General features: G+C 40.7%; 4 protein-coding genes and 1 long non-coding RNA gene across 8 annotated transcripts; 3 read left to right on the top strand and 2 right to left on the bottom strand.

The window, feature by feature from the left end:
• Positions 1-13648: 13648 nt before the first annotated feature.
• Positions 13649-16726, bottom strand: LOC131236597 (amino acid permease 3-like). The gene is made up of 7 exons (XM_058233883.1): positions 16597-16726; positions 15841-15958; positions 15417-15650; positions 15215-15308; positions 14915-15129; positions 14653-14792; positions 13649-14558 (listed from the first exon to the last, which is right to left on the bottom strand). The coding sequence occupies exons 2-7, from the start codon at positions 15956-15958 to the stop codon at positions 13905-13907; spliced, it is 1455 nt and encodes a 484-aa protein (XP_058089866.1). The 5' UTR covers positions 16597-16726; the 3' UTR covers positions 13649-13904.
• Positions 16727-62073: 45347 nt separating this feature from the next.
• On the top strand, positions 62074-133488 carry LOC131236594 (protein translocase subunit SECA2, chloroplastic). Of its 4 annotated transcripts, XM_058233881.1 has the most exons (35): positions 62074-63933; positions 65272-65327; positions 69849-70121; positions 83236-83472; positions 84859-84978; positions 85179-85307; positions 101289-101493; positions 101596-101660; positions 101769-101889; positions 105158-105249; positions 105404-105469; positions 105654-105718; positions 105796-105883; positions 106040-106105; positions 106271-106386; positions 107577-107667; positions 113371-113454; positions 113902-113994; positions 114073-114168; positions 114287-114372; positions 117178-117256; positions 117376-117489; positions 120784-120879; positions 120957-121020; positions 121141-121430; positions 124009-124064; positions 126805-126922; positions 127027-127107; positions 129250-129329; positions 130928-130982; positions 131068-131137; positions 131282-131471; positions 131566-131689; positions 132810-132884; positions 132990-133237. In XM_058233881.1, the coding sequence occupies exons 1-35, from the start codon at positions 62127-62129 to the stop codon at positions 133152-133154; spliced, it is 5613 nt and encodes a 1870-aa protein (XP_058089864.1). In that variant the 5' UTR covers positions 62074-62126; the 3' UTR covers positions 133155-133237. The 4 variants fall into 4 exon arrangements, with proteins under 4 accessions (XP_058089864.1, XP_058089862.1, XP_058089861.1 ...); XM_058233879.1 differs by lacking the exons at positions 62074-63933; positions 65272-65327; positions 69849-70121; ... (1 more) ...; positions 84859-84978; positions 85179-85307 and adding exons at positions 100876-101202; positions 133269-133488 and having other exon boundaries at positions 131267-131471; positions 132990-133188; XM_058233878.1 differs by lacking the exons at positions 62074-63933; positions 65272-65327; positions 69849-70121; ... (1 more) ...; positions 84859-84978; positions 85179-85307 and adding an exon at positions 100876-101202 and having other exon boundaries at positions 131267-131471.
• LOC131236596 (uncharacterized) lies at positions 86331-86987 on the bottom strand. The gene is made up of 2 exons (XR_009166797.1): positions 86852-86987; positions 86331-86516 (listed from the first exon to the last, which is right to left on the bottom strand). It is a non-coding gene; the product is annotated as an uncharacterized LOC131236596 (long non-coding RNA).
• LOC131236595 (lipase-like PAD4) lies at positions 91858-95485 on the top strand. The gene is made up of 4 exons (XM_058233882.1): positions 91858-92224; positions 92324-92630; positions 93490-94224; positions 94342-95485. Exons 1-4 carry the CDS (start codon positions 92196-92198, stop codon positions 95161-95163), a joined length of 1893 nt encoding a protein of 630 aa, XP_058089865.1. The 5' UTR covers positions 91858-92195; the 3' UTR covers positions 95164-95485.
• Positions 133489-139348: 5860 nt separating the features above from the next.
• Positions 139349-143453, top strand: LOC131236593 (amino-acid permease BAT1 homolog). Its single transcript, XM_058233877.1, has 7 exons — positions 139349-139505; positions 139615-139797; positions 140020-140139; positions 140354-140545; positions 141077-141382; positions 141464-141646; positions 142671-143453. The coding sequence occupies exons 1-7, from the start codon at positions 139416-139418 to the stop codon at positions 143199-143201; spliced, it is 1605 nt and encodes a 534-aa protein (XP_058089860.1). The 5' UTR covers positions 139349-139415; the 3' UTR covers positions 143202-143453.
• The last annotated feature ends 726 nt before the right edge of the window (positions 143454-144179 follow it).

The following is a 144179-nucleotide window of genomic DNA, read 5'->3' as shown; positions in this document are numbered from 1 at the left end:
TACATTGATTGATTGGACTGTCCATGTGTCCTTGTCCAACTAGGAGTACAAGTTATAGAACCATTAGAATGGCTCTAGAAGCATTGGATGATTTCTCTTCATTATAGTATTCTGCAACGTTCTTCTAGACCGAGAATGACTTTAGACTTGGAATTTGCTATTGGTTTATTCTCCCTAAGCATGTTGCCAATGATTTTTATGCATTCATCACTTTTCTTATATTCCACTTTCTTTATTTTTTATCTTTTCACTACAAGTGTTTGCCATGGTGTTCTTTATAATATCTTGTTGAAAGTTGAAATGGTTGTGATTTGAAGTTGTTTGTAGTCTCTATTAAGATTTTTAATTCTCTATTATATTAACGATGCTGATTATTAGATTTCTCTGATTTAGTTCTTTATTCTCGATGATTCCATATTAGTTGAGAGGGATAGTGTTTATTATCATGCCATCATGTTGATGTCAGCACCATTATAAAGACAAATAAAAAACAGATAAAGATAAAATCATGGTTTTATGTCACAGAGATGACAACAACCTGCTTAGCAGGTTCTATGGATGCTGATTATTACCAACTTTTCTTAAACTTTTGGGTTTTTTTTCTTTTTTTTCTTTTTTTTTTTCAGATTTCTTTTCGAGGGGCTTGTTTTTCTAGTCACTGAAAAAAAGTATTCATACTTAAAATGATGACCAAAAACTTGCTTGTAGTGTATCCAGCACCATATCAATAGGAAACTGTTTCCACTTGTTCCTTGTTTTCTTGCATTTTTTAGGTTCTGTCATTGGGTTCAGTTAGAAAAGTAGAATTTATAGAGTGGGGAAAAAAAAGGAAATTTGTTTTGCTATATAAGATTAAAAAATGCAAGAAAAGGGCATTGATGAGTTTTTGGAGCTTGGTGTTTTTCATTTTCAAACTTGATGGTTCTTTGAAGTTTGGTACCTCGTTATGTGGGAATTAGTTGCACAGACTGTCTAACTAGATGCTGCTGATGCTTAGACCTGCACTCCCGCTCCTGCTTCCTATCTGTTATTACATGCCAACATTTTGAAACTGATGTCGGTTGCTGATTCAATTCCCACTTTGTGCAACTATATGGGGGATACCTCATATCCTTCTTACAAGTTTGTTGAAGCCTTCAATAACAGTTTTTGCATGTAAAAAAAAGGTTTGTTGTACCGGGCAGAAGTGGGGTCCTAGTGATGTATTCACAACATCCAATACCTCGATGCTTTGCCTTTTCATCCAGGGGCCAAAAAAATAAACCCAAACGAAAACTCAGGTGGGCCACGAAACAGTAAACAAGTTGAGAGAGTGCCCACCCTTGATTCAAATGGGGGCCCATAATGTTGATATACAAAATCCAGGTAATCCAGACTCTTAATCTACCATGGGTTATGAAAAAAATTCAGGCTTTTATGCAACTCAGTTGGCCCTCAGCGAGAATTAAGGGTGGCATCTCCTCCTACCTTCCTCCTTGAGCTGTGGATCACCAGAGGTGTTGGATCACATGGATTTTCAGGCCGTGGGTGTTGACTAATGATATGCATCTGATGAACAGTTTTTTTGATGTGTTAGGCACACCACAACACTTTCTACTGTATGCAATTCATATAATCCTTCACTAAATATCACAGTCCAATAAACAATTGTATGATGGCGGTGTATTTCAGTTATGAAATTTAATTAGACTTGTGCATGTTGAGCTGCCCGCAATCTGCCCATGCATAAGCATGTAAGATCCAAGCCATTCATTATCTAGGCTCCGCTACAGACTTTGGCCTGGTCCAATTGATCTAACCACACTCTTTCCATGAATGCAAGAAATTTTCTGTTATTTGCTAGCCATCCATTTTCTATAAAACATTATAGCCAGATTTATATCAGCCTAGTATTGGGCCTAATGAATGACCTAATCTAAGAATTGGTGGTATGGCAATTAGTGCATCATGTTTACACCAAGGTACTCCGTAATAGTAACGGTGGCGGTTACGAGCACCACCATTACCTTTACGATACAGGTCATAATGGTTGTTAAAAAAAAACTTACGGCCTTTATGGACGGCATTACGGGCCATTACAAGGGCCGTAACGACGATTACAGGTCATTTCTTCCATAACAGCCATTACGACCCTGTAATGTATAACGGTTGCCACCGTTACCTTTACGTAATGGCCCTTATGACCCCATAACGGCCATTGCCACAAACCATGGTTTATACATTTTGCAAGACACAATAAACAGGATAATGGCCTGTTAATTTCTAAGTCATTTTTGCACTATCTTCATTTGGGCTCCTTTTGTAGATGGGAGCATTTGACACATCATCCACAGCCCCTCAAATTGCTAAGTTGGCGGGATTTATGTTCTAGGAATTGGTTTGGTCTATATGCGTCTTCTGATTTTTAGTCACTTTAGTGCGTGTTCGCTCAAGGACAATAATATGTTTCTTCTTGATAGTTGGCTTGAGGCCACTAATGTACAGCTCAGTTGCTTGCAATTCACACACAACTTCCATACAAGGTATTGCTCTCTGTGCATTCTATAATTTCAAATTGTAGTTTACTTCCATCTTTTATTTTTTCAACTGTTGGAATATGCCCTGAGGAATTAGACACCATTTCCATGTGGGCCAATTTTCTTGTAATTTGGATTATTCATCATGCGGTCCTCATTTTGGGTGAGTCAGCTGACAATATCTCCATCGTTAACACAATCTTAACAGCATGCAAATCCATGGCCAAATATGAACATTCACTTAGGACTGTCAATGGGTCTGGTACGGACGTTGGATCCTACAGTACCAGTAGGCTAACTGCATTCAGGTATTGCCAGAGCTGGGTCCTTTTGGTGTATAACTGAGCACTCTCACATGTGTGTGGCATAGGAAACCTTATTCCATTGCTAAAATCCATCAAAATGTATTAAAATATCTGAGTGTTAGTGTAATAAACTAACTGGACCAACCTGGACTCGACTTTAACAGGGTCCTTTACATGTACCCAACCCAAAATGACTAGACCCGAACCCAACCATTTCCTAGCATGTCAAAATGATGGGACCTGGACTCATTAAAACTAGGTCGCGTCCATTGATACCCATTGACAACCCTACATCCAATCAGTTGGAATTTTGGGTTTGAGCCATCCTCTGATAGTCCAATCTCTATGAGGTATTTGGTAGTCCATAGGTTTATTCTTTCTTCTTCAATGGTTTTTCTTTCTAATTTTCATATCTCTATGATTATATAGGAAAAGACTGATGATGGGGTTTTTCTAGGCTTCCTTAAAATCATGGGGGTTTTCTAGTCAATTTAAGTCATAGATCTTTGTGTGGCATTCCGTCTGTGGTCGCAAGGGGATCCAGGGATCTCAGGTTTTCATGTACTGGAGGAAAGAAGGGCCTGCAGCAATATATGCTTGCAAGAGCGACAACCCTGTTAGGTTTTGCTTTTCCCATTAGAGGCAGTGAGGGCTTTGTTGTTTCCACTACCCAAGCTAAACCTGGCCAGACCTCAAGGACAGAGGCTTACCGTGAGCTGAACTGTGTGAGAATCAAACAGTGCCATTGGATAATGCACGTGATGGTTCCCAAAAGGGGGGGAGGACATGTCCAATTGGTAAGGGGTCGTCGTTCAGGAGCGTGTATTTGATATCCATTGTCAACTGACATGGAATCCATTAGAATCATCAATTGTGTTTGGCAAACTGCAATGAGAATCCACTTGAATCCACGTGAAGGGTTGTTTGAGCACATGTATTTGATGTGTTGGCAATTACCATGGAATCCATGAGAATTGGAATCACTAGCCTTTGGCAGCCTACAATTGGTATTCAGTGAAATCAGGCAATCCGGTAATCAGAACCAGCAAGTCGTGCTTGGCAGCCTGAGAAGAGTGAGAGAAACGACTATAATTAGTAGTGTGTGTGTGTGTGTGTGCCCGCAATTTGGTAATCAAAACCACCAAGTTGTGTTTGGCAGCCTGTATTTGGAAGAGAGTGAGAGATGGCTATAAATTGATAATATGTGTGTAACCATTCGTATTAGTGAGCTCTTTTCAAGTTATCAAATGCCACAACTATTTCATGTTGTGCGGACCACGTGGGCTCTGGATTTGCCTCATTTTTTGGATCATGCCCTTGATTTATTGCATGCAATCTTGAAAACTAAGTTATAATTAAGCATGCATTTCCCTTAAAAACCAACTATAGTTGACAAGTCATAATTGTTTATTTACCACTATTTATTTACCACTATTGAGGTTGGTAAAATAAAAAATAAAAATCAAACCCCCCTGTAAGTGTTGTACCATGTTTGCTATATTGGTGTATTTTGCACATGAAAGTCAATTTTCTGCATTTGCATACACCACAACAATCACACACCCTAGATCTATTTAAGCTACCTTTTTTTAACCAGGACCATTGTTAGGGAATATCGCTAACAAACGGCGTACACTTTGTGTCCCACCATGTGAAAGTGGGCCTCATCACATTCATCAACATGAAAGAGATCTTTTGCAGGGGTCTGGAAATGGGCATAAAAGATCAGATCAAGGACTGAAAATGAATGATCTGTATCATTTATGCTGAAAATAGTCCAATCATTGATGTCAAATCAATTTAATTAGGTGATCCCAAGCATCTAATCAATGGCTATGGAAAAAGATAATCTATATCGTTAATACTTTTTGTTTGATTTTGATATGAACCATCCATCATGCTGGACACATCCTCAATGGCCCATCCCTCTCAAATCACTTTGATTGGACGATCCTAACCATCGAATCAATAGCTATGGAAGTGGATAATCCATATTGGTTGTAATGTAAAAGGTTCAATCATTGATATGAACCATCCATCATTTGGGGCATCCACTCAGTGGCCCATCCTTCTCATATAACTTTGATTGAACAGTGATAACCACCTATCAAAGGATGTTGAAATGGATGATTAGTAGTAGTTATACTTAAAAAGGCATGATTTTTTATGTGGGCCTCACATGAACCAAATCTTATCAAATGACTTTGACCGGATGACACTAACCATCAACTTATTTGGGAAAATGACTGCCTATATTTAATGCACTCAGAAAGATATAAGAATTGACATAAACCAGCCGTCTTGTGGGGCCCATCCATTTTTTGGGCTAATGTCGTCACAGGAGCTAGCTCAACTGATGGACGGAGTGGATTTCACATGTGCCCCCACAGCTTTTTGTTTGCACTGCCTCCGTATCCATTCAACGGGTTTTGCCAGCAAGCCTCTCCTTCCCAGTATGCTTGCCCTTTCTGCCAAACGACGGATCCAGACTGTTCATCTGGAAACTCCTATTGCATATGATCAACATGAATAGAATCTCATCGATCCGAGACCATCGCCAGCATTTTTTAATGGACAGATGGTTCGAGTCACTATCCATGGACAATTATATCTGTTACATATGAAGCATCTACAATAGAATCTTCTTAATGAACGGTCTAGATCATCAAATGGTGGGAAGAAGCTGTTCCAAATGAACCATGGGAGCGGATTAGGTGCGGCCCAGCCCGGCCTCACCCAAGACGGTGCTGGCCTTACTGTGTACTTTAATGTGTCTTTCTATATCCACGCCATCCATCAGATTTCATAGATCATTTTATGGCACGAGCCCAAAAATGAAGAAGATCCAACTCTCAAGTGGACCACACTATAGGAAACAGTGATGATTGAACATTAACAACTAATAATGGGCCACAAACGTTTTGGATTAAGTTGATATTTGTTTTTTTTCCCTCATTCAGGTTTATGTGACCTTATCAATGGGTTGGATGCCAAATAAACATCACGGAAACATTATGGTGGGCTCGGAAAGTTTTTAATGGTGGGTTGTTCTATATCACTGTTTCCTGCAGTATGGTCCATCTGAGATTTGGATCTGCTTCATTTTTGGCATCATGTCCTGAAATGATCTTGGAAAAGTGGATCTATGATGTGAATATAGTATACATAAATCAAGATGGGTCATACTGTCTTAGGTGAGGCCTGTCGGGGGACCGTGGAGCACACACAGGTGAATCAAGTGAAGTAATCCAATCACATCAAGCAAGCATAGAACAAACACTCTGAGTTTAATGTGGAAAAAACCATAACATAAAGTAGAGTTGTACACAAGCCAAGCTATCTCAAAATGCTTGCTCAGCTCGGCTCAAATGACAACTCGAGACGAGGCAAGCTTCAAATGACCTAGCTCGTTTTGAAAATAAGCCGAGTTCGATCATAGTAGATCTTAACTCGACTCGAACTCGGTTCGGCTCGAAACTCGAGCTCGAGTCGACTCAAATACATATTATATATAGTATAATATATTACATTTTAAAATTAATATATATATATATATATATATGTGGGAAAAGGTACTATGCGCTCGACCTCATGATAAGCTCCCATGAGGTCGAGCTGTGTGGGCCCCACCATGATGTGTGTTGACCATCAACACCGTGCATTTGATGGGTCCCCTCTAAATTATTGGATATCTCAAAAGTCAGCCGTATACGGAACTCAGGTGGGCCATACCATCTAAAATCATGTGAAGACATGCCAAAAACATATAAAAGCACTTGGTGGGGCCCACCTGAGTTTTGAATGCTGCTGAAACTTGGTCTAAACCCTCATCCAAGTGGGACACACATAATGGATGGGCTGGATTTGCAAACCACATCTTGGTGGGCCCAAAAAATGATTATTAATGTTTTAATGGTGCACGGCCCCTCCCCACTTCTATATGTGGTGTGGCCCACACAAGTCACGGATTGACTTGATTTTTGAGACCTAGACCCATGATGGAATGGTGCATCTGACTAATGGGATAGATGTTCCAAACGCATCACGGTGGGGCCCACACAACTCGACCTCATGGGACGGTCTTGTGAGGTCGAGCGCATAGTACCTTTTCCCTATATATATATATATATATATATATATATATATATAATTGAATATTTGATTTGGGAGTTGGGTTGATATGGGTTGAGTTGGTTGGGTCAGTTGTCAATTGGGTTGAGTTGGGAGCTGGCTCGACTCAAAAGGTTTGGCAAACAAGCCAAGCTCTAATGGTAAGCTCAAGGCCGAGCTTGAACTCAAGGAGAGCACAGATGAGTGAAGCCAAGCTTGGCCCACCTCAACTTGGCTCAGCTCGATGTACAGCTCTAACACAAAGTGACAGAAAGCAATATAAAAGTAGAAATTACAAGAGATAGAGAGAATATTCGATTCGAACAAGCCTCAAATCTCCCTTTACAAGCCATTGAAATCCTATAAACGAATTAGAAAGTCTTAGATACCTCACAATCCCAATTACATCCAAATATATAGTCTCTAAGAGAATCTCAATTAAAATTGGAAATAAATCTCACAAATTCACAAATCTGCGTGGAATCATTCGATATCATTGAAACTTAACATTCGATGACATCGAAGCCACCTCAATGGCATTAAAATAATACAAAAACGTTCCAACAACCAAACATAAAAATCTGAATATTACAAATGACATGGACCAGGCCTTTGATGGTATTGAACAACCTTTAATTATATATTTAAGACATGTATCAACAAAGCCATGGCCACACGTAATCTCCCCCCGTGAACCATACATGACAAGGGAATCCATTTAAACAATCTAGATTATCACATGGTGTGCAGAAGCAGCGATTAATTTATTTTATTTTCGTAGAAAATCCAAAAAAACGTGAAGTTCGTGGGATTGCCGTCCCACGATGTGAATTTACTAATGCCAGCCATTGGTGAGTGGCGTTGAACACCCCATCGAGGGAAGCTGAAGTGCTGAGCTATATCACATACTCTTAGATATTAAGATCGACGGTTACAGAAGCAGCACGTGTTATTAGCGGTGACGATGAGATTATGATAGAAAGTGTCCTGAATCCGAGGGGTTGATTTGAGCTAATCATATTAGGACACCTGTTTGTCAACCACTCAAGAAAAGAAAAGGAAATAAGAAAAAAAAAAAAAAGAAGAAGAAATGGAGTCGACCAACTTTGACTTCTTTCCACCAACCTTCGATTAGCGTCCTTAAGTTGTAATTTCTCGAACGGTCCAGATCCATGGCAGCGCCCACTAGGTGGGCTGACCTGATGCACCGTTACCGTGCCACGTGTATAGTGGGAGGTGGCTTTAATTTAATTAGGAAAGAGACGGATCCGTCTTTTTCATATTTCCTGGGCTAGATTCCAAGGATCTTTCGACCCCTTTTTACTGGACTTCTGTCCCATTTGCACCTCTTCTGTCATCATATGTTAACTTTTATGAAACTTGATTAACAGCTACGGTCATGCACGTAACTGAGAAGTGGCATCATATGTTAATTTTTTGATATTCGATGAATGGTTACAATCATGTAAATAATTAGAAGCACTTTCATCTTATTCTAAATTGTGCAGTGATATCACTTATATTTACTCGTAATGATGATTTTGTTACATTGTTTGTTTTGTCTATAACTTTTTATAAAATTAATAATTTTATAATGTGAAAATGTAATAATTATAGTTTACTTATTTTAAAAGTATATGTGATTCTTAATTTATAGGTCATAATTCTTGTTTAAACAAATACTGAAAATGATAGTGGTGACTTATACTTAAGCATTTCTTAGGAAATATTGAAAAGGCAAACAAACACGGACCATGTTTGTTGTCCCTACCCAAGTTAATGAGTTGTTAGGTCTTATTATTGTCAGGTGCCTCTCAATCAGTAGGAAGCCTTCAATAGGATTGTAAAACGTGTACATTTGAAATATTATAACACTGAAAACAACAAATGGAGAGAATTCAGCTATGTACCTTGAGCTGCTCAATCAAGATTACACCGAGTTCTAGTGATGCATGCTATGTAGACGATGTGGACAAAATCTTGAGCACTTTAATACTAAGAGGCTGTTTGGATGAAAGAAATTTGTTATGGCATGGTTTGTCGAAGGTAAGCATGGTGTACACTTTTCCATCTCATTTACACATACATGCAACTACATGATTATGTTTAGTATACATGCATTCATGTGTGATCGTCCATGTTCTAAATCTTTAGGTGTCGATGTGTAGATGCACTATGATTGCTACTTATGACACTGCTCATCTTAAACTCTTTAGGTGTTTATTTTTCCTTAAGGTGTGTTTGGTTTTCTAATTGTATTAAATTATCATTATCATTTTTAGATGTTTGTTTAAACATGAATTGAGAATCAAATAAGTAAATTGTAATCATTACATTATAACATAATAAAATTATCATTTTTACAGTGATTTTGTTGTCATACAAATGATATAGTAAAATTATCATTGCAATCAAATGCAAGTGTTGTTACTTTACAATTATAAATGTAAATAACTACTAAAATAGTCAGTCCAAACCTCCATAGCATGACTCATTCTTTCTAAAACACAACTTTACTTACATCAACCCTTCAACCGAAAGAATGCCTACCCGAGGCTAACTGCCTAGCTTTTAATCTATTGTACACTACGTGGTGTGGCCCACCAGTTGCACGTGCCGAGTTGGCAGGTATATGGACGTCGTACTAGCAAAACGTGTATCTCATCTCTAGTGGCGTAAGTGACTTTCTTTTATGATATTTTGGAAATTATGATTATTTTGAAGAAGATACCGGTGCTCCACCATTGCTTGCTTTCACACTTTCGTCGGAGTCCATGTGATTGACACCACGAAGGTGATATCAGCATGACCTAGACTAGCTGCGGATTAACCGTATATCTCGAAATCGCTCCCACCCATCGCCTGCCAATGGACGGTTCAGAAATGGGAGGATGATTAGAGGGACGGTACACGGCCGCGGTTTGGCTATGATCCAAACACTAGCCAGGTAGCTAGTGTCAAAGCTCTGTGGGCCCACCATGATGTATGTGTTTTATCCACGCCGCCCATCTATTTTTCCAGCTCATTTTATGGTATGTGGACAAAAATGAGGCAAATCCAAATATCAGGTGGACCACACAGTGTTGATTCGAACATTTACCCTTAAAAACTTTCCAGAACTCAGTGTAATCTTTATTTACCATCCAACCTGATAATAAGGTAACACAGACAAGGATGAAGGGAAAACACAAATACCACCTTGATCCAAAACTTCTATGGCCCCAAAAACTTTTCAACGGTAAGCATTCAATCCCAACTGTTTCCTGTGGTGTGGTCAACCTAATATTTGGATCTGCCTCATTTTTGGGCTCATGCCCTAAAATGAGCTAGCAAAATGGATGGACGGCATGGATAAAACACATGCATCACGGTGGGACCAACAAAGCTTCGACACCAGCTAGCTGGCTGTGTACTTGGTCACTGTCCAAACCGCGTCCACGGTACACGTGCGATCGTCAAACAGGTCCTTTCACCGGAGTCTTAGGATCATCTGAAGGGAGATTCTTTGGTCTATGGCCAACGATGACATGGCCCACCAAATGAACGGTTGGTTCGACACATGCTGACAGCATGAGGACGTAATAGCCGTGGGCCCAATCACGTGTCTGATACTATTATCATCCCTCTTAGTTATGATCAGGGAATAAAATTACTAAATTAACGTCCCAAAAGTCCTCATTTAAAAAGCTAAAAAATCCTTACCAGAGATAACAGTTTTGGTACTTTAGCAGATCACCATCATCCGTACACATGCACTCAGAAACTGCGCGGGTGGCATGCATGTAACTCAGATCAAACCGTCCAAATTGCGGCCTCGTATCAGATGAGTTAATTAGTAATTTAAAAAAATGAGCTACAGCTGTCACGGATGAACTATTTGACGGTCCAAATTCAATAAAAATAATTTCCACTAATCAGAGATTATGTAGTTCAGCGAATCAGATTTTGGGGTTATATCTGTCTTACAGAGGGCCAGGATTAGGATGATCTACTTGGAGTTAAAACGCATGCCAAGTCTACAATTTTAGAGAGAAGGTGTATGAACCATCACAGTCTGCCAGAGTATAAAGTAACTACCAGACTCCAGAGGCCAAATTCGGTTCCAGAGACATGGACAGGAAGTAGCTTCTCTGAGCCGTTGATGGCGACGGCCCGCCAGCCCTTGGAATGGGACCCCGGGCCCCACTGGCCGTGGAAACTAGAAAAAGACAAAAAGCATAAAAGCAGACTCCTTTCCACCCCTTTTAGTGGAGGTTGGCAAAGACATCTGAGGCCCAGAAAGAGCCCATGTTCACCAGCCTAGTATAAATTCTTACTACGACCGCCTCACACGTGTACGAGATCTTGACCTTTAACCAGGCGGTCGGGTAAAATCACCTAAGGTGGGTCCCATTCAACGGAGAGCCTAGAATGGTTGTCACTTTCTTTGGATTCACTTATCCATGGCTTGCTTCTCACACGTGTAACAAATATTATTAGTCAGTACTTTCTCTAACGTGCATTAAATCCACGCCATCCATCACGTACATCATCCGTTATTTGGCCTTGATTCCAAAAATTATCAAAAAACATCTAAATTCTTGTGGTATGGCCCACCTGACTTTTCAAATATTAGAATTTTTGGGTAATCCATTCGTCCTGATAAGGCACACTGGATGAACAGATCGGATGGCTATAAACAACATGCTGCTCTACAGAAAAGACGGATGGTGGATATCCTATTCCGTTTCCTATAATGTAGCTTACAAGAATTTTAGAACATTATGATTTTTGGGTTGTATAGTGACCCTGAGGCAGCGTACTAATGGATGGGATGGATCTTATAAAAGTTTCACCCACGTGGCACTTGATTAGTAGTTGATTAGATCGGCGAGGTTACCCTTCTACGCGAGAGGGGGCAGGGAAATAATTAATGCACGGAAGGGCGTGAGTTAGTATAAAAAAAAAAAATTAGAGAAATATTTGATGCACGGAATAACATTTAAAAAGAGAGATTACTTCCTCCAAGGGATTAAAACCTATATGAGGAGTTTTGAGTCTTAAAAAAAAAAATTGAGAGAAATTTTAGATATTTTAATGTGTAACGTGAATTAAAATAGAAGTTGTTATGGGAAAGTATGAGCCGAACCAATAAGGGCCGACTTAGGCAAACTAAATTGACGGGTAGAGCCTCAAAAAACATTTCTACATCAAAGCCGACCATGCTTTCAGACTACATTTCCAAAACTAGGGTTCCAGAATAGAGGTAGATTGAGCCACCTGGACAATTGAGGCTCTTATCCGAAGAGTTACTGCCCTGGATTGAAGTCCAAAGTCCTAGCTTCAACCTTTAGGCCAGAGACTGAGTTTAAGACATGCATTCCCAATAGAATCTGACCAGAAGGTCCGAACATGAACTCCAACCATAGGATCCATGGGGTCCGGCCATGGGCTCGGATATGTTAAGTTTGAGGTACGAACAAGGTTAGTCCCATCGTGAGCTCGACGAACTAAGTTGTGGGACTAGCCCGGGTAGGAGCATGGCCAAAGGTCATGTTCAGATATATTGCCTAATAAGGTATATGGGAGAATAATCTGGTGCATGATTTAAGGATAATGGTCGATATCTCCACGTGCTTAACATCTGCTTGATGGAGTAGATTGTGCTGAGAGTAACGGCAATGATCCCATCGATCCTCAAGTATAAATACCAAAGAAATCCATTGCAACAGGTACACAATATCTCGCAACACCACTCTATTCTACACAACTTGGACTCAGTTTCCCTAGCATAACTTTAACATCGAATGGTCCCCTGCTCAAGCTAGGGCTTCCTTTGTTTATTGTTTTGTGTAGGAATAAGGTTTGATCCGAGCACATGTAGCTCTGTGGAGGGTGTTCCAAATTTTAGCATCAACAAAAGTCTTAATTAAAGTATAATATAACTTACTTAAAATAACAAGTTTTGCCAAAAATAAAAAATAAACTTAAATTAATTTTAATGAAGCATTTTATAATCAATCAATCCGTAAAAATAGATGAAAATATAAAATTGTTTAAAAAAAATCAATAGAATTAAAATTATTAAAAAGTGTTTTTTTTTTTAATCACAATTTTATTTACCTAGTGTTTGTGTGTGTGTGTGTGTGTGGTTTTTTTTTTTTTAATGGATGGACACGACTCACTATATGAGTAGGTTGAACTCGATTAGATGTGCAATATATCTGGTAATGATACTTATATCAAAAGTCATAAATAATTTAAATTAGCCTTGAAATAATAAATTTTTGTTGTTTGAAATGAGTTTCTTTGAATGGGAAGTACTGGACCTAATTAAGGCTACTACTACTTTCATTTAAATTTTTTGGGTCTTTCCATATTTTGGGCCACGTCCTACATCAATGTTCCTACATGAAGTTCACATGCAATGGGTGCACATGTACCAACACATCGTACGTGTGAGATGTCGCAGATGGGGCACAACACGATTGCTCTCGTCAAGGGGGTAACCTTCCACGAAGACACTACACGATTAAAGTCAGACCAGCCAATGGTCTGATTCAGTGTACGTCTCATATATATGGCCCCACAGAATTAGTGGAGCCGCCTGATTTCTTTAACCAGGTTTCTTAATGATGGGACCCACCTTTTCTGCAGATCGGATGGCATACGAGCAAAGACAAGTTGGCACGTGCATCCATTGAATACGTGTGAAGTTCACAAGCTTTGCATTACAGGTGAATTAACAATCCTTGTAGAAATCATGTATGAAAACGGCAACAACAACCATAATAACAAGGGGAGAGAAGATCCATATTCATATATTCGAATTCAACGTACAGAATCCACTCTCTTTTTTGCATTTGAAGCAACAACAACGAAAACAACAACGACAACAACAAAGACAATCTAAGGTTGTTATAGACAATTGGCGGGAATTTATGTATTTCTTTCTTCTATCTTCTTCGCATATAGCATGCAACGGAAGCTGTGATCAGTAGCTGGTCTTGAATGGTCGATACGTCTTCAAATCAAGGATCACACCTGCAACGGACCCCACCGCAGCAGCCAACGAGATGGCGAGGCAGGCCAAGCTGAGGATCTGGAGACACACCCACCTAGTACTCCACTTGGGTATTTTCTTCTGGGCAATGTACATCTCTACTGGGAAGTAGACAGTGAGTGGCCAGAACCCGAACGCCCCGAGGATGCCGACGACATCGTTGAAGAATGGGAGGAGCATGGAGATGACTGTGGTGGCCACAACGAAGGCAGACCGCCACACCAGACGGAAGAGATTGAGTTTGAAAGGGCGGAAACCGGGGATTGGGACCGGGATATCTCTTGTGATGAATTCGCTCTTGGGCCATCTTTGGATGGCCCACTTCTCTATGAATGCGAACAGGGGCTGGCAGTAGACCTGATAGGCACCAACAAGGTGGATGACGATTGCTGCATTGGCGATATCGAGCAGCCAGAAGGGGTTGTAGAAGCCGAAGCCGGTGAGGAGGTTGCCGGGTGCATGGTCACCAAACGCGGCGTAGCCCATGCAGCCACAGAGCATGTAGAAGGCTGTTGTGACGGCGACGCTGACGAGGGTCGCCTTCTTCATGGTTTTGGACTCGGAAGGTGGGGATTTGATGGTGTCCTGTAAAGATCAGAACGCCATTTTGAGTTAATTAGCATTTGGGTCAGATGCAATTAGATGATTTTGAGAGAATCTGTGTTGTTTGTTTAATTACCTGTATCTCGATGAGGATTATTGAATAAGAGTAAGCGAATGCAATGTCACCGAAGGCTTGGAAGCTCCTCCAAATCTTTTGAGTTTGGGTGACTGCACCGATGCCTATTCCAGTCATGCTGCCTTTGAAGCTCCCGTTAGCTGATAACATATCAAAATCGGAAATTGAATTAGTAAGATATCAAAATTCGTTTTAATTGGAATTGAAATTCTGTTTGTTTCAGTTCCAATTTGTGAAATTGTAAAAGAGAACGGATTCAAACCTGCGACTTGGGCAATTCCGAGAGCTAGGCCGATGGATGAGTAGGTGAAGGACATAATAGCCGCAACAATGGAGAGCCACCAAATCTGGTCGAAGTCGGGGATTTGAGAGAAGATGATTTCAGAGATGCCGAACATGATCATGTAAGGATTGCTTGACATGTGGCATGGGTCCTTTCCTCTGCTCTGGTGGAAGCAGTTGGACCGTTTGATCGCCCTGTTTGGAAGGAACAGTGTGTAAATGAAGGGAAAAGAAAACAGAGAAGTGGATAAACAGAGTGGGCCATGATTGATGGACATACATCATGCTGATCGATGCTGCGATCGTGTAACCAATGGCCACACCAAACAGATTGAGGTATTGGATCAAACCACATATCTTAACCTTAGCTCCACCTGCAATATTCAAATCAATGGAAGAAAAACGTTAGTCAGTTATCTATCTCTCTCTCTTTTTTGTTCTGTTTTCGATCAATGGATTCTGTTATGAAAGCAGGAACATACCAAGGTTGGCCCGAACAGCGTCCATGTAAGTGTAGTTTCTCTTGCCAGTGACAGGATCGCCCGACCGGTAGCAATCGGCGAGGAGGGCGGAAGTGTAGTAGATTACAAAGGAGAACAGGAACATGACAGCAGGCCCGGCTATCCATCCCAGCTGGGCGATGGCCCATGCCAGGGACAGCACACCAGAGCCAATCACAGCTGTTATTATGTGGGCACTTGCAGTCCAAATGTTTCCTACAACCAATCAAAATCACAATTCTATTAATACCATTCACGAAAACTATGGATAATGAGTTTTTGGTAGCAACCCAAATCAGAAAACAAGTCTCAGGTACTAATTATAAGTAGCACTAGTACTTGAAACAAACCAAACACTAGTTTTAAATAAAAGAGAATCGCAGCAGTTGAATTGATGAAGACCCACCTGTTCTTTTGATTCGGCCATCATCGTCGAAGCATTTGGAAGGACCTTGGTGCTGCACTTCTATGGAGAAGTCAGTGACTTGGTGGTGGTGGTTCTTGGCTCCAGCACTCTCTCCCATCTTTAAGAAGCCACCAAACAGAAAGAATACAAAAGGATATGTGAGGAAAGAGAGAGAGAGAGAGAGAGAGAGAGAGGTTTGAGTGAATTGCTTGTGAGGAGGGAGTGGGTATTTATAGAGAGATTTGAAGTAAGCTAGTAAAGGGGTTATTAGAGCCACGTGTCTCAAAGACTCAAGAAGACGTACCTTTGTCCACGACTGACTCCTCTCCCCCACAAAATCAAGTCAATGGTCCAACCCTATCTCTCAGATTTCAAATCCAACACTCGAAGCAGGGAAGGGACAAAAACCCCCTAAAAAAAAAAAATGCAAGGGCCGGTTTGGGTGGGCCATCCTATTAAATTGAAATTAAGCCTAATCTTGATTTTGATGGACCCTATATTCTAGCCGCTCTGCGTTCCTACGCATAAACAAACAAGCAGAATCTCTACCAGCTCTAATATAATTTTCACTTCATCCATCAATTTCGTGAGCTTCTATTGAAATACGAGTCTCAAAATAAAGGTCTAAAACTCAGTGGGCCATGCTATAAAGAAACATTGGGAATTGGAATCCCATATTGAAGCTTGGAGGGGGACCTGGCACTACACTTACATTACAAAAAAAACACAAATCAAGCAGCAGTTTATTTCTCTTACCTTCTCTATTTTGAGCTATATCGATCACTCTTTCCTTACCTACTCTCTCAATCAATGCAGAATGCAATGGCGAGAAAGAGAGAAGTGTAAGGGGTTGTGATGGGTGTGACTAGTCTTGTAATCTCCGTCCATTTATATAGCAAGAGGGGTGACTAAAATACGAGTTTACCTCTGTTAAAATGCCACTTTTGGTTTGTCACGTGTGAAGCCTTGTGGCCATCCTCACCGATGGAGAGAATAGGTTCCTTCCGTACCTGAAATCCATTTCTTTTTTGTTTCCTTTTAAAAGAATGGAGTTGTGTGTAATCGGTTGTAGGTTAGCTCAACATGTATGCAGCCTGTCTCACGTGCCTGCTTGTCTAGGATATCCAAAATCTGAAAAATGTGGCCCCACCTTAGAGATCTGCGGTTGAATTTATCTTATCGATCCGTTCTTCTGATGGGCTGCTCTGTAGAGAAGCAATGGATGGTGGAAGCGGATTGCGTAATGAGAAAGTCACTACTGCTCTTTATCTTATTGAGTAAACTCTGTGGGGCCCACCATGGACGTATTTATCCTATCCATGCCGTTCATCCATTTTTCCAGCTTATCTTAAGGGATGAGTCTAAATATGAAGCATATCCAAAGCTCAAGCACCACTGAAAATAGTAAAAATAATGATGAAGCTTCCCATGGCCCACAGTAATGCTTATTTGTCATCCAACTTGTTTATAAGGTCATATAGACATGGATGAATGAAAAACGCAAATATCGACTTGATCCAAAAATAAATTTTAAAAAAGTGGAGTTTTCAACTGTAGGCATTCAATTAACATTTGTGGTCCTCTAAGCTTTGGATGTGCGTTAATTTTGGGCTCATGCCCTAAAATGATATTGGTAAAATGAATGGACAGCGGGGATAGGACACAAATGATATTGGGTGCATAAATTTGATCATACGATGGGCCATATCTTGCGATCCAACCATCCGATTTGAGCGAAATGTAATCTAAACATGTCAGGTATTTATGTTTCAATATAGACCGACCAAATTGTCTAAATCTATACACAATAGCGTAGCCCAATATGCAATCCGCTTCCATGGATGGTACATACATTTGCGGATCTTCGGATGAATGGACTGGCCTTATTTTAGCACCGTAGAATACTTTAAGAGACGCCCGTCTTTTAGATGGGTTGGATTGCATCCACACTAGGCACGTTGGCATTGTGAAGCAGATTGCCAGTGGCAACCACCACACGGATATCCCTCTTGGCATGACGTGGCCTAATTAAGCCGTGGGACCCACCCTGATGTATATGTTTTATCCGCACTGCCCATCCATATCTTCAGCTTATTTCAAGGCATGAGCTAAAAAAATGATGCAGATCAAAGCTCAAGTAGACCACACCAAAAAGAGATTGTTGAACGCCTGAGGATGAAAACTTACTGGAAGCAATGATTTAGCCAGCAAGGGAAATTCAAAATGACACATGCCTTCCAGCTCATACATGCTCTTTTCTTTTTCATGTTTTTTTTTTCTTTTCTTCACTTTTTTTCTATTTGGACACCCGCAGTTCCATATCACTCTATGGTTATTCATCCATCACATGATATGAAATTCATGGCATCCTTATCTTGAAAGCATATTAATTTTGATTCTATTAAAAGTTTTATTGTGATATGTGGATAAACATGTTAAAAATCTATATGGGATTACTTTATTGAGCTAATTAGATCACCCGTTTGAGATTATGGTTTAGGTTACGATTTAAAATGCTAAGTTTGATGATCAACAAAGACACATGGTGCAATGTGATTGGCCAAGCACATCTAAAAGTAAATTAATTTGGCCAATCACCACAAACGACAGAAGATTATTTCAAGATAAAAACACAGTACTCAACTATGCTTGCTGGACGAATAATTAATTGGAAGAAAATATCGCAAACTCGATTTGAATTGAATTGTAACCGGTCACATATTGTAATTAGCCAATCAACCAAGAGAAGATCCCAATAGTTGATTTCAATACATGCCTCTAGCAAATTGCTTTACACGTTGCTAAGATAGCCGGTGTCTTTTATCACCAGTACCCCCACATCATCTCTGATGCTAAGCGAGCTAGAATTTCTATCTATATATTGATCTGTTGGTTTTTAGCTCTCTAGCCTTGTAAATGGTTTCCTTCTCTTGTCTTGTTTTGTTCGCTGGGTTTTGGGTTTTTAAGTTTTCTATTTCCTTCAAGTTGCGGACTTTTCTTTGACAAAGCCCATTCTTCTGTCTCTGGCTTGAGGTGTGGATCCTTTTGCGTTGCTCATGTGATTCTTAGACTTTTAGGCTTTTGTAAGTAATAAAATTTATAGTAATCTTTCAAACAATGTGAGATTGTGCCTACTCAATGTGGAATTTTTATGCTAGTAGCAATGTGACTCCCTGTCAAAAGGAATAGGCCTAAAATAAAAGTTTGTGATGCTTTTTTTTTTTGCCATCTAAGTTGTTCATAAGGTCACATTGACTTAGACGAAGGGAAAATACAAATAAAAGTTTGAACTAAAACTTCGGTTGCCCCTGTAAAGTTTTTAACTGTACGCGCTCAATTCCCACCATTTTCTATGGTGTGGTCCACTTGAGTTTTAGATCTACATCAATTTAAACGTTCTAAACTGAGTTGACAAAATAAATGAATAGACAGCGTGGACAAAACACACACATCACAGTGGGCCTATAAAGCTTGGGCCACATCGCCCCACAGGCAATCTGCTTTCATGTGAGGCACTTTGCCTGCTAAGCTAATTTACAACCGGTTGTGAGTTGTGATTACTCATTAGAATAAAAACAAATGCTATGGCTAGTGGGACTACATGCTCTACTCTTCGGCACACGTGATATGATGCTAGTGAGACACGTGTGCAGGGTCAAGATCTGGCCATATCATAGTGTACACTTCGGCCTGGAAATCACGACCGTTCGTCTGTTATAGGTGGGTAAACCTGTATAAAAGAGAGAATAGTGGAAAAAGATAGCGGATTGTCTACATCCAAGTCTACGAATGTATACCCACCAGCTGATCTACTGGATCAAGGCACCATGAAATTGGGCCCATCCCATGTACGTCTCGGGTCTTTCAAACGTGTGGAGTTCTAGTAACTGTGCCTCCGGTCATTCGCAACCGTTGCTTTTTCCCTTTATACCAAAAAAACGAATTATATCTTTAAATGTCTCCTTTCCATATCAGTGTCGAGTCGCAGCTGGTTGGAAATGGATTGCGTACTGTCCCCGCCTGGACAATAATCCGTCCAGTCAGGATTCTCTGGGCCCATCATGATGTATGGGTTTTATCTACGCCGTCCATTCATTTTTTCTGATCATTTTATATTAATGAGATAAAATTTAGATAGATCTAAATCTCTACTGGACCACACGGAGTGGATTGAAATCCTACCATTAAAAACTTCTTGGGAGCCACAGAAGTTCTAGATCAAGTTAAAATTTGTATTGTCCCTTCATCCAGCTCTATATGACCTTATGAACAAGATGGATGGAAAATAAACATTACGGTCTCTTTAAAAGGTTTCGACGATGGGTGTCACTATCACCGCTGCTTCCTGTGTTGTGGTCCACTTGAGGTTTGTATTTCTTCATTTTTAACATCATATCCTAAAATGATCTGAAAAGATGGATAAACGGCGTGGATAAAACCCAAACATCACTGTAGCCCCACAAAGTCCCTGCTTGGACGGATTATTGTCCAGGCGGGGGTAGGACGCAATCCGCTTCCCAGCTGATTATGAGGAAGCAACACATGGCCGGGAAAGAGCATCCACGACCGCTCCTTTTCTCAATAAAATGCTAATCATTACTGTCTAATACATGAGAAGGTATTTATTCTTCCGGATTCCGGCGACCGCATATCTTTGAAGTTTGAATGTTCTGTCACTCTCTCTTCGTTAATTATTAAATAGATTATATTGATTAGACTCAACGGAATGTACACGTGGCTGAACCACAAACCGTTCAATGTCCACCATTTCCTTACCCCTATCATGCATCATTCGGAAACGGATTGGCTACTCCCCCTCACACCAGCCCGGTGGCTGGTGGTCAGTGCTCTGTGGCCCCCACCATGATGTATGTATTTCATCCATTCCGTTCATCCATTTTTATAGGTCATTTTATGAACTTATTAGACAAATGAGAGGGATATAAATCTCAGGTGGACCACACCACAGGAAAACAATAGTGATTGGATATACACCATTAAAATCCTCCTAAGGCCCACCATACTGTTTATTTGACATTCAATCTATTGATTAGGTCATACAGGCTCAGATGAAGGGAAAAAACAAAAATCAGCTTGATCATAAACTTTTATGGCCCCCAAAAGGTTTTTAATGGCCGACGCTCATTCAACACTGTTTCCTTAATGTGGTCCACTCGAAATTATGATATATCTCAATTTTCGTCTCATACCATAAAATGTTCTGAAAAAATAGATGGACGGCATGAATGAAACACATACATCATTATGGGGTCTATAGAGCACCGGCGGGGGAGTAGCCAATCCGTTCTCGCATCATTACGTACCTACGGGACGCGGATTAGACACTGACAAGGTGAGTAGCCAAATGACCACTGAAGTGACGTCACCAAGTTACGTAGACCCACCATGGTACACGTGTTGTATCCATGTTGTCCATCCATTTGGAGAGAGAGTTTTATGGCGTTAGAAAAAGAATGAGATAGATCTAAAGTTCAAGCGGACCCACCATGAAAAACAGTGGGGAAGTGACATCCACCGTTCAAAATTTCCTAGGAGACATGATAGTTTCCGATCAAACTGATAGTTTTGCTTTCACTTCAACCATCTTTATAGTAACTAATGAATAGGTTGGATCTCAAAAATACACGATGGTGTGTTATATAAATGTTTCAAAGGTTGGTGTGACTGCTCCCACGGTTTTCTGTGGTGGGCCCTCTTGACCTTTAGATTTATCTCATTATTTTTCTAATGCCATAAAAAGATCTCTCCAAATGGTTGGACGGTATGGATACAACAAATGCATCATCGCATGTACATAACAAATGCATCATGGTGGGTCCACGGAGCTCGATGACGTCACTTCAATAGTCATTTGGCTACTGATATTGTCAGTATCTACTCAGCGTCCATACCTACGTATCCTCACCATAACATCCACCACCCACGACCATCATGCATGCACTTCTCATGTCTGGCCATGGCCCAAAAATACCGTCGATCTCTGAATTAGCCTGATTTCTGGGCGATGGCCAAATCAGGGATGGCGTCCACACATCACGGTGGGCCAGACAACTCGTTTTAACTTTAATTAGAATGAAAACATTTGCACTGAATCATGACCGTCCGTGTGTATCATCACAGATTATATGATCCTCTATTTTTAACGTATGCATATACTCATATTTTAGGTTTCTACAAGTGAATCCCATGGTTCTTTGATACAGACCATTGATCAGTGGGCCATGCCCAGAAATCACCCTGATAGTACAATCGTACCCTAATAGACGGTTAGGATGCGAAATGCAGCAACTCTCCACCCACAGAAGAAAGGTGGCTAGAGTCTCCAAATCAGTGAGACGTGGCGATTGGGGAATAGTCCATCCACTATGGCACCCAACAGACCACTGTTCTGGATCACCGAAAAGTGGGCCCGGCTTGTCCAGATCAAAACCTGAGTATGGAATAAATATCCTGGGGTCGAGGATCAAATCGCTATTCATATTCTACTACGGAAGATTACAGAGTGTGAGGTATAGTATGTAGATTCGACGCATAGGTACCAGACTTTTATTATTTTTTTAACCGTTTGTTTGGAGAGAGTAGTTTCTCCGTAGCTAATGATTATCTTTTACTTTGACTAATTAGCCAACATTTTAAAATATATACAACTCTGTGCTATCGCCTGGATCAGGAAGTGAAGTTCATCGCCCAATATCTGAGACATGGCAGGTTGAGAGATTAATCTGATCCGTTGGTTATGTCTGTATATGACCCTTGATTGAATATTTCATCCAATCGATTACCTTATTGGTATTTTTTACCCTTAAAAATTTAATCGTCTCGCCATCCACTATTAAGGAAATTGTCCATATGGATAGGATAATCTATTCACTTATTTGTTAACTGAAGACAATATGATAGGAAGGAAGTACTAGATGTAAGGTCGAGATTCACCACACCATCTCCCACTTATCAGTTATTGGGGGGACAGACACAATTTCTGATTCGATACATGGGGAGTTATTTAATACCTTAGCCGAATATCATGTTTGATATGCAGACACACAGAAATTGTACACGTGGCACATGTTCACTGAAATTAAACCGACTAAACTGTGAACCCACTGTTAGCCCCAAAATCAGATTGGTTGAATAATCCTAACCTCTGATTCATGGATAATTGTTTGTTGAAATTCGACCGTTGAATTTTTTCATTTTTGATCGACCAATAAACCTTCAAACAATCAGATAGATAGATAATCAAATGAATAGACTCTTTGGTTCATGATATATATAGACGAGGATCCATAATTTGGACAGTTTAATCTGAATTACTCGCATTCAATGTAAGTAATTTCTAAGTGCCTGTGTATCGTCCATCATACACTGCCAGAGTATCAAAGCTTCCGCATGAATATATTTACATGTAAATGATACCTACCTAGAGCCGTATAAAGATTGAATCCTATGTATCCGTCTTGATTCATTGTCACATATCACAGTACCCATGACTGTTTAGTGGCCAGTGTATCCAGACTGTCCATCTGGTGGGCCTGATTTAAGATTCTCCTGCCTTCCACAATAGTGTCGTACTCAAGGTTTTAATCAAGGCTTGACTTCAATGAACAGTATTGCCACTGTATAAGTGGGCCCACATGGGATCACTCATATGACATTAGGTGTTTTCTGGGCCCTTTATACAAAGCCAACCCGAGACTACTCTATTATTATTTTTATTTTTATTTTTTATTATTTTTTATTATTTTTATATATAGATGTTCACCTTCAAGGTCTACATTGCATGTGACTTCCACATGCAACCTTTCATGAAAGTGCCCAGCTTGTCCTACGTGTCACAAATCCAAGTCGTGCAGAAAGGTGGGCTATAATACCTTTTGGACATGTGGTTATATAATACATGTGGTTATTTTCTAAAGTTCCACAAAAATTATATACTTGATAAGAAAGTATATATCCAGCATGGGGGTGACTCACAGGATATATATGTGCTCGTGTTTCAACGCTCTACAAAAATGCTATACTTGATGAGAATGTCTGTATCTGGCATGGATTGCAGGACTCAATGCAATTCCTCCTACAATATCCATGAACTTGTGGTTATAAGATATGTGGTCGGATTTCAACGCTCCGTAATAATTCTATACTTGATGAGAAAGTCCAGATTTGGGATGGATTGCAGCAACTTTGACTAAACTCCACTGTCGTTTCCTATAATAATACCTTTGGACATATGGTTATAGGCTATGTGGTCATGTTCTAAAGCTCCACAGAAATTCTATACTTGATAAGAAAGTTTATTTTTCAGCATGAATTATTGTTGTTGATGTTTTAAGTTTTAAATCTGTCAACAATGAGGTCTATCGATGCTAACAAGCAATGACTCAGCTTGACTCGAACGAATTCATCAATTTTTTAAGAAGTAGGATTTTAAAATAAATAAATTAGGTGGAAACAAGATTCAAAACCCCACATCAAGCAAGAAAAGAAACCATTTAACCATGGAGGTGTGATAGGATGTTGATGCATTGTGTTAAGTTGAATTTTACTTATATAAAAATCTAACTATTTTAAAAATATATTAAAATTTCTAATGTTTGTAATTGACAACAACAAGTATCAGGTCGAGTCTGGCCAAATCTTTGAGTCAACCCAACTGGCCGAACATATATTCTAGCCAGGTTTTTGGATTTTGAACCATGATCATAGCTAACCTCAGGATAAAGTGACTCAAAAATGAATAAATAAAGGAATAAAAGACCATCATATAAATCTTCCCATAAATTTTAAATTAGTGGTCCACTTATGTGTTGTTAGATCAATTTAAGAGGGATGACTTTAAAAAAAAAAAAAAGGGGGATGACTTGAATGGAAAAAATGTATCTTGATATCCAACATTCGTCAAAAAGGTAATTCCAAGATCAGGCAGACACAGATGTTTGAATAAGGAACCTTTTATCTTCTTATTATCTTGCTAGTGGTATACATTATTCAGTGGTCCAGGCCTCCCATACGATGGGACCCACAGTAGTTGGGAATTATTTATTTATTTATTTAAAGGAAGACACTGCCTATCCAAAAATTGGCCTTTTTTTATGGACCCTTGGATTCATTCTCTACTAATCATCTATTTAAAGGCCGTTGATCTAAGAGTTAAGATCTTTCATTGTGGGATATTTATGCCAGTGGCCCCACCACACTATGGCCCATCATATGAACGGTATAGATCATCGATCCATGGTCTCGTTGAAGCGATTGGAACATCATGATATGGGCTATATGGTACATCTGGACCTGATGATTCCTCTTTATCCTGTTTTCATTCCCCGTGGTGGAGAAAATGTAGAAAAGTGGTGGATTCACGTGGGCAATGGACGACTGTGCTTCCTTTAGGGTAGGCGGTCACACTACTCGGCTCGCTGTCTCTGGCCCACCACTGATGTAGAATATCCCAAGATTTTAACTAACTCAGCTGACCTATATCCGATCCCAGAACTGATCTCCATCGTTAATCGATCGAGTCAGTCAAGATCCATCTGCGTTGATAAATGAGACTATGTTTATGTTTTGATAATGGTCGTAGCCGATCATTAGTTGGGCCACGTCATTGATGACCCATGGTGAAAAATTGCACTAAACGTGAAGATTCTACCGTGCAATTAATGAACTTTTCTACCTGAATGAGTAACTAAGTACGCTAACTTTGTGGGGCCCACCATGCTGTATGTGTCATATCCACGCCGTCCATCATTTTTTCAGATTATTTTAAGGCATGATCCCGAAATTCAAGAATATCCGAAGATCAAGTGGATTACAAGGACCGTTTGAATTTAACATATACCTTCGAAACAAAAGTTTTGTACGTTGGATGATAAATAAACATCACTTATGCCCTAGAAAGCTTTCAATCGTGGACGTCATTATCCTCACAGTTTCCTGTGGTGTGGCCCACTCTTGAGTTTTGCACTGCGTTATTACGAGACGTTGAAGCTGTTTGTGGGCCATAGGCCTGGATCGACAAATGGAACAATGGGAGATACGTGGGAGGGGGAGCCCACCAGATAAAATTCCTGATGAAATATTGGGTCCACCATGTTGTTTATATGTCATCCAAGCCATTCATCATGCGGGCCCCATAAGGATTAATGAAAGTACAGAAACTCAAGTAATTTCAATATTTACTGGGCCGCAACAAGTGAATATGTATAGATTTTGAAATAAGTGCACTTTGCTTCAGTAGTGCGTAATACTGGAGTTTTTTATTGGAATGATTTTGGGATGTACGGTGGCATGAGGAATCGCACCATCTGCACGGTTTGGATTCCAGTTAAGAATCACAGGTGGGCCCTACAAAGGTGGAGCGCATGGTAATTACCCTACGTTCGAACTCATGGGATCATTGACCAAGAGTGAAAGATGTCAATGAGCCGGGCTCAGGTCTGAAATCAGAATTTTGATAGTGTCGGCCCGAAACAGTTCAAAATTCGGAACTACCCGAGGTCGGGCCCGTTGACAGCCCTAGTGAAATCCAGACGCACGGATAGGACCCATCCTCAAGAAATCCAGACAACGGATGGGACCCATCCTCAAGCCTGTGGGACCACTGTGATGTATTTTCCTTATATCCACACCGTCCATCCATTTTGATAGCTCATTTTAGGGTATTATCCAAAAAAATGAAGCAGATCCAAATTTTAGTTAGACCATACCACTGGAATTAGTTGTGATTGAATTCCCACCGTTAAAAACTTCATGGGGCCTGTTGATAAGGTCACAAAGACCTGAACGAAGAGACCACACAAATATCATCTTAAGTCAAAACTTTTATAGCCCACAATAAATTTTTAACGGTCGATTGCCACCGTTTCCTTTAGTATGGTTCACTTGAGATTTGGATCAACTTAATTTGTTGGGTGATACCTTGAAATGAGTTTTCAAATGAATGAACAGTGTAAGGCACATGCATTACGGGATCTCACCCACATCCAATGAGGGAAACACCGACTTCAGTGAGACCGTTAAGGTGGGGCCTACTGTAACGTCTTGAATTTTTGTTGTTTTGGATTTTCAAAAATCCTTAATTTTTTTTGTAATTAACTTATATTATCACTTACTGACCATTAGCACTCAATGTTAGTTTATACACGAGTAGTACCAGTAAAGAACCGCACAAGTTCGATTAATCAACCGTTAGGAAGCCAACGAATCCGCTCGATCACTTGAACATCAAGTTCAGCCTCATGATTTACTCAAATAGGGCCCAAATCTAACCAACTCATCGCTAACTAATCAAAACAATTATAGCTAAATTAAAGATCTAACCGAAGCTGAGTCAGATAAGGCCCGAATCTAGACTAATAGACCAAATCAATCCCGTTACTATTTTATCTTAAAACTGACGGTTTAGAGTAATCATGACAAAATCTCCACTTTCACTAGTTATAAATAGATTACACTATGAACATAGTTAATCCAAACCCTAATCATTATCCACGACAAATCTCAATACCTAATTCATTATAAAAATACCCCGATTTTCCGAATAAGCTATAGACCGATCGTTGGTAGGCCACTAGTTCCAAAACTATAGAATAATGTCCGTCTTACTGGGCTCGACGTTCATCGCGGGAGTCGGACCTGGGTACTGTCCAGAACCACTCAACTTGAGCCAAAGGACGAGTGCATGATAAGTGTGAATACCCTAAATGAAGAAGCTGAAACTTAAGTGAATTAGGTCGTCCACTCTTATGCAAAGTTGAAGATTTCGGACCGTCGGTTTACCACCAAACTTCTCACATGGAGTAAGGATATTTCCCTTCTTATATCCGTATAGCCGCGGCCCCGATCGACCATCGATGACCGTTGAACAGACTTCTAATCATATCTGTTGATCAGCGCATCCAAATGGCGGATCGATCATATCCATACGTAGATCATCATTAGGGCTAACTATCGTACGGTGTATATCAACATGTACACCCCATAGTAGGCCCTAAAGGTTAAAAACCCTCTCATAGGGCTAGTATAGTAAAAACCTAGTTCTTGGGGCCATTTACACCAAATCTGACACTATATAAGGGTTTCATTTGGGCACCCCTCTCCCCATACGAATTTACCCTAGAAGAGAAAGAGAAGAAAGAGAAGAAAAAAAGAGGAGAAAGAGAGAAGGGAGAAAAAGGAGAGAAAGAAGAAGGGGGAGAGGGTGAGCCGCAGTTGAAGGTGGAGCCCAAGGGAGGTAGAGTCTTGCAACTCTTTCCCTCTTCCTCAAGAAATTCCTCACCCACAACCATAAGAACAACTCTCTACCGATTGGATAGGATCGCTACGAATCGACTCACGAGTTTGGCAACCCTAGGTCGACTCCGCAAGCTCTTGACGATCCATAGCGGCGAACTATTATCCTTAGGTGGCCTAGCACCAATTCTACTAAGAGTTTAATGATTATGAATGTTAAGATGATGTGATTGAGTAATCTAGAGAGAACCTAACCAAGACCCTATATGATAGGTCCCCCTAAATCCCATGAAATGGTTAAGTATTGGTTATTTGTTCTTCAACATGATTAGGCTTGATTTAGAGCGGCATGTTCATCTCATATGTGATTCTAGTATAACCTTCCTTGTGGCATGTATGATTGTATAAAATCTTTGTTGTATGTTTGTGCCTACATTAATCCTTGTTATATGTTGTACTATGAATGATGTAGAGCTCTTGATCTCTTTAGTAACCCCACTCAACACGCACATACATTAATTTCGTATTTTTGTTAGTAGTTGCATTATAGAAATCTGAATTTTTATGTTTGATGTATGAGTGCATGACTTTACTAGTGTTAGAAGGCGAATCCGGAATTGTTGGAATATTATTGAATATCATAAACCCCTGGGTTGGTCAGGGAACTGAAGTGGGAGAAGGTGGTCCCATTGGTAGGACCATCCTGCGACTAAACCAGCGGGTTTGGACGGATGCGAATGGGCGACAGTAGTTGGACTACATGGGTCGCTTGTACTTGATGTCGTCCGTCACATACTAGCCTGAACTCGCGCGGTCTAGTTCACTTACTAACCAACCATGTTCGTTAACCATGTCTGCTCACGCCTGTATGGAACTTCAAACACCCTTCAACCACTGAAGTCTATTGATAACCATCTGAAACTGATCCACTAACTCGAGAGCCGGGTATGATAGAATGAGACACTGTGTTCGAGTTGTCGGCCTATGCTGGGGTGACGAGCCTCCCCGTAGTGACCGTGAGCGATCCCTCTTCTCAGCTGTGAGACTCGTATCCTAGCCTGTACCATTCCATAGGCTCTTGCGGTTCTCCCGGTCAAATTTCGGTGACCTGCGATGCGTAGATAGCATTTGCATGCGACCTTGAGTGTCATCCTATAATTTCGAGTCGGCTTGACCTAAGACTTATGTCATTGTGACCGCATCGTCGCTGCGGTTCCAATGCCGCGTCTCGTATGACAATCCGAGATGTACATCAAAAGATGTAGGCCGCGCTTTATTTAAACCTTGATCGCATTTGTGGGACCCACCTATGGCATGGCACGCCACCCTATGCATGCATGACATCATCATCCTCATAATTTCCTACCCACCTATGGCTAGTCTAGACCCCTAGCCACCTATAGCTAGCCTAGACCCCTAAACCCCCCCTCCCTTACATTCATTATGACATGCATTTATTACTCTCTCTCTCTCTCTTTTATCTCTCTCCCTCCCTCTTTCTTTCTTATTTCCTAGCAAGAGAGAGAGCTCCCAACGTCCATTAGAGCTCTCAATTTCCAATCCTTTTGCAAGCTCTCCACTCCTAAATCCAACCCTCTAAAATCAATCTCAACCATTGAATTTTGTTCCTTTGGAGCTCTAGATCACATTGGTGGAAGAAGGAGTCTAAGATCTAAGGTGGGTGCTTCTTTCTCTCTCCCCCCTGTCTCTTTCAATATTTTGGTGTGATGATGTGGCTGTGTGGCCCACTCGAATGAACCCCATCTTGATGAATGTCTTATTCAAACCATCCAAGCCATGTGGGCCCTACCCCCTGGATGATGGGAAAACGTATGTATCAGATTGATTCAAATCAAGTGGACCACGTCCACATGGGACCCACCAGCCATGGTCCCCACACGTGGGACCCACCTTGATGATACATATACCCACGCCGTCCGTCCAGCGTCCAAGGACGCTGGACGTTATTTTACCGTGAAGGCAGTGGCGTGCTAGTAGTTATATATATATATATATAGGTTTGGGATGGGCCACTCTTACAGGCCCCACCTTGGTGTATGATTTTAATCCAAGCCATCCATTCCATTCCCTAGCTCATTTTAGGCGTTGAGCCGAAAAATGAAGATAATCCGCTTGTCAGACGGGCCATATCAGTGGAAACAGTAATTTTCATCGTTTAAATTCACTTTAATTTTTCTACACGCCTAAATATATTAGATATTGGACTCTTTTGACTTGTGTTGAGCTATGAAATCTAATGGGTGGAGTGGATCCACCTAATGTGGGCCCCACCTGTGAAAAACTACGGGAATTTGGTTTTCAAAAAAAAATAAAATAAAACAAATCCAGCATGCAGCAGCGTTGCTGCTGCTGTCTGCGCCCGACGACGGAAGGACGGGCTGGGGCTCACGGCCCCAGTTGTGGACCCCACCGTGATGCGTTTCGAACATCTATCCCATGCATTTGATGGGTCCCCATGGACCAACCATCCACCCCAAAAATCAGCCATATACTCAGGCGGGCCACACCATCTAAAATCATGTGGAAACATGCCTAAACATATAAAATTATTTGGTGGGGTCTACCTGAGTTTTGGATGTGATTAAAACTTGGTTTGGACATCTAATTTTATGGGACACATATAATGGACGGAGTAGATCTGGTTAATGTGGGTCCCACCTAGGATAAAAGAAAAAAAATAAATAAGTATGCATGCATGTACCTTGACGTCCAGACTCTCTGGACGTCCGACGTTAAATAGGGAGGGCCCACTTGGCCCCAATTATGGACCCTACCATGATGTATGTTCTACATCCATGTCGTTCATTTAATAGGTCCCCTTTTATAATGCGTTGTTCCAAAAATCAGTCATAAAAAGTTCTCGGATAGCCCACACAATTACCTTTCATGCGGTGGTATGCCAAGCCACATGGAATTAACTGTTGGGGTCCACATGCAGCTTGGATCCACCTGAAACTCGGTTTGGACCCTTAAATTGGTGGGACACACATAATGAATGGGTTGGATTTGTGAACTACATCATGGTGGACCCTAGGACCACATAACCGTACCAAAAGTTTGGTGGACAATAAACATTATAGCGGCTCAATCCACGTGACCTTATAAAGAGGTTGTATGGCAGGTAAACATTGCAGTGGGCCCCTGGCCCATGTGACTTTATCAGCAGATTGGATGCAAGTAAATGTTGTAGTGGGTCCCAATGTCGTGTGACCTTATCATCAGGTTAAAATAATAATAATAATAATAATAATAATAAATAAATATTGTAGTGGGCCCAAGGTCTATATGACCTTATCAACAGGTTGGATGCAAATAAATATTACAGTGGCCCAGGTTGGATGCAAGCAAATATTACAGTGGGCCCTAGGCCCATGTGACCCTATCACCAGACCAGTTTGGATGGAAAATAAACATCATGTTGGCCCCAGTTTGAATGGACAGTATGTTGGACCCTAAGATGGGTGGAAAATAAACATTTTGGTGGGTCTTACTTAAGACCCATTTATGTATGTATTGTGTCCACAATTGTGGACCTCCATAACGGAATATGTGACTTATCTATGCCTTCCATCCCTATGGGACTCACCACGATGCATGTGTTTCATCCAACCGTCCAACCATTTTTGGAAAATGATTTTAAGGTTTAGGATGAAAATAATACAGATTTATTTATCAAGTGGACCATAATGCACGATGAGGATTGAACGGCTATCTTTAAAATCTTGAGACCTTATGATTAGATTAGATGGGAAATAAATGTTATGGCGGGCCTCGAAAATTTTAGTAGTGGAAATCATTATCACCACTTATATTTGAGTGTGGCCCATTTGATATACATGGGGCCCATTGGTGTGGCCCATTTGATGTATGTATGACTATGTTATGAGGCCTACTTTGATGTATGTTGTGGCCCGTTTGTCAGGCCCACTTTGCTGTATTTTTATCCACGCCATCCAGGGTAGGCACCCCATTATGATATATATCAGGGCTCATGGGTCGAGGCCCATTAGTGCTGCTTATTTGATACAACCCACTTGATGTGCACAAGGCCCATTAGTGTGGCCCATTGATGCAAGGTCTATCGTGACATGTATTGAGCCCATGACGCGTGACCCATTTGATGCGTATAAGACCCATGGGTAGGGCCCACATATTAGGTATTTGAAGCCCATGAGCAGGGCCCACCTGAGGTTTATATATGGGCCCCATTAATGTGGCCCACTTGTATTTGAGGCCCACAGGTTGCGGCCCATGGGTCGTGGCCCACTGTGATATATACTCGGCCCATACGTCGTGGCCCATTGAGATGTGTTTCGACCCATTTAGTGAGGCCATTGTGAAATATTCCTACTCATGTGATGAGGCCCATCGAGATGTATTTCTGGCTCATTGATGCGGCCCACTTGTTGGATTGACGCCCATTGATGCGGCCCAATGATGCGACCCACCGTGATGTGCATATTAGGCTAATGGTGCGGCCCAATGTATCGACCCACGGTGATGCTTAAGCCCACGTACCGCGTGTGTAAGGCCCACCTGTGATGACTATTTGAGGCCACCTATTAGATATTTGGGCCCACCTTATGTTTGACTCTACATGGGCCACTACTTGGGAGCAATGTTGGTTAAATGTCCACTTTGATGGGCGATGATGGTTGAATGTTCATGTTGTGACCTTCTCATAAGCCATGTTCAACCAATCAATGAGGCTGATTATTGATCGATTTTGATTGACGTGACTGATTTGCCGATTCTGATTATTGACTACCGATTATGAGTGTTGTGGTCGATTGGCCGATTATCGATCAAGGCCAATCATCATGGCCGATTGTGGATTCCGATTGTGATGTATATTCTGCCCGTAGGTTGAGGCCCACTATGATGTATAAAGGCCCATGGACGTGGCCCATTGTGATGTATATGTAGCCCATGTGATGCGTATTAGCCCCATGTGACGCGGCCCATTATGATTGTACGAAGCCCATTGTGGTGTGTTTGAGGGCTAAGCTATGGAGCCATTGTGATGTATGTTAGGCCCATGTGAAAGGCCCATCGTGATATGTATTAAGCTCTTGAGTAAGGCCATGGTGTTCTATATTTGGCTCTTGTGTGAGGTCATGGGTCCACTATATGTTAGGATCCATGAGGGCCATTCCTTGGGGGGCAATGTTGGTTAAATGTCCACATTGTCGGTGTCGATTGTCGATGCCGGTTGCTGGTACCGATTATGAGTATGTGACAACATAGCATCATGATACATGCCCATACGCATCATCTGCATGTTTGTTATGAGATGTGGTTGATCATTGCATATGTCATTGAGCATGTTGTTATGAGACTCCCCGATAGGCGGAGGTTATCTTACTTGAGCACGCAGTATGCACAGGATTGATGCATGACTGGATTGTATGACTTATGCATCTCGCATTATGATTACTGTATGCCCTAGCGACACCAGGGCCATAGCCTCCACAGGCGTATCGTGGATGGCCAAATGGGACACCAGAAATATTTTATTCTAGATACGAGCGCCATAGATGTCCCTGGGTGAAAATCCCTAAACCTCCGTGGCCAGGAGACGCCTCAACGTCGAGATCGAGTGGATACATGAGCGCTCGAGTGCCGAATACCAGGAGGCCGCGTCTCCCACTGTATCGTGGTCGGTTGGGAAGGGGTGTGGCCTTACCCGCCCGAGGGTAGGGGGCAATACTAGGCTGAGTTTGACCAGCTCGTGAATGGGTCCGCTATCGACATGCCGGATAGGTATTGGCAGACTATTGGTCAGGCGAATAGTGAGGTTTCTTACGCTCACTTGGACTGTGCGGCTGGGAGAGCGGCAGTGCCATTTGGAGTGTACTAAACTCCGGTGATGATCCCAGAGATGAACCGTACTGATATGTGGATTTAGTGAGCAGGAGTTGCATACTCATTCATGCATTCACTATCTACTCGGGTTGGTGGTACGCAACTAGTTGTTACGTGTGCCTTCGCAATGGCCAGGATTTCGGTTGGGGCGCGCGACTAACCTGAGATCAGGAGTCTACCACATTGAGTCTGACTATCCAAATTTAGGTATGGGACTGGTTTGGATAGAAGTCTCTTGTGATGGACCCCATAGCCTGCGATACTATGTACTACCATCCTGACTTCACACTCCAGCATGGTCATTCCATTCGCACCGCATATTGCATTACATCCGCGGCATACGACATCTTGGATTACTGTGCTTCTGCATTTATATGGTCTAGATATGGCTGACGTATTTGTGAACACATAAGGAATTATATACCCCATTGCATTCTCGGCATTTGATATTTGGCTCTTTATGACTCCTCGTTTGCGTAGCTGTTATATATTGCGTATTCTGATATTGATTGGCTCATGGACTTGTTCGTATTTCCGCTTACTCTGTTATCGTATGATCTATGATCTTGTCAGTATTTCTGCTTACTCAGATAATTCATGATCTTGCTAGTATCTTTGCTTATTCCGATATTGTACGATTTATGGATTACCAGTACTTCCAGTTTGTATGATAATGGCATTGTATTGAATACTTGGCACTTACCTTGTGCACACACTTACACTACCCTCTAAGCTTTCTATAAGCTTATGCACGATAGATGCGTGCAGGTGTTTTTAGGTTGCAGCAGCGTTGAGCTTGGAGCGTGCAGTTGTATTCTAGAGCTTTGATTTCGATATATGTATTTTCCCTTTCAGCATTGTACTCAAATGATTATATTAGTGGATATGTGATGATGATGTTGCCTTTGTGAATTGGGTAATCTTGTGGTTATGCTTATTATGAGTTAAATGTACAAAAAAAAAATCTCCTTGTAGGATCTCAGGATCTGAATCTGGCGTATGGACGCTAGGACCCAAGAATGGGGTACTACGGAGGCTGTCGACACCGATTCGGTGATCGGGATTCCTGCGAATCCGATTTCTGGGTTTGGGGCGTGACATCAGCACTCCCCATGTGCTTGAAATCGGGAATAGAGAACCCGATGAGATCAAGGATCGCGGGGTCCTGCCCTCGCACGTTGAGGGGTCTTGGCCTCGCAACCAGTTAAGGGCAATAATATGTGGGGTGTACCAGTTTTTTCAATCTACTAGATGAACGAAATTAATTAAAAACTCGGCTAACACGATCACGATCATATCGCACTAGTTAGGTTGGAGACTCGGCAGTTGAGATCGCAATGAGGGAGTGTTGGTCATGCGCGATCATTAGACGAAGTCGCTCGAGGGAATGTTATTGCGAGGTCATGCATCATATCATAATACATGCATATGCATTAACAAGACTAGTTATGGATCTGTAAATGTATGCCTTTCATTAAATTCATCATATAATTGATGTTTGTTGTAACTTAAGGCTAATAGTAATCACTAAGTTAGCTATTCACTCTCACTCTGGGACGGTGTTTTAAAACACCAACCAGACCCTTTACTAGATACAAGTCAAGCGGAGCTTGACGAGCCGAGCGAGGTGAGCATGGATAGGAAAGTGGAGCTTTCCTACGTCCAGCTTATAAGTGGATCACCGTAGACTGTGCGGGCTGTTTATAGGTTGTTGAGCAGGGATCTAATGCACCATCTCTTTTGGGCATTTCTTATACAGATTTTGTCGAGCGACGCCTTGTGCGACCCGTTTGATATTCCTATATACTTGTATTTTTTAGTCACATTTATTCTAGTAGAATAGTTGTAGTTTATGTTCCAGCTGATTCCTTTATTGCTCATTTAAACTGATTTATGTACAAATCACCATAATTAAGATATAAGCGACACCCGGAAATTCGAAGGCCGAGTTTCTACATGGCCCCTGAAAACCCGGGGTGTTACACCTACCTCGATGTATTTGTTGTACATCCACATTGTATATTCATTTTGCGAGATTATTTTAAAGAGATCAGACCGTTAAGGTGGCGCTGAATTTTGGATTGAATGGACAACCCTGACTATCAAGATGGCGTGATTTTTTTTTTCTGATTGAGTGTGGACCGTTGCTTTGTCTCCAGCAACCTTCCACCACACGAGCTGCAAATGGAAAAAAACAAGCTTCTCTAGACCATCCAGAGTCGTGACTCTATCAGAGCCAGCCTGATATTTATTTTGGAGAAAAATGTTGCATTTTAAAATAAAGTGTTTTCAATTTTGAAATTTTCACATTATTTTTTATTTTTAAAAGTATTTTGTTTTTAATGTATCTCTTATCAATATTGAAAATGATCAAAGAAAAACTTAAGTATATAAGAGAGGAGTTTTGCATGGGGCTTGAGCATCTTCTCAGTGGGCATGTGAATTTGGTTCAATTGGGAGTTATGCCATTAGCTTGACCTATGCCATTAACCACACACACATGTTCACACCGAGAAAAGCCATGATAGGCCGGGTCGGGTCGCGTCTAGATATGGGTCTACGTGAAGACTAAGAGTACATTCGCAATAATGGTTTTATTCCGTACTTCGCGAGTATACTCGCACCTGTTGATTTTTCGCAAACTTCAAATCAGGAATCCCTCCATTCGGGTGGTCGCACCAGTTGGGTTCAAACCCAATAGCCATTTAAAACAGTGTTTTAAACACCTAATCATGGTTTATATATAAACATATTCCTTTTCCAAATTCATTCATTAAAAAATCAACAATTTCTCTCTGGTTCTTCGAAATTCATATCTGATTTAGTGTTGTTTTACTAACTAAAATTTGTTGTCGAGTCAACTCACTTTGGTTAAGTTCTGCACACTGGTTCAAACTTGTCTGCAGTAAGTGCACTGTTGGGACCAAGTAATAGTTGTTGTATCATGGAGGCCAATTGTCCAAGAATCATATTACACTTGAGACGTGGTTAAATGAGGATAGATATAGTTGGGCATTGGGTCGAGTCGGACCGAGTTAGGGCTGACCCGACTCGATCTGGTTTTAAAATAGGCCTAACCCAAACTCAACTCAACTCGATACTGAGTCCAGCATGACTGAACCAATCCGAATCCGGGTCTAGCCTGGACTAATCCGGACTAAGTCCAACTCGATAAAAAGTGGCGAGTTGGTTTAAGTTGGCACTAATTCTGATTGAGAGATGAGGCAGGGAGGGAGTGGAGAGGAGAGAGGAGGACGATGGTGAATCCGATGGTGGTGGGTGACTGCCGGGCTTGGAAAAAGAGGGCGGGAGAGAGAGAGAGAGAGAGAGAGAGAGAGAGAGAGAGAGAGAGAAGAAAGAGAGGGAGGAGGGTGGTGATAGTGGTGGGTGGTTGCTGGGCTTGGAAGAGGAGGAGGATGAGGTAGGAAGAGAGAATTTGGGATTGGGACGGGTGCACCGTATAGGGTTAGAGATATCCGAATCCGAGTCGAGTCAATTTCGAATCGAGTCGAGTCTACCACAGTAACTCGACTCAACTCGATTTGAGTTCGGATTGGGCGAATCCTACTTGGTTGAAACCAACTCACGGGTCGGGTTGGGTCCGAACGAGTCGGATGAGTCGAGTTAGGCGAGTTGAGTTGGTTCATGCCCAGCTTCAAGGACAGATTTAGTTTCAAGTCGAGTGACTCAGTTTCGACTCAATTTAAATAAGTAATCTTTTCTTACTTTATTTTATTATTTAATTTTTTATTTTTCTAAATATTATCTATTATTTTCTATACATTATTTCTAACAAAAAAATTTGACATGGGGACAGCGTGATGGAAGATACTCATCCACTTAGTAACTAGTTTGAAATTGACTCGCATGATCCGTTTGTAGTTTGTTCGATTATGGCCCAGGTTTGATTGCTCCCCACCGATGGTCTGACTCAACTCACCATGGAAAAATGCATGCCTTCAAAAATATCCTTGATAAGACAATCTTAACCTTCCAATTTTTCACCAGAAAATGGATGATCAAGAAGATAAATTCAGCAATGGCCCACTCGGAGTTTGGATCTGGCTTATATCTGGGCTCATACGAAACGTATGGACGGAGTAGATGGCAAACAGACATCTCGTTGGGTCCCATATTTTTGTTTTACCGGCTCCACGTAACAGGCGTTGTAGGAATTCCACGTCCGTGTCTTAATGGGTTCGACGCTACCCGAGGTCCCGATGCGATGCGAGGCTTGGAACGGTATACTTGAGTTTTCAGACCATAGATCGATCGATAAATCGTCCTAAACAAAAGATCCGAACCATCAATACTGGGACCTTTTTTCAGTCGAACGTGGAAGTTTCCGCATTTCTATTATCAGCCGTCTGTTCGGTTTTCATAATTCGAACAGTTTGAATTGACTGAAAGAGGACTTCTTTTTAGTACATGGCCTACCGACGAGGGACTTTACAGAACGAAGGTCTGGATTACCTACTCATGGCCCCTACTTATAGAATTGAAGACGTTGTTGTTGACGACCGCCGACCGTTGAGCTCAAAATCAGTGGTCCTTGTGACCTCCAAATTTGTATTAGCTGGTCCCCACAAACCTAAATAACATACAGACAGCTACTACCATCATAGTGCAGTGGGACCCACGGCCAGTGGTCTATTATAGGTTTTCGCAAAGGAAGAGTACGGGACCAAGTGGTACGGCGGACCACTGCCTTTTTTCCCCTCTCGGTAAGCAGAGAGGAATGTATGATATCTTTTGAATGAGATAGATATTTGGAGGTTTGCGGACCCACACACGTGTACAAGGAAGTTCGTGTACGAGATTCGACCCACCCATCAGGAAGGTCTCTCTATTAGATCTCCTGGTTGAAGAATCCAGTCAGTTCAATAGTCATGTGGTCTATATTTTACAACATAACCTGTCGAAACCAAGACGGCACACTCGGACACATTCGAGAGATAAGGTACACCCCACCTGTACTATTTCCTAGTGCTTGAATATGAAGCACCTAAGGCGGCAAGAGTAGAGTTGTACACAAGTCCAGCTTGGCACAACTCAGACTCTGCTCGGCCAGTAGCCGACCCAGCTCAAACTCGGCTCAGCTTGGTCCTCGGGCTCGACTGGTCAGCTCGACTTGGTTCAAGCCGAGTTTGAGTCTTTGCTACATTTTCTCATGTGTACACTTTCAATTTCTCAAGGAATACAAAACAGCAACATCAGTTTATAGCATCAAACACTCGATAGGCAGCATCAAAATACAAGGGTTAGGCAACATCAAAATACAAGGATAGTTTTATTATGTAAAGTTTTTTTTTTTTTTTTGCAGTGATTTATTATTATCATACCTTCCTCCTCACTAGCGGATCCCGAAGAGAACATATGCACCCGAAACAACACTTCGTTGAGTCATTTCATCAAACACTTAATGGGCAACGTCAATATCAAAATTACCAAGTCACCAAACTGATTCGATCCAAGTTCGATTCGAGTTGAGGTTCGATCCAAGTCGATTTGAGCTCGGGCAAGCTCAAACTCGGCTTAAAAATTTTCGAGCTTCAAAAATCAGCTCGACTCAACTCAAACTCAATTAAAAATCAAGCTTTTAGTGAGTTAACCGAACTAACTTGGTTCATGTAGAGCATTAAGCCAGAGTATGAAATAACTCCCTTGTCATAATTCCCTTCATGGAAGTTGTCACAGTAACCCCACCTAATTTATACTTCTAAAAAGGGCACGCCAAAAGATGAAAGTATTATTTACGAATGATGTTAATATAAGCCAGGTGAAGCAAAGAAGACTGATACCATAGAAATTGATCTTCATCCGTAGAATCATTTTCGAATGAAACGAGCGGAAGCGAGAGGACTTAAGTGCGCACTCTAAGCTTTGATTAGCATGGGAGAGGTGTGTAACGAAAGACTGGAATCCTCTCTACAAGTTTTTTTTTTTTTTTCTTTTCCCAGAGCATAAAACACCCAATATCTTTGGGGCCCACCATTTTGTATCTTAAAATCCACTCCGTCTATCAGGTTGTATACTCAATTCTAGATGACGGGGCAAAAATTCAGCTCGATACACGACTCAGGTGAGCTACACCAGGGAACAGTGAGGATGGGATGGAAAATATTGGTTTGTGCATGTAGCCACCATTCTATGTATTTTCATCAAACCCGTTAATCAGGTGTAATCTCGTCAGGATGAAGCGAAGATGTAGAAATCAGCATCACCCAAAAAAAACTAAGGTGAGCCACCCCAAATGAACTTAAAGGTATTAGTATCAATTTCACATTGTTCCCTTTTGCGTGGCACGTCAGAGTTTTCTATTCGGATGATATTTTGTATGTAACGATCAAATAAAGGTTCTCACATTATGAACGGAGTGGATTACATATTCAACATGGTGGGCCCCACGGAGCTTGCGTATTTTATGCGCTGCGTAAAATAGGATATGTGGAAGGTCCGGTCCCAGAAAGAGACTCTCATTTGCTTTAGGATGTGATAAGGAGGCATAATGGAAAAGAGAGGGATGAGAGGTGAGGATTTGGAGAAGGGAGGGAAGGGTGGAGAATAAGGATCGGGCCTGCTTTTGATGTGCATCGCCGGATTTTTCATCCTCTTTGGACGGTGAACCGTCAATCGCGGTCGTGGTAGGACCCACCCGAAGATTCTCATTTGGAAGAGCCGATCAACTTGGCTTATCAATCATTCCGTTTTTCCCACTATCTTCCTACGACCCGTTCATCATATAAAAGGAGAAAACTGATCACTTACAGCCAAAAGTACCACAACTTATGGTACCGTACAATCTTTCCGGCAAACACGCTACATGTGCAGAGCATCAGTAGCCATGAAAACCATAGGTCCCACCACGAAGATCACCCAGCACAAAAATCGGTTCGGTTGGCTGATCAGGTGGGCCACCAACATTAGAATCGATGGACAAGGTTGTTTGACTCAACATACATGCGTGGCCCACCTAGTTAATGGATTAGCCTGATTTCCGAGAATAGTGATATTCATGTCGGGGCCTACCATTTAGGTGGTATTGATTTCCTACAAAGGGGGTATGTTGGCGATAAAGACCGTACTGTACCATAACTTGGGAACGGTTGGCTATAGGTGATCAGTCCTCGGTGAGATGTTTTTGCTCGGCACGGAAAAATAGTGGGACACGCTTAGCAGGTATTCCATCTCGGACGCGGATTTCCTGCGAAAGGCTTTCCCAGGAAGTTCCTGCGCAAGGATGCTAGGTGGGGCACGCCTAGATGTTTGTAAGAAATCCACCCCGTCCATCCGTTTTGAGATATCATTTTAGGAAATGCGACCTAAAATTAGGTGGATCCATAACTCGAGTGGGTCACACGAGAGGGAAAATTAGGAAAAGATATTCATACAATTGAAACCTTCTTGGGCTACACCTTGATGTTTACATTACATTTAAACCGTTTACAATGTCATTACCACTGGGATGAAGTGAAAATACCAAAAAAAATTGCCTGACACAAAAATTTTATGGCCCCAAGAATGTTTCAACGATTCACACTAAATCCCCACTGTTTCCTCACGTGTGACACACTTAAGTTTTGGATACGTATAATTTCTGTCGCAGATAATAAAATGATCTCTCGAAGCGGATGAACTGGGTGGATTTCTCACAAATATCTCAGTAGGCCCCACCCAGCATCCTTGCACAGGAACTTCATGCTGAAGGCTTTTGCAGGAAATCCACGTCCTCACCAAGTTCTGTGAACCCACCCACCGTGAGGGGCGTGTTATATCCAAACCATTAGTCTATTTTGCAAGATTATTATAAAGGTTAAGACCAAAAATAAAATAGATCCAAAAATCAAGTGGACCACATGGCAGAAAGTAGTGGAAGATTGACCATCTACCATTGAAAGCTTTTTGGGATAAAGAAGGTTTGGATCAATCTGATATTTGTTTTATCTCTTCATCTGTGTTTTTCTTCCCTTATGAACAGGATGGAAAAAAAAAACATTAGGGTGGACCCTATAAATATGTTAACGGTGGGAATCATTATCCCATTGCTATCTGCAATGCGTGACTTATTTTCAGGCATATGACCTAAAATATCTCACCAAATGAATGAACTGTATTGTATGTATATAATAAATACACCATGACAAACAAAACTTTGATCTTTTTTCCTTCCTTCCTATCATCATGGGCTTGAAGACCGCTGGGCCCTTCTGCATGGCGTAATTCAGCGAGACAGCTGGTGTGGGGTACAGCAGCTAATTCGCTTCCAGCTGGTAGTGGATTGGCTGATGTACTACACACTGACTGGTGTTAGTATGTGTCATGGTGTACTAACACCACCTGGCTGGTGAAGGTACCTGTCTGTGAAGACGAGCAGCCGCTGGAGGAGTTCTCAATGGTATAAATGGTTCAAAGGAGTGTCAGAATCCTATAAGGTGGGTTTTATCTATAAAAAGTCTAGATTAACCAAAAGGTTGGATGGTGTGCCCCCATTAAGTTGTGATACATGTAGAGTTCGTATAAGGTGGTGTGAGAGGAGTGTTGATGGATTTCAAACTCCTCGACGAGGTATAAATAAGAGCCGGGTTCCTAATCTAATACCATTGACAGAAGTTAAAGTTCCATTTCATCTTCTCTAAAGGGTGTAAGGAAAGGAAGACTTCAGTAATCCGATTTGAACATCTTTCGATTTTTATATCCGATGCACAGCAACATCCTTCAACAATTCCACATAGAGATCTTACAAGGAGTTCAATGTTACATGAGCCACGATGATGTATTTATTATATTCATACGGTTCATTCATTTGAAGAGACTATTTTTAAGCATGAGCCCAAAAATAAGTACTTCCTCTCCGAGGCTTTAGCAGTAAATCCGCGTTGGCTCTGACATTAGCAGAAGAGCCTGGTATATTGGGAAACGGAGGCTTTTGCAGTAAATTCGCGTCGGCTCCGCCATTAGCAGAAGAGCCTGATATGCTGGGAAACGGATTGGCTACGCACCCTGCAACCAGCCAATGGCTGGTAGTCGGTGTTTTGTAGACTCCACTGCGATGCATGTGTTTCATCCATGCTGTCAATCTATTTTTCTAAATCATTTTATTGTATTAGACTAAAAATAAGGTATATGTCAATCTCAAGTGGACCACATTACAGGAAACAGTGTTGAATGAACATAGACCATTAAAAACTTTTTAAGGGCCATAGAAGTTTTGGATCATGGTCGATATCCAATTACTATTGTTTTCCCATGGTGTGGTCCACCTGAGATTTATATTCCTCTCATATTCTAGATCAAAAACTAAAATGATCTGTAAAAATGTATGAACGGAATGGATGAAACAAATAAATCATGGTCGGGCCAACAGAGCACCGACCACCAGCCACCGGGCCGGGGCCAGGGGAGTAGCCAATCCGTTTACGATATATTGGCAGGTGTTTCGTCCACACGTGTTCGACGTTGTCCTCGGGTCTGAATTTACATGGGTTGGCTCAGAGTTCAATGGTCAACAGGGCAACGATCTGATGTCCCTACTACCCATGTCCTAATAATCACCCAGATTGAAATCGTAGCAAGCCAATCGTTGATTTCTTTCTTGTGACTACATATTGACGGTGAAAAACGGTCCATTCCGTAGATTTTCTAGGCTTTTCCCCATCCACAAAATAAACGGTTTGGATCGCAGACCATCATTGTGTCATCCGGGGAATGATCGCATACGTCCGAACTTATTGTAATTACCATGCGCTGGAGCTGTGTAGGGTCCACCCATGATGTTCATGTGGAATCTAAACCGTGCATCCGGTGCGGTTCCTCATGTGCAACGTACATCACAAGAATTATAACAGTCAAAGCTCAGGAAGACACACCTCAAGGAGAAATTTACATTCCCCACCACAACCTTTTACATTCACACTACACGGTGGATCCCACGTACAATCTGAAAGTATCTATGGTGGCATCCCCCTACCTATTGTCCCACATTTCTCCATTCAGTGTGGCCCACTTAATTCATTGGCCAGGCTGGGTTTTCAAAAATAGGCATAACATTGTAGGGCGCATCTAATGGACGGGTTGGATTATACTCACGTGTCGCAGTGGGCCCCACAAAGCTCTGACGCTTTGTAACAACCGTCCGTTTGATCACATGTGATGTGACCATTTTCAAAGCCCGTGGGGAAAATGCTCGATGGACCACTGCCAAAAACACACGGGCTGTCTAGGCCAGCATCCTTTATATCTTATCTGTGAAATCCACTCCGTCCATCACCATCAGGTACACTTCTTTGATGTTATGCCCTAGTACAAAATTCAGCAAGATCCCAATTGGGCCACACCACGGGGAACCATGGGATGGGATTCCAACCATAGGTTTGTTTGTGAGGCCACCATGGTGTGTATCTTTCAGCAAACCTACTCATCAGGAGTGAATCCTGTGGATAAAGGGAAGATGCAAAACTCAGGCCATAACGCGTAAGGTAGAGGTTTTAGGCGCAAGTTTACATTTGTTTTTTTCCGTTGGTGTGGCCGACATAAGTTACTTCGGGTTGATCAATTGTATGTACGGTTAATATAAGATTTAGGACGTGATGGACGGACTGGATTTCACGTATATAACATCGTATTGTATTCTTTACCCTGCATAAAAAAGGTGTTGCACTGGGTTAAAAGTGAAGTTTACGGTGAGAAATTTCTCGTAATTTCCTACTCGGCTTTCAAAAGCGGAAGCCGATTGCCTGTGACCGGGGGGCTGTGTGGGGCCCACATAGATGTATGTGACAAATTCAATCCGTCCGTCTGTTTTGAAAGACGACAATAGAGCAGGAATTTAAAAATCAGAAATATCCAAAACTCATGTGGGCCACACCAATGGAACAGTGGGAACAAAAATTCAACCGTTGAAACCTTCGTGGAGTTGACCATTAAATTTATATGCCATCAAAACCATTCATGAAAGGCTATTGCCAATCAGATAAACTGCAGGCACAAATATCATACTGATACAAAACTTGTTATCCTGGCCGTTCAATCCCCACTGTTTCCTGTGGTATGACCCACCTGAGTTTTCGATCTTCCTGACTTTTAAAAACCTCTTCTATGGTTGTCTTTCAAAACAGGTGGACGGAATGGATTTGTCACGGACATCTCTGTGAGCCCTACAAATCCCCGGGCACAGGAATATTTTTGTGCCCGGGATGACAGGCAATCCGCTTCCATGCTTCTGTGGGGGAACTGATTCGGTACAGTTGCCTGTACCCAAGCTCCCACAACCCTGACCTCCCACTGTATTGTAGCAGAGCAACAGCAGACGAGGACCATCCATCAAGTGGCTGCTACCGCAGATAGCCTGCTGCCCATAATTCATATCCCAGCCAATCTAAATTAATCCTAACCATCCATTTTATTTTATTTTTTTGCTAATATCATTGTGATATTGTCCACCATACTTTAACAGCGAATCGTATGGGTACTCGAGAAATATATCTAAACATGAACGTGCCAATAATGCCACGTGTAATCTCCTACTAGGCACGTGGCATGCCTTAAGATGTTGGAGATTACAGATAAAAAGGCACCTTTTGGCACGTGAAAAAGTAATCACGCAGCCCATAACTTCCCACATACCTATTCATCTTAGCCATACAGAACTTAGCCACGAACACGTAGCATATATGTGCCTAAATCCAGACCGTCCAAGTAGTGGGAGCACTAAAAAACAATCAAAGTTCTCATTATTATTTTTCCTGTGAATGGGCGTCGGGAGGAGCCTTTGTCGGGAAAGCGTCCGGCTGCCTACATTGGATGTCGGCCAAATAAGGTAGCGTGGGGAGTGAGAGTAAAACGCTTGCGGAGGTTTGTAGGACACGTGCCAAGATGAACCCCACGTAAAAGATCTGACCCATCCAACATACGAGACACCCACATATCAGGCCAGTCTCCTCATCAGGAGGGCCACCATCGAATGATACAAATTAACCAAATCAAGTTTGTTTGGCATACTGCAGTGAGTGGGCAATAGAAGATTTTGGTCTAGTTGATAATTGTGTTTTTCATTTATACAGGTTTGTTGCAGTGTATTCGCTATCATTTTTAGAAAACTCAATTGAAAATAATACACATTATAGCAAGAGATGCTTGAAGTATTTTTTATAGACTCATAGTTGACTGGATAACAAGATAAAGAACAGTTGAAATGAATTTAAAAGCAAATTAAGTGATTGATAGTCATTCAAGATGTCGACTAAACAACGGCCAATAGTCATTCAAGAGGTTGACCGAGCATGCGGCCAAGTGAAATGCAGTCAAGTCAGTAAGAAAGCTTAGAATAATTATTAAAACACGTGATAAGTTTAAAAGAAATCAATTAAAAAATCATGTATTATTAAAATAGTTATAACAACTGTCAAAACATGAGACACATTCAGAAGATCAATAATACTGTAACAATTATAAAAACCGTTAGAACATGGGGAGCATCCAAATGTCCGAGTTAAGATTATAAATGCCAAATGATTTCAACAAAGAAAATTATCTCATATTAATTTAAAGAAAACAAATCTATCTTTCAATTATCGATCATTTACATTTTTTAGTGTGACTTATTTACTCTTCTGCCTATCAATTACATTCTTTAGTGTAATTTTTTACTTTTACCTTTGTTTACCTTCTTTAATGTAATTTGTGGTGTTAATCAAGTAATTGTTAACTTTAAGTGTAACTAATTTAGATTTACACTCATACGTTAGATTCAGTTTGAGATTCAATCAGAATTCTTTATTTAGGACGGTGTTTTACAATTGTTCTTTACAACCATTACAAGAATTTATTTTTTGTTTATCTTTTATTCATATTAAAAAGTCTTTTTATATGGAAGTGAAATGTGCAACACATTATTAAGTAATGAACTCTACTATCTAACTATTCTTTAATTGTTTTAATATACCATGTGAGTGGCTAAATATGTAACCGGTTTTTTTCGATTCCGATCACATACTTTTCTTTTGTACATCTTAGTGCTTGGGGTCATAGTTGTTTCGTGTAAATTGATTCAGACATTCAATTTCAGTCCTGCACTTATTATGTGACAGGAATTGTAAATTGAACCACGGGAAGGTTTATATGATCTTAACAACAGGTTGGATGACAAGTAAACATAGTAGGCTAAGGTTTTGATGGTTAGCATCATTAGCGTCACTGTTTTTTTTTTTTTTTCACGGTGCGGTCCACTTTAGCCTTGAATCTACCTTAATTTTTATATAATAAACTAAAATGATATAGCAAAATGGGTAGACGGTGTTGATAAAAGCCATACATCACGTGGTTCGTGTGAACCACAGCCTCTACCGGACTCGGAACAGGCGGGGAAGAGTACCTAATCCACGTCCGATAAGGATGGGGACCCTGCATGGCCCTGAGCATTGAGTCCACGCGAGCGAGACCGAGTGGGGTCAGACAGTATGATGGATGGTGCTCAGGCACTTAGAAATTGCACACGTGGCCTACAAATAATTCAAATTAAACCGTCCAAATTACTGGTCTCTGTTCATATGTATCATGAAATCCAAGCAAAAGGTGTTATTTGAATATCTGACTTTAGGATTAGAAGGAATCAGCGGATGGGATTGATCAAAGAATCTGATTTTGGCTCCGTTGGGTTCCACAATTTTAGTAGGTTAATCTGAGTTAGTATAATGACACACGTACGCGTTCTGAGTGACTGCGTATTAAGCCTCATACTCCACCGGAGTATCAATGACATCCTCCGTTTGGTACTCTACTCATCTCCTTTCTTTCCTTGGAACGTCCAATCCATAGCCTCCTGGTCGGGATTGCATTCATGGAAAATCCACCGTACATCTACGAACGATCCCGTCATTCAATCGGTGGACCCCACATTGTCCTTGCAATAGACAAATGATTCCTCGATTGAATAGTCAAGAAAAAAAGCGTTCTACAACCCAAGTTCAACGTGCAAATATCCATTGATTCGACGGTCGATATTTTCTCTTAAAAGTGATCTATGCGTACTCGGATTCGGGTGGACGGTGCTGGAAAAGCTCTGTGGCCCACCATGATGTATGTGTTCTATCCACGCCGTTCATCTATTTTTTCAGTTCATTTCAGATGTTGAACCTAAAAATGAGGTAGATCCAAATCTCAAGTGGACCACACCTTAGGAAACGGTGGTGGTTGAACTCTCACTATTAAAAACTTCTCGGGGCCACAAAAGTTTTGGATCAAGCTGATATTTGTGTTTTCCATTCATCCAGGTCTATATGACCTTATCAACAGGTTGGATGGTAAATAAACATTACAGTGGGCCTAGGAAGTTTTTAATGGTGGGCACTCAATCGCCACTGTTTCCTGTGGTGTTATTCATCTGAGATTTAGATCTGACTCAAGTTTGGGCTCATCCTCTAAAATGAGCTGAAAAAATGGATGGACGGCATGGATAAAACATATACATCATGGTGGGCCCAGAGATCTTTTCCAGCACCAACGTGTGTGCTGGAGGGGTCGCCTGCCGAATCCACGTCCGATTTTTGAGCACCTGCCCTGTCAAAAAATGCAACTGACAATTTGAGCGGTCCAGATTGAGTAGATATATGCCACTCTTTTGCTGATTGTATGTAAGCATAGAATCTATGGATCGTCGAGATTGAGGAATAAGCACCGTACCAATCCTCATTGGTGGACATTTTGAGGTGATGTCGGTAGAGGTATCTTTCCATTCGTGAGAGGGTTGCGTACTCAGTAAACTCTGTGGGGCCCACCGTGATGTATGTGTCATATCCACACCGTCCATCTTAAGGGATGAACCCAAAATTGAAGCATATCCAAACTTCAAGTGGACCAGATAAGAAGAAACATTGGGAAATGAATGCCTACCGTTGAAAGATTATTTCTGGCCACTGAAATTTTGGATCAAGCTGATATTTGTGTTTTCCCTTCTTCCATGTCTATGTGACCTTATGAACGGTTTGGATTACAAATAAACATCACTGTGAGGCCTTTGAGGGTTTCAACGGTGTATGTCACTGTCCCCACTGTTTCTTGTGGTGTAGCCCACCTTAGCTTGGGATATGCTTCATTTTTGGAGTCATGGACTAAAATGAGCTGGATAAAGGGATGGACGGCGTGGATGAAACACATACATCACGGTGGGCCCCACAGAGTTTTCTCAGTCGCTACGCAATCCGCGTCCCTTCCCACGGTAGGCATGGCAGGGTGACTTATCATTCAGGACCGTCCATCTAGATGCCTCTATATTGGATGGAAGTAGTGCAAACTCTACTGTTTGGAGGATCCTAACCATCTGATCGGTGGGCTTTAAATCGATGGACTGGTAGAAAGCAGATATGGTTAAAGCTAGACATTCAGTGACGAAAACGGATGTCTACGATTGTCTGAGTGGATATGATTTTGACACGTGGACCATCCATGGTAGTGCCTACTAGATGGATGGTCTCGATTGATACTTCATAACACCAAGTTGGAGAGATGGCTCCACCGTATTCTAGTTTCATCAAGACACCAGTGACACACCTCCACATGTGACAGCATACACGTGTATGATATCAAGGCCATTCAACAGTTGGTCTACTGTCCACTGAATTTTTTAAAGTCTTCTGTTTGTTTCATAACTGTCACCCACCTGGTCAGTGGATCGGCCTGATTTTGGGGCAAAGGACCCTCCAATCAGTTGGATGGCTCCAGTCTTGCACACGTGTGCCGGCTTGGCACATGTGGATGGGCCTTTTCACGCACGCGTGGGATTTTATTAGGAAATGGGCCGTAGAATGAGGCCCAGATCCAGCCTGTTACAAGCTCTTACTTGTAATGACGTCCAGCTGAGTCAAAGGTTCATCGAAACTCATCTGTTGGAGTGGACAGGGCCCAAGCCCATGATGGATGTGAAATCTGGGTCCATATCCCAACCAAATAGCGTTTGGATGCACTATCTAATTGCATTGCGATAGCTACTTGAACTAGTGAAGTTTCTGGGCTGTCAATGGGCATTCTGGCCCATCGAGCTAGGACCTGACCCACCACTTAATAGGGCAGATTGGGCTTGAGCATGATGTATCGGGTCCGGTCTTGAGCTTGGGCTATACAAACTCCAACCTGATAAAACTTGGGTTGGGCTCAGGTTGAGGTCTCAGGTTGCCTAACTCAAACCTAAACCCGATCGATATATTAGTTACTTATAAATTATAATTGAGAGTGGATCGTCTGTGTTGAAGGCACATGAAATTCTAGTGTTGTCGGTTTTCATTAGTCCACGTCATTTCCGATGACTCAAGCTAACAAGATATGCCGGATTTCTCTCTCCCAATTAGATTGTGTGCTATACAACACGACTTTGAAAGGGGTAGTTGTCCTATATTTTAGCTTGTTTGTTTTTAAAAAAATAAAGTTTTTTTATGATAAATAACTACATATATAATTAATAAAATCATAGATACAAAAAATAAGCTAGTATTGAAATATAATGATTAATGTAATAACGAAAATATTAGCATGTATCCACAATAACTACATATATAATTAATAAAATCATAGATACAAAAATAAGCGCAGATCTTTCACAAAAGTGGGTGGCGGGGCTTGGGTTGAGCACCAACCCAACCCAACCCACCCGACTTTCAGCCCTACCACTTAATTCTGGGATTGGGCTGGATTTCTAGGCCCAAATTTCAGGCCACGGTCTAAAATTACAGCCCTTCTATTAGTTAGCCGATCTTGGGCCTGTCTAAGAGGCCACCAGCCATGCCAGGCCCCTTTAGGGATCAAGGGCTTTTTATTTCATCACTTATAATCCATGATGAGGTACATCTAATGAACAGCCCAGATCTTTCACAAAAGTGGGTGGCGGGGCTTGTTCCCGGGCCCTTCATAATCATCACAGGCTGGGCTGGGTCCTGTTTGTTTGTGCCATTGCGGGCCCAGTACTTACTATGCATGCCGGACTTTGATAGATCTTCACCCAGCCAGTTCGTAGCCCTAGGGAAAACCCAATTTGTAACTTCCGTTGCATTCATGTTGGGTTTGGACTCCAAATTACAATAGTTTCAATTTGGACTAGAAAGAGATGTATCTTCATTTTAAGGGCTACTTCCTATTTATAATACTAAGGGCTAGTTTGGATACCACCAAATAAGTAACTTTTTCTACTTATAGTCGTAGATAAGTGACTTATTTTAGATAAGTTAGTTTGGTTTATGATTAGTTATAAGTATCTTTTTTAGTTAAAAGTATATAATTACTTTAGTTAATTTATTAGCTTTTTTACTTTTCACAAGTTGCCCAAGAGTCGAAAGAGTGGAGAAGCTAATACTAAGTATGTTGTTTGCCAAACATACTTATCTTCTTAATAAGTAGAAACTAAGATAAGCTACTTGTGGAATAAGTAGCTTATGTTAAGCAACTTATAATGGCATTTGGATGTAAGTTATTTTAGATAAGCTACTTGTCCCCCAAGTAGCTTATCTTGGTTTTTATTTATTTATCAGATAAATATATTTGACAAACAACATACTTATCAACTAAAAAAGTAGAAAAGTATATTTGTTTTCCAATATCATAAATATTTATCCTCCAAGCCTATTTAGTCCCCCTCACATCCATTGTCCATCATGTAGGGCTAACATTTGATATGGACCATTCATTGTGTGGGCCCCACCTTTGATGTGGGTGTTCATCATGTGGCTGCCGGAAGTAGGTAAAAAATGAAGGCCTTACTAAAAAGACTAGTACCCTGTGCATTTTTCTTTCTTTTTTTTAAAATTCACTTGCCATTGCATCCGAGGTTGTAGCTTCTTCCCCTCGTCCACTTCCTTTGCATATTTAATCACTGAACATGCCCTACCCACCTCGTTTGCTTTCCAAACTCAGAAGGGGAGAAGTGAAAGAGGACCAAGGTGATACCGAGGTTGGAGGAAAAGGATTTGGGCATAGTTTCTAGAGGTTTGGTTAGTGTTTTATGGCCCGTCCAGCCTAATGGAGTTTTTGAGTTAGTGTGTGTTCATTAGTTGGCCCACCTTGGTTGTGGGCCAAGAATTATTAGGGTCTGACCTTTAATTTGCACCATCCATTGTGTACGCCCACCTTTGATGTTGGTCATCCATCATGCGGGGCACACTGCCAATCATGCGAGCCCCATCTTCGATATGGGTTGTCCATCATGTGGGCTAGCCTTGGATATGGGCAACTCATCAGTAAGGTTGACCTTTGATGTGGATTGTCCATCATGTGACATCAACCGTGATGTAGATCATCCATCATATGGAGCCCACCATTATTAATTGCCTATCATGTGGAGCCCACTTTTGATGTGGTCTGTCCATCGTGTAGGCCCCACCTTCAAAGTGGGTTGCTCAACATGTAGGGCTTGCTTTGGATGTGGGTCATTTATCACTAGGGGACGACCTTTGATGTGGACTATCCATCATATTCGGACAATTTTACTGTCCATTGCCAATTATGTGAAGCTCACATTTGATGTGTACAATTCATCGTGTGGGCCCCACTTTTGAAGTGGGTTGTCCATCATACTCACCCATTTTGGATGTAGGCTATTTATCATTAGGGTCAAACTTTGATGTAAACCATCCATTATATGGGCCTACGTTAAAATGGGTGATCTATCATGTGGGGCCTACCTTTGATGTAGACCATCCTGCATGTGGGGCCTCCTTTGATATGGATGGTGAGAGGAAGAGAGAAGTATAAAAATGAATGTTAAAAAGCTTTTTAAAAAATAAAAATAAGAAATAAAAACTCATGGGGATAAGTAGTTTCAATCACCTTAAGTTATTTTTGCAATCATATTTGTTAAACTAACTTAAATGAAAAAAGTAAATAAGTTTAGTTAATAAGTAACTTATTTAAGGCATGTCTGGTTACCACCAAATAAATTACTTTTTCTACTTAAGTAACTTATTTTATATAAGTAAGTTCAATTTATGATTAGTTATAACTGTTTTACGTAATCACTTTAGTTAATTATTTTTTAGCTTTTTTTTACTTTTCATAAATTATTTTTAAAAAAAGGCATCAAGAGAGACGAAAAGGAGGAGAAGCTAATAAGTATGTTATTTACCAAGCACACTTATGTTCTTGATAAGTAGAAACTAAGATAAGTTACTAGTGGGATAAGTAACTTATCTTAAGCAACTTGTGATCCAAACGGGCCTTAAAATTACATAATCACTTTAGTTATTTTCTTTTTTTAGCTTTTCTACCTTTTGTAAGTTGTTAAAGAGAGACATTGGGAAAGGCAAAAGAGAGGAGAAGTTGATGAGTATGTTATTTAGTAAACATACTTATCTACTTAATAAATAGAAACTAAGATAAGCTACTTGCGGCATAAGTAGCTTATATTAAGTTATCCAAATAGGCCGTAAGACTGATCATTAGTTCCTACCACTTCTTAGATCATACTAGATGTTTGCAATTTGATTCACTTGTGCATCCAAACATGCCTAATGAATATTAGCAACCACATTTGAAAATTCCAACTCCTATACTAACCATTAAGCAAGTACTTAAAAACAATTAATGATAAATAGGGCCGGTCCGCCCAAGAAATGTAGCCCAATCCAGAGACCAGGCCCAAGGGCTCATAATTATAATCCAACTTGCAGAATGGGGTGGGCTTCAAGGGTTTATGGGACTCACCAAGCCCATTACACAAATTCAAGTACCAATGCAAAACTTCTTCACCAAAAATAACAGTCTGCATCTGCCAAAGATATGAGCACACTCTGTTGGGTATCTTGCCTAGGGCCTTCTTAGGCATGTTTTGAATTATTCCATATTTCCTATTTGAGGGGCTCAGGCCCGGCCCTTGATAGCCTCATTCAAGGCCGTTGATTTGTGGATAGTTGTTTGTATAGGACTATGATGTGCCGTAACAGCCATTACTTAAAAGATAACGGTGGCAACTACTATATGTTATAGTCTTAACAGTTGTAACAGCCTTACAAGATACAATTTTTTTATTTTTTTTTCAATGAAAAAAGTGAACCATAACAGCTATTACTTCCTGTATTGTAAAGATAACGGTGGTGGCTGTTACTACCAATGTTACTCTTATATAATGCCTTATATAGGATTATTCAATAATTTTTTAATTTCTAACCACCTATCAATGTCTACCAATTTGATAGTTAGATAATCAAATAAGCACCATTTTTGGTTCACTATACATTTAAATTGGGACTTGGATGGTTTTATTCTGAATCATTTAATTTCCATATAATATAATTTCTAGGTGCCTGCATATCATTCATCATACAAGTGGAGTCATAGGTTTTTTGCCCTTAAGAATTTAGTTGCAAATGAGGAAACACGGTCGTTGAAGTGGTGAATAAGCATGGACGGAGCATGAATAAGCCACTCAGGGTCAACACTAAGTATGCCATAACAAATTAGGCCTCACAACTCATAAGTGGACCACAGGTCATGAGGAAATATAGACCATTAGAAAAGACAATTTTTTGTTCATTACACTTGTTAGAAATGGAGGAGAAGGAAAGAGGGGTAGTGTGGCCAACCTCTAGTAGGGCCCACTTCTTGGCGTAGCCCAAAATGTGGGGCCCCTTTCATTACACACTCTCTCTCCCTCACATTCTCTCACTTTTCCCTATTTCATATAGAAAGGCAATACTTCCCTGTTTTAAAGAAAAGCCATACTTCCCTATGAAACTTCTTAGCTTGAGGAAAAGCTGCACTTTAAAGCATGATTCACCCCCTTATCAACTGCTAATGGGTTACAGGCGAATTGCTTCCAGGATAAGACAAGCCTTCTGGATCCAGCGTACAACAATCACGATAGGTCCACTGTGGAACAATTTTAACGCAGTTGATTTATTCTGGCAGATTCAGACGGTGGAGATATTCTAAGTATTTTAGAATGAAGCTTATGGATTGTATCTGATTTGATGGGAGAGGGGAGTGTGTTGAGATGATGAAAACGGACTGGAATGGTCCAGTTTATATAGGCATTAGGTAGTGGACCATTGCTAGACTGCTATCAATGGTCCAGAATGTTTGAAAAACATTTCGGGCCATTGTCCATTAATCACAAACGTTTCTGGTCGTCAGATCAAAGGATCTAATCGTTGGATCATCATGGTCCGTCCGTTTTTGAACCGTTTGGCTTTCAAGACGAAGTGCAAAGTGCGTCATCTAGCGCCACTACAACCACACTGCCTCACTGCCCACACCCATGCTGGAACACGCAACCCGTGTATCACCTCCGTGCGCCATCTAGCGCCACTACAGCCACACTACCTCACTACCCACGCCCTCGCCCACGCCCACACCCGTACTCATGCCTAAGCGCGAGCTCGCGCGCGTGCAACCCGTGTATCACCTCCTCTAAAAGCTCCAAGTAAGAATACTCTTCACAACATCTCATATAAACCACAAAAAGATTTCAACCATTTTCGATGTGGGACAAAGCACACACCACACTTTTTTAATTCAAAATTTCAAAAAGCATTTTAGTGGGAAAATCCTGAAATTTTGAAAATTTTAAATTTTTCTTTTTTTATTTTGAAAAACCATTGATTTTCAACAATCCCCCACTGGTTTTTTTTAAAAATAATGAAAACTCTACCAGAATAATAACAGTTATTATGCATAAAGAAAGATATCTTGCGATTTGAATCTTTCCTTAGTGTAAGTATTTTAAAGTTATTTTGAAATTTTTAATTGCCGCAGCATTGAACCAGTTATTCCTATATGATATAACCGAAAATACCACACACATAATAGCTCCTGCGTTAGGTGTTCCTTTATAATCTCGCTTAGCACTTTTAATGGCCATGTGCTTATCCTGTTTCATGAACGATCCCGAGATAACTCTAACTCTCATGAGAAGTGGCACCACTTCTACGTTCACATAGGTGAAATCCTTCTAGTGTTTCCGTTAAAACACTTGTCCTGTTTGACTGGACTTCATTAAGAGTTTAATACTCATCCCTCTTTTATAACGGCCAGCACTATCATCCTGGATGAGGTTATTAATTTATTTAGTGCTGAAACTTTTCACTTATCAGTGAATTGTTGTTACCCATTAAACCCAATATTTAGAGATTTTCTAATTTAGGGTTGGGTTTCTTTCACTGGTGAAACTTTAAGTAAAGAGTTTCAACCCCATCCCTCTAGATGTTGTCCTTACTACCTCTCTCGTTAGAGGTTTAGTAAAAGGATCAGCCAAGTTATTACTTGACTTTACATATGAGATCGCAATGATTCCATCTTGAATTAATTGCCTTACATAGTCATGTCTCAAGCTTATGTGTCTGGACTTCTCATTATAGGTACAGCTATAGGCTCTCGCAGAGTGGCTTCACTATCACAATGAAGTGAAACAGCTGGTATAGGCTTCGCATAGAATGAGATTTCTAATAGAAGATCCCTTAACCACTCAGCCTCATGTTGTAGCCAAAGCTATGAACTCGATTCCATAGTTAAGTGCGTTATGCAAATTTATTTCTTGGATTCCCAAGATATAGCTGCACCTCCTAGGGTGAATATCCACCCTGTAGTGGACTTGTTGTCCTCTGCACTCGATATTTTACATCAGTATATCCTTCCAATACGGTTGAAAATTCTAAGTAGAATAACCTTGATTCTTTGGTTGCTTTGAGAAAACTAAGAATCCTATTAATGGCCTTTCAGTGTTCCACACTAGGATTACTAATAAACCTACTCAGTTTACTTACAACATATGCTATATTCGGTCTTGTGCACGGCATAACATATATAAGATTGCCTATAGCACTAGCAAACTCAAGCTACACAATTGCTCTTCCACTGTTTTCTTTTAACTTGATACTTGGATCAAATGGGGTCTTTGCTTCTTTAATTTTCAAGTAATTAAACTTGTTTATTAATTTTTCAATATAATGAGACTCATAATGCAAAACCCTCACTATGTTTTTTAACTTTGATACCTAGTATGATATTCAATTATTTAAGATCCTTCATTTTGAAAATAAAAGAGAGAAACATCTTTGTTTCAATTACACTTTTCATTGTATTATTGATAATTAACATATTATCAACATATAAACATATAATAATAATGCAATCACTACACACTTTTGAATATATGCATTTATCAAATATTGTGTTTAAAACCATAAGACAGAACTTTATAAATTTATCATGCCACTCTTTTGGTGCTTGTTTTAATCCATACAAAGACTTAACAAGTCTACACACTTTTCTTTTATTTCTTGGTAGAACAAACCCTTCTAGTTACTCCATGTAAACCTCCTCATCGAGATCACCATTTAGGAATGTTGTCTTCACGTCCATTTGGTGGTTGTGAAGATGATGTATGGATGCGAGGGCGAATAAAATCTTAATCGATGTTATTCGAATTACTGGTGAATAAGTGTCAAAATAATCGATTCTCTCTTTCTGTTGATTAACTAACATTGCCTTAAAGGTTTGAATTATACCATCTGTGTGATATTTTTTCTTAAATACCCACTTATAACCTATTAGTTCAAAACCTAGAGGTAGATCTACCAATTCCCATATTTGGTTAGATATTATGGAATCCATTTCATCATTGATTGCTTCTTTCCAAAAAGCAGAATCTCTTGTAGTCATAGCTTCACTAAAGGTTTTAGGTTCATCTTCTATAGTTAAAACCATAAGTATTTTCCTAATCACCTTCTCTCTATCACCCTCAACTAGATGAAAAAAGAGTCGTTGAGAGTCTATTTGATCAAGATCAAGACTCTTCTCTACTCTTGCTCTTTGACTCCTATGAGGTTCATTTGGTGTTGCAACTTATAGTTGTGTTTCTTTTATAGTTTCATTAGGAGATTGAATCTCAATATTTTTTTTCTCTGTGAATACAGAGTTCTCAATGAACTCTATATCTTTAGACTCTATGATTATATTGGAGTCTAAGTTTAAAAGTCTAAAAGTCTATAAGCCCTACTATGTTGTGCATATCCTACAAGAACGCACTTGATAGCTCTTGGTCCTAACTTAGTTCTTTTAGGTTCTGGAGTTCTGTAGTATGCAAGACACCCCCACACTCTAAGATACCCTATGTTTGGTTTTCTTCCTTTCCATATTTCGTATGGAGAGGTCTTGGTTTTCTTAGATGGAATTCGGTTTAAAACATGACATGCAGCTAACAGTGCTTCTCCCCATAGGTTTAATGGCAACTGTGCTTGTATTAGCATTGAGTTGACCATTTCTACTAATGTCCTATTTTTTCTCTCTGCTACACCATTTTGTTGTGGTGTATAAGGTGTTGTGCACTGATGTATTATGTCGTGTTCTTCACAATAGTTAGAAAATTCATTAGAGAAATATTCTCCTCCTCGGTCACTACGAAGGATTTTAATATTTTTATCTAATTGATTTTCTACTTCAGATTTATAGATCTTGAATGCATTAAATGCTTCATCTTTCGATTTTAACAGATATACATATACATATCTTGAACAATCATCTATAAATGTTATAAAGTACCTTTTACCTCCACGGGTAAGAACGTCATTTAGTTCACATATGTCAGTATGCACTAGGTCTAATATTTGAGATGATCTCTCAACGCTAGGGAATGATTTCTTGATTATTTTAGACCGTATGCATACTTCACATTTATCTTTGTCACTATCATTGTATGATATTAGGCCGTTCTTAGCCATGAGTTTTATGGTACTGTAGCCAATATGGGCTAGTCTACCATGCCATAGCGTTACAGACTCAATCATGTAAGCAGAAGAATTCTTTTCATTCAGAGATAATTTGATCATCCCATTACAAGTGTATCCCTTACCCACAAAGTTCTCATTCTTAGACAAGATCAGCTTGCCTGATTCAAACACAACCCTAATCCTAGGCTTGCTTAAGAGATCCCCTGAGACAAGATTCCTCCTTATGTCTGGGACATGCAGTACGTTGGTTAAGATTACTTTCTTTTCAGAGGTAAAGAGTAATCCACGGTTCCTTTGCCCACAACTTTTGATCGTCCTTCATTTTCCATTTGAACCTCTTGACCATTGGTCTCGTCTTCATAGGTTTTGAAGGCAGATCGATCATTGCATACATGGACTGTGGCACCTGTATCATACCACCAACCAGGAATTTTCTCTTGAACTAGGTTCACTTCTGTGACCATGGCTACGATTTCATCGTCTACTGCATTAGCCTCTTTCTTAGGCTTTTTTCGATCCCTACAAACTCAAGTGAAATGTCCAGTCTTGCCGCAGACATAGCAAGCTCCCTTAGGTTTGTAATTTTTCTTCTTTTAGGTTTTCTTGAATTTTCTTTAATCTTTGTTAAGTTTAAGGGAATCAGCTTTCTCATAGGAATTATTTTGGGATGGTCATTCTACTACGTTCACCTTAGATGAGGATGCACCATTAGCGTCATCCTTTTTGTCTCGGTTACGAGATTCTTCTTCTATTTGAAGATGCTTTTGGATTTGTTCTAAGGTGAATTCTTCAGATTTATGTAGTAGTTTCTTCCTGTATTCTTTCCAGCTCAGGGGCAATTTTGTGATTATAGCTTCGACTTGAAAGGATTCAGAAAGATCAATCTTTATGGCTTTTTTTTGTTTACAATAAGCTGCAGTTCTTGGATTTGGGCAAGTAGTAATAGATTGTCTACCATCGTGAAGTCGAAATACCGATAATTAGAAATTTCTGTGTACCTTCCTCTTCAACCTTGTACTTGTATTCCAGCGCGCTCCAAATTTCTTTCGCTGATGTTTCCCCGTGTACAAATCATACAACCGATCATAAAGAGCATTGAGGATGTGGCCGCGACATAGTAGTTCATCTTCCTGTCGCTTGACTCTAGCAGTGGAGTGTCAGTGTCTTTTGCTTCAGGCAGAAGCTAGAGAGTCGGATCTAGGATATAGAAGATCTTTAGAGCGGCCCAGAATTTCACTTGTCCCGCCATCCGTGAATCGGTCCAATCGAATCGATCCTGGTTCATCGGTTTGATTGATGCAACACTTTCGTGTCCATTGGATCACGCTTAAAGATTGTTGTAAATATTATTTTGGATACAGCGAAAATATTAAAAATAATAATAATAATAATTCGCAAATCAAATGTTTCACTAGGCTGAATCACGTATAAATACGTTGTCCATAAAGCGTGATTCGCCCCCTTATCAACTGTTGATGGGTTACAGGCGAATTACTTCCAGGATAAGACAAGCATTCTGGATCTAGCGTGCAGCAATCACGATAGGTCCACTGGGAACAATTTTAACGCAGTAGATTTCTTCTGGCAGATTCAAACGGTGGAGATGTTCTAAGTATTTTAGAATAAAGCTTATGGATTGTATCTGATTTGATAGGAGAGAGGAGTGTGTTGAGATGATGAAAACGGACTGGAATGGTCCAGTTTATATAGGCATCAGGTAGTGGACTATTGCTAGGCTGTTATCAATGGTCTAAGACGTTTGAAAAATGTTTCTGGCCGTTGTCCATTAATAACAGACGTTTCTAGTTATCGGATCAAAGGATCTGACCGTTAGATCATCATGGTTCGTCCGTTTTCGGACCGTTTGGCTTTCAAGGTATAGAGTCATTTTCTGAAACTGCTGAATGTTTCAGATTTAAGATCTGATCGTTCTCAGTCACCTATAAAGTGCGAAGTGCGCCATCTAGTGCCACTACAGCCACACTGCCTCACTGCCCACGCCTGTGCCTGAGCGAGCGTACGCGTGCATGCGTGTGTTCCAGTGCCCGTGTATCACCTCCTCCAAAAGCTCCAAGTAAGAATACTCTTAACAATATCTCATATAAACCAGAAAAAGATTTCAACCATTTCCGATGTGGGACAAAGCACACACCACACTTTTTTTAATTCAAAATTTTCAAAAAACATTTTGGCAGGAAAATCCCGAAATTTTGAAAATTTTGAATTTTTCATTTTTTATTTTGAAAAACCATTGATCTTTAACACTTTTGACCCCAGACCCAAGCAGGGAATGAAGTCAAGTTCAGTCTCTCATCAACAGGTTGGAAGATTCACTAACCTACCCAACACCATGAAGAAGTTTAACTACTCGTCGAAGGAGTTAAATCATCCTGTTGCAACGCGGTGTTTACGTCTAAGATGAGGGAATGAAGAGAATGATGTAAGATATATATGTTATATGGGACCTGTCCACTTGCAAGTTAAGCGGGACCTTGTCGTCAGCATACTACTTCCATCGTCAAATTAAAGATGTGAATTGGCTCGTCTTCCTACATATGATTGATTTGAGTGGGCCACTGAGTATTGTTTCTACCCCTCAAATAAATCGCATAATTGTACTGCTCGATCTATATTAATAATAAATATCATGCCGTCTACTTCAACCCCAACAACACTTGTGCGTCCCACTTGACAAGTACATCGGCCCAGTTTCTTAGCCAATGTATGTTCCATCTGAAGAGCTTCCACACATGTGCTTGGCTGATGCTTGTTTTTCTTAGGTCTTCATCTTTTGCAACCAACGAACATTGTTTAAGTGCATGCGTGGCCCACCTAATGAATGTAATGACATAATATTTGGACATTCCATGTGTTCCCCACCTGAAGAATCGCAGCATCCTGCATAGTGTTCTAAGACAGGCATGAGTCACAGGATGATTCGCTCCCAACTCGAAGTGAGTCATGACTCAAGACCAAACGAGTGGGTTCAAGCTGCCGTGGCATTTAACTATGATCTCACACACAGGGTGGCAATGGGACAAGTTCAAGTGAAGCCGGGTTCATTCCAACCCTGACCCCTTTGCCAAACGGGCCAAGAATTACGGTGCGAACCCTACCTTGACCCACAACCCATTAACTTGTTAGCTGAGTCAACCTACTTAAATTCATCGAACCCAAACCCGATCCAAGCTAACTCATTTACTTGAAACTGGGCCAGTGACACGGCCCAACTTATGTTTTAAAATAGAATTTGGGGCAAAAGACATGCCCAGCCCAGCCCAGCCCAGCCTCATTATGCGAACGGGGTTGGTTTCATGCACGTTAGTTCGTGCATGGTTGGCACACGTATGCCTGTAGGCACGTGCGCAATGAATCGCCTCTCGCCCACCATTTCTTAGAATATTCAAAGTCGCCACTCTCCTGCTGTCCGTCCGAGACAGAAACGCAGGGATGGAGATTCCGGAGTGCCCCATCTGCCTCCAATCATACGACGAAGACGACCAGATCATCCCACGTGTCCTTCCCTGCGGCCACTCCGCATGTGAGCCGTGCATCAGACAGCTCCCCTGCCGCTTCCCCAACACCATCTCCTGCCCTGCCTGCACCCAGCTCATCCGATTCCCAGGATCCAATGGCCCTTCTTCCCTCCCCAAGAACATCGATCTCATCCGCTTCATCTCCCAAACAAAACCCCATTCCCAATCCAAAAATTACAATCCTGCCACTGAAACCCGCTCCTCCACCCCAACCGACGCCCGAAATTCTCCGTCTGAATTTCTCCCCCGCCTCTGGACTGAAGACTTCTATTCAACCTGGAAAGATTGGATTCTTCCCAGTGAGGTGGTTTCAGTAGGAGAGAGAGTTCAAAGAGGTGAAGGATTCTTCTCTTTATGTCACGGAAGGACTATAAATTCTTCTTCTTCTTCTTCGTATATGTGTTCATCTTTTAATTTTAATCATGATGTGAGTCTTTTGTATATTACGGATTCTCCGTGTTCAAATGAATCGGGTTTTAGTCTTAGCTACACAGCTCGGGTAATGAAAGCTTTGTATCGGCTGAAAGAACGGGAGAGAACTGAATTGGGTTTTATTGTACGAGCCTGCTCGAAGCAACGGTGGGTTTGTAGGGTTTATGGGTTTTGGATGGATTTGGAAGACGGGTCTGTTTTCTTGGTGTGCGAGAGGTTGGCCGGTGATTTTATGAAGAAGCTTGGGGAGTTGAATGATGGGTTTTTTGGCATTGTTGAGAGGGATGCAGTGGAGGGAAATCCGAATTTGAGGGTAGATGATGTAATTTTGGGTTTCGCGAATCATGGTTTGCGGTTGTGTGAAGCGCTGATGGGTTTGCATTCGGAAGGTGTAGTTTGTGGCTGCTTGGCACCATCCTGTTTTAGGTTCGATGATTATGGGTGTTTTTCTATTGACTTGAATGATGTCCTGGTGACTGGAAGGAGAGTCCGGAAGAGCATCGCAAGTGCTGGTTCTACTCGAAGAAGCAGTGATAGCTCGAAAACCAATTTGGGTTTTGCTGATCTGTTGAAAATCCAAGCATTTGCAAGTCCAGAGTTGCTTATGTTGTTGCACGGTGGGAGCGAGGCAATGGACCATGGTTTAGAGGTTTTGTCTGGGCATGGCTCGGATATCTGGTCCTTGGGTTGTATCTTAGTTAGGCTTCTTGTGGGAGGTTTGATTGTTGATGAGCTGTTTGAAAGTTTTTATTGCATTCTACAGAAAAGAACTGACAAAAGCTGTGATGAATTTCTGGACATGTATATAGTTTGGATGGAGAAAGTGGCTTCTGTGTTGGGAGCATTCTTGGATGGGCGATTTCAGTCATTGCTGCAAATTATTTGCCAGTGCTTGGATTACGAGCCTGAAAGCCGTCCACATGTGAGTGATGTATGGAGGTGTGTTAGGGGATTGCTTATCATGCCCCATGTTGATATTCTGGCGGACTTGGATGCCTTGATCAGACTGGAAAATGCTCACCATTGCTTGATTCTTGGGGATTTGTGTCTGCTGCCAAAGGAAGTTGAGAATGGATCACAAAAGCAGAATAGACATGAATTGCAGAAGTGCGGTGACATCGCAGACGATCTTCTGAGCATGGGTTTGGTCGGAAGCAGTGGAACTGATGTTACTCAATTGAAGCAGGAGCAAATTGATAAAGAACTTGTTGATGGGTTGCATTCTGGTGATTTGAACTCTGTGACGTTGCAGGGTCACCTTGATTGCATCACAGGATTAGCTGTTGGAGGTAACAATTCTCATGTGATTCCTTTAGTGCCTGTTTGGATGTACTGCTGAATTGTTACTGTTTCACTACTGATTATTTATAGGTCTGCATCCCATCTGCCATAAATAACCAAAACAATCAAATGTACCTTTTAGGTTCTGCTTAGAATAGGGACTCATATTTAAATAATGCCCGCTTTAATTCAAGAATGATCTCATGTTTGAAGAGCATGGAATTCCCATTTCTGATTGAACAGAACAGAGAGAGTCCGTCAAACCAGAAAAATTGCAACTGCACTCAATGCAGAAAAAAGCTACATTGAGCACAAGTGGCCATTCCACTCAATGAAAATGTACTCACTTCAAAATGCAGCTTTAGATGCCAAATATGTCAGAATTCAATTGAATACTTGTCTTTCTTGTTTATCCAGGCTCCTTGGATTTTCTTTGTCAAACTTGACAAGTGAACTGAAAAAATCTCAACTACCTTTTATCCTTTTTTCTTATGTCATGGAGAAAATTCTAACACCCTAACAGCCTGCTTCATGTCCTGCATAGAGCTAGACAACTGATAACCATGCATTTTTTTGAATGTTTGGCCATTGAAAAGTTGCTTCTTCTTGCCGTTTTGCATGCTCTGATTAGAACTTCTGATGTACTGACAATCCAAGGTTGGAGTTGACTGCATTGTTTGAGTTATCCCCGATATTATCCTCATCTCCAGCTCAGCGATACCGATGAACTTGCATGAGAGAACCCGTGTTTGTGGTTGAATGTTCAATTCATGGACTATGCAGGCTTTTTCTTTTTTTCTTTTTGTTCCACATAGACTGCAGAAAGACTGTCTCAGTGTAGGCTAGGGGCTTTCTTAACTTCGACATCATAGATTATGAAGCTTGCAAATAGAATTATGAGTAACAGGATTGTAAACAATGACTTTGGTTTGGAGTCATTCAAGTCAATGTGTTTACTTTTCCTAATAGGGTTACTACTATCACTCGAAAAAAAAGATGGTGCCAGTAGGTGGATTTTCATTATGGAGGTTCGCGAAGCTAAAATTTGCAGTAACTCACCCGATGTCTTTATCTTTATGCATAGCAAGTCTGCACTCAAGTGATTAATGATAGGAACTTCTGAAATTTTTTGCTATCAGAAACTGCGTGCTGTTCGCCTCTTCTTTTTAGTTTAGACTCAACTCTCTTGGTTTCAATAGTGTGAAGGCCTACTAGTCCCAAGAAACTGTTCTTGATAATCCGGACATCAACGTACGTCAACAACTTTCATTTGATAATTTTTTGCGGATACAGAAAATTGAAAACTTTAACCTTTTTTCTTTTTTCTTTTTTTAAATTTTTTGTAGGGGGGTTTCTGTTTAGCTCCTCCTTCGATAAAACAGTCCATGTATGGTCCCTGCAGGTATGCATTTGTAAAGGTAGCATCAATTTGAAGGTTTATTCCAGAATTATTAGAATTATTGTCAAGTTGATCATGGGACCTTATTCTACACTTGTTGAAATCCTTAGAATTATATTTCTACTAGGAATGATGACAAACACAAAGTTCCCTGAGATTTTGTACATCTTAGTTGCACGAAAATTTTCTTTTGGACGGTGTCAATACCCTACAATGATTTTTGCAGTTCTAGTGTGCCTCTACTTGAAATAGGGGCCAACTAATAGCATAAACAAATAAACAGTACAATAGGGAATCTTCGTTGAATAAAACTCTTAACTGATGTTGGCTTGAGTGATGGTTTTTTTTTTTTTTTTGAAAGATGATATTTTTATTGAAAGAAAAAAGAACAACAAGACACAAACCAAACAGAAATAGAAAACAAAGCAACAGGAGAGAAAAAGCAACATAGAAAAGAAAAACACCAAAACAGAGGAAGGGCTACTCCTCAGCAGACTAACACTCAAAACAGGACCCCCCAAAACCTAGGGGGCCCAGTCTCTAATAATGACTAGCACTCTAGAGAACACCCCTACTGTTGAGCTGGAAATATTCCTGAAACATTTGTTGTTGCCCTAAGCCCAAATGGCCCAAAAAACTGCTACGAGGATCGTCCTCCATTTTCTTTTACCCAGGGCTCCACCAGAATCCACATGCCACCCGGAAAAGTGATCATCTATAGAGTTAGTCATAACACAAGATACCCCTGCTAGCTTGAGGACGCTCCACCAGATATCAGACGAGAAAGCACAATGTAATAGGCGATGATCCATTGATTCTTCTGCTTTCAGACACAAAGGGCACCCATTTGGAATCTGCATACCACGCTTCCTAAGATTGTCGATAGTTAGAATTCCTTTTCTTCCGATGAGCTAGCCAAAAGCAGCCACCTTCGGCGGAACCCCATAGAACTAGATAGAGCTGGTGTGACAAGGGGAGGAGAAAGAGGATGCAGTCAAGGACTTGTAGAAGGACTTCACATAGAACTGACCCGAAGGCGATAGCGACCAACATATGGTGTCTTTCGGCTTAAATGGGAGAGGAAGGGGGCACCTTGCAATAAAGATAAAAGCATAGTAAATTCCTGAAATTCAAAATCTGAGATATTTCTCCGGAGCAAAGGAAACCAAGACCCTCCACTCCCAAAAGGGTTGCAACAATCTATAACAAGGGCATTAGGATCAGCAGAGATAGCGAGGAAAGTGGGGAAAGATTCAGCAAGAGAATGATTGTCGATCCAGATGTCTAACCAGAATCTAATATTTCATCCTCTACCCAAGGAGAAGGAGATTCTGTCAAACATAGGCGAGGCAGACTTAGCGAGTCCTATCCATAGGAAAGAGGCATGATAGAGGGAGGAATTTTTGGTACACCAACCAGTAGTGGATACACCATATTTCGGCGCAACAATCTAATGCCAAAGACAATCTTCCTCACACCCAAATCTCCAAACCCATTTACCCAAAAGAGCTTCATTAAACAAAAGAAAATCTTTAATGTTAGCCCCTCCGTTCTCATAAGAACAGCAAACCTCTTTCCACTTTAACAAAGGAAATTTTCCTCCGCTAGAGCCACCTTGCCAAGGAAAATTCCTTCTAAGCTTATCTATCTTCAAAATCACAGATTTCGGGCATATGAATAACAAGAGGAAATAGACGGAGAGGTTAGAAAGGGAAGGCCTTGATGAGATTTAGTCTCCCTCCCAACGATAGGAGATTAAGCTTCCAAGCTGAGAATTTCCATTCCATTCTTTCTATGATTTTGTCCCATAGAGCTTAGGGAGGCTTACCTATACAAAGGGACATGCCCAAGTACAGAGTAGGTAGCATGCATACCTTGCACCCGAAAGATTCAGCCAGAGAATTACAAACCTCAGATTCCAGGTTGATACCAAAGAATTCAGTCTTGGAAAGATTGATTTTCATACCTGAAACCACTTGAAACCAAGAGATAGTTATGCTTAGGAGAGCCACCTGATTTTCGTTAGCTTCACAAGATAGTATCATCTGCAAACTGCAAATGAGAGATCGGGATGTTGAAATTTGGAATCGAGACTCCCCTGAAGATACCTAACTATTGTCCTCTCAAAAGCATGCCACTCAAAGCCTCTATAACCAAAACAAAAAGAAAAGGTGATAGAAGGTCTCCCTGACAAAGGCCCCTGGAGGACTTGAAATACCCAAACAGTGATCCATTAATGAGAATAGAGAACTTTGGCGACATAATGCAAGATTTAATCCAAGCTCTCCATATGAAACTGAATCCCATTCGATCAAGCATTTGGTCCAAGAAGGTCCAGTCCACATGGTCGTAAGCATTTTCCAAATCTAATTTGCACATGATACCTGGCTTCTTGGACTTGGCTTGAGAGTCAAGACATTCATTAACAATAAGCACAGAGTCCAGTACTTGGCTCCCTTCCACAAAAGCAAATTGATAGGGGGAGACAATCTTGGAGATAACGGATCTCAGCCTTTGACTCAAAATTTTAGATAGAATTTTGTAAGGGTTTCCAATTAGACTAATGGGGCGGAAGTCACTCACATTCTGGGCACCTTCCACCTTAGGAATGAGAGCAATGAAAGTATTTCTCAACTCAGAGGCCAGCCTATTATTATCAAAGAAATCAATAACAAAGCCATCAAATCCAAGGAAACTAGGTCCCAGAAAACCTAAAAGAAAGCCACTAGGAAGTCATCAGGGCCTGGGGCTTTATCCCTCCCCAAGCCCCAGACAACCTCTTTAACCTTGTCGATGCAGAACAGATGCTCCAAGAATGCCACATCCTCATCAGGTAAAGACCTGAAATGGAGATTGTCTAAAGAGGGTTTGCACACCTTGTCAGTAGAGAGTAATTCAAAAAAAAAAAAAAAAAAACTTAACAAAGGAAGAGGTAATAGAGTTCTTATCTGAGCGAATCACATCTTCGACCATAATGGAAGAGATAGCATTAGATTGCCTCCTGCCATTAGCGAAAGAATGGAAGAATTTAGTGTTCCAGTCACCTTCTTTAAGCCATGTAGCTCTAAACCGTTGGCATCATTTAATCTTCTCTTCCTCTAACCTCGCACAATACTCCGAGGACAAAAAGGATCTAGAGTCGTTCTTCATTAAATATTAAATGTAACTTACTATCAGTTGAAGTCCCACCAAGGTGAGGTGACACATGCTTGTAGATTGTGCTAGAGATCACGACAAGTCATTAAGGTTTTAAAGACCACTGAGACTTGATCAATATGCACGCATGCATGCTTTATACCATGTGTTCGCATCTCAAAACTTGAAGAGATGAAAGAGTTTTGTTGGTCATCAATGACAATAATGAACATGCAGTGTGCAACTTACAAATAAATGAAAATAACAAGAATAGTGTCTTGCAAGGTATGCTAGTGTCCAGCATGCTCTATGGAAATACATGTAATTTTGTTTTTGTGTGTATATATGTCGTGTACTCTTGTGGAGCATTGTATATTTCCTTCAAAGTTAATATGTGTGTGTGTGTGTGCGTGTGTGTGTGCGTGCGTGCGTGTGTGTCTGTGTCTGTGTCTTTCTACTGATTTCTTCTCCCCTCAATGGGTACTCGAACCCATGACCTTGTGTTAGAACTCTTGTGAGACTACCACCAAGGCATGAGTAAGGACCCAATTTCTTCTCAAACCTAACTCAACTTGGTATCAAAGCTTGGATTCAGATTCCTCTTTTGTTTATAGTTGTCGCATCTTGCTAACATCAGCTTTCGTATGGCCGACGTCAACTTCCGTACGGCCAACGTCCGCATTTGTACTATCTGTACGGCCATGTAGCAAATGAAGTGTATGGTTTGGTAGATCTTATATCCTGCTATGTTGTGTGCGAGGGGGAGCAACGGTCCATGCTCATCATCATCATCTTCTTTGTATGTATTCCAAGCTATTCATGATCGACATCCACACTCCAGCTTGAGGGGGAGTGTGGAAATACATGTAATTTTGTTTATGTGTGTGTATGTATGTCGTGTACTCCTATGGAGCATTGTATCTTTTCTTCAAAGTTAATATATATGTGTATACAAGTTTGTCATTTGACTAACTAACACAACCAATTGCCCGATCCATCCTTTTCCTCTTCTCTCTTTCGACACATTCCCTTCTACTCTTTCTACTGATTTCTTCTCAAACCCAACTCAACTTGCTCGTCTATTCACATATTGGATGATAAAAGAACTTTTTAATGGTTGATAAAAGAACTATATTGTGACGTCCCATTTTCGGATCATAGGTAGCCTGCTTGCTAGGTGTGATCTTCCTCACTTTTCTATACTATGTTTCTCATGGGGATCATACAAACTGAATGCTAATGCAGTAAATAAAATTACTAAGTGCAAGGGTAATGCTGAATGTCTTATTTTATTGCCCCTGCAATCTGTCATATCAGTTCTTTCCAAGGACTTCTTTTCCTTTATTTATATATTTTTTTTCTTGATCCTTATATTTCTATCTCATGCAGGACTTTTCTTATGTACAGTCCTTGAGAGGTCATGAACATAAAGTCATGGCCATAGTCATTGTGGATGCAGATAAGCCACTGTGCATAAGTGGAGACGGTGGAGGTGACATTTTTATTTGGGATTTTGGCATTTCTCTTGGACAAGAGCCATTGAGGAAGTGGCGTGAGCATAACGACTGGCGTTATACTGGTGTTCATTCGTTGGCTGTCTCAGGAGTTGATTATCTTTATAGTGGCAGTGGTGATAAGTCGATAAAAGCATGGTCGTTGCAGGTGTTGTCCCAAACTTGGCATTTCTAATTGTTTTCCCTTAGGGTCTGTTTGGTTTTCCAATTACAACGGTAAATGGCTGTCAATGGGTAATGATTACTTAGTCTTATGATTATATGGTTACATTACTTACATTTGACTGCAATGATGATTTTGCTACATTGTTTGTCTCACTTAAAAATCACTTAAAAAATGATAGTTTTATAATGTGAAAATGTAATGATTACAATTTATTTAAACTATTTTCTTTACAAGTGTATTTCACTCTCGATTTACGAGCCATAATTCCTGTTTAAACAAACACTAGAAATGATAATGATGGTTCATTTACTTTGCATTTCATAGGAAATTGGAAAACTAAATAGGCCCTTAAAGTTTCTATGCATTATTTTCAATTTTGAATTTATTTGTGGGAGTAGCTTTAGGACTGCTAATTTTTCTTAGGGAAGAAATGCATGTCCCATCAATGCAAATGATGAATTGAAAGAAATTATGTACTTTATTTTGAATGAAAGAGAACATTGTTCAAAAGTAACAAGGCTCTATCACACCACGTAATGCAACGGACATCATCTTTGTCGGTTACTTGAAATTAAATTCTAGGTCTTGTCCTTCAAAAATACAAAGCATTAAAGAAATATTTTTTGACCATGAAGAAATATGGAAAATATCTACATAATCATGTAGGGAAAGATCAAAAGAGAGAATTCTAAGCTTAAAGAACTACAAAAATCAAGGAGTAATCTAGAAAATACAGAAGTTCTCTAATTCATTTCTTTGAAATGTTGAATGGGTAAGAGAAAATAGTATCTAAATGATTTTAGAAGTTTAAAGTATAATTCAGAAAAAGAAAGAAAGAATGATGTCTTTGAGTTGAAACCATTGTTTGAATTATCCCTGATATTATCGAAGTATCCACGGTATTATCCTTATCTCCAGCTCAGCGATAATGATAAAAATTGTAGTGATACTAATAACACTGGTAGTATAAGAAATTCTAGGTATCAGCAATGTATCGATAAGTATCACCAATGTAATCGCCAATATTTTCAACCGTGTAGATTCCAGGTGTCGCTTGTATTGCTAATGTATCGATATCACCAATATTTTTTATTGTGTAAATTCTAAGTGACACTTGTATCACAAATGTATCAGCGATATTTATATCGCCAACTTATCGATATCACCAAGAATTTGTTTATTACAAAAAATAAAAAAATAAAAAAATCTCCATTTCAAAATTTTTTGGGCACATGGTTGTATGTAGTGTTCAATTTATTGTTGATAATATTGATAATATCTCAATATTATCATTATCGCAACATGCGCGATATCAAAACCACAATCTTTTGTTTCCTTTCTAATTGTTGATGATTTGTTGGCGAAATATTGTGTTGTCGATATTTTGCAATATCGATGGATGTTGGATGTAAGGTTGGATGGTTGGATGGTTAGATGGGATGGTTGGACTGATTTCTTATGACGACACATGCTTTTGGGCCTCCATTAAATGGGAGCTTATTATGTATGCATTTTTTTATTTTTATTTTTTTGCAATTTTTTATTCCTAAATATGCAAATATGTGTATTTTAATTCCACTGAAAATTCCACTGTTTTTCCCATGTTTCCCCGCATTTCCAGTTACCAGCGATATTTTTGGTGATATCGATATTGTTTCCGTATCTCCCTTCCACCCCCCCCAGCAGCTAAAAAAGGTATCATTTTTAACATTAAAGAAAAAGCCCTTATGGAAGCAAGAATTGAAAGATCATATGGAGAAAAGGAGAACTTCTCTTTTTAAACTTAGATTGCATGACATAAATAGTAAGAGTTTGCTAAGCAAATTGTGCTAGAATAGAAATCCTGAATTATTATGAGGGAGTAGTTTTAGTTGTTTTAAAGAATATGTTCCACTCGATGGAGAGAGATGGAGTCCTAGTTGTCGCCTTCTATGTAAACTCTTGATTCCATGAAACAGTTGATAGAGATCCATGGTTCTCGATGGAAGGTAGGATCCGTAATGGAGAGAGGGTGTTCTTAGAAGGGCCAAATGGGGAAGGTATGATGGTGGCAAAGAGACAAGATGAAGGAGGTCATTGGTACATCATCCTCTACAAGGATGAACTCCCAAGAGGTCCCCTGCGAGCCGAGAGAGTCTTCCTTGACGGTCCCGATGACAATTGTCAAATAGTAGTTGTTCGTAGTGAGGAAGGAGGTCTGTGGAAGATGGAATACATGGATGAAGTGGTTTCTAGTGAGGCCAACAAGGGTAACGCTCCTGCACTCCAAACCTGTTTGTGGATATATTTACAGCCGATTGGAATGTGTTGAACTTCTCTATGGTGTTTGACCATTTCGAGAGGGTCATGCATGTCTCTATCCTCAGGCATAGAGGGTCCTCCACCAATAGGGGTTTCGCTTTTGTGAGGTTTGAGAAGGCCTCCGACCTTCTAGATGCTATTGAGGGGCGTAATGGTAGAACCTTAAGGGTCCAAGTTGCTCGGTTTGGCCAGCTAGAGTCTAAAAAGGAGATGTATGGCTTGGGTAAGCCTACTCCAGCAGTTAGTGGAGAGAGCTTCGCGGTTCGAGTCCGGAGGGTTATTTCCATGAAGGTTATTGGTAGGGCCCCTGCGGTTGCCCTTGGGTCCTTTAGGGAAGCCCTCCTAGGTAGTCAGCTTCTGGTAACCTAGTCCAAACCCCCCGAGGACACTCCCACCTTTTTAGTGTTCAGATATGAGCCGTCCCAACGTGAGATCCTTATCTTGCCTTTTGTTGTCTCCAAAGCGAGTGAATGTCTACAATGAAGTCTAATGGTCTCCATGAACCCCTGCTTCTCCTTAAAAGATTTGGAATTTTGGTTAGGGTTTTATTGTGATTTACGTTCAGAAGACCTCCTCCTTTGTCCCCTTGATAAGTTGTCAGCTTGGGTCTCATTTCAACCATTAGAAAACTTGGACAAAATTCTATTCTTAGGACATATTCATCGTGTTGGGCTGATGGCCAACATTGTTAGGTGGTTGGATTGGTCCTTGTTTGGGTACTTAGATGCTTGGTTCCACTTTCCGGGGGTTCCCTTAAAGCTTTGGTCCTTTGATTTTTTTCAGTCATTGGGTTCATGCATAGGTGAGTTGAAGGCCATCGACGAGTCAACCGAGATGGGAAGAGCTCCATTCAGCGAAGCTCCTCATCTGGGTCGGGATGTCGCCAAGACTCTGGATTCAGTTTTTGTCTCTGTGGGAGAGTCCAAGTTCAGTATCAAGGTTCTTAGGGAAGGATCTCTAGCTTATTTCTCATGGTTAGGCGAAGCTTCAGATAATGTTAATGGCGGTCTCCGATCATTTGGCTTGACTCTGGAGGGGGTGTCCGCCATGGGTCCTCCTCCGCAAGAGCTCTCCGAAGCTACTTTGCCTCGATTATCTATGTGTGACTCTTGGCTAGTAGGTGGCACTCGTGTGAGCCTGTGGGGGTCTCAGGATGGACACGTGGTCGGTCGGATCTTGATCTGCTTGTTGATAGGCATATCCCTCCTAGATCTTGAGTTGCTTGCCAATAGGCAAATCCCTCTGTCCCTAATCCAGAACATTCTCATTTGTCCTCGTCCTCAACGCACCTCATCCTTGGGCAAGATTCCAGAATTTTGGACAATCGACATCCCTCACACGGTCGCAACTCGTGTGGAGAAGCTTTCCCAAGCCACCCTGCAGCTCCGTGAACCAATTTCTCCCGAGATTCTCATTTTACCACCCCCTCTCGATAAACCAGGAGAGAGATTGCTTGCTGAATAAGCCTCCTCTCAGGAGCTTTAGTCCTCGAGACTTACTCGAGTCAGTCCTTCATTAATGGGGCTGCCAGGTATAACATCACTATGTTGACGTCATTTGATACTGAGGACATGTGCCTTGCCCTCCTCCTGCCAACGGGGTCCCCTATCAGAGACGTGATCATCACCGATCGAGATGCTTTTATGAGGCCTGTTCTTGAGCCTTTGTGCCTTCGTCTCCTCCCATCGCCTGCTCCTCGAGACACATCTCTACTTGCACCAAGTGTTGTCTTCGTTGGGCCGAGAGATGAGAGAGACTCTTCGATGGAGGATAACGCCCCCAAATCGAGATGAGCCATATGGTGTCATATGAGCATCTTCCCTCATCGCATATCGACAATTGTCTCATTGATGATGTCAACCATAACATTGATTTGGCCTTAGAGAACTACTATCAACAGAGGAATTTTCTCCTCCCCACCCTCAGAGATGGATACGTGTCCTTTGGGTTTGGAAGATCATCAGAAGTGGATTCATTTGGGGACTTCCTCTCTTGTCAACTCTTCTCCGACCTTTCTCCCACACTGCACTAAAACCATTAGTCCTCCTTCGAATCCCAATTTGTCTACCCCCTCTGCATCTGGAGATGCACCCCCCCGAGATTCTTTCTCCGTCAGTGTAGACTTGGTTGAGATTAAAGGGTGTAGGTCCTTTGGCCATGGTGGTTGCACCTTCGGCCTTGTTATGTGAGGAGTTGATAGCCGCATATTCAGGGTTGCTCCCTCAGGGTATTTTGACTAACACCTTGGTTGTCTCCCGTATTAAGGCTTCCTTTTCTACAATAAGGATTCTCATCCCTCTGGCAACCCCCAAGGCCAAATAGATAATCTCCTAGTCCTTACTAAAGAGAAGTGGAGGGTTAAGGATGCGATTTGACATGTCAGTCGATTGCTCAGTGTGGTTTTTGGGGAGAGATGACTATATCACGGTGTTTTGCCTTATGGCTGAAAGGGGAATTGGAATCCCATCTTTTGGTTCCCTTAAGGGCTTGCCCAGACTTTTGAAAGGTAATAGGGAGTTGATGAGTTTGGGTGTTTCTAAAGTTGGGGTGGACAAGGCCATCTCATGTGTCGAAAGACGGGGAGGAGGGGGTAAAAGTGTGTCCCCATGAAGATCCAGTCCTAGAATGTTCGTGGGTCGAGTTGCCCCCATAAGGGATTCATAGTTAAGGAAATTTGGTCTAAATTGAAGGTCCGTTTAATTGTCCTCTAGGAATCTAAGCTGCAATTTGTAGACAAGAGGATGGTTCGTTCTATTTGGGGTCGGAAATGTATCGAATGGGAAGCCCTTGTTGCCTGTAGCTCCTCGATAGGTATCCTGGTCTTCTGGGACCCTGCCACTTGGAGTAGGGAGGAGAGTCGGTCAGCTATGTTTTCGGTTAACATTGTTTTAAAGAAGTAGCCTTCAGTTTTCCGTTGGGTCTTTTCGAAGGTTTACGGCCCAACTCGTTCTCTCCTCCGCAAGTCTTTCTAGGTTGAATTATCATCCGTTTGGGACAGATGGATGATCCCTTGGTGCATAGGAGGGGACTTCAATGTGATGCGTTTCCTTCATGAAAAACTCAACGGAACTAGAGTCTCGACTAGCATGAGTGGTTTTTCTAATTGGATAGGGAATCATGATCTTAATGACCTCTCCATGGCGGAGTGAAATTCACTTGGCCGAATGGTTGTGCTTCCCCGACTATGTCTCTGTCAAATAAATTTTTTGTCTCTCTTGGGTGGATTCGAAGGTTCCCTTTAGCTCGCCAAAGAGGCCTACCTAAGCCAGCCTCGGACCATTGCCCGATCCTTTTGCCGGACGATGAAATAAATTGGGGTTCTAAACCCTTCAAATTCAAGATAGCTTAGCTCAAGGTGGAGGGTTTTACGTCCGTGGTCAGTGGCTAGTGGTCAACTTTTTCAGTTTAGGGCAAAACTTGGTTTTGTGCTTTTTAAGAAAATGTAGATGCTTAAGGAGAAGCTAAAGTTTGACATCGAGAGGTGTTCGACAAAAGAGAGGTGGAAGTGTCATCTATCTTGGAGCAGATTCAAGCTTCAGATATCCAGGAGGAAGTGTAACGCCACGAACTTTTCGATACTCGAGCATCGGAAGTCCTCGAGTGTTACCAAAAAGTTAGTATAATCTATATATGCATAGAATACAAATCTCACCATGCTTACCTTACACCTATATCCTGACGTAAATCTAACCATTGGAAATGACTCCCATTCATAAATCAAGTCATTCGACTGTTGATCACAAGGATTAGTATATGTACACTCCCTCAAGCTGAATCAATGTGTGATATTTTATCCATAAGAATGCAGACATAGGCCCATCATGGGAAATGCTTAGATACACGACCACAACCATATAGAACCATCGGATTCTCCAAAACTTTTATATCAGCAATAATTACGATAATGCCACCAACCTAGACCCTTAAATTCTAGTTCACTCAGTTCCCACGATCCGTTTAGCATGAAACTTTATAACATGCTTAATTAGCCTAAATTAACTGTACACATCAAATATCTACCCTTAGATCATTGTAGAAGTGTACCAATGGACGAAACAATCATTAACCGACGATCTTGGGGTCCACCTGAGGTTAGATTATGCATAAAATTGGGCCCGACCCCTTGAATTAAATGGGAAACTGGATGGACGGAGTGGATTTCCCTAAACCAGTACGGTGAGCCTCAATTCACATGGCCGGTGTACACAGCGGAAGTACGCCCATTGTGTACCGAACTACCATAGGCAGTCAACTACCGCTGACCTGAAGAATCCCAATAGGATTCAGAAATCCTTCTTCCGCCGCAACAAGGAGTTGCGATCTGTTGCAGTGGGCCATCATCTCAGTCCGAAGGTCCGATCCGAACCGTTGGTTAGAATCCAAAGGGTAGTTTTACTAGGACCTAGATATAAAATCTTATAAATAAGCAACGAGGGTTGTTTCCACACTTTCGAGCAGAAGATGAACGGCAACAAGGGAGAGTCCGCAGGCCACCACAGAGTTGATCCAAACCATGACTTCTGGGACCGAAATTTCGAAAGGAACCTAAGGGAAGGAGTGGATTTTCCCAGAAATCAGGGAATGGGCCCCAATGGTATCACCGTCGTTGGTGATACGCGTACTGTGAACGTCCGCGATATCCGGGCGATCCGGTGCGAGGAACGTCAAAACAAAGCATCAGGGACATGATCCCGACCATCCAAATTCCGGATACACGAGTCCCAACCCCGTCCAAGAAGTCGGATCGGAAGGACGGAGCGATCAGCCGGCCCAGATCCGGTCCAACGCGGGTCGGCTTCCAAGAATTTCTGCACCAAAATAGGGGCTGCGTAAGGGATTTTCTAGAATTCTCTCTACGTAAACAGGGTAAGTGCAGAGGCTGCAACCGACCTAGCAACCTCCTTAAACCCTATAAAGAACCCTCACCCAACGCTCGACAGAAACAACAAGAGAAAGAAAGGTTTCAGCTGAGCGGCAGCCCTGTTCGCCCAGGCCTGCTGCCGTCCAGCAGGGGAGGAAGAAAGGAAGGAAAAGAGAAGAAAAAAAGAAAGAAAGAAAGAGAAGGAAAGAAAAGAGAGAAAGAAAGAAAAGAGAAAGAATGAAAGAAAAGAAGAAAAGAAAGAAGAAGAAGGATTATGACTCGCCGAGTCAACTCAGCTGAGTTACCCTGAGTCTGGAAAGTTGGAGTGTCGATTCGGTTGTCCTACCCAAGTCTGGCCCATCTCCTTGACATTCAGATCTTAGCAATCCAAAAGAAGGAAGAGAAAGAGAGATAGGAGGCCTTGTAGTGTGACTCACTGAGTCAGAGTCGCGTGCGGATAAAGGTAAAATTTCCATCTTTTAAATTAGAAGGGTTACAACTATTACATCTAATTCTATCATCAACATAAACCGAGCCCTAGATAAATCCTAAGTGTTCAAACCATGTAATTTAGGATATAATCTGATGTACAGGTGTATACATGGACATCTAGTCTCAATTGAGGATGATTCGATTTAAAGGTGAGGGTTTTATCCTTTAAGCTTACAGTAATTTAAGTTGATCTATTTATTCTTCCTTTCATATGCCTTGATGTTAATTCATTTGTCCTTATACGTGCCCTTACCTTTATCTTGCCTTTCTATGCCTTTTACGATATGAATTATCCTGTATTTCATGTTTACATGTTCTCTGGGAATTATCATATCAATTGATTTATTTTATATTATGGGCCCTTTTGGGATTACGACATGATGTCAATTATAACGGATTTCTCAGAATTTATATGAGGCTATGGATGCAAGCCTTGCCCCTGCCTCTCTCTTTAATTGAGTTGGCTCTACCACTCGTCTTTATATTTGAGTTGGCTCTGCCACTCGTCTCTTTATTTGAGTTGGCTCTGCTACTCTTCTTTTGTTGAGTTGACCATTGTCACTCTTCTCTTTATTATGTTGGCCATTGCCACTTTTGTTGAGTTGACCATTGTCACTCTTCTCTTTATTATGTTGGCCTCGTGCCGTCTATCTTTAAAGGCATGGGCATGTGTCTTATTCTTCCAGAATCTCCATGATTCAGTTTATATTCTTTATGATTCAGATTATACTCTTCATGATTCAGTTATATTCTTAATGATTCAATTATATTCTTTATAAGTGCAAGTGATGTGTTAAGAGGTCTCGCAACTAGTGAATCAATTATCTTATCATGGACGTAATGCGTTACGGGTAGCGGCCCTCTTGGTTGGCACGTAATTCCGTGGGTTGGTTGGCGTGGTGCACAATCGATGTATGTAAATCGGCATACATGTTACATCAACTTTTCGGGATTGGATGTCGCAAATAGTCGCTCCATGAACACATCGTGTTACGTAAATCCCCCAACCGCGTGTTGTGTTGCCTTGAGATGTTCGCGTAAATTCACGTTAGCGTTGACCATGCCGGCGAATATCCGTAGTTATGGGATGCGGGTCGAGCCGGGTTTCCTATGAATTATATTCCACATTGTGATGATCACTACGTATGATGAGCCGCACACACTATGCTAGGCATGCATCTCATGTAGGTTTTTTGTGCATACTAATATCTCATGTATTAGTGGAGTACAAAACGTATCAGTACCCTTACTTTATCTTTTATGAATCTCTTGAATTATTGTTAATCTTAAAGGATAACCTTCACTATGAGTAGGGCATTGACCCTCTTCCAACCGTACAGATTATGCAGGTGACGTACAGATCGAAGACTTAGTGAACATTCTCCCTAAGGAAGATTATCTTGAAAGAACAAGAAGACAACTTAGGATGTAGTTTTATTCTTCCACTGTGAACTCTGATGTTGTAATCGACCTCCCATTATGAGACCATTTGATTATTCCTTTTACTCTGATGATATATAATCAATACAGTTGATTTTATTCTTGTGAATGTTACCTTTATGAATGTATTTGGATGTGACCCAAATGAAAAAAATAGGGTGCGATTTCAGAGCATCCAGTTGTACATTATTAACACCCGGTTTCCTCGGGCACGAGTACAAACTCTGGCCATAAAAATTCGGGATGTTACAGGAAGGGGGTCCTTTGTCAGATGAGGATTTGACTCTTAGAGATAAATTGTCTTAAAATTATGCTTCTAGAATCAAGGAAGAAGAAATTAAATGGTGCCAGTGCTCTAGAGTTGTCTGGCTCAAGGAAAGAGATAAAAGCACCAAATACTTCCACAGGGTAGCCAGTGCTAGAGTGAGGTGTGGATCACCTTTCTGATAAAGATAATATTTCTAATGCTATGATTAACTATTACACCCATCTCCTCTCTGACAAGGGCTATGATAGGTCTTTCATTGATGATCTTCCTTTCTCCCAGATTTCTTTAGAGGAAAAGGCATCCTTGGAGAGACCTTTTCTTCTGGAATAAGTCAGGGCCACAGTTTTTGACTTAGCCAGAGTAAAAGCCCCTGGTCCTAACAGGTTTCCCCTGGCCTTCTTCCAGTCTTTTTGGGAGCTGGTGCATCAGGATGTATTGCGTTTGTCCAGAACTTCTTCTAGACTGGTCATATCCCATCAGAAATGGGTTGTTCTTTTATAGCTCTGGTTCCAAAGGTTGTGGGTGTTGTTGAATGCATGAAGGACTTTTGCCCCATCAGTCTACTCAGGGTAGTTGTTATAAAATTCTGGCTAAAATCCTTGGTTCTAGGATTAGGCTAGTCCTTCCCAAGGTTATTTCTTCCTTCCAAAGTGCCTTTGTCTTTGGGAGACAGATTCTTGACAGTGCTTTGTTGGCCTATGAATGCATTGATTCTTCTCATCGAGCTAGCAAGAAAGGTATCTTCTGTAAGTTAGACTTGGAGAAAGCATATTACCATGTGAATTGGAATTTTCTGGACTATATGCTTTCTTGGCTTGGGTTTGGGAAACTTGGGGATGGATTAGGAGTTGTGTTTCCTCATCTAAATTTTCTGTTCTTATTAATGGTTCCTCCTTTGATTTCTTCAAGGCTACTCGTGGGCTCAAGCAGGGAGACCCTCTATCCCCCATCCTGTTTATTATTGTCTTAGAGGCTTTAAGCAGAATGCTATCTAGAAGGCAAGATATTGGCCTTTTCTAAGGGTTTGTTGTAGATAACCTTCTTAAGAGAATCAACCACCTTCAGTTTGCCAATGATACTCTCATCTTCTGTGAACCCTCTAATCCAATGGTAGTCGGCCTAACCATGTCCATTTGTTGGTTCAAAGTAGTCTTGGGTCTTAAAATTAACTGTGGTAAGAGTGAATTTCTGGGTATTCACATGTTTGCTGAGGAACTTACGGGCCTTGCCTCTGTTTTTTGTTGTCATGTGAGAACTTTCCCCTCTACATACCTTGGGTTGCCTTTGTGTGTGGGTAACCCTACTTTGCACCTCTGGGATAGGGTGTTCGAGAGGTTGTAGCAAAAGTTATCTCTATGGAAAAGTAACCTTCTATCGTTGGGTGGGAGAATTACCATGATCAAAACATCTCTCTTCAACCTCCCTTTCTATTTCATGTCCTTGTTTCGTTGCCCTAAGTCTGTTCTTTTGAAGATTGATAAGCTTCGGAGGAACTTCTTGTGGCAAGGTGGCTCCCACACTAGGAAGTTTCCTCTTCTCAAGCAGAATGAAGTCTGCAAGCCGGTCTCTGAGGGAGAGGCAGGTATTAAGCGCCTTGATTTAGTTAACTCAACCCTTTTATGTAAGTGGATCCGGCGTTTTGTTTCTGAGAAGGATTCTGTGTGGAAAAAAGTTGTCATGGCTAAGTATGGTGTAGAGTTGGGTGGTTGGACTAAGAAATCTTCCTTGTATAGGTCTCCTGCCCTTTGGAAGGAAGTGGATAAGATTGCTGTTCTCGTATTCAGCAATCTCTCCTTGTCGGTGGGAAATGGTGTAAGGGTCAGATTTTGGTCTAACCCTTGGTGTGAGGCTGCTCCTCTTAAAGACTCCTACCCAACTCTAGCTTGACTGTGCCCAAACCAAGATATCCTAGTTTCGGAGTGCTTCTTCTCTAGCTCAAGCGGAGTGTGGACTCCCCCATTTCAGAGGAGCTTAAAAGACAATGAATTTGCCGAGTTACTCGTGCTCCTTTCTCACATGCAAGAGTCTGTGATTACCCCTAAGGCAGTTAACTCTGTCTTTTGGACAGTTGGTAGAGCCGGCTCTTTCTCAGTGAAGTCGATGTCATTTCCTCCCCTGTGGATCTTGCCCCTCCTAGCTGCACAGGCCCTTTATGGTCCTATGGGGACACTCCAAAAATCTCAGCCTTCACCTAGCTGGTTGGTAGGAATCATATCTCACTATTGACAACCTTCAGAAGAGGGCCCTTTTTCTTCCGAATGTTTGTCTCCTCTGCTTCCAGGATGTGGAATCTGTCTCTCACCTTCTTCTGTACTGCCCCTTCTCTGTTGCAGCTTGTTCTGTGATTCTGCTTCATGCGGAAGTCTCCTAGGTGATCCCTTATTCGATTGAAGCTCGCATAAGATCTTGGGATGTTGGAGGTGAAACTTAGAAAAAGGAGGCGGAGGCTTGGTTTGTTCGCCGCCTTCTAGGCCATCTAGTTCAAGAGGAATAATCATTGTTTCAACGATGTGAAAAAGCTTGGTCAGCAGGGTTCTGTGTAGAGTTTTCCAGTCCATCAGGGATTGGGCTCTAGGTTAATGTTTGTGGGTTCAGTTTGAGCTCTGTGCTTTTTTATTTTCTTCTCTGTTTTTGTTCCTTTTTGTAGGTCTTCTTTGTTTTGGTCTTTTTCTTTCTTTTTTTCTGTTTTTGTTGTTGTTCTTTGCATGTTTTATTCCTTTCTTGGCTTTTGCATTTTAATAATATTCATCATCTTTCAAAAAAAAAAAAGTGTTTTAAGTTGTCAAATTGAAAAACTTTGTTTTAGGTTGATGTTAAGAAGTTCTTGAACAATCTAGACAAAATAAACGATTTATAAATAAGTTAATGTTATCACTCTTTGAATTAATAGTGCATATAACATTCTCTGTACATTCCCACATTTTCAACTGCACATTAAAGATGAATCTTCCTAACACGATGCTCCAAGGGATCTTCAAGTTTCACATTCATGAGTGAGCGCCCAAGTAGAGATTATGGTAACTAAGTGGTAGTCCAGGACATTTCTCTAAGTGGAAAAAGAGACATCATATACTGGTTTCGAAGATGTTAGTTATTTCTCATCCTTTTGAATCCACATGCTCCATTACTGTTGATATTTCACATTATTTTTCTTTCTGGAACTTCTTATGTCATTTGTTTGATCATATGATAACCACTTATTTTGCCGATGCTTTTTTTGTTTGTTTGTTTGTTTGTTTGTTTAGGGAATGTTTGGATACATGGAATCCAAGGCAAAAAGAAAGGAAAAATCAATAACTATCCAATAATGATTTCCATGAGAGCTGTTGAAACATGGATTCCAATTTTGAGTTCTTTCGGTAGCAGGTGGAAATCTCATATTCCTCTTGCAATACTCACGTAGTTTCTTGTGCCAAGAATGAAAGTGTAATGATTGCTTGGTGGAATCCACCCTTTTCTTTGCCATCCAAATAACACAAATCATCACATCAAAGGAAAACCCTTTCCTTTTCTGTTGTTTGGCATGGAATCCATGGTTTCCAAATATGGTGTTAGTTTCTCCTAGATGCACCAGTTACTTTTCCCACAGATTTAATCCTTCTTCTTCTCTGTCCATGTAGTTAGTATTTCCTGAGCAATTTTAATTCACTGTCAATATCATCAGTTCCCATTAAAAGTTTTGACAACTTCATTAAGCATAAGATTGTATTGATCTGTACTTTCCATTTCTTCAGGATTACACCCTTGTATGCACTATGAACGGTCATAAATCGGCGGTATCTTCTTTAACAGTATGCAATGGGATTCTTTACAGTGGAAGTTGGGATGGAACAGTTCGTTTATGGTTGCTTAGTGATCATAGCCCTTTGGCAGTATTGGGGGACGACACACCTGGAAGTTTGGCCTCTGTTTTGTCGCTTTCGGCAGGAAACCACTTGCTGGTTTCTTCTCATGAGAATGGATGTGTAAAGGTTTGCTACACTTCGGACCTTTGCCCCATCTGTTGAGTTGAGCTTTTTCAATTCACACTGGGTGATGGAACAATCTGAGTAAATGACCTTCCTACCAGTCCAGTCAAAGAATTCTTAACAGGCTCTACCCAGTCTGATTCAAGTTATCTAAGTGGGCAGTGCCAATATTCAGTCTTCTTTTGCCTTACCATTTTAAACTGCCAAATTGCTAACTAAAATTTAAACAATAGACATAGAAGTCCATTGAGCTTGTAATTTCTCTTGATTCACATTAGAAAGTCCTTGTACCATCATACTATCTAAGTTCCTTTAACCAGAATGTGTAAATAACCAATTTACTGATGGATTTAGGGCTGTCAACGAATTGGTCCTGGGTTGGTTTGTGCCCTTACTTTGAGTTGGTTAGGCCAGACCTGTCGGACTGGGCCTATTTAGAATTTTGATTTGCTTGGCCTGGGGCTTCCTTGATCTGGAATGCTCACCCTAGATGGAATGTGATAGTCAGAATCCTGTCATTTGGACTGGACAGAGGGAATTGCCATCAATGAGATGGTCTAAAACTGGCAGAAATAACTACAACTGAAGAGATGCATGAAAGGATCTGGAATGGACCCCAGATGAAGGAAGCTCTTGGTGTTCAGCAAAGAAACAGTCAATTTAGAAACATGCGTAAAGATCTCAAATGTGTCCTGCTCTGGGGAAACTATTGGTGGTCAGCATTGTTTGCAATGGCACCATCAGATTGTATTGGTAGTCACTGTGAAATTATATCATTCGACATGATCTGAAATTAAAAGCTTCAATGCACTTTACATACATGAGTTTTTCCGTTATCTATTGAAATATAGACATTTGTTGGCTACGCATGAGGACTCTGTATCCTAGTTTCTCTGTACAGACATCCAATGTAGCATGTGTCAGATCAAGGTTATTCATGGCCCAGTGTTTATATGACGTGGGTTGCAAATCAAGTCTATCTGGTCATACGGTTGGACAAAAATGATCAATAATCCACATGTGGTGCACCTGATTATCAGACCAGCCTGATTTTTGGGCCAAAGAATATACACAACAGAATGCTAATCTGTTGAATGGCTTGGATCTTTGCATAAACGTGCCACAGTGGCACATGCTGAGAGTGTAGGTACCGAGACATGAAACTAGCGATAGTGGGGCTCAGAAAAATAATGGTTACTTTAACTTAATACCATCTTGATGTTTTCTCTTGGTGTGAAACTGCGTGCTCCTGTTACTCATGTATTAACTCCCATACACGGGGATTGGCATCTCTGCCCATGCCCCAAGTAAAAGAACCTTTGAAAGTATGAGAATATGTTTTATTTCTAAGAAAAACATGTCATTTCTTTTGTTTATTGTGTTTCCCAGATGTGGAAGAATGACATGCTTGTAAGGTCAATGCAAACTCATGAGGGTGCTATTTTTGCCGTTGAAATGGTTGGGAAATGGCTCTTTACAGGAGGTTGGAATAAGATGGTCAATGTTCAGGTCTGTGTGTATCAATTTTTTATGGCTTTCTCATGGAGTCTATTATATTCACAACCACATAATTTTGTTGGAAGTATGTCTTAAAATTTAACTTCTTTTTATTTTTTATAAACTGATAATCTTTCCTTTCAGTGCTTTAGTCCTCTCCATCCTTCAAGCGACTCTTCTTACAGTTCTTTTACTCGGGCTTTGCCTTGCAGGAGTTATCGGAGGATGAGTTTCAAGTGGATGCCAGGATGGTTGGCACTATTTCTTGTGATTCCATTATAACTGCTTTGTTATATTGGCAGGGAAAGCTTTTTGTGGGATTCTCCGACAAGGTTATCAAGGTATATGCAATGCTTTTATCTTGTTCTGTGATCAGTATTGAGTAATCTTTTATATGGGGATCTTTCTTGGTTAGGGCTGTCCACGGCTACCAGGATCCGTAGATACCCCAAGTATCCAATCCAATTTAGTCAGATCTGGATCCAGATTTGGGGTCCACAGATTGGATCTTATTAGAAATGGGGTCAGGTCAGGTGCCCAGATATGTGATTTTTTTTATAAAAAAAATCCTTTGTTTGGCTATTTCCATAATTTAAAAACCATACAAAAATTATGTTGCTTACATGGACTTGATTTCGGTTCTGGATCTGAACACTAGTCCAATCTCGATTCTAGACTTGATTCAGATCCAAACCCCATTCTGGATCTAAGTTGTGGTTGAAAATTAGACTGGTGGGGTATATGGATCCAATCAGATTTGGATTCAGTACCTCATATATGGCACCCATATCTGAACCTGACAGGACCTGAATTTGATTCCTTAAGTTGGGTTCTTGGAAAACAGATGGCTATTAAAAAAAAGGTCCAGCTTATGGATAGCTCAGATCATCCGGTCTCGATTAGACCACATATTTTTTTTCAATGAAACCAGGATCTCTCTCTCTCTCTCTCTCTCTCTCTCTCTCTCTCTCTCTCTCTCTCTCAAACTTCGATGGACATCTCAAGCTGCACCCTCTCTCTCTCAAAGGGTTTGATTTCATCAGGTATATAGTTATGGACGGTGAGCAAGAGGCTAATGCGTCATCAAACCATGTATTGGAGGGAGATGGACTTCGATGAACATCTCAAGTTGCACCCTTATCGGTTTGGCTCCGTGCAAGCAGATCATACAGTAAGGTGATATCCAGGTATGTGAATGAAATTGAAGAGGAATGCTAAGTGTACACGAGTTTCCATCAGGACACATGGCAGATGTATACCACATCCTGGCCACTGTCCCAAAATTCAGGAATGATCCTAACTGTTCTGTTTGGCTCACCTGCCATGAGTCCCAAAATTCAGGAATTATCCTTACCGTGCAGTAGTCATTTTTTTTTTCTCCCTAAAAGTGAGCACTTCGGCACACCTGATTGGCCTGTTTTCTGGGTAATGGCCAACATAAGGTCCTGCCATTGGATGAATGGTCCAGATTATGTGCGTGTCTATCATTTTTTTCAGACCATGGAAAGTCATGTGCAATTAGCAATGCTCAAAACTGAAAGGTCTGCAGCCTACGAGGCGTGTACATTATTTTATTCCAAGTCAAATAGTTAAGAGGGGTGTGTGCATATTAAAAAAAAAAACAAAAAAAACATGGGGTATTAAAGGGGCGAATGCATAAAAAAACATGGGCTGTAAGTATCATTTCTGAAAGGAGAACTGCTTACCAAATTGAAGGCCACAAGACAATACTAAATGCAGAGTTTTTCCGAGCGCGCACACATGTATAACCCGGACTATCTACACACCAGTGCTTTTGCCAGTATAGCAAGCATGTGAAAGATCAATAGTTCATCAGGCGTGCCATACCTTGTAGATAATTGGCCCAAAGATCATGCCAAGCCACTCATTAGGTGGGGCCACTGTGTATTATACAAGAAGATGTATAACATAGCCATCCACTGGTTTTCTGCACTGTGGTGCACAGATAAGTAAAACTGCCTTATTTTCTGTTTTATAGAGATCTAAAGAGTGTGGCCCACCTGATTGACTAAGATCCTTCACATGTGTGGCATTGGCATGTGCAATGGCGTGTAGATTGACAAGCATGTAGACAAGTGTGGGCTTTAGCAGAACTCCTAAATGCAATAATTTAAGAGCGTTTTCCAGCATCTTGTCTCTCTCATCTCTGCTCTTCAATTCCAGTTTGAGGTTTGCTAGCAATGGTGGCCCCTAGATGCTCATCGAAGCTGCTCACCTCTTCTGCCCCACTTCATGACAATCCAAACCGTTCTTGTAGAAGCTCCCACCATAGATGGTCCATGAGAAATAGATTCTAATCATCAAAGATTGCCTACAAATTTGAGATAGAAACAGCAGTCCAGAAAATCAGTTTCACATTTGCCTTTGCGTCGGCGGCAGGAATCTCCAATCAGTGTGATTTTTGCCATGTTGCTGTGTGCTATGAGATCTTCAAATGAATGGTCTACAATCATCCGTGGTTCAAAAACGAAATGATGTTTAGTCAGGTCAGGTTTACTTGAAGATGCCGATGAGTCTTAACTTGACTGGACTTTATATTTAAAAATTACATTAATGTTATTTATAAATAAAGTATTGTATGGTAAAAATAGTGAAAGATGTGTGATTGTGATGCATGGTGTGCTGGTTAGAAATGTTGCTGCTCTACCAGAGGTCTTGGTTTTGAACGCTATTTTGACTGACGATTCATGCTGAGTCAGGCTTGCAATTGAGTTTCATGGAGACTCAATTCGAGCCGACTCAGCTGACTTTTAAGTTGAGTCATTGAGCTTTAGTTATTATTATTCTTATTATTATTAAGAAATGCTCTCACGAGCAAGTCAGTCGCTTTGAGTAGTTGAGTCTAGTTGGCTTGATGATTCATGCTGAGTGAGGCTTACAATTGAGTTTCATGGAGACTTGATTTGAGATCTTGACAAGTTGACTTGGCCGAGTTTTGAGTTGAGTCACTGAGTTTTAGAACTATGGAATCATCATGTGGCAAGGGTGATGGGAACCTTGAACCTTGATAGCAAGCCAGGGATTAGGCGAGACCCTGGCCTCACCCGAGACATTGTGGCACCTACCCTGGGGTGGGGTTACCGTGGCTCCCACCTCAATGTATGTATTATGCATCCATGTCGTCCATCCATTTTTCCATAACATTTTAGGGCATTATCCCAAAAATGAATCAGATCCAATTATCAGGTAGACCATACCATAAGAAACAGTGGTGATTAACTGTTGTCATTATTGCATTCGTTACATTTCATCTTTTGTACGTGAGAATTAACCATATCCTTTAAAAATTAGTCAAATCTTGTGAAGTAAAGATTGTACGCTCGTATGAATAGAGTGGGTGACTACCACCTTCCTTCTTTTTAACTATGATCCCTAAAACTCAAGAGTTATCTTAGAGTTAAAGATTTTCAAATTTTCAATCCTAAGCACTTCTACAAAGTCTAATCGAGTGTAAATTTGATATAATTAGCTTAGTGGTGTCTCTTGTTAAAGATAACACTCTTAATCACAATTTTAAAAGCACTCAAATGAGACACCCATTTGGAAGCCAGTCAATTTCATCCGGAATCCAACTCCCATAAATTCGCCTAAATTTGTGGGGAACAGAGTGAATTTCTCACAAATATCATGGTAGGGCCCACCTAGCTTCCCGTTGCTAATCTGCATCCACGTGAAACCATGATTCTGTCCCTTTCATGTGGTACCGCTCTTTCCCAGCGCACACGGCACGCAATCCACGTCCGCCCGAAAATGAACTTTACTGTTGAAGAAGACAGCCACAGGCTCCTATTTTTAATAATCCGGTCTGGGGCCTCACTGAGCCGCACGTTTGACTGGTTTGCTTTTTTCCTACACGTGGGAAGTGAGTACGACGATTTAAAACTTATAATGAAGTGGCATCCAATCTGAAGGGCAACCGTGATGTATGGGTTTTATCCACACCGTTCATCAATTTCTCCATATCATTTTACGGTACATGCCGAAAAATGAGACAGTGTAGATTAAACAACTACCGTTGAAAAATGCTGCTTCCTTTGGTGTGGTCCACTTTTAGTCTTCGATCTGTCTCATGTTTTAGCATGTACCCAAAAATGAAATGGCAAAATGGATGGACGGTATGGATAAAACCCATAAATCAGGGTGGCCCCTTTGAGCCGCTCTGCATTCCGAACCAGGGACGGGAGGTGTAGTAAACAATCCGCGTCCGGATGACGAATTGATTACACTACTTACTACACCTGGTTGTTGAGGTAGGACTGTTGGATGATTTTCATTCTCAACCGTCCAATAAATGTCCACCAATCTGATAGTCAGATTCACAAGAAACCGTAATTTCTGGATCATGATACGTCTAAGCTTGGATCATAATCTTGTCTGATTGGTGGGCACATTGAAATGAAGACCACTCAATGGTCTGAAATCAACAAAGAACTTCCCATTAATCTGAAGTTAGGATCTTCCAATCAGTGTGATTTTGGAATCATGACCTATAGTGGGCCCACAACCTGGACAGTTCAGTTTGAGGTTTGTGCTGGGGATTGAGTAATTTATGAGTGTATGTGTATGAACCTGCCCAATCTACCAGAGTACCGAATGATACTACCAAATGTTACATACATTGTTTTCAAAAGGCAGTTTCTACATATACCATCATTAGTCCGGACTAAGTGGCTTTTATACAAAATACAATCTCACTTTTGCGTCGTCACGGTCCTCATCGTCACCACCATCATCATTCATCCACCTTATTGGATTCATATGTTAGATCTGCACCATTTAAAAGATGGTGGTGACTCTTCAACTGTACATATGGGATAGTTATATGGAAATTCAGAATGTCCAAACACCTCACCGAACTCTCGATGGAGCATAACAGAAAATTTTGCTTTGAGAAGAAATTACTAACCGTGTTATTTTCCCCTTCAAATTTGGGCAACTCTATTTTAAGTATGACCATCTATTTGATAGGTAACCATAATTGGATGGTTGGGATTGCTTGATCTGTGATTTTAGAGATATGCTGCATCCACAATGGGACCCACAATTTTTATGGTCTGGATAGCTGTACATCAGTGACACATGGGAGGAGGGTGAGTCCCACCATGGTGGGAAACCAACATAGGAGTCTAGGACCTTGGCCCAATTCATCATCTTGAGAGAAAATGCCATTTTGGTTGGGTGTGACCCAACACCCTGTGGGGCCCACCTTGATGTGTTTTTTATATCCACGCCGTCCATCAGTTTTGACAGATCATTTTAGGGCATGAGCCAAAAAATGAAGCAGATCCGAATGTCAACTGGACCACATCACAGGAAAAAGTGGGGATACCGACTCTCATCATGGAAGCCTTTCTAGGGCCCACTGTATTGTTTCTTTGCCATCCGAATTGTTGATAAGGTCATACAGACCTGGATAAAGGGAAAACAAGAATGCAAGCTTGATCCAAAACTTTTGTAGCCCCCCAGAAGTTTTTAACGGTGGGCGTTCAACCGCCATTGTTTCGTATGGTCCACTTGAGCTTTGGAGCTGCATCACTTTTGGGCTCTTGCCATAAAATGAGCTGGCAAACGATGGATGGGGAGGATAAAACCCATACGGACGCGGATTGCGTACTACCCCCGCCCGTCCCTAGCTCCGAATGGGCAGGTCTGTGGGTGGGCCCACTGTGATGTATCTGTACATCCAAGCCGTCAATCCCTTTTCTCAGATTATTTTAAGACACAAAAACAAAAATGAGACATATCCAACGATCAAGTGGACCACACCAAATAATAAGCTAGGTTGCATTAAAATGCACAAAGCATTAAATATCAGTTGCATTAAATGCAAGAGTCATCTGTGGTGTGGTCCATTTGATCGTTGGATCTGCCTTATTTTTGTTTTGGTTGCCTTAAAATAATCTGAGAAAAGGGATAGACGGCTTGGATGTACAGATACATCACGATGGGCCGCCCACAGACCTGCCCGTTCGGAGCTAGGGACGGGCGGGTGTAGTACGCAATCCGCGTAGCACACCGACCCATCACGAGTGGTGTTGGGTCAATAACCAATCCACTTCCGCCACGTTTCCCACTCCCGGCCTTTTTGATTCATTGCGATGAACAGTCATCAGTTACTTGCAACCCACCCGCTGTGCCTGTATAGCTTGTCATTACGTAATCTAGACCGTCCATCTAATGGGCCCTATTGCCCATTGCCCGCAGCATAAAAAGGTTACTAATCGGGGAATACTGGCCATCAAACTGACAGGAACTGGACAGCTCTAAGGTAAACGGTCCGTTGATCAGATGGCTTGGATCGCCCAATCTGGCATAGTTTGTCCACCCTGCAGTTCGGATTCTCAACACATCAGCCACGTGTACTATCTCGAGGAACTAAAACTGGGCCATCAAGATGAACGGAAAAGATCATCTTTCAGTCCCAATCACTGATGTGGTCCACACGTTGGAAACAAAAGACATATGGGCTGCGTTATTGACCGTCCGACACACAACGCGGATACATAATGCATCTGAGCCGACGACTCTCAAGTCAATCACTCGCCACCCACTCCTTGCATCCTCATCCGTTCTTTTCTAAGTAAGCGCGTAAAAATCAATCAGCTACACAGAAATCCCAAGGGATTCGCTTCAAGGGTTTGGAAGCGCGCTTGCCAACGAGGCACATGTTCGAGATCAGGTCCATCCATCAGATAGGCCCCACCATGAAACCTCCATGGTACAAAAATTAGGAGACTATGTTAATACGGTGGACCACACTTCTACGTCCAATATATTTTGTTAAGAATTTTCCTATTTCAGGTGTGGAACTTCTGTTGAGTGGATCGATCTGATTTTTGGTCCATAGCACATCCAGGTTGGGCCCCAGTTTATGAATGGCCAGGATATCTCACATGTGTTCTATGGAGGCACGTGGGATGCCAATCTCCACAAGCGCCAATCAGCAGATCCTATTGGAAGAGTATCAGGAGTCAAGGTCGTCGTCGGCACTCGGTGAGACGGTGACTCATTTAGTGGGCCCCACCATTTGATATCCGAGCGAGAGGATTGGACGGTTGAAAAACGAGAGCTTCGGTGATTGTTGACTGGACCGCTGCTACTTATGACCCACCCCACGATCATCTCATGTAACTAAAAACCAACTTCCAGACTTCTTCTTCACGCCAAGTAAACTGACAGCATAGACGAGAAGAAGAAGAAGAAGAAGAATGGTAGCCAGAGGAGAGGAAGCATCACCGTAAGTTCCTATTTTCTTCTGGAAGCTTCTTCTTTCTTTCCTTTAATTGGAATTCTGCAGAATCTGATTAATGTTTTTTTTTTTTTAATGACACTGTAGATTTGAGAGTAGTCAGATGTTAGCGGCTTTCCTGGCGTCGACGCCTCTGCTTTCAGATTCATGGCAGCAGTGTAGCATCGCCAACTCAACGGCGCCTGAACGTTTTGTGATCGACCGGATCGGAGATGTGGCTTACGTGGCTTTCTCCGGAGTTCCAGCGATTCCAGTTTCAAATTGGGATTCATCGTTCACTCAGATTCATGCTGGCGACGGCGACAATCCGCTCTCGTCGTTGGGACGGCTGGTCCATGCCGGATTCTTCCACATGTTTCTATCTATATACAACAACTCAGCAGAATTCAGTCAGGTGTGTAATTCATCTCAGTGATTTCTCTTGAAATGAGCTTGGTGGGTTACGCTTGAATTTTGAATGTGCGCCTCAGGTTGATATTTTTTTCTTTCAGTCGCCCATTTGGATGCAGAACTGGATTGAATTATGATTTGTGAAAGTAGATTGCATGGTTAAAAGACTCAGTGACTCTGTCCGACTCATTCGATCCTGAGTTGAATGGGGACTCACCTGAGTTGGGATGTCTCACGGGGGCGACTCATGGCATGGTATCGAACTGGATTAGGTCCTACTGGGTCCGTGTCGACTCGGACAAGTCACATAAGGCCATGGTTGATTGCCTTTTAGTGTAATCACACAAGGAAGTAGTCTCAAATTGCTATTATGTTTCTTTCGAGCATGACTAAAAAGCTTCCAAATTGCGATTTGGAGCCTATTCCACCTTGGTATGAATGTGAAGAAAATTGCAAATTGTCATTTTACACTTCAACAGATTAGTTGTTTCAATTCAAATAGACAGTGCATCCAAACACACCTTTGTTCCTTTCAGTCCACCCACCTATAATGGAGATTCCCATCCTTGAAAAACAAAATTTGCTGAATCCAGAAAAAGAACAGGACTCTATTTGGGGCTAATACTTTTACACACTCTATTTTCATAAGATGATATACACTAGCTAATAATCTCATGGCACTATGAATGTAGATAATTGTAACCATATGCATATGAATGATAGTTATTGTTCTGTTTAGAAATCTGAAAGGGTAGATTGATTGTTTGATAAGAAAAAAGAAAATGGGAAATGGGAATTCAGCGCCTTTAGAAATTTTGTTTTGGGTCTGATGAATTGGGTCGGCTGGATACGAATTCTTGCAGATTTTGGCGACGGTGAGCAGCAACAAGGCCGTGGTTTTTACAGGCCACTCCATTGGAGGAACAATCGCTTCGCTCGCCACTCTTTATCTCCTCTCATCATTCCCATCCCTTTCTTCCACTGTCTCTCTTCTCTGCATCACCTTCGGATCTCCGTTGCTTGGGAATGAAGCTCTTTCAAGAGCGATCCTCAAAGAGAGATGGGGAGGCAGGTTTTGCCACGTCGTTTCCAAACACGACATCGTGCCGAGGCTCCTCTTCGCTCCACTTGATTCTGTCTCCATGCAACTAAACCAGCTGCTAGAGTTCTGGCACTCTTTGATGAGGTTTCCTCAAAGGTCTGGGAAACCCATTACCCAATTATCCTACGAGGATGTAGATGAATTCCGTCTGTTTGTTTCAGATCATCTTGCAGCGGCAGAGGCTGCGGCTGAAATAGAACAAGAAGAAGGCTCTTCTTGTCGGAGCCTATATACACCATTTGGAAGCTACCTCTTCTGCTCCGAGGAAGGAGCAATTTGCATCGATAACTCGACTGCCATTGTACAAATGCTCCACTTGTTGTTCATGACAAGTTCTGTTCGTTCCAGCATTGAAGAACATCTCATGTATGGGAATTTCATCACGAAAATCTCCCAACAGTTCTTGAAGAGGAGAGGCTTCACCCAAGGACTTTGCAGTTCTGGTTACGACGTAGGAATGTCATTGGCATTGCAGGCCCTAGGAATGGGTAGCCTGGTAATATTCCCACCATTTTGCATCTTCTTCTCTTCAATTTGAATCTGATTTTCAAAAGTGTAACAGGGTCTTCGTTTCCTCATCTAACTATAATTCTCTCTCTAATATGAAATGTAGGATCCAACAGCTCAGAAAGTACAGAAATGCCTGATGAAGGCGAGACACATGGGCCGCAGGCCAAACCTGAACAGCGCTAATTTAGCAATCAGTCTTTCTAAGATAACACCTTATCGTGCCCAGGTCGAGTGGTACAAGGCCTACCATGACGACCACATGGGTTACTATGATGCCTTCAAGCTGAGATCCTCCAAGAGAGACTCCACTGTCAACATGTGCCGGTTAAACCTCGGGAACTTCTGGGACGAAGTCATTGGCATGCTCCAAAAGAAACAGCTCCCCCATGATTTCCACAAGCGGGCCAAGTGGGTTAATGCAGCCCACTTCTACAGACTCCTAGTGGAGCCATTGGAAATTGCTGACTACTACAGAAGTGGGCAACACAGGACTCAAGGCCATTACATTATGCACGGGAGGGAGACGAGGTTCAAATTGTTTGATAGCTGGTGGCAAGAGAAAGAGAGGACTGTGGGTAATGATGGCAAAGGTGGAGGGAGTAGTAACAAGGTGAAGAGGAGCCGGTTTGCTGGGTTGACGCAGGATCCATGCTTCTGGGCAAGGTTGGAGGAGGCGAGGGAATGGGCAGTCGAGGCCAGGAGCGAGCGCGATGCGGGCAAGTTGGTTAGTTTGTGGGAGAACATGAACAAATTCGAGTCCTACGCAAATGAATTGGTTGAGAGAAAGGAGGTTTCTAAGGATGTCTTAGCAAAGGATTCTAGCTATGTTCTTTGGATTGAGGACTGGAGGGAATTGAAGTCGGAGTTGGAATTGCGAATTCTACCTGCCTTGCGCAAAACTAGTGGGCCGTGCATGCGCATCTAATGGGTAAATGGGTGAATTCATTTTAATTGTAGGTTTCAACAGATAATAGTGGTGTGTAGAGGTTTGAGTTTGCATTGTAATCAAGAAAATGTACCTTAGTAATAGGACACAACTACTACTAAAACCAGCTTTTTAGAAATGATGGGTAAATGGGTGAAATTCACTTTAGATGGGTGGGCATTTTAGAGATGACAGAGGTTAGAGTTTTACAATCTAATGGTTGGTTTCAATGGGTAATAGTGGTGTGTAGAGATTCAAATTCATATTGTATTTGAGCAAATGTTGTTTAGTAATAAAAGAGTACTTAGTTTATGCTGTCTAATGCGTAGACGTTTGCTCAGAGTTTGTGTTATTCTTTGTTTCCTTATTTGAATGGTATTCTTCAAATTAAATTGACTTTAACAGCCACACTCAAGACTTCCCTTTTGAAGGCTTTTAAGTCATTGCATCAAGAAAAATATGGTAATTATTTTTTCCATGGTTGCCAAACTAATGTGCATTTTAATCATTCTATCATGGAAGGTGATTCATGTAATCTCATCAACAACTACTGGCAAGGCAGAACATTATTTCAAGGATATTGTACTCATTCTAAAAAAAAAGAGTTTAAAGCAACTTCATTAGTATTTAGTAATCTCATACATTGGTTTGGAGTTCTGTTGCCATGTGGATGGAACCATTTATCTAGGATTATGTGTTAAAAATGCAATCTTCTTGGATTGTGAAGCTGGGGCAATGCAAGAAATTCCTTTGTATCTCTACTACATATTTAGGGCATGTTTGATTTTGAGGATTCTTTCAAGTAAAAGTAACGATGATTTCTATCGTGACAAGAAAATAGTGGACTCCAAAAACTTGGTTGTGTTTAATTGGCGACGAAAACTCATGTGAAATCTTATTTTCATTAGACAATTGTCACCTTGTTTCCATTTTCATTACACAATTGGTATCTCATTTCTTGTGTTAGAAAAAAGGATTTGTGAAGAGCCTAATGATGATTTTCTTGTGGAATCCACTTTTGTTTGCAAATCAAATAAAAGAAATTCATCAAATTAAGGGAAATAGTTTTTTTTTACCCCCTGTAGAATCCTCAAAATCAAACACTCTTTAATAAGATTTGTCAGTGACAAAAGATAAATGTAACTTCAAGACAATTTAACCATGTCATTTGAAAGGAAGTGTGTTGGGGGCCATGCACAAAACCTTAGGATCTAGCTTTCCAAAAACACTAGAATTATGGGATAATAAAGCAATGAAATAAATCAAAGTATAAACCACATGACACAAGAGATTTTTATGTCGAAAACCCTCAAAGAGGTAAAAACCACGGGATCCAGTCAAGAGCAACAATCCACTATGAAGTAGAATGTTACAACCGATCACAAGCACACACTGCTTGGATCAAACCTTCTTCACTCACGCAGGAGTGGATAAACAATAAGAGAATAAGAAAAACGGAGAGATCTCACCGATCGCGAGGACGTAGAAGCGTTGAGATGTCGAGTGCACATTAGATCACCTTTACGACTAGAACCTCCCTTCTATAAGCTTTTTTTTTTTTTTTTCTCTCTCTCTTTTTCTCTCTCTCATACCATTGATAGCCCTAAACCCTTTAGCAAACTCTTGCAAAGCTTTAGGAAACTCCATTGCATTGCCTAGGAAAGCCCTAGGAACCCCTATTTATAGTTTAGGCAACTCCCTTTCGTACCTCTTGCGAAACCACCTCAGGTTTCCACAGTCCGCACAAGTTTCGGACTCAAATCTGCGTAACCTTAACTGGTCGAGTAGAGTCCTCAACCGGTTGAGTGACCCACTTGACCGGTTGAGCACCTCCCTCGACTGATCGAGTACCTCAGAGGAATTAATTTAATTGGTTGCTGGACTTTGAGTCGAGCCTCACTCGATTGGTCGAGCGGAACCCTCGACCGATCGAGTAGCCCACTCGATTGGTCGAGCAGTGCGGTGAAACACTTCGATTTTCACCCTGTTGCACTATCTCTCTTCTGAACTGAGGAGAAAAACCCCATCAAAGTGATGGGGTTTTTAAGTAATCGAAATGGATTTTAAGTAATTTACAATGAACTTTTGTCATGGACTTCTCTATTAAAAGAGACCTACTTTTTTACTATCAGTTCTCTTTTGCCCTTTCCATTGAACCGCAAACCACTCCACATGCATTGCACTAACCAGTTTTACTAGTGTAATATGGAAGCATTGATAGATGGAACCTCTCGTTACTTTGATGGGGTGTTGCTTGGGATGCTGTTACAGATATGATTAAAATCCAATATTAATTTTTCCTATGTCAGCATACCCAGTCTTTTTGGTTGGCTTGGTAAGTGATTTCCAACAAGCATGCAATAAAAAAGAAATCATCACCATCTCCTTTTTATATCCGGTGCCTTTGTGCGCGTGCGTGGTGTGGTCGATGCAAAAAGGGTAGTTGTCCATTCATGTTAAGCTACTCCACTCACATTGTGCTCATCCCAATCACATGTCAAGTCCTCAAATGCAAGAAGGATCATCCATTGTAAAAGTGGTTACACTTGGTTGTGTCAATGTCAACAGTAGAAAGTTTGAAGTATCATCCAAAACCGATACATATTGCCCGATAGGTATCAGTTTTTGAGCTGAACACTACGGACAAGTCACAACAATAACCTCTCAATTGGCCTATTTAAAGCCCATATCCGAATAAGATATGATATTTAGAAATGTTTATTAACATGTTTCATTGCAATTTGTGGGTTTTCCGTGTTTTAGTCCAAAGCTTAATATGCCAATTCTAACCCTTCATGATATCCGAATCGTGTTCACCATGACGTGGGCATGTTTTCAATTCTTGTAAGTGAAACCATGGTTTGGTAATCAGATCATATATCTATTGCATCTCGCCGTGTATGGACCATGACCCAATAATCTTTCTAATTGGGAGATCCCGTAAACCAACATTGGGACATCTCCTTTTGAATGTGAACCAATATTTTCTCTTATTAAGCGTATGTGCAGGCCATGAGTTGAAGGGTTGTCGTATGGTACTCAAGAAGGATGATTTAGAAGCCTTAACCCAAAGCTCTAGCGAGTCCTGTGCCTATGCTATGTTGGTAGGTGGAGGACTATGGCTTCCCAAGTAAAAAACAAGTGATTTTCCTATCAAAATTTGGACCATGGAGCATGACGAGATGTATCAGACCAGTGGTCTGGATTATCACATATTGGGCCAACACTCATCATAGCCTAGCCATTGTGAATTGTGTCAAGATGAGGGTCATGTCTCAATAAACATGATCTTATTATCATCATCTTAGCTTTTTTACCAACAAATTGGGGGTCCACTCTAGATGATGGATTGCCAATGTTTGTGGTGGGCTGAAAGAAAAGAAAAGAAAAGAAAGGATGTGAAGAGGTTACAAGTACATTTAGGCACTGATTGGGCAGTGAATAACAGAAAATCAATAGTATTTCTTAATCATGATCTTGGTGGGCCTAATGCCCTCCACAAATGATTGATGCGCTTTGAGCTGTGTTTTTCCTTGACTAGTCATTATTTTGTGAGATTTTATGTGATAAATAAATAGGTAAATTAAGTTCATGTTTAAGATTTGTAAGACGAAAGTGCAGCTTTACATAAGTTTTCAGTTCTAACATTGTCTTAGCAGAAAAATTGGTCACTGGCATTCGGACTCGATTTGGCGGTGACCCCTCCAGTGCCTATGTCAGTTCTGGAAAAGCTCAGTGGGCCCACCATGATGAATGTGTTTAATCCCCACCGCCTATCCATTTCCAGCCCATTTTAGGGCTTGAGCCCAAAAATGAGGCAGATCCCAAGCTCAAGTGGACCACACCACAGGAAGTAGTAGGGATAATGATAGCCACTCTTGAAACTTTCGTAGTGTCCACCATGACATTCATTTGCCACCCAACCTGTTCATAAAATCATGTAAACCTGGATGAAGGAAGACTGCTAATATCAGTTTGAGAAAAAAAATTGTGGCCCCCAAAAAGTTTTCAATGGTAGGGGTTTAATCTCAATTGTTTCCTGTGGTGTGTTCCACTTGAGCTTTGAATCTGCCTCATTTTGGGCTCATGCCTGAAGATGAGCTGGTAAAACAGATGGACAGTGTGGATAAAACACACACACATCGTGGTGGGGCCCACACAACTTTTTTGAATTGAGTCCCTTGCATTCCACCGTGGATGGACAATGGCCCTAACATGTAAAATGAACAATGGTAGCGGGCTACATTCAAAACAAAGGAGGTTCTGGCTGTTGGGAGAATTTTAGGATATGGTGCCATGGAACTTTCAGCTTTTACTAGGGCCAAAGCGATGGATTACGAGGTCATGGCCGGTCCATAAACCATATGGAAGAGGTGCTTATATTAATCCATTGGAAGAGGGAAAATCTTCCCAAACGATTTTATTCCATTTTAATATTCATGTCAATCATCATTCATCAGTGATCCAATAGACATTGTATTGACCATTGATACAAGCATTTGGAGTAAAAGTTCCACTCACTCAGTTGGAAGTAATAGAGAAAATCCAAGTCAAGAAAGAAATATAAGAAAATCCTTTAGTGGCCATGTCAAGATGATGATAAGAGATAAAATTTGTTCAAAATCATGGGACAAAATGATATACAAGATTTGCCTTTGAGGTTCTTCTGCCTAACGATGTCACAATGGATCCTTAACCAATTCAAATTAGGGCTGAAAGTTGGGCAGGTTCAACCCGACCGACCCGTGATCGACCCGACATTGGGTTGGGCTTGGGCAGGATATATTGGGTTTGGTCTCGGGCTTGGGCCATACAAACACCAACCCGATAAAACTTGGGTTGGGCTCGGGTTGCCCGACCCGACCCGACCCGTACCCGATCAATATATAAGTTCCTTATAAATTAATTATAATTGAGTGTGGATCGTTTGTGTTGAAGGCATAGGAAATTCCAATGCCGTTAGGTTTCATTGGTCCACATCATTTTCGATGACTCAAGGTAACAAGTTACGCCGGATTTCTCTCTCCCAAATAGATTGCTTGATACACGCTTGATACACAATACAAATTTTAAAGGAGGAATAGTCCTATATATTAGTTTGTTCGTCATATATAATCAATAAAATTATAGGTACAAAAAAATAAGACTTGTATTAAAAATATAAAAGACTAATGTAATAATGAAAATATTAGCATATATCTACTTCACCAACCCGACCGAGCCCGCTTGGGTTGGGCTTGGGTTGAGGATTCCCAATCTAAGGTTGGGTTGGGTTGGGTTGGGTTGGGTTAGGGTTGAGGAATAGGAATCTTGGGTGGGCTAAGGTTGAGCCCCAACGCCCCCTCCACGCGTCCGACTTTCAGCCCTAATTCAAATGTTACTTAATGTGGGGGCATTTTCACACTGGACTCATGATTCATAATCCATGGATTTGGAGACCACGAGGAAGGCTCTATCAAAGACCTAATCCATTAATTTGAGGCCTGAGCTATAAGATAAATAAATTAATTTGCCATGCTGTATCATTTAGAGCTTTTAGAGCAAGTGGTTAATTATCCTAGGTCAAATTGATATCGGAGCGGGAGGTAAGGTTAAGCTGGGCTAAATTCCACAATTTAAGCCTGGCTTGAAAATTAATAGGCCAAACATGCCAGGCCAAAGTTGATAGGTCGTCCAACGTCAGATAAGCGCATCCTGCCAACGGCTCAACCCATACGCAATTCCCACTTGCAGGCAGGAAGCGGGAAATTATCATAGAAATAGGGTCAGAACTTGGAATCTCCTCAGTCCGGACTCGTCATTGTTTGCGCTTGCTTTATACCACCACCCTCTACAGATGCGGTATTAACTCGCTTGCATTTCAACAAACACGCCATGGCATTTTCTCTCGCCCCTTCTCTCCCTAACGCTGCCTTTCCCACTTCCAAACGCTTCCCTCCCTTGAAAACAAAACCCTTTCCAACTGTCCCTTCTCCTTCTTTCCTTCGCTCATCACGAATATGCGGTACTAGCAAGCTACCTCTCGTCGCTTCCCTCAAGGTATTGCCTCTCTCTCTCTCTCTCTCTCTCTCTCTCTCTCTCTCTCTCATCTTGCTTTTTATTTCATTTTTGTATTTTTTCTTCAGGAAAATGTCATTCATTTCAAGAAGAATTGGAGAGATTTCATAAGCTTAAACTACTGGGTCGTCCAAGACTACTACCGCCTTGTCGACTCTGTCAATTCTCTCGAGCCGCAGGTTCTTCGATTGTCTGATGAACAGCTTACTGCAAAGACGGACGAATTCCGTCATCGTCTGAGCCAGGGAGAAACGCTAGCGGATATTCAAGCTGGTTCGAAACTATTCTATCTCACATTTGCGTTTCGTTTTCTTCTTCTTCTCACCTGCCTCATATTTGTTTGGAAATTTGTTGGGTTCTTGCGCTTTTCTTCAGAGGCATTTGCTGTCGTCCGCGAAGCTGCAAAAAGGAAGCTTGGGATGCGGCATTTTGATGTCCAGGTATTTGTCTTTGCGCTCCTTTGTTTGCTTATTTATTTTTGATTTCTTTCTGCAGTGTCTGTTTAGAAATCTAACCTTGTTCTCGTCTTTCTGACGTATTGTGGCCAGATTATTGGTGGGGCGGTGCTTCATGATGGTTCTATTGCTGAGATGAAGACAGGTGAGGGGAAGACTCTCGTTTCGACATTAGCAGCTTATCTGAATGCACTAACAGGCGATGGAGTTCATGGTATGCTTTCAGCTGTAACTGATCTGTTATCTTTTGAAAATGACAAGAAAGTGTAAACTGATGCGATTGTATTTTTCGGTGTCTTTCTGCGTGCCTGCTCTTGTTTGATTGGATGCACATGCTATGTATGTAATCAAGTAGCGTCACAAGTAATGATCCAGTCCAAACCCATATTAGAAGTTTGATGTCTACAGCCACATTGGACCACAATGGGCAGTGGGCCTTGCCTTAACAGTTTTAAGTGTCGGGGCCCACTTCCCATTGGGTGATGATGGGAAGCTGGCAGGGGCATACTTGTTGCATGCGGTCCACTTCCCATTAGTTGGTGTCTTGGTGATGGGATTTGTTCTAGCTACAAGACTTGCAAGATTCATGTTTGTTCCCCTTCCTTTCTTCGATGGAGGTGGCTCTCATTGACTATAGATTGGATATGTTCTGTGACTTATTGAGAATTATTGGAGGCCCTCTGCTTGTAAAAGAGTATGTAACACAGGTTTGTTTTGCAAATTCTCCAACAACTGCAGTTAAGTACCTTAACTAAATTGGTGTATGTATGCTAATGCTTAAAAACGACTACCTAAGGGCTTGTTTGGATTCACGTTTTGGTTGTATTGTATTGTATCCGGTACTGCTCACATATACATTGGGCGATATTCAGAATACATCCAGCGGAGACGTGCCACTAACCAATGTTTGGATAGGACGTATTACTCTAATGTATATAATTTCATGTCAGATCAATGTTTGGAAACGATTGGATAAGGGCCACATGATGTATATATGTGTGTGTAGTGGGGCCCACTCACTGTTCCATTGAATGATCTGAGTTGTTTATTCACTTCAGAGGGTGGGCATTGCCCTTGCCTAGGTGTCCTTTCGTTTCTATGCAAACTATTGCAGAATCTCAACCGTTAAACATGAAATGGACGGCAGAGTAAACACCCTCATGGGCCACGCTGATTTCACTCCAAAAGCACTCCCTTCCGGATGGTTTTTCGTCTTAAATCCAATGGACGGAGTGAATTTTCCAAGAAGCTTCAATAAGTGGGCCACCAAACTTACAGAGTCGACATACGTCGACTCTGTTGCGAAACAGAGGTTCCGTCTTTTCTTTGTGGGCCACCATCGTGCAGTGAAAGGTGGATCTGAACCGTTCATCAGGTAGAGGGAGAAAAACCCATCAAAAATATTTTGACCTTTCAAGGCCATGTACTTCCTCATGATCACTACAATGATCAAAAGAAGACCGTTCGGCTATTGTTTCAGCTTGATTGTCTCAGTGAGCCACATCATCGGATGATCAAAGCTCACCATTCATGGTTTAAATCTCAAGAGGAAGATGATGGACGGTGTGGGTTTGTCAAAAGACGGCCATACTGGGCATTACCAGCAACACAGTGAAAGAAGAAAATGCTTTCTTCTTGTTTATGTCTGACTGAACGTCTGGCCGGTTACGCGGTACAATCCCATCGATGATGCAAAGTGGTTCTCGGGCGTATTAGCGCGCGTTGAATGTGTCGCCCGCCGTTCGTTTCCAAACGAGGGACATGTCCCATCAACCCCACTAATACAATACTATATACTCGAAACCGTGAATCCAAACACGCCCTAAAGCGGATTCGTTTTGTAAATCTGTCCAATAACTGCAGTCGAGCATCTCAACTGAAATAGGGGATGCATGTGGTAGCATTGACCGATATCATTCTATGATTCAGAAGAGGGGTTATATGATCCTCTTTACGAGCATGTGTATAGTTTCTTCAATCCTTCAGCATGTACAATGGATTGGACCCATGTTCAGGTGATCCCGAGTGTTGAGCTGATGGTCCTTAGTGTTGTCAAAATTCCACGGTTCATGATTTACAATTTACGATTTGAGTTGAATCTTAAGCAAAATTATTTGAATCCCACCTTTGAATCCTTTTTATATGAATCTTGCGATTTTATGATTTGAATCCTATGATTTACAATTAAAACCCAGATTTACGGTTCAAATTATTCTTGTTTTCTTTTATTTTAAGCTTCACTTGGCTTTCATTTTATGTTTTTAAATTCTAGGGGCTTTAAGAATCATTTAGAGAAAACCTTTAAAAAATAAATTGTTTAGAAAAGGTAAATTATTTTATTTTGTTTTTTCATAAGAGATTAAATGATATATATTCTCTTGAACGTTAAATTGTAGAGCTTTTATTTTTTATTTTTTTATGATTTCGTACTACTTAACCGGTTGAAACACCAAATTGATGTATGACTTATCTGGAATGCTTTTATGGATGGTTACAATCATGTTGACTTATAAGTTATATGTATTGTGGCATGATGGTTAAAAATCAAAATATCTTTTTTCGTCGGTCTACAGAATCAAATGCCACTATTCCCATATGATTCTATATTCAAGAAAGGCAACAAGAACCTACATTATTAAAGGATCCTTTTATGGGTTTTTAAGGAAAATTTCTTGAAAGACAAAAAAAAAAAAAAGAAAAAAAAGAAAGAAAAAAAGAGAAGGAAAGATGAGAATCCTTTAACACTATCATGACATGCTATTACTTGGTTCATATTGATGACAAAAGGATGATTGCTAAGTTTGTTTTTTTTTTTTTTTTTTATAAAAAAAAATTATATTTTTCATATTTTAAAGAAAATCATAAAAAATCTTACGATTTACAATACAATTTGCAATTAGATATGATTCAATCCCTATTACGATTTGTGATATGATAATGATTTTGAGAACACATTGCTTACCATGAACGGACAACGCCCCCAAACATCTCTCTGATGGGTTAATCCTAATCCTTCCTAATCCTTCAACCAGAGACTGCAAATTGATGGCTAAGAAAAATAAAACAGCAACGGTCCACATTCACAAAAAATCAGATCAATGGTCTTGATCAGAGGGATCCACTATTACTGATTCAGGGCACAAGGACGTTAAATATCCTTGTGCATAAGGTATTATAGTGCGTCTATTCCAAATGCTTGGTTTGCATCTGTTAGGGAAGACCATCTTACCATTGTTTTAGGCATTGAGAAAGATCAAAGGATAATAATTGTGTATGATATGGTTATGCTGAAGACCCTATGAAGTTTATTATGTAGTGGATCTTTTTATCGAATCTGCGTAGATTCTTAGTGTACCCACGTTTCATGGGATGCTTGTAAATTTAGAGGCACTTAGTAATTTGCATACTGCTGTGATTATCATTTATTGAGCCAGCAAATAACATCGTTTGTTGGTGCACACTACATTCTACTTGTCTTCCAGTTGTAACTGTCAACGATTACCTAGCTCAGCGGGATGCAGAGTGGATGGGCCGTGTTCATCGCTTTCTTGGTCTTTCAGTGGGTCTTATACAGGTAATCCCATGCTTACAAATCAATGATTTTTCAAAATTCTCCGCTCCTTTTGTCGGTGGGTAAGCTGGTATTGAAACATTTACCTCACATCATAATATTTGGTGCACAAAGCTTAAACTTAGCAATTTTGATATGCTGTTATTTGCATTTTTAGAGGGGCATGACTGCTGGGGAGAGGAGATCCAACTACAACTGCGATATAACATACACGAATAACTCAGTAAGTTTGTCCCCCCCAAATGCACAGATGTAAGATATAAACATAATTTACTAGATGGGACTTTTTCCTGTGTTTCATACCTGGGGTCCTTTTATGACTTCTCTCATGGATGCTTCAGCTTTGTTACCATTGTTACTTGCTATCTTTTGTTTGTGATATTTTGGTAGTTGTTAATGCCTTGCAGGAACTTGGCTTTGATTATCTTCGGGACAATCTTGCGGGAAATAGAGAGCAATTGGTTATGAGATGGTACATTTTCAAGAACCATATGAAGTTCATATTATTTGCTTTCCTGGACTACAAGCATTGTAATATCTCGAAAACAGGCCAAAGCCATTCCATTTTGCAATCGTCGACGAGGTTGATTCAGTCCTTATAGATGAAGGAAGGAATCCGTTGTTAATAAGCGGTGAGGTAATTGTACCAATGTTTTGGTGTGTTCATTAGCAATACATGGTAACAGCTAATATTGACAATACCTTAAAAGAAGCTAACATCAATTATGAATCATTGCACCTGATTAGAATTCTCATCTTTAGCAGTGTCTTTCCTCCTGTTTTTGTTCTACAGGCTACTAAAGATGCTGCTCGATATCCAGTTGCTGCAAAAGTAGCTGAACTGCTTGTACGAGGCCTTGTAAGTTCAGTTTCATTGCTTTTTGTTGTGAATATTTGATTTCCTGCAGGTTAATAAACTTGAGTCCAATACGTACTTCATTGTTCAATGTTCACATTCTTGCCTGGATTCACTGATTATACACCAGACATGTTATGAAGATGGCTAAGCATTTCTACTCTACAGCATTACAATGTCGAACTCAAAGATAACTCGGTGGAGATGACTGAGGAAGGAGTTGCACTTGCTGAGATGGCTCTTGAAACAAATGACTTATGGGATGAAAATGATCCCTGGGCAAGGTCCTTGCAAATTTCATTGTTTTCAGTCCTGACTGCATGCTGTTCTTTTTTTATTTATTTTTTATTTTTTTAATTATTTAAATGGTGACAGTATGGTGTTCTGTTGTTCCTCTGCTTCCTCCAAGTGTGTAGTTACTATTGCAAACAATAGCGACTCGTCCTGTGAATTTCCACTCTTCATAAATTGCTGACTTGAGCTGGTTTGAACATCTTTTGGCAATCTGCTTTTTGTAATATAATGTTCTGTTGCATGAAATAAAATATAAGTTCTTTCATATAGCATCTTTTGTTTCATATTAGACAACAATATGCCCATTAACATATGATTGACATTGCTTGCTTCTATTTAATGCATACTGATATAATCTGGACAGCAACCTGATGCCATCACTTTGTGTGTTGGTCGATGGCAGCTGTGGCATCCGGGGGTTTGGGATTTTTATTTTTTTGGTGGGGAGGGGGTGATCCCTCACCATCTGCATCTCCTATCTTTTGCTGTAATGTTTTTGTTTGTCTTTTCATTATTATCCCAGCTGCACAATCCTTTGCCATACTGCTACTGCTTCCTAGTTGTTTATACCTGCGAAGATTTTGAACAGATGCTTCCCCACTCCTTCCCTGAATCCATTGTTGCTTCAATTCATGCTTTGTGCAACTATAGTTTTAATAACCAGCACTTACCATCTTTAAAAACCATGATGATTTATTGATGCTTATCCATGGCAACAACCATCTTATATGCTTAACATGAATTTCTTGGAGATCCTAGTTTCAACTCTCTCTCTCTCTCTCTCACACACACACACACATGCACAAAAGGCTAGGGAGGGGCACTACATTGCCAATGGTATGCAAGTCTGTTATCACCCTCTCCTTGGCTTAAAAAATTGGCAAGGCAGATTTTCTTTCCATATACAAAAGAAACAAACAATTCTAGTTTCAACTTCTCTCTAAATTGTGTCTTCAAGGGAACTTCTCAGAGATTGGAATTTTTTGATACTCGGCATTTATCATAACATACATGAAATTTGTTTTTGTTTTTCTTCTGTTTAGGAGCCAAAACTTCCATAAGTTTATGTTGTCACTCTAAATAGTCGGTAATTCAGGGTTCTTCAGGTTATCCTTTACCTGTAATTATATTTTACTTCTTTTCTCTATTCATTTCAACCATTGAGTTAGAGGTATTGTAGGTTTGTGATGAATGCCTTGAAGGCCAAAGAGTTCTACAGGCGCGATGTTCAATACATTGTTAGAAATGGGAAGGCCCTTATAATCAATGAGGTACTTCCTATTCCCTTTTCAGTTTTGCAGTTGCCTCTTATCTCCTTCATATTTCTCCTATTTCTGATGAATGCTTTGTTAAAACTCTATTGTCAGTTTGTCACACCATCTATTGCCACAATCTATTGCTGCATGATCTACTGTTAAACAATGAAGTCCTAATTCTGCGAAAGCGCTTGATGTTTTTTGTCAATAAAATTGTTGCTTATAGAATAAGTGCTTGGTGAATTTGATTAAGGTACATGTAACCATGTGGGCAAAGGTCATTTCCTTCTTCATGCGAGTGCTTATAGTTGTCCTAATTCTTGATACAGAAAATGTAACATCCTAGTCACATCATCGATATAGTGCTCTAGTAGTTATGGATATGTTCATTTGGCAGTTTAATGCATCTTTTTGTTACTGGAGCCCATACTATTGCTTTGTAACCACCACAAGTTTACATGATCTTCTGCCGTTAAAATTAGATATGTTGTACACATTAACAGGTATAGCTGACAGGTGTTCATGAGATAAGTCTCAAGAATGTTGCCATCCATCATTGATGCTAAATTCCTAGAATCTGCCACCAGATGCCAGATTTCTACAAATGGGTGATGCCCACTTGTGGGTATTTTTGACAAGGATCTCCTGAAAAAATGTTGGTCTTGGATTTCTCTACTTGAGGGGATGTACACAAGTAAAGAAGCACATATTACGAGTCAAAGTTCTGGGTTCATTCCCATTTTGGTGCTTCTGCCTGAGAGAAACGTACAACTATAAGTTTAGAATTCATGTTGAATCCTTTTAGTCTCTGGTGATACTGATGTCACAATGATTGATAGCTCCATATAACATTCTTTGGTTTTCACCTCCTCTTTTTACATAGATTAGGTGATGAAAATGTTGTGTGTGTTGAAGTGATAAAGTCCCATGATATACATTCATATGCCACACTTTGACAGCTTAAGCTTTTAGAGTAAATGGTTGTTTGACATGGTATCAGAGCGGAAGGTCCTATGGGTTAGGAAAATCAGGTCCAGCCCAGGGACCGGGAAATCCAGCCCGGCCTATTTATGGTGTGAGTGTCCCTCCACCCTTGTCAGTATGTTCCCGTGCGGAGTTCCAACCCCGCACGTGCCGGGGAGTGTTGAAGTGATAAAGTCCCATGATTACATTGATACGCCACACTTTGATAGCTTAAGCTTTTAGAGTAAATGGTTGTTTGACAGTGTGCTCGTAAGAACCCTGAAGTGTGTTTTGGAGTTCAAACTTGTTTGGGATAGTAGTGATATTCTGTTCCATAATTTCCTACTATAATGCTTGTGTTGCACTGTTTGAGAGTCCGTTGTGCTTTTCTGATGGACAGTCATCATTTGGTGATATTCATATAGATAGATAGTGATGATTTTCAGTTTTGTATTTCTAGGTTTTTGCATGTTTTTTACTTGTAAAAGGCTAAGGTATGTTTTGTACTCTTGTGAATGTATGCCTACACATATTTTCAAAAAAGAAAACCTAACACGAAAGGAACAAGCAGAAGGATGAGTGAGATAGTTTGGCTTCATCAAGATGTTTCCTTTTTCCTCGATGAAGATGATCAAAGATGATCTCTCTTGTGATCATCTTCATCATCGTGGCTTCCTTTTTTCTACCAAGCTCATGTTCTAGAAGAATAGGAGCTTGTTGTGTTGTGTAGTGGAAAAGACAACAACCATTATCCATCTTCACTTGTGGACCTATATTATCTGGTCAAGCAGTCCATTCCCCTGTAAGGTTAGGATCTTATGGAAGCTTTCACCCTTAATCATGTTTTGGAGTTTGATAGGATGATGGAAACTATCCTAGGATGCAAGATGAAAGATCAATTACACATTAATTTCAACAATCAACATGTAAAATCAAGCATATCTACATAATAGATTCAGAAATTCAGATTTATAATACGAAGATCCTAAGTTATCAAATACGCAATGCACAAAAATATAAATTAATTCCAGAGCGGCCCACTTGGAGGTAGGGACTTCCAATCTAGCATGTGGGTAGTGCAACAACCACGTGGATTGACAAAGATGCAGGTAAAATTCTAGTTTGGGGAAGTTTCACAAAAAATTCAGATTTTCATTAGGGTTTTGTATACATGGATGAAGATATACATGGATGAAGATTTACGAATGGGGTTTTTGGGGATTCAAAGGATCTAGGGAGTAGGGTGTTTTGGAAGAAAATTAAAGAGGGAAAACCGCAAATGGGGGCCCACATGTGGCTAGGTAAGGGAGAAGAAAGAGATGGAGGATTGAGTGAGATTTTGATGGGTTTAGAAGGTTGTAATCGAAGGAGAAGGAGGAAGACAAGAGAAGAATATCTTTTGAAGAAGATGAATGATGTACCTTAGGAAATCCATCACCAAACAAGCTTCTACCATTCCACAATTCAATTGGAAAGGAGAGTTTCTCACAAATCCTAAAACACAAGGAGGAAAATTCCTTCACACAAGAGAGTTGCTTTTTTTTTTTCTTTCTTCTCAATAACACCACTATGGTTGGACCTCCACCCCCTGCGCTTTTATAATTAAAAATTTGAAATTAAAATTTTGGAATAATTACAACTATGCTACTCACTTAAGTGAAATGATCCATTATCCAAAATAAGAAAAGCAAAACACTTATTATCAATCTCAACTATCAAATAAATCATAAAAATAATAAAAAACATATGGGAAGCAAAATCAGAGTCTAATGGACCCAAATCTGAAAATCTGGTGGCCTGATGGCCTAATCGACAAGATCCAATGGTTGGATCGACACAAAATAAAATTCTTATGACTAAAATGGTCCCCTAAGCAGCCCACATGCATCATCCCAATATGGGGTCTTCCTGATGCACATTCAATGCATGTGGGGTCCTCAAAATGGCCCGACGGGCCCCATCTGGAACTTGTTTCCCATCCACAAAGAAAGTTGTGCTGATGTAGGTGGTTGTCTCCGTCTTTGGTATACCCGAGTAGGTCCTCTGATGTCCCCATCAGAGTCTTTGCATACAGGACAATCAAAATTTAGGAGCTTCATAATCATGACTTCATTTTCCCTACAAGGTTCATGCTTTAGAATAGAGCTTGTTATATTATAAGAAAGTTTGACACTTCTTCTTTTGGCTCTTTGTTGTAATGCGGGGGCATTTTCACACCGGGCTCGAGTGGGGTGGCCTGTGAGATGTAGGGGCAAACTCGGGGTGGGCGGCCTGTGTGAGGCAGGTGGCTCGTGAGATGCGGGCCCCACCCGTGTGACTCGGGTGGCTCGTGTGAGGTGGTACCCATGTGATTTGGGGCCCACGAGGGGGTTCGACTGAGGGCCTAACCCATTAGACGTGGGGCCTAGACAATGCGATAAAAGGATTAATTCACCATGCTCTAACAGTTCGAGCTTTTAGAGCAAGTGGTTAATTGTCCTACATCAAATTGGTATCAGAGTGGGAGGTCTTGTGTTCGAGACTCCTCACAGGGAGTGATTAATGTGGGGGCATTTTCACACCGGGCTTGAGTGGGGTGGCCTGTAAGATGCAGGGGCACACTCGGGGTGGGCGGCTTGTGTGAGGCAGGTGGCTCGTGAGATGTGGGGTCCCACCCGTGTGACTCGGGTGGCTTGTGTGAGGTGGTACCCATGTGATTTGGGGCCCACGAGGGGGGTTCGACCGAGGGCCTAACCCATGAGACGTGGGGCCTGGGCAATGAGATAAAGGGATTAATTCGTCATACTCTAACAGTTCGAGCTTTTAGAGCAAGTGGTTAATTGTCCTACATCATGTTGTTTCATAGGTGATGCTGTAGAAAAAAAGTAAAACAACAGACTCTCTCTCTCTCTCTCTCTCTCTCTCTTTCTTATGATTTTTAACATGTAACAGTTCCTTCTTGTATCAAAGAATGATACAAACCTGTAAAGGTTCCTTCCCGTATCATTTTTCCTCTCTCTCTCTCTCTCTCTCTCTCTCTCTTCCTTTGCTTTTCAACTAACATGGATATTGCTTATTTACTCTCTCTCTCTCTCTCTCTCTCTCTCTCTCTCTCTCTCTTTTTGAAGACTGAAGAGTAATGAAGATTTTATTAAAAACCCCACAAGCAAAAGCTAAATAGGAAAAGAATACAAGTAGGGTAACCCTCAGAAAGTACAATGTAAGAGAAGAGAGAAGATCACAATAAGCTACATCTTAAAAGAGAAGCCCAATCTATCACTACCACCTTGACCTTGCCCACCACCAACTCCTCTGATCCTCATCTATTCTGTAAACATTGACTATTTCTCTTACCCCAAATAACTCACCACAAATCTAGAAGGACAAGATGCTGGATTTGCCTTGCCTTCCTTTCCCACTCCTCCTCTGTGCCCAGCTCATAAAAGCTCCCCCACATTGCACAGTATAATGTAGGACATGTTGAATATAGCAAGAAAGTACGCCCATAACTTGTAAGTGAAGGGGTAATGGATAAATAGATGGTCGATGGACTTTGCTACTTGCATGCATCGGGAACAAATATTGGGGATGCTCATGGACCTCTTTTGGAGATTGTCTACAGTCAAGACCTTATTCCTGCCCACTAACCAAGTGAAGGTAATAATCTTAGGAGGGGCATCATAGAACCAGAAATGAAAAGCATGATCATGGCCATCAACCTTCCCACTCATCCTGAGCAGCCTATAGAAGGATTTGACCAAGAACTGGCCTGAACTGTGAGCACGCCGCACCATCAAGTCTTTCCCTTTGATTGGAGGTTGGATGGCCTTCAACCAACCTAGTAAAATAATGAAATCTTCCAACTCCCTATCCGACAAGTCCCTCTTGCACGGAGGCATCCATATCGCAGTGGAACTGCAAGAAGAGACAATCTGTCACTTCTACTTTTCTTGTTAATGTTCCTTTTGTCTTTGTTATTGATAATGAAAGGAAGTCATGGTTCAAAGTGGACTTCATCCTTGGGCCATCAAGTGTGAGGGGAAGCACCTATTTGAAAATTTGAGCTAGTGTAAAGCCTAGGTTGCGAGTCTGAAGCAGGAGTGGCACCTTGATCTAAAGTTCGTGTAATAAAGAGAACTTTTTATGCCTGGGCCTTACAGATTTTAACATCCAGTGGTCAACTGGCTATTACAAATTCAAGTTACTCAGCTGACTTATGTTCTATATGTCTGCATCTTCTAAGGGAATTGGCCATGTGATTGTTGCATGTGTTTTATCTTGTTCAACATAATCAGTAAAAAAGAACTGTTTCAAGTGGAATTCTTATATCCCTTCATTTTTTATTGCTTTTTTCCATTTGTAAGAAGGAAATTAACTGGATTGCTTGTGTTATTTAACATAGGGGTTGTGTAAAGAGTTCTATCTAACAATTGTTTGTTCACTTCAATTCAATGTCGAGGAAATTTTAAAGCTCATTGGTTTTCTTTATCTTCTTTAAAATTTTGTCCTCTTCATCACTCTTTGGTGGAGATGTCCATATTTTGTGGCATTGATATCAGGCAACGATGTTCGAGTCTTTGGTATCAATCAGATGAAATGATGTGAACCTGGTCCTCAATGTTTTAGTTATTCTTTCACCATTCATACAAGTGCATATGTCATGTTACAGTTGTTCTTATGCCCTCTGCTACACTTTTCATATTTGGAAGAATATGTAAACACACAAAAGAGGTTCCTTAATTTCCTTAAAAACTGAAATGCCCGAAACTTCTGCAGCTTACAGGAAGAGTTGAAGAGAAAAGGAGATGGTCTGAGGGTATCCACCAAGCTGTGGAGGCTAAAGAAGGCCTGAAGATCCAGGTAGTCATGTTTTATATAGTGTGGAAGCTTTGTTCTCAATCAAGGGAGCCTCACATGCAACCAGTTGGATGATAAGTTACCATGCAACTTGTACATAAGTGTCGAAGCATCAGGCATGTCCAACATCCAACTTGCCCAAAAGGTTAGTCCCACCATGAAGAACACCTGATGGAAAACTCAGGCCAATCCACTCATCATGTGGGCAATACCGACCATTGAAAACATTGGCGGTCACAGATCTGATTTGAAGTGCATGTGTGGTCCCTTTCAGAACTAGGTGATCTTCATGGCAGGGCCAACCTTTTCGGTTGTTGGTTGTCCTACATGCATGACGCATTGGCAATTATGCACTAGTTGGACTGTAACTTTGCAGTCCAACTAGTTGAATGTGTCTAAAGTTTTTAACTTGTCTGGCTGACGGCAATGCAACTGCTCTGCATTTATCAGGCTGATTCTGTAGTTGTGGCACAAATTACATATCAATCATTGTTTAAGCTCTACCCAAAGCTTTCAGGGATGACTGGAACTGCAAAAACCGAAGTATGAGTGCCTTCAAGTGAATTTTAACATGTTATTCCAATTTCATTTATCACATTCTTATTGTGCATTTGTGTGCAGGAGAAAGAATTTCTGAAAATGTTTCAGATGCCAGTTATTGAAGTTCCTACAAATCTTCCAAATATTCGGAAAGATTTACCTATTCAAGCTTTTGCTGTAGGCATTTTGATGCTCATTTAGGATCAGAGTTGACTGTATTTTATTTATCTATTTATTTTGCCTTTTCTTAAAACCTAAACACGTTTAACATGCAATATGTAAAACCTCTTCTTAGACTGCACGTGGGAAATGGGAATATGTTCGAGAAGAAGTAGAATTCATGTTTGGACAGGGCCGTCCTGTCTTAGTTGGTACCACAAGGTAACTCTTCAACAATTTTGCTGACTTAATGCATGTTGTATCAGATGCTCCTACATTTTTAGTGATTAAATTGATCCTGTTTAAGGTTTTGCGCTCTCATTGGTGGTTCCAAGCCCATATAAAGGAGAAGGGTTGTGTCCGGTAGGCAGCTGGTGTTAAACTTTTTGTGTATCCTTCTTGTCATAAATCTTGACAAGATGGTGTAAATGGTGGAACGGGATTCATGTTCTGGACCCCAATTAGTTGGGATATGGCTTAGATGATGATGATGATGATTGATCCTGTTCAAAATATTCAGTTCCACTGGTTTTGTAGAATTAGGTTGGGAAGGTTCATAAGTTGACTGTAACTATTCTAGTGTTACTCTCATATCGGTCATGCACATCATATGCTAATTCACTTAAGGGAAGTGCGACTACTATAGCGCCTAGGTTCCAAAATTTCTATGCTTCTAGTATCTTGATAGAAATATCCATACACACAACATAAACAAGAAGAAAAAGAAATATGCTTGTATCTTTTTTCTTCTGGCTCCTGATTTGTGTTGCGATTTGAGGTACGTCGCATTGTTTGGCAAACATTATATCATTGGCTTAATTATGCTAAATGTATATCTTTAGGTCACTGTTTTTTGCTTCCAAACATTTTACTATCAAAGACTAGGGTAGGGCTAGGCGATGTCTTTTCAGCACGAGAGTAGTTCAACTCAGGCATAAATTCTTACATGTTTCTCGTGAAAACCTGGTATTTCAACTGCTTGAATCATGTTGTCTCCTTCTTTGAGAAAAAAAAAAAAAATTCTGAAAAAGTGATAATGGGGAGAAGGGATCAAGTGTTATTAACTTGCAACATGATCTGAGTTGTTGATGTATTGCATCGTTAATTTATTAACTATGACATATTAACCTAAATAATGAACTATTCATGCATTGAGCCATATATAAGTCTGTATTTGCAAAGTTTGAGATATTAAGATATAAGCTAATGCCCTCTCTCTCTCTCTCTCTCTCCCCCCCCCCCCCCCCCCCCCAATGCAGGGGCAATTTCACACACTCTCTCTCTCCCTCCCCTAATGCAGGGGCAATTTCACACCGGGCTCGATTGGGGTGGCCTGTTGGATGCAGGGGCACACTTGGGGTGGGCAGCCCGTGTGAGGCGGAACCCATGTGAAGTGGGGCACAAGAGGGGTGTTCGGCCGAGATCCTAACCCATGCGATGTGGGGCCTAGGTTATGAGATAAAGGAATTGATTCGCCATGCTCTATCAATTCGAGCTTTTAGAGCAAAGTGGTATCAGAGTGGGACGTTTCATGTTCGAGACTCTTCACCAGGGGTGATTAATGCAAGGACATTTTCACACCGGGCTCGAGCGGGGTGGCCTGTGGGATGCAGGGACACTTGAGGTGGGCGGCCCGTGTGAGGCGGGTGGCTTGTGTAAGGCGGAACCCATGTGAAGTGGGGCCCACAAGGGGGGTTCGATGTGGGGCCTGGGCTATGATATAAAGGGATTGATTCGTCATGCTCTATTAGTTCGAACTTTTAGAGCAAGTGGTTAGTTGTCATGAATCACCCCCCTTCCTTTTTCTTTTTTATTTTTTTGTTTGGGGGGGGGGGGGGGGGCGGGGGGTAAACCTTGGATAACTTCAAGGTGGTAAGGTTTACAAGGGTAAGACACCTAGGGATCGAACCCTGGATCACTCACTCCCATGGATATTATTTCACAAGACTGCATTTCTACAATATTAGCCTACATCATTGTCTACATCAATAGTTACCTTATCGATCCAATTCCAACATTATCTTGGTGTTGGAGACAACTTGCTTTTGAGGTTCTCTGAACCTCATTCGAGAAATCCAACTCATCATTTGAGAGATGCAACTTATCTATGGGGTTTTCTTGACTAATCCCAGCTTGAACGTGTCATTTTTACGTGAAAATCATCCTGATTTATGTGATTTTAATAATCATCATTTGCCTTGATTCTGAGTCATTGAGCCATACCGTAATATATTGGCACCCATTTCTTGAGCCTCTACATTAATCTGTTCCATGATTTTGTGGGGCTAGAAGGTGCTCAGATTCCTTTCACTGAGTTGTTCTGGCTGAGAACTGGTATTTTCTCTCTATTTTAAGGGGCATCTTTCCATAGTTTATCCACCCTTCAGCTACAATTTAAAATAGTTAGACATCAAGGAGTGAATGACAACAAATGTAAACACAGGTAACAGTTTAGCAAGATCTAAATTCCTTTCACTGAACAGGTGTGGCCTGTCTGCACCTCTGCAGGCTTCATTGGCACTATTTCAGTTTTTGGGTTTCATTTCCATACTTAATCCACCATTCAATGACAAATTAAAATAATTGGACATCAATGGGGTGAATAGTAAATAAGGTAAACTGAGGTAACAGTTTATTCTAAACACACCTGGATCAAGCATTCTTTTTGTGTCATGCTTCTCACTGACATCCCCGCTGTCTTTTGTGAACAGCTTAGTCCGACAGAATCAAGTATATTTTAGAATATTAAAAACCTTTAAAACTGACAATCGTAAAGTAACAAGCACACTGCTCAGTTTAGCATCCGATTCTCTTCTTGATTTGGTTCTAACTGAGATTTCATACTGAGTTTGTATGACCCTGTTGAATGCAATTGTTTAATTTTTGAACATTAAGGTCAAAAGATGCTATTATGACTTTCCATTGTTGTTAAAATAACTATTTCCATTATCATTATTATGATTATTTTTTGTCTTTTTAAGTCTACAACATATGTATCGCTGAAGCTGTTTCACATTCTGGCTGCAGCGTTGAAAACTCCGAGTATTTGTCTGATCTGCTGAAGGAACGGAATATCCCGCACAATGTCCTTAATGCACGACCCAAGGTTTATATATATTTAATTTTGTTAATAGCTTGTAATTAGATGTCTATTTCTCAGAAATGTTTATCTTTTTATTTTCGTATAATCCTTCTTACCTTTCTGATTTTATCAATTTTTTGTAGTATGCTGCGAGAGAGGCTGAAATTGTTGCTCAGGCAGGTCGAAAATCTGCCATCACCATTTCTACCAATATGGCTGGTCGAGGCACTGATATAATCCTCGGTGGCAACCCAAAAGTATGTTTTAATTTGTACATCTTTTCATTTTCCAGACTGCAGTACAGTTTTTAGTACACTAAGGCCCTGTTTGTTAACAGTTAACACTGAAAAAAGTCACTTATTGCAGAATCCTGAAAGCGCAGTGTTAAGTTTTGCTTGTTAACTCTGAATCTGGAAAGCACTCCATGATTTTTCGTGAAGTTTTTCCATGAGGGAGGTCTGGCTTAATGGGGAATATAGAATGCACTCCGTGAATTCTTCTAAAAATAATTTTTGTTTTATTTCCAAAATTGCCCCTATGCACATTGCGACGGAGATTTTCTCTCTTCTAAATAAATTGCATAATACACCACCTAACTTTTAACGTGTGGAACTTTTCTGGCCCCACCATGATTTATGTATTAGATCCACACCATCTGTCAACTTTTCTAGATCATTCTAGAGCATGAGCACAAAAAATGAGGCACATCCAAAGCTCAAGTAGACCACACCACAGAGAGCAGTGGGAGTTGAACAACTATACTTAAAACTTTCCTAGGGTCCACTATGAGGTTTATTTTCCATCTAACCTCCTCATAAGGTCACATAGACCTAGATGAAGGGAAAGCACAAATATTAGCTTGATTAGAGCCTTCTGTGGCCCCAAGAAGTTTTCAATGGTACACTCCCAATTCTCACTATTTCTTATAATGTGGCCCACTTGAGCCTTAGATTTGCCTCATTTTTGGTCTTATGTCCTAAGATGGTATGAAAAAAATGGATGGACGGTGTGGATAAAACATATACATCATGGTAGGACCCATAGAGCCCCTGACAGGACCGTCCGTCTCCAGCTAGGTCTTGGTTGGTTAGTACCTAGTCCTCGCCGAATTTGGGGGGCACGTATTAGGTGTTACCCGGGTAACAACTTAGTGGGTGTTACCCTTACCGTAGGGGCCCACATTGATGATATTTTGTATATCCACTCTGTCCATCCATTTTTCCAGCCCATTTTAGGACAAGGTCCCAAACATTAAGCATATCCAAATCTAAGGTGGACCACACCACAATAAACAATGATGATTGAATGCTCACCATTAAAAACTTCCTAAGGCCCACTGTAAGCAAATACGTAATGTTTATTTGCCATCCAACCCGTTGATAACGTCAACCAGAATTGGATGAAGGGAAAATACAAAGATTAGCTTGACCCAAAACTTTTGTGGCCTACAAAAAGCTTTTAACGGTGATTCAACACCTTTTCCAGTGGAGTCCACCAGAGATTTGGATTTGCTTAAGTGTCGGGATAACCTCCTTAAAAGAACTGAAAAAACAAATGGGTGGTGTGGATACAAAACACATTTATCAAGGTGGGCCACACACGGTAAGGGTAACACCCATTAAGCTGTTACTCGGGTAACAAGTAATCCGCTCCCGATTTTGGAAACGGATTATGTGGTGTGCCCGACTTCCTTGGTGTGTTGATGTCGCTAAGTTTTGTGAGCTCCACCATGATATATGTGTTATATCCACACTGTCTCCCCATTTTATGAGAAAATTTTAGGGCATGGGCCCAAAAATGCCCACACCACAGAAAGCAAGGGGATTGAATGTCTACCATTGAAAACTTCTTGGGGGCTAAAGAAGTTTTGAATCAATTTGATATTTGTTTTTAATTTTCATCCAGGTCTGTGTGACCTCATGAACACGATGGATGACAAGTAAACATTATTGTGGGCCTTAGGAAGGTTTCAACGGTAGGAATCACTATCCCCACTGCTTTTTATTTTGTGGTCCACTTAAGCTTTGGATTTGGCTATTTTTGGGCTCATGACCTAAAATGATGTCGCCAAATGGATATACAATGTAGATATAACACATACATCATGGTGGGCCCCACAAAACTTGGTGATGTCAACACCAAGCACACCATGCAATCCGCTTCCATGATTTGTGGGCACAGGTTCGGTGGGTCCCGAATCCAAATGCAGATTGCCTAGTAGCATGTGGCTACTAGACAGTGCTCTGTGGCCCACCATGATGTATGTGTTTTATCCATGCCGTCCATCTATTTTTCCGGACCATTTTATGGCATGAGCTAAAAAATGAGACATATCCAAATCTCAAGTGGACCACACCACAAGAAAACAAGGGTGATTGAATGCCCACCATTAAAAACTTCCTAGGGCCCACTGTAATGTTTATTTACCATCCAGCCTGTTGATTAGGTCGCACAGACCCGGATGAAGGGAAAACACAAATATCAGCTTCATTTAAAACTTTTGAGGTCCCCAAGAAGCTTTTAATGGTGGACAACCGATCACCACTGTTTCCTATGGTGTGGTCCACATGATAATTGGATCTTCCTCATTTTTGGGATCATTCCCTAAAATGATTGGAAAAATGGATGGATGGTGTAGATAAAACACATATATCATGGTGGGGACCACACAACACCATCCAATAGCTACGGGTTATTGACATCATCAGCAGGCAATCCCCGTCCCCGGATCCACTGAGGTCAGTGGGAACCCTGGCTGTGGGGCCCACCGTGATGTATGTGACTACATCCACGTTGTCCATCGGTATTGAAAGCTCATTTTTGGGCATGATCCAAAAAATGAAGCAGATCCAAATCTCAAATGGACCATAGTACAGGAAACAGTGGTAATTGACCATTAAAATTTTTGTATGGGCCACAAAAGATTTGGATCAAGATGATATTTGTGTCGTCTCTTCATCTAGGTCTTTATGACCTTATCAACAGTGAAATTTTTAATGGTAGGGATTCAATCATGACTGTTTTTAATGGTAGGGATTCAATCATGACTGTTTCCTGTGGGGACAGGTAAATGTGTCAAATCAACAGATTTCGGACATTTCAGATGTTTGTTAAAAAACAGGTTGTTTGAGATTCAATACTTAATTTTCAGACAGTATCTGAATAGGCTTTCCAACTTCAGATTCAGGCTTCAGATTCAGGTTTCAGATTCAGGCTTCAAGACTTCAGATTTAACAAACAGGCCCTAATATTTTTGGTGATGAATAACTGGTCTCACTTAGCCTTTCAAAAATAAATAAATAAAGGAAAAAAAGAAAAGTAATTGGTCTCACCTACACTATCTGTTTAGCTCACAGCAACAGTAGGGAATGCATGATGCACATCTTCAAATGCTAGATGATAATGAGATTGTTTTCATTTTGATAGCTGACTTCTTTTCGTGTTTGATACATTTTAGGAGCCCTTTCCTGTGGTAGATATCGACTCGTAACAAGTTCACTATTTGTTCATAGCAGCTAACATTTTGTACCTTTCAATTTTGGTGTTTCAAGATGCTTGCAAAAGAAATCATAGAGGACAGCTTACTTCCATTTCTAACGCAAGAGGCACCAAATGTTGAAACTGATGGGGAGGCAGTCTCTCAAAAGGTGATTTACATGGGGTTCTTCTTGCTATTTTAGAACCTGTGCAGCTTTGATATTGTCAGGTAAATCTTTTGATGTAGGGTTTGTCCAAGATAAAAGTTGGACCATCATCACTTGCTTTACTAGCAAAGACAGCACTCATGGGTAAGTAGACTTTAGGCATTAAGTTTTTGGTCATGCTTGTTTCAGCTTGTTCATGTAAAGTAATTTAAGGATGTAATCTTATCCTTTTGGCCCCTTTTTAATTTCCTTATGAATTTCCAGCAAAATATGTTTGCAAAAGTCAGGAAAAGTGCTGGACATATAGGGAGGCAAAATCTATGATTTCAGATTCCATCCATATGAGCCAGTCAATTGGTGTGCAAGAGCTAGAAAAACTTATTGCTGAGGAATCTGAGATGTATCCTATTGGCCCTACAATAGCACATGCTTATCTTATGGTCTTGAAGGACTGCGAGGCACATTGCTGTGCTGAAGGGTCCGAGGTGAAAAGGTTGGGGGGCCTTCATGTGATTGGGACATCGTTGCACGAGTCTCGGCGAATAGATAATCAGGTGAGTAATTCTCTCTATAATTGACATTGTTAGAAGAAGCCATACTATGATCTTGATACAAGCATGCATAGCTAAGTGTTGTATCGCATGCCTTTGTGTTGATGCACATGCACTCTCAGAAACTTAATGCAAATTGAATATGTTAAGTATTTCTTTAATTATATATAAACATTTAATGAAGCTGGTGACGATGATGGTAATAACTGTATAAAGTCATTCACTGTTTGATGTATTATGTGATATATATTGTGAACGTGACATTGTTCAAAAAAAAGAAGTGAGAGTGACACATGACAATGCTATTTTCTTTGCCTTGTGTAATATGGATATACTATGATGCAGAGGTTGCCATGCAGGCAGCAAGTATGAAGATACTTATTAAGATACTTGGCTTTTGATTTCATTAACTTTTATTCTAGCTTGTGATATTATAGTTGCTTAAATCTAATAATACTTTCTCAAATACTGGATGCGCTTGGATGTAGCTTCTAATAGCTGTTATGATACATGAGGGGCTTTATGGCATAAAACAGTCTTTCTGTTTTCTAATTGATCAACTGGAATATGTTGAAAATGAAAAGAGATCAAATAAGAGAAGAATTCTCCACAAAAACCAACTCTCTTCTTTTCCAAGACTTCAGGCAATATCATTTGCCTCTCTATGTTTAGAGGGGACTTGTTGTTTCAAAATATTTTCTATCAACTAAGTCTTGCACCAATTTTCAAAATATTTTCTATGCCAAGACAAATGTGAGGACCACTGGTGGAGAGACAAAAGAGTTCCCAATTTCTGTAGGCTTGCACCAGGGTTGGCATGGAGGCCAATGAGTTGACAGTGCATTTACAAGAAGAGATCCCATGGTGTATGTTGTTTCCAAATGACATAGTTTGGTTGACAAGATGAGAGAGTGCGAAGCACAAAGCTAGATTTATGGAGGGATAATTTAAATCTAAAAGATTGAAAATTAATCCGAATAAACCAAGATATATGAAGTGCAATTCGGTAGGGGTGGAAACGAAGAATTACTTAAAATTGCTGACCAAGTATCCCAAAATGACGACCTTTGATAGCTTGGGTCGATAATTCATGAGAGTGGAGGGATTGTGAAGGATGTTTCCCATTGAATTCAAGCTGGGTTGATAATTTATGTACCAATCAAACTGAAGGGGAAATTTTATAGGATAGCTATAAGACCAGTCATGGCTTATGGGACGATGTTTGGCAGTTAAGGAACAACATGTTTATAGGATGAGTGAAGCTGCAATGAGAATGTTGAGAAGGGTGAGTGGGAAAGTAAGGAATGATAGAATTAGAAACGAATGCATTCAGGGGAGCTCATGAGTAGCACCAATAGGTAATAAGATGAGGGAAAACAAACTTCGATGAATTGCTCATGTGCAACGGAGACCAAGATGTGCTGGTAAGGAGTGAGTTGGTGTAAGTTGAAGGCTCTAAAAGGCAAGGGGAAGGCCCAAAAGGATGTGGGTCGAGGTAGTAAGAAGAGACTTAACCTATGGTCTTAATTGAAGTTATGTCCCTTGAGTCTTGACAGAGTGGAATGGCAGAACAGGATTTGTGTAGCTGATCCAAATTAGTTGGGGTAAGGCTTAGATGATGACGACAACGGAAAAAGGAGAGAACAAATGAGTTGAGATTTTCTATAAAGAAAGATTAAGCTAGGAAAAAGAACAAAAAATACTAACGTAAAGAAGTGGGGAAGCCCTTCTGTAAGGAGTTCAATCCGCTTTTGCAAGTTATTACTGATTTCAATTTCTTCGGCATCGATTCAGAGACTTTGGCTGGTTATTTTTTTACCAAACAATCCTGCTTAAAGTGTCACGGCACGGGATGACCTCTGCGATTTATCCAACCGATGGTGTTCTTGTCACCTTTAATCCATAAATTCACTGGCATCTAGGGTTTATATAATTGGTAGCTGGTGTGGATCTCCTGAGTTCTGCTTTGGAAGTGGCAATAATCCCATAGTTTTGTAATCATTTGCTTTCTACAGCCTTCAACTAAATATTTACCACACGAGCCTTCTTTTTTAGATACACCAAGAAGCTGCATGCCACTGTACCTACATCAAGAGGTGCTCAGATCCCCTTGGCAGCCTTAATTTCATTTTAAGCTTACTTCTCAAAATGCATTGTCCCTGGATACTGTACCAACTTCCTGCGGCTATATAATACATGTCTCCTGGCTGTTAGCATACCGAATTCCAGAAACCGAAGACTCATGTCCAAATGGGTAGTTGGGTCAAGGATGATTTGACTAACAAAGAACATAGAAAAAATGGTTTTCTAGGCCATAGATTTCCAACTTTTTCACTAGGCCTTATTTATGTGTTTGTTTTCATAACATACATCTACAAAAGAGGATTTAGGTGCCAGAGATTTGACTAGAGGGCTTTCGAGCATCTCTTGCTACTGTCAAGTATCCTCCTCTGCAATAAAACCCATCCAGTTGGTTGCTTCACCTCAGTATTTATCTGTATAGGTTTCTTCTCCGTTTCTTTCTTCACAGATGATGTCAAAATTATATTGAATTCATTTTTAATCTAATATTATTTAATAGCTTCGTGGTAGAGCAGGTAGACAAGGTGACCCTGGATCAACAAGGTTTATGGTGAGGTACTGTTCTGGACAGTGATTTTACTTATTCTTTTTCAAAATGAAACTTTATTGATAGCTCTTGGAACTACTTGCTTGTTAGAACATATTCTGTAATCATGTTTTCTTCCTAATGATTATTAATAAAATTGATTACCAGATTATTGTGAAATTTACAGTTGAGTGCACCATTGTCATAGCTTGTGAAAGTTTGCTAACTTTGAAACTTCCACAATTTTATTTTATTTTTGATGAATATTTGAAACTTCCATAATTCTAAACTTATGTTGCTGATTGTCTCCGTTGTATTGATTACTTGGATGACTTTTGCTGATCCCCTTACTTGATGCAGACAAGCTGCAGATTCTGGTTCTAGATCTTTAAATCTCAGATCTGGATCTAAATCTCCACAAAAGATGGCAAACTGATGCAACAGAAAGGTGCAGAAGTCAGATCTAGTACACTGTACATGGTGGATCTGGATTTGTGCTTCAGATCTGGGGCCAAATCTTCAATATAATCACACACAAATGCAACTCAAGTCTGGAACAGTTGAATCTAAAATTGTATTTCCAGATGTGAGTCTAAGATCTTCAAAGAGACCTCCCCAGGTGCAGCAGGAAATAAAATAAAGAAATGCGGGCTTCTAGATGATTCCAGACAGCCTCACAGCTGCATGCTAGTATCTGTGCACAAAACATTCTCTCTAGAATAATAAGCAACAAATTCTAAGGAAGCAACACATGCTGGAATGTTTTATTCAATCATCAAAACTGCGGAGTGTATGGACTAGATATCCTTTTATAGGTCTAATACAAGAAGATTTAGCAGAGATCCTATGGATGTCGACTCTTACTATTCTGGACGCTAGAATATGACGTATACCAAATTATCAATAAGAGTAAGACCTGTGGACCACAAAACTAATAGGAGAACTAACATAGCTGTAACCACAACTTTAGAGCAACTAAAACTCTTTACACATCAACCTTACGGAATGTTTTGTACAACAATACTCGTATATTGCGTTTACCTTTGCATAAACATCCATAGAAAAATAAATTGGTTGACATTTGGGATCAATAAGGATCAACCAATTGATCTAGTGTGATTTCAGTCCATCAGTCACATAACCAAAGCTGATCATGGGATCAATAGGGGCCTTCTGTTTGGATCAGTGCACTGTATAGTCCAATCAGACTGCTGAATTTGGTTCAAATGAGTCATCTGATCCAGATCCTTGATCAGACCGTCCTAGACCATTGATGTGGTCCATATATAAAATCTGGACAGTCACAAAGTCCAAGTCTTATCTGGATGTCTCAGTGGTCCAGATATTCACTATGGATGGTTGAATTGAACCGATTTTTGGTTAGGATGCTGAGATGGGCCTATATGGGTTGCTACAATCTCATGGTCAGATCTTCAATTGGCTTGTTTGAGTGGTCTGGATACATCTTTTATTGATCTTGTGTGGTCCTGGATACATCATTTGCCCTTTTTTCAAATTATGATAATAAGAGAATGGCGTGAAAAGTAGTAACTTGATCAACATCATCATCCAAGCCTTGTCCCAACTAATTAGAGTCTGCTACACCAATCGTGTTCTGCCATTCGTATAAGTTGCAACTTGATATAATTACATATTGATTAAATGGGATTTTGAAAATAATTGCAATTCGCATTCTTAGTACGGCTGCAAATGGTCCAGGCTTGCCTGTTGGGCCTGGACTGCTTCAGGCAGGGGATGGGCTGGAATTCTAGGCCTGACAGCCGGTCTGGGCCTAAAATTTAAGTCCGTTAGACTCAGGATGTCGTTTTTTTTTTTTTCATCTTCCTCAGTCACTCGAGGTTAATATTACACAGTTTCCATTTATACATTCTTCTGCTTCAAAAACAATCCAAGACACTTTGGCTCCTAGAGGACAGCTTGTTTGCTACCTTTCATTGTTGTTCCAGCTGCCACTCTGCTTTTTGTTCTTGTTGCTTCTGTAAACTATCCTCAAGGCTCAAACCACAAATTTTCTCTAAACTTTACAAGGTCACTCATAGAAGGAAATTTAATTAGAAGAGATCTTAAAAGAGGACGAAGTTTGAGGGTTAAATAAAACTTTCACCATGGAAAATTGTTTAACTTTTGAGGAACCTTTCTACTAGGGAAAACCATGGATATTCTGGGATGTACGACATCAAAAGCATGCTTTACAAGGGGAAACTTTGTACTCTTATTGACGCTCAAGCATCCGTAGCTCCTGAAATATTGTGACCTGTGTTACATATAACCTATGAAAGCATAAGGAAAAGGATGCATGAAAATAATATGAATTAACAATGTAAATGCTCTAATTAATCTGTTATTTTTATATTCTTCTTTGCTATTGTGCCAACTTTTGAAAATTCTGAAAATTGTTCTATTTTGTTGAAATAAGGTGCTAACCTGTAGCCCATATCTGTGATACAAATTTCCAATTGGAGATGACAATGCTGAATAAGGATAAAAATAACTTCTAGGCAAAATTCTTCAAAAATAAAATAATTTAAAAAAAAAAAAGGAAAAGGAGGAGGAGGAGGAGGAGGAGGAGGAGGAGGGGGATGTTCATGATAATGTGATGCTAAAAGCTACAGATCATGCAGCATTGTTTGTTGATTTGAAAGTCAAAGGAATCCTGTTACTTATTATTATTTTGTTTGGTCGATGTATTTCACTCATAGACTGAAAGGCTCATCTTAACTTGATCTTGGATATTTATTTATGGAACAGCTTGCAGGATGAGATGTTTCAGAAGTTCAATTTTGACACAGAGTGGGCTGTTAGACTTATATCAAAGATTACAAATAATGAGGATGTACCCATTGAGGGTGATACAATTGTAAAACAGGTGTGGTTCAAGCCTTTAGCTGTTGTCACCTAGTTGTTTAAATCTTGTTCTTTCTGAAACTACGCAAGGTGACTCCTTGACATTCATCAACTTAAATTTTGTAGCTTTTGGCCCTGCAAATTAATGCGGAGAAATACTTCTTTGGAATAAGAAAAAGTCTTGTTGAGTTCGATGAAGTACTAGAGGTAAATATTCAGTACTTTTTGATACTTGAACTTTGTTCCTAATGGTTTTAATTCTTCTGTGGTGCTTTCCATTTTAAAACATTTTCTTTTGGAACTTTCTTGCTGGGACGCTTTTCTGCAAGTCATAAGCAAAAGGGTTTATATACCAAGTAGAAGAATTTTCTGCAAATATTTTGTGCATTACAAGTTGGGGTTTATGATCCCTATATAGATGTTCAATATAACTGGCAGTCCAAAAAAAAAAAAAAAAACGAGTTTACTTATTTGGAACATGTGCTAGACTACACCTAGTTTAGTTCACAAACAACAGTTGCTCTGCACACGTTCCACACTAAGTATGCATGGTATGTGAATTAATTTTGCTAAGATCAGTCATTCTCCTGAAGGATAAAGGATTTTTTTTTCCCTGTCAGCCATTTATTCACATCTCTACCGTCTTGACCAATTGAAATGCTTAGCCTTGAGGTAAGTGTGTGGATTTCATTGAAGAAGAAAGAAAGCTTCCACAGTCCAGAATGACCTTTAATTGTCCATCCAATGATACTGGAGAAGTCTCCTTTGACAATTCCACGACTGGAGAATTTTTCGAAACTAAACTCGATAATTCTTTAAGAGCTAGAGCTTCTGGCTTTTCAGAGTCTCCCTCGCCAGTGGGGTTGAAGTAAGAAAGTGCAATCTCACCCTTCTTGTTTTTCATCATACCAGTAACCCCACTAGGCCCAGGATTCCCAGCTATACGAGCTATGTAAATACAACTTCACCACCCCATGGTGGGGTTTTCCAATATGACTTGACAATCATCTTGCCGTTTTTGGTATTTCCCATCAAGGATCAATCTGTCAAGAATTCTGATATAAAAACACCCTGTGACTCAGGTCTAATGAGGGTCAATCTTACGATGGAACTTTGATTCTTTCCATCAGTTTAGACAACGGGCTTAATGTTGAAGATTTGATCATTCTTTCCTTCAACATCTTTCAACAAAAAGCCTCTGGAAGTCTCCAAATGATTCTTCCCAGCTTTGAAAGGATCCTTGTCCCAACTTCTAAGAACATCACCGCGGCTTCTTCTAGAAATTCCCTTTATGTTAAAGAGGTCTAGAACTGTTGCACGAAGTGGGAGTGGGTGCGGTTAATTGCCTGTTTTCTGAAAACTAGTTGGTGAAAGCATCTAGGAATTGTTCATATTATATATAATTATATATGTGTTATAAAACTATGTATCTTAAAATGAATACACTTTTGTAGGGCTAAATCTTGTTTGGCTGAGTGGGTTGCTTTGGTGCATCATCTCTGCAGTCTGCACTCTTTTAATAAAACTTTCATTGCTTTTCAAAAATAAAAATAAAAAAATGAATGCACCATATCTCTAATTATGAGAAGTTACACTCGTTTGGGAAGTTAGATTTTCTTAAAATCATGTACACATGATTAATCTTAATATGAATGATTATCTTCTTTTTTTGGTGGCAAACGGGGTGACCACTGCATGTATATAGGAGATAATTAGCAATAAATCCACACAAAAAAAAAAAAAAGAAGGAAAAAAAAGAAAAAGAAAAAGAAAAGAAAAGAAAAAAAAGGAAAGATGGTTCTCAGTAGTTGGAAGTGCGAGGAGAATCACGGTTCCTACAAGAATTGAATTGAAAGTGCAAATATGCAGTTTGAAGCAGGAGCGTTAGGTGAAATGGAAGAATCATACAACTAAGGTCGAGAAAGTAAGCCAGATCTTCCAGGCCACTTGACAGAAAATGACTAAATGGTGGACCAGTTCCTTGTTGTTGCATGTGAAGCACATATCGGGCAGCTTGTGACTTGGTGTTGGAGATGGTTGAGAGTAAGAATTTTATTTGCCACAGCCTCCAAGATAAAGCTTTAACCTATGGGGAACCAGAGAGCTCCAGACAAGGGGAAGGACTTGGCTGAGAAGCACCCTCCCATGTTCCATTTTACACACTCATCTTCCCCATCAAAATCAGTCATTTTTTCATTTAGTCACGGTTTGACATTTGGTTTTCTACAAATATTTGATTTAATATTGTACCAATAAATGTTCTACTAGTTAGGACATGAGGTGTTTTTTGTTTGTTAAAATTGATTTTGGTGCATTGAAGCATCCAGATATTTTGCTCTCTTCTTTCAGGTGCAACGAAAGCATGTCTATGATCTTAGGCAATTGATATTGACAGGGGATTCCGAGAGTTGTTGCCAACACATTTTCCAGTGAGTGTCCTCCTTATTCTCCCCACCCTTTAATGGTACGAACTGCAGCTTATGCAGACAGCCCCAAATAGTGCACATTTCTATTGTGTTCATATTAAATGTCATTTTATGTGGTTATGGCTTTGAATATATTTATTCTTTAATTTTTTTATAGAGATTTTGACTGACATATTTCAGTGCATATGATGTTAGAGATAATTGCATCTCAGCATTCCATGGACTATATAGTTTTATAAGATGGAATACTTGTGTTCATATCTGTATCTAGCACATGAGAAATGCCAAGCCATATCTCTTTTTTTTCTTTTTTTTTTGAGAGAGATAACAACAATTTTATTAAGAAAGCTCGCAAAAACGAGCGAAGAATACAATGATAACACCAAAAAAAATCAGGCCCAACACTCTAAAAAACTGGAGATTCTTCTAATAACCTCCTCGGCTCTAGCCTGATAATTTCTAAAACAGCAATCATTCCTCACTCCTCAAATAGCCCAAAACACTGCCATAATGCCAAGCCATATCTGTAATATATTTATTGGCATCTCCGACTCTGTTTCTGTTTCTGGCTGGGCAATGGCATGAACATGCCATGCACTTAGTTCTAAAATGTTGAGGTATTCATTGATGGCTTCTATTTTGAAGTGCTCAGGCAAGTAGTGAAGCTTAATACATTGTAAACATGTGTTTTTATCTGTTATTCTGTTGATCTTGTCTTGATAGTGTTAGTTTTGAATTTCCAACATTTCTCATTAGTCGTAGAAGATGGTATTTCCTGATTGGACAGATCGATCAACCAGAACTTTTCATGAGATAGTGGGAGATGAATCCTGTGTTGTAAATCTACTGCCTCGATCTGCTTGCAGGGACCATGAAGATATCATACTTCGTTGTTATTAAGAATTTTCTCATTGTCTGGGAAATACTGTACTTCCCTTTACTTCTTGAAAGTTTCTTTCCTATTTCCCTTTTTAAATAAATACATGATGATATTGTAGTTCATGAGGTATTACTTAATTGTGCTTGAGGGAAAACTCTGTCACACAATGTGCAGCATATCTTTGGTGTCAAATCATTTCAAGTACTTAGATGACTTCTTTTTATGACATATGTTTGCCTACTTAGTGGTTACTTACCCAGAGCTTTGCTAAGCTCACATGTGTATGCAATAAACCTCATGTACACGCCACACTTGTACCTGCATGGCACGATTGGTGTGAGATCCACTCTACCCACAGGCATCATTATATTGATGCCCTAGCCCAAGAATCAGGTTGGTCCACTGGTCAGGTGGGCCACAGTTTGCAAAACAAATGTACGGCTCTGAAACCTTGGCTGAAGTTTTCTAACCCATCCACCCTTTTCCAATAATAGGGCTCTCATGTAGTGGAAACATGTAGAAGGGTGGACCAACCTAATGGATGAATTGGATCTTGCACCTGTGCCATTCTGGCACACGTGATGTGTACATGAGTTTGATTGCCCATGCATGTGTGCTTAGCAAACTTCTATTTACCCATGCTTTATTGTGAACGCAATTTACTTATAGTACATCATGTGACCCAATGAAGAGGCTAAGGAAAAAAATAAAACTCTTGTAGGTACATGCAAGCAGTGGTAGATGAAATCATCTTCGGAAATGTTGATCCAATGAAGGTATTGTGGGTGTCATTGAACGATGTACATTATGTTGTTCACCTTTTAATGCTTATATGGGTCCCCTTTTCTTTTCTTTTTCTAGCATCCAAGTAAATGGAATTTGGGTAAGCTCTTGAATGAGTTTATTGGAATTGGAGGAAAGATATTGGCTGGTAAGAGAATGTTGCTTTGTTCTTTCCTTCTGTCGTATCATTTATCTGCTTCTTGGAATGGTTAAATTTAATTTAATTTAATTTTTTTTTTTAAAAAAAAAACCATGTCATGGATGAGCAATCATGAAGCCAGAATTTCTCCAGATCCATTTACAGGGATCAATGAGCAAGCTGTGCTGTCATCTCTTGAAAGGTTACATGAAGTGAGCTCTGTAGAGGTTGATGGATTTTCCCTTCCGAACTTGCCAGTACCTCCAAATGCATTCAGAGGAATCCGGAAGAAAAGCTCTTCCTTAAAACGGTGGCTTAGCATATACACTGATGAGTCAGCAAAGTGAGTACGAGTCTCAGTTCAATATTTTATTCCTTGTTGTGTGTTTTCTCATCTCATTAGCCCCATGGGGATCTCCATGCTGCATATAATGTAGGAAGGGAAGATACCAAGGAACCGCTAATCTTCTTCGCAAGTACCTCGGTGACTTTTTGATTGCTTCCTATTTGGAGGTTGTACAAGAATCTGGTTATGACGATGCATATATTCAAGAAATTGAGGTAATATCCTCTTTCCATTAGTTTCTTTCTTTCCCACACATACACACACCCCGAGGTATTTAAGTAACAGGCGTATCAGCCAGCTTTGGTAAAACTGTTACAGCTGGCATTTCGGCACATTTACATAATTGGTCGATGCAGCCCTGTAAGGGCTAAATTTTTTTCTTTACCTTTTTAAGGAAAAAAATTCTCAAAAAACATTGGTGCAATTCTTAAAAGAAAAAGAAAAAGTGAGGAACCCATTTATTTATTTATTTAATTTCCATTTTAAACATGTATTTGATGGTGTAATGGGCCATACTTCAATAAGAATGTTGTTTGTCGGGCATGTCAACTTGACTTGCTAAAGGTCAACCAAACAGGCCCAGATCGAACACAAATCAAGCATAATTTGGTGAATTAGGGCCTGTTATATACAACAAAAGGATGGTGGTAAATGAGAGAAAAAAAAGTGATTGTTTTCCCCTTCCAATATTTCCCAAAATGGTTTACTCTGCTTCGGTTCATCGAGTACTAAAATTTTGTCTTTCGATCGTCAAAATAGGACAAAATCTAGTTTAAACTTAGCTTCTAAGCCATCTTCATGGTTGAAATGAATAAAGAAGTGGAAAAACGAGACAAAAATTGGAGATAGAAATTTTCAAATTTGGCCTTTTATGGTTGTATCGGCCTGTGAGAGCATGTCTGCCCTATAACGGTGCTAATATGGGGTGTGTTGGCCCCGTATCAGTACGGCCTCTTTTTTCATAACAAACTGATTCACCCCTGTATCTTGTAATGTGGGTGACCATTTCCTTTACATAACAGTCTTTGTGGCCGTAAAGTCAGCGTTTTTTAATACCATGATGCACAGGCACAGGGAAATGATCAGGTGAACGTCTGTGCAAAAATGATGCTGCCATTCCTAACCATTTGATCAATATCCTATAAATATGTGCAGAAACCATGCATTTCCAAAAAAAGATGTGCCAAAATCATGCATCATCGCTGATTGTAGGATTTGATTTTGTGTAGATTGATACCTATCTATATTTGCACACAGAGTAATTGGAAAATAATAATCAAGGATGTCATGTTTGTAACTGGGAAAAATTCTGATCTTTTTCCTTGTTGAATACAGAGAGCGGTGTTTGTGAAAACTCTGGATTGTTTCTGGAGAGACCATTTGATAAATATGAATAGGCTCAGTTCAGCGGTAACTCTCATTCTCCTTCTGCAGATTGATTGCTTTTCAGTGCTCCAAGGACGTATCCACCATCTGTGTCATCTAACATGTCAGCTTATGTGATTATTTTGGCAGGTGAATGTGAGGAGTTTCGGGCATAGGAACCCACTAGAAGAATACAAGATTGATGGGTGTCGATTTTTCATATCCATGCTTAGTGCAACCAGAAGGTTGACTATAGAATCCCTCTTACAGTATTGGTCATCCCCGATGGAGTCCGAAGAGTTATTTGTGCCATAGATTCCTCTGTACCATATCTTGTGGTTTTATACATGTGAGTTTTTTCATTTTTTCTTTCTTCTTTTATTATTATTATTATTTTTCACTCGTTGTTGTGTGCCATTTTATTTGTAGTGTGCGATGGTCGTTGATGCCTGAAGTGCCTGCAATAACTGTAAGAGATATTCTACTGTCAAGATCTACCCCTATACGGACTGAAAAAACCCAAATGTTGACAGTAGTAACTCTCGTACAGGTGAGGAGGCCTCTGAATGGGCCATCCCCATTTGGTGGATTAGGCTAGACCTGTCTTTTGATCTTATGACTCTCAATTAGGATGTATGGGAGTTTCCTTATAATATTCCCTCCATGGAACAATTTCTTCTGTGGTGTGATGAGGGGCCCAGTCTATTATACGTGATTTGCTGGGTGAGAACCTGTCACTAACTTACTATCCCAGGCATGAGCCTGACCCAAGTAGCGTAAGAGACCTGAGCTGGAGCTTTATTACACCTAACAGGCTTGAACCCTAGCCTTATCAAACTGATAGGCTTGCGTTTCGTATCAGCTTAATGTAGCAATGGATGGACAAGTTTTTTTTTTAAATAAAAGTTTTACTTTATATTTAGGTTGGATTTTAAATAAATATTAGGATGGCTGTGCTGGGCCCAATCCTATGGCTGAGCCTAGCCCAATTAATCCTTCACTTAGGGACCGATGATTTACAATCACTAGGTATACCAAACCTTAGTAATTGGGTTTGAACTTTCAGGCCTAGCCCTCGCACTGACCTAAAAGCCCAGTCTCTGCCAGTTTCTTGTTGTGCTAGACCCGAAATCTGATGTGTGGGCCTGGCCTGTTAGTAGCCCTAGCAGGCGGTTGGAACTATAGAGAATAAGAGACAGGAGATGAATTAGAAAAAAGAAAAAAAGGAGATGGTTTGAATATCATTGGTCGAAGCATGCTAACAAGATGAACGTTGCCATATCCCCCACAGACAGGAAACGATTGAAATGGAGTTTGTATGGGATTTCTTGCAGCTCATTCAACAACGGCTCTTAGGAACCCATCTAAAACCGTGTGGCCCAAATGTACAGTATACTCGGGTTTTCAGTCATTCACGTCACTAGTCACTGTGGATAGGCCATACTCCAAACATTAGGACTTGGACGTACTAAAACTGAGTATGGTTTGCATATTATCTCGGTCGAGTATTTATATAATTCCTTGATATGTCACTTGAATACCCTTTTAAACGGTCAAACTATCTTTGACTTTCTCTCACTCTCTTTTAAACGGTCATAGTGCCTTTGACCCCCTCTCTCTCTCTCTCAGCCACTCAGTTATAAATATCAACCCATGTGATTCTTTTAAAAGTATATCCTACCCATAGCTCCTTGCACTGCACGGTACCATAATTAAAAAAATTTAAAATAAAAAACGCAAGGAAATTGAAAAAGGCAACCAACGGAGAACTTGACATTTGAACAATTCCTAATCCGGGTTCTGGAAATTCCAACAAACAGAATCAAATACTCTATTATTGATCCATGTCTCGGTAAATCCAAGCCCTTCATGTTGTGGGCGTTGTTGATTCATAGTCCGAAATACTATTGTTGTATCTTTTTGTTTAGAAAATTGCACGCTAAATGGTTAGGCTCATTTAACGGAAGAGATTTCGTGACTTAGCCAATGATGGTGCACGTTATGCACGAAAATCAGAGATTTATGGAGATTTTCATTTTTACTTGATTATTTTTCAAAATGAGTTCTGATCGGTTGTACGATGGGAGTTGGATACTCGTAGAGTGATATTTGATAAGGAGAGACAGGAATTGTATATGTAACATGCATCGACTCATATTAAACCGTCCAAATCGATAGGTTTTCTTCAAAAATCCAAGACTTATCGAGGAATACTAAACTATTTTCTTTTCGGCCGTCCATTAAATGTCCGTGCCTATCAACCAGTGAAGAAATCAAATTGGTGTAATTTTTGATTTTCCAGATATCTAGATTGGGACCCACAATTTGGACCGTCTAAGTTGCCGTTTGGTAAACCAAAAAATAAGGTCTGAAAATTTATTTAGCTGCTGAAAAGTTAAAATGCTGAATTTAATTGCTTATGAGCACTGAAAAATACAGTTGATAGTTTGTCCGAAAAACATCTTAATATCTAAAAATAAGTAATTTTTTAATTAAGAACTTGACCAGTAAAAACAAATTACAAATGTCTAAAAGTTGACAATTTGTTATATTTGTCCTCATTATCTCAATTTCTATGTAGAATATAAGACAAAACGTATTGTCTTGCCACCAAATTTGGCACGCTTGTACTCCATTCTCTTACATCTCTCAAACACGACCTTTTAATTGGTGGATCATATGCTATATTTTTCTTGATAGAATAATCATGAACCTTTGGTGGACCATTACATCTCATATAAGCACAATGTTAGACTATTCATCTCTACCATTCCACCTACAACATACTTTTGACTTGATGACCTTTAATTAAAAAAATACTTTGGCTATAAAAAAAATATTATCGTCCTGTTGAATCAGTGGGCCACATGTACAATTTTTTATTTTATAGTTGTGCACACCACTAAACTTTTATCATCCATCATTCAACTAACAAAATAGTTTCAATTAGCCTATATATATATATAGGGAAAAGGTACTATGCGCTCGACCTTGCGATAAGCTCCCGTGAGGTCGAGCTGTGTGGGCCCCACCGTGATGCGTGTCGACCATCAACACCGTGCATTTGATGGGTCCCCTCTAAATTATGGGATATCCCAAAAATCAGCCGTATACGGAACTCAGGTGGGCCATACTATCTAAAATCATGTCAAGACATGCCAAAAACATATAAAAGCACTTGGTGGGGCCCACCTGAGTTTTGAATGCTGCTGAAACTTGGTCTGAACCCTCATCCAAGTGGGACACACATAATGGATGGGCTGGATTTGCAAACCACATCTCGGTGGGCCCAAAAAATGATTATGAATGTTTTAATGGTGCACGGCCCCTCCCCACTTCTGTATGTGGTGTGGCCCACACAAGTCACAGATTGACTTAATTTTTGAGACCTAGGCCCACGATGGAATGGTGCATCTAACTGATGGGCTAGATGTTCAAAACGCATCACGGTGGGGCCCACACAGCTCAACCTCATGGGACGGTCCCATCAACTCGAGCGCATAGTACCTTTTCCCATATATATATATATATGTATATATGTCCATCCATGATATATGTGGGGCCCACCATGATATATATACACACACATATACATATTTGTTTTATCTATGCGGTCCATCGATTTTAAGAGATTGTTTTAGGGCATGAGCCCAATGAACCAAACAATAGGGAAGTAGGGGAGATTGATTTCCTAATGTTGAAAACTTCTCAAGGCCCTAACGCGATGATCATTTGCCATCAATCCGTTCATATGGTCACATACACCTATATGATGTTTGTATGCCATCCATACCATTCATAAGATCATATCTATTGGGATGGATTGAAAATATAAAAATATTAGTCTCATCCAAAAGTTCGGTAGTCCTAGGAATGTTTCAACAATAGACTTTCAATTCTCATTTTTTTTCTTATGGTATGGTCCACTTGAGATTTGGATATGCTTTAATTTTGGACCATCCACTAAAATGAGTTAGAAAAACTAATGGGCAGTGTGAATATAAAATATTTATTGAGACGGGCCTGTGGTCACGTCAACAACTAGTAAGGTGTAACCCCAGTGCCTAATATGCTCCCAAGGATAGGGGAAGACGTGATGTTTTAGAGAAATCCACCCCTTCCGTTGCTCATTTTAGGATATGTGACCACTAATGAGATGGATCCGAAACTCAAGTGGATCACACGAGAGTTAAAATTAAGGAAAGAAATGCCCAATGATCTGGCAAAATGGATAAACAGTGTAGTTATAACACATATACCGTGATATGGTAAAGAACTTTGCCATGGCAATTAGGCTTTTAGTCTCCCCTAAAAACCGACACTGCACGATTGTAACAAGAGGGTAAAGCTGTCATTTTGAAAAAGGTTTTAACTTTGAAATAATGGCTTAAGCATTAAGCCAAAGGTTGAAGGTTTTTTTTTTAAAAATTAATTTTTTAAGTGAAAATCTAAATTAACCGCTTAATATTTTAAAATTAACAAACAGGTTGTATAATTAGGACATAAAATAAGTTTTACCAAACAGGCCCAAACTTAAGCTAAGTATATGCCATGTGTGCAATTTTATGATGCATGAGTATCAACTATGCTACTCTCCAGAGTAGCAAAGCTTTTCTCTTTGGAGATTTGACGTTTGGATTGGAAGTGGGCTAAGTCAACATCGGAGACGAATGCGTCGAGACCATCTCGAAAGCCCCTCTTCATCTGGGCAGTGGTGGCCACACCTTACGCACCACTGAGCTCAGACCTCCCACTGACTTGGAAAGCTGGCGTTTGTGCTCCGTGTCAAATATGCATGAGAACTGATCACCTATAGACCACTGTACCCCAACTTGTGGTACCGTGCCATTTTTCCTGCCAACATGCCACCTGTTTGGTAAATCCGCACAGTGAAAAAGATAGGCCCCACATGAAGATCACCCTTCTCGAAAATCAGGTTGATCCATTACATAGGTGGGCCAAATCCGCATATTGAGTAAAATCGTTGGTTGTCCATTGATTCGAAAAGTGTGGTCCACCTGATGAGTGGAAGAACCGCCTGATTATTGTTCCACGTAATCTTCATGGTGGGGCATACAGCTTCAATGTAACTGATGTCCTACACAAGTGATATTTTGGCGGAAAATAGGGAAAGGTAGCACAAGTTATGGTACCTGATATCCACATGCATATGCCACGTGTACAATATAAAGATGATCACCTACCGTTGACTCTGATCGTAAGATCAGAGTCCGATCTTTTGCCACGTGATCTTAACGATGGGGCCTACCGTTTGCAAGTTACGGATGTATTAGTCGAGTGGCATGTTGGCGGGAAAAGATAGGCCTGCATGGAAAGTTAGCATGCGCTGCTGTGGGTCATTTGGCTCTCTTTTATATGAGAACGGACTGTCTCCTTATTATTTTATTTATATTTTCCAGTACCAGAAAGATATTCTACTAAAAGTCATTTGTCCTTTTGCCCGGCAGGCCAAATGGGAAATTCAAACTTGGCGGCTTGTATTCCTTCATCCATCAAATGTCAGTACACTCGCCTCACACGTGAAAAAAAAAAAAAACACCAGTGCAGGATCCAAGCCGTTCATCAGGCTTTCCAGGAGCCAAAAGTTAGGGTGATGTAACCATCATGGGAGCTACATTTGTACATCTAACTATGCAACAGTCAAATTCTTTTGGGTCATTGAAAGAAAAAAAAAAACAAAAAAACAAAATCCAACGGCTAGAGTATCTTGTTACAGTGCGTCCAGATGTATTGGAGGAAAACGTTAGGGAAAGGAAGAAAGTTGCATAAAAGCAGCCAATCACGCACAGAATCCGAATGTGACGTCGTACACTTCCATAGTATTGCTCCATTTTCCTTGCTTGCAATGTTTGAAGATCTCGCTCTCTCGACCAGTCGGTTTATATCCTTTTCAGAGTCAATCGCAACAGTATCCAAAACAGAATATACTACGGACTGGAATCCTCCGCATTACCTGTTTTGCATATGCGACACTCCAGTCTGTAGGCCCCACCATTTTGTGTTTGTAAAAATCCACTCCGTCTATCTGGTTCTATGATCAATTGTAGGCCATGACGTGAAAAAAAAGTAAAAATCGATGACTCATATGGGCCGCATCACATGGAATAATGGAAATGAGATGTTAACCATAGGTTTGAATATAGGACCACCATAGTGTGTATTTTTCATCAAAACCATTAATCAGGTGTTAATCAACATGATGAAGAGAAAATACAAAAAATCAGCCTTCATAGAACTCAGGAGGCCCACACCGGCTGAACCTAGTAGTTTTGAGAGCAATTTTATATCGTTACCATTGGCGTGGCTCATGTTAGTTTTTAATCGGGCTTATCTTACTGTATATATACTGTCCAATTAATGATTATCACCTGATCTACGGTTTGGATTTTACAGATAAAACACGGTGAACCCATAGACATGCATAGACCTTGGTTGCATTTTACGCGCTGCGTAAAATAGGTGTTATGATCGATTCCGGTCTGATACATACACACTCCTTAATTATATCATCATTCATCTCTCTCTCATTTCTATCTTAGGCCTTCTGAAATCGCCATGACCGTTACTCCGTTGGCCATAGAAATGGATTCGGGTGAGAAGCGACTCAACGAGCTCGGATACAAGCAAGAACTCAGAAGAGAGATGGTTTTTCTTTTTTCTTTTCTTTTTATCTGGACTTGCATTTTTCCTTTTCTTTTCTATCCTTTTTTTATTTCCTTTAATGGTTTTTTTTTTTTTTTTCCGGCTGGTGCAGACTCTATTCAAGACGCTGGCGATCTCTGTCTCGACGATAACTCTTTTCACGGGTGTAACTCCTCTCTACGGCTCGAGCCTGCTCTACGCCGGACCAGCGAGCCTCGTGTGGGGATGGCTTGTTGTCTCTTTCTTCTCGTGGTTCGTCGGGATTGCCATGGCTGAGATCTGCTCCTCTTTCCCTGTCTGTGTTTCTTTCTTCTTACTTATTCTTTCAGTGTTTTAGTATTCCATCTGAATAGCCTGGATCCAGGAATTATGGTACATCCATTCTATCAGTTTGGGTCACTTACAAGTTTGTGATATGCACATCTGGGGATTCAGATGTGATTTTTTGTTACATATATAGGTTACTCACTCCCAGAAATTTATGAATCTGAAGCGTTCTTGGCGTTCCACTCCACAGACAACAGGTTCCCTTTATTTCTGGGCCGCCCATTTATCTGGACCCAGGTGGGGCCCATTTGCATCCTGGTGCTGTGCTTGGCTTGAGACAATCGGCCTCATCACCGGAGTAGGTGCACAGGTACCATCCCTCCCCTCAAACTGTGGTCCCAATTCCAAATATCACACTGATCGGACAATCTCATCCATCTGGATCACTGGCCATTGGATATCTGGTTAGGATCGTCTGAATGGTATGATTTTTTTAGTTACGCTCCATCCACGATGAGATCTGGTGTTTGGACGGTCTGGATTGTCATAAATGTCTGATAGGCATGTACTTCATACGTCGGCAGGCTTATGCAGGATCCCAAACCTTGCAGAGCATCATTTTACTGTGCACCGGCACTAACAAAGGTGGGGGCTACTTTGCTCCTCGAGGAATATTCTTTTGTATGTACGCGGGCCTCACCATCATATGGGCTGTCCTCAACACGTTTGCAATTGAAGTCATTGCCTTCATTGATGTAATATCAATATGGTGGCAGGTACGTTTTCGTGTACTCCTGTTGTAAGTGAAATGATCACCTACAACCGTTTATAGGTTAACATACATGTAGTCCATCTGATCCATGAATAAGGTGGGCCTCACCATAAAGATCACTTGGGGTGAAAATCAGATTGGGACACTCAACAAGGATACCCCATAAGCATATTGAATCAGACCATTGATCGGTCGACCTGTCTGATGATGAGTGGACATGTGATCTTCATGGTAGGGCCCACCTTTTGCAAAGTGCCGATATTCCATACATTGACACATTGGCACATGAGATAGATTAACAAATGCTTTAGTTTTATTGTTAATGCATCCAAATCAAGGGCTACTCATTTTGATTTGGTAACATTTTAATTGTCCATCATATTACACTTCTATTTTATGATATATGGAATTTTATTTTTTTTCCCTTTTCTCAATTTTTGAATTATCTGACCACCCAATCTAATTAATTCAACAAAATATTCTAAACTTTATTATTATTTTTTTAAAGTTCATCTTACAAGTGCTAATAACACAGATTATTGGAGGTGTTGTTGTGGTTATAATGCTTCCGATCGTGGCCCCAACCAGGCAATCTGCCTCCTATGTGTTCACCCATTTTGAAACATCGCCGGAGTCGACCGGGATAAGTAGCAAACCTTATGCAATCATTTTATCAGTTCTCGTTAGTCATTACTCTATATATGGATACGATGCGGCCGCACATCTAACAGAGGAAACTAAAGGCGCGGACAGAAACGGCCCGATCGCAATCCTTACAAGTATAGCAATCATCTCATTATTTGGATGGGGATATGTTCTGGCTCTTACTTTCAGCATTCAGGTATTTATTGTTTAGGAACTGTTGGATTAGTTCTAGTGGACCATCATCTTGCTGATTGTGGGGATAGAATTTCTCATGCAGGATCCAAGCTACTTGTATGATACAGCCAATGAGACTGCTGGAGCATTGGTACCAGCACAGATACTGTATGATGCATTCCATGGAAGGTTTCACAATGCCAGTGGGGCCATTGGTTTGCTCTTTGTGATCTGGGGATCATTTTTCTTTGGTGGTCTCTCTGTCATGACTAGTGCAGCTAGAGTGGTAAGAAAGTGCTCAGATACAAAAGAAAGCTAACCAGTAGTAGGTTTTTGCTATGAGGAAATACATAATGTTCAATCAAGCGTTTTGCTTGTCCCAATTTATTGTAGATGTAGGGCTCACCTTTCGCAATCTACACCGCTCATAATGTCACCCCATGATGGATGGGGGATACCCAAATTTCTTTCATCAGATGATCTTAACCATCCGCTTGAAACACTGTTAAATGCAGACTGTTGGCTGATGGCTGAGAGCTGAGATTGCCCATTTTTCATAGGATGGCTAGGATCATCTGATTGGGGGGATATTGGGGCATAGTACATCCCATGTAGGGCCCACTGGATCAAAGGCAGTTGCTCAGATAAGGACGCGGATTTCCTGCAAAAACCTTTTGCAGGAAGTTCCTGCGCAGCTGGAAACCTAGGTAGGGTCCACACCGTGATGTTTGTGAGATATCCACCCGTCCATCTGTTTTCTGAGCTCATTTTAGGATTAGAAATGCCATCCATACCGTTCATAACGTCATTACTATTGGAATGAACTGAAAACACAAATATTAGCCTGAATGAAAACTTATGTGGCCCCAAACATATTTCAATTGTGTACATTCAATCCTCACGTTTTGAGCCCACTCGTGTATTGGATCCGGCCCATTTTTTGCCTCATTTCTAAAATGATCTCAAAAAACAGATGGACGGGGTGGATTTCTCACAAAAAGTACGGTGGGCCCTAGGTTGCCAGCTCAGGAACTTCCTGCAAAAGGCTTTCTCAGGAAATCCGCGTCCCTCGTATGTTAACCTTGGCTAAATGACTCGGTGACTCATATCAACTGTCCGACCCTGAGTCGAGCTGGGACCTTCTCAAATCGAGACTGAATCGGCCTGACTCACCCGTTCAGGTACTACCAAATCCGAGTTGACTCGGATGAGTCATGTCAGACTCGTCCGAGTTGTGTCAGACTCATGTTCAGGACCAATGTGGTCCATTTCACATCTACCATGGCTCACTGCAACATAACATGTTACAGGTATATGCTCTTTCTCGGGACCGCGGCATCCCATTATCATCGATCTGGCGCCGATTGCACCCCAGGCACAAGGTGCCGGCCAACGCCGTGTGGTTATGCGCAGCCCTCTGCATTCTAGCCGGACTCCCCATCTTGAAACTGAACCTTGTATTCACAACCATCACTTCCATATCCACCGTTGGATGGGTCGGTGGGTATGCGGTCCCGATCTTCGCCAGGATGGTCATGGATGAAAAAAACTTCAGGGCAGGGCCCTTCTATTTGGGCCGAGCTAGAAGGCCCATTTGCCTGGTGGCACTGCTGTGGATATGTTATACGTGTTCGGTGTTCCTTCTGCCTACTGTCTACCCCATCAAGTGGGACACTTTCAATTATGCCCCAGCTGGTTTGGGTGTGTGCTTGATGTTGATCATGTTGTGGTGGGCGTTGGGTGCAAGGAGATGGTTCAAAGGACCTGTTAGGAACATTGATACTCGGGTTTTGAGAGAGGAGACTGATGGAAAGATTGATATGTATCATGGAAATGCTTAGCTTATGCTTGCATGGGTTGGTGCATGTGCATGCATGGCACGTACGACAGGTTGTAGGATAACACCGGGGAACATTATCAGTAGGGCTGTAAACGGGCCGGGCCTATTCAAAATTCTGGTTTTTAGGCCCGACCCCGGCCCATTAACACCCCTAATTAATTATCAGTGTACTTTCTTATGGAAATGGATGGAGAGGACCTGGTGTAGTAACAGTAGTAGAGTGTTTGCTATTCCACATACGTGTATAGAGCAGAACACGCACATGCCTCCACATGTGCCGAACATCCTAGACCTTAATCAGGAAGGCCACCAGTGGTAGACTCTTAGGAGTTTCAACACCTGGTCAAGGGTTCGAGCACCCGTAGGTGGTGAAATCCCACTAAGGCGTGAGTGTGTGGTGGTGTGTATGCGTGTGTTAAAAATAAAAATAGCCAAAGTTGGTGATTGTTCATTGGCATGGGGCTGTCAATGGGCCAGGCTAGCCTGTCTGGCTTGGCCCATCTTGTGTGGGTTTATGTTGAAATACTAGGCCCGAGGGCTGACTCGCAACTAAAATTTAAGGCCGTTTATTAACTCAAGGTGGCCGGGGTCTGTCTAAGAGCCAGTCAGCCGGCACAAACCTGGCCCGGCCCAGCCCAGCTCATTTAAGGTTTCGAAGGCATTTATGTCAAATCATGTATATAATCCAACCGGCACAAACCCCGCATAACATATATACTGTTAAGATTTTGTGCCCAAGACACGTGCGCGAAGCATACAAAGATATCAGACGTAATAGAATACAAGGGTTGATACACATGCACTATTTATGAGGTTAGTTGTGTGATGGTACATCTAATCCAACTGGGCCAATTGGTTTATCAGGTGAGCCACACAACATGGAATAGTTGAGATGTGATGCTCACAATTAAAAACTTTCTACATTATGTGTGGAGCTTACTATGACGGGTTCAAGACATCCAATCCGTCCATCATGTCC

This window comes from Magnolia sinica, chromosome 2 (assembly GCF_029962835.1).
Source record: "Magnolia sinica isolate HGM2019 chromosome 2, MsV1, whole genome shotgun sequence".
In the NCBI taxonomy this organism is placed as follows: domain Eukaryota; kingdom Viridiplantae; phylum Streptophyta; class Magnoliopsida; order Magnoliales; family Magnoliaceae; genus Magnolia; species Magnolia sinica.
Note: the sequence above shows the minus strand (reverse complement) of the source record. Positions and strands in the feature narration are given on the sequence as shown.

What these genes read in the sequence shown, in the direction of transcription:
- LOC131236597 (XM_058233883.1), bottom strand. Translation starts at nt 15,958, where the DNA reads ATGGGAGAGAGTGCTGGAGCCAAGAACCACCACCACCAAGTCACTGAC. An exon ending in TGGCCGAATCAAAAGAACAG is followed by an intron (nt 15,651 to 15,840) that starts GTGGGTCTTCAT and finishes GATTGGTTGTAG; the next exon opens with GAAACATTTGGACTGCAAGT. An exon ending in GCAGCATCGATCAGCATGAT is followed by an intron (nt 15,130 to 15,214) that starts GTATGTCCATCA and finishes CCTTCCAAACAG; the next exon opens with GGCGATCAAACGGTCCAACT.
- LOC131236594 (XM_058233881.1), top strand. Translation starts at nt 62,127, where the DNA reads ATGGAGATTCCGGAGTGCCCCATCTGCCTCCAATCATACGACGAAGAC. An exon ending in TCCTCGGTGGCAACCCAAAA is followed by an intron (nt 117,490 to 120,783) that starts GTATGTTTTAAT and finishes TGGTGTTTCAAG; the next exon opens with ATGCTTGCAAAAGAAATCAT. An exon ending in CATATATTCAAGAAATTGAG is followed by an intron (nt 131,690 to 132,809) that starts GTAATATCCTCT and finishes TGTTGAATACAG; the next exon opens with AGAGCGGTGTTTGTGAAAAC.
- LOC131236595 (XM_058233882.1), top strand. Translation starts at nt 92,196, where the DNA reads ATGGTAGCCAGAGGAGAGGAAGCATCACC. An exon ending in AGAGGAGAGGAAGCATCACC is followed by an intron (nt 92,225 to 92,323) that starts GTAAGTTCCTAT and finishes ATGACACTGTAG; the next exon opens with ATTTGAGAGTAGTCAGATGT. An exon ending in ACTCAGCAGAATTCAGTCAG is followed by an intron (nt 92,631 to 93,489) that starts GTGTGTAATTCA and finishes GAATTCTTGCAG; the next exon opens with ATTTTGGCGACGGTGAGCAG.
- LOC131236593 (XM_058233877.1), top strand. Translation starts at nt 139,416, where the DNA reads ATGACCGTTACTCCGTTGGCCATAGAAATGGATTCGGGTGAGAAGCGA. An exon ending in AGATCTGCTCCTCTTTCCCT is followed by an intron (nt 139,798 to 140,019) that starts GTCTGTGTTTCT and finishes TCCACTCCACAG; the next exon opens with ACAACAGGTTCCCTTTATTT. An exon ending in TGACTAGTGCAGCTAGAGTG is followed by an intron (nt 141,647 to 142,670) that starts GTAAGAAAGTGC and finishes AACATGTTACAG; the next exon opens with GTATATGCTCTTTCTCGGGA.